The 142,509-nt window shown below is 44.1% G+C and overlaps 5 protein-coding genes across 13 annotated transcripts in view; 3 read left to right on the top strand and 2 right to left on the bottom strand.

The window, feature by feature from the left end:
• The first annotated feature begins 966 nt into the window (after nt 1-966).
• LOC101170161 (monocyte chemotactic protein 1B) lies at nt 967-3,158 on the top strand. Its single transcript, XM_004086255.4, has 3 exons — nt 967-1,126; nt 1,549-1,666; nt 2,552-3,158. The coding sequence occupies exons 1-3, from the start codon at nt 1,060-1,062 to the stop codon at nt 2,655-2,657; spliced, it is 291 nt and encodes a 96-aa protein (XP_004086303.1). The 5' UTR covers nt 967-1,059; the 3' UTR covers nt 2,658-3,158.
• A 16,688-nt stretch (nt 3,159-19,846) lies between these two features.
• Nucleotides 19,847-61,936, top strand: LOC105358736 (septin-7-like). 7 transcript variants are annotated; one of them, XM_023955505.1, is made up of 15 exons: nt 19,847-20,107; nt 22,016-22,115; nt 39,777-39,883; nt 42,539-42,639; nt 42,717-42,851; nt 49,562-49,679; nt 49,761-49,853; nt 50,054-50,150; nt 50,788-50,799; nt 55,891-55,971; nt 56,412-56,463; nt 56,553-56,678; nt 58,374-58,509; nt 58,670-58,815; nt 60,693-61,936. In XM_023955505.1, exons 1-15 carry the CDS (start codon nt 20,069-20,071, stop codon nt 60,730-60,732), a joined length of 1,383 nt encoding a protein of 460 aa, XP_023811273.1. In that variant the 5' UTR covers nt 19,847-20,068; the 3' UTR covers nt 60,733-61,936. The 7 variants fall into 7 exon arrangements, with proteins under 7 accessions (XP_023811273.1, XP_023811274.1, XP_023811275.1 ...); XM_023955506.1 differs by having other exon boundaries at nt 22,019-22,115; XM_023955502.1 differs by lacking the exon at nt 19,847-20,107 and adding an exon at nt 20,233-20,289.
• A 5,489-nt stretch (nt 61,937-67,425) lies between these two features.
• nup160 (nucleoporin 160) lies at nt 67,426-90,807 on the top strand. 2 transcript variants are annotated; one of them, XM_011472853.3, is made up of 34 exons: nt 67,426-67,564; nt 76,623-76,731; nt 77,441-77,651; nt 77,953-78,175; nt 78,252-78,442; nt 78,518-78,754; nt 79,740-79,837; nt 79,949-80,033; nt 80,123-80,191; nt 81,178-81,261; nt 83,552-83,725; nt 83,805-83,904; nt 83,972-84,137; nt 84,569-84,702; nt 85,629-85,789; nt 85,890-86,026; nt 86,652-86,722; nt 87,107-87,257; nt 87,364-87,433; nt 87,516-87,614; nt 87,688-87,801; nt 87,896-87,991; nt 88,066-88,160; nt 88,414-88,510; nt 88,672-88,777; nt 88,852-89,012; nt 89,094-89,154; nt 89,315-89,431; nt 89,618-89,741; nt 89,904-90,002; nt 90,067-90,208; nt 90,280-90,405; nt 90,473-90,568; nt 90,640-90,807. In XM_011472853.3, the coding sequence occupies exons 1-34, from the start codon at nt 67,474-67,476 to the stop codon at nt 90,739-90,741; spliced, it is 4,197 nt and encodes a 1,398-aa protein (XP_011471155.1). In that variant the 5' UTR covers nt 67,426-67,473; the 3' UTR covers nt 90,742-90,807. The 2 variants fall into 2 exon arrangements, with proteins under 2 accessions (XP_011471155.1, XP_011471156.1); XM_011472854.3 differs by having other exon boundaries at nt 67,427-67,564; nt 83,555-83,725.
• An 8,024-nt stretch (nt 90,808-98,831) lies between these two features.
• Nucleotides 98,832-111,566, bottom strand: frs2 (fibroblast growth factor receptor substrate 2). Of its 2 annotated transcripts, XM_011472852.3 has the most exons (7): nt 110,467-111,566; nt 107,945-108,012; nt 107,782-107,873; nt 107,247-107,433; nt 104,606-104,737; nt 102,005-102,168; nt 98,832-100,141 (listed from the first exon to the last, which is right to left on the bottom strand). In XM_011472852.3, exons 3-7 carry the CDS (start codon nt 107,845-107,847, stop codon nt 99,110-99,112), a joined length of 1,581 nt encoding a protein of 526 aa, XP_011471154.1. In that variant the 5' UTR covers nt 107,848-107,873; nt 107,945-108,012; nt 110,467-111,566; the 3' UTR covers nt 98,832-99,109. The 2 variants fall into 2 exon arrangements, with proteins under 2 accessions (XP_011471154.1, XP_020557177.1); XM_020701518.2 differs by lacking the exons at nt 107,782-107,873; nt 107,945-108,012; nt 110,467-111,566 and adding an exon at nt 107,105-107,138 and having other exon boundaries at nt 107,247-107,410.
• Nucleotides 111,567-113,658: 2,092 nt separating this feature from the next.
• The window catches only part of LOC101169916 (receptor-type tyrosine-protein phosphatase beta), a 44,495-nt gene continuing 15,644 nt past the window's right edge, over nt 113,659-142,509 (bottom strand). Inside the window, exons 8-31 of the mRNA XM_011472851.3 lie at nt 138,933-139,196; nt 138,427-138,690; nt 136,840-137,103; nt 136,399-136,662; nt 136,051-136,320; nt 134,224-134,487; nt 133,876-134,142; nt 129,301-129,591; nt 128,029-128,307; nt 127,802-127,951; nt 126,552-126,801; nt 126,257-126,369; nt 126,058-126,163; nt 125,891-125,968; nt 125,755-125,772; nt 125,593-125,677; nt 125,152-125,242; nt 124,997-125,073; nt 122,791-122,925; nt 122,195-122,317; nt 121,938-122,101; nt 121,222-121,357; nt 114,058-114,164; nt 113,659-113,977 (exon numbers count right to left, since the gene is read on the bottom strand). Of these exons, the coding sequence (XP_011471153.3) occupies nt 114,066-114,164; nt 121,222-121,357; nt 121,938-122,101; nt 122,195-122,317; nt 122,791-122,925; nt 124,997-125,073; nt 125,152-125,242; nt 125,593-125,677; nt 125,755-125,772; nt 125,891-125,968; nt 126,058-126,163; nt 126,257-126,369; nt 126,552-126,801; nt 127,802-127,951; nt 128,029-128,307; nt 129,301-129,591; nt 133,876-134,142; nt 134,224-134,487; nt 136,051-136,320; nt 136,399-136,662; nt 136,840-137,103; nt 138,427-138,690; nt 138,933-139,196 (4,052 nt within the window). The 3' untranslated portion in view covers nt 113,659-113,977; nt 114,058-114,065. The remainder of the gene's footprint in view (nt 113,978-114,057; nt 114,165-121,221; nt 121,358-121,937; nt 122,102-122,194; nt 122,318-122,790; nt 122,926-124,996; nt 125,074-125,151; nt 125,243-125,592; nt 125,678-125,754; nt 125,773-125,890; nt 125,969-126,057; nt 126,164-126,256; nt 126,370-126,551; nt 126,802-127,801; nt 127,952-128,028; nt 128,308-129,300; nt 129,592-133,875; nt 134,143-134,223; nt 134,488-136,050; nt 136,321-136,398; nt 136,663-136,839; nt 137,104-138,426; nt 138,691-138,932; nt 139,197-142,509) is intronic.

The following is a 142,509-nucleotide window of genomic DNA, read 5'->3' on the forward strand; positions in this document are numbered from 1 at the left end:
TGGGGGCAGCAGGGATTGAACCGATCATTGACTGTCCTGTCCAACCGCCTGAACCACTTGCCACCCGTCATGCTTTGTTTACACTTTCTCCCGCTAGCTTACTGCCCCTTATACCCCCGAGCTAATATTAGCGGTGCAACAAAAACAGCAAGCAATATCTGAAATATCCAGCCGTACAGTTTAGATCCAGATTCCAGCTCAGACGAGGAAAGCAAAGACGTTCATGGGTCTATTTGTCAATGAGTGGATGGTCAGAACGGAGCAGAGCTGGGGACTTTTGCCCACCCATTGCAGTTGCTGTGCCATAACCTAAGCTTTTTTAAACCGCTGATTTTCCATCTGCTCCTGATCCAACATGACTTGAATAAGAAATACTCAGAGATGCAGTTTGAATTTTAATTGTATTAATATACGTCCGTCAGCAAGAGAAAAACACCAAAAACATCATTTTCATTGGAGTGGGTCTTGAAGTTTCTGTTTATGGCTTTTAATCGCCTCAAGTTGTCTTCCTTCTTAAGTTTCTGAACACTTGTAGATGTTAAAATCTTTCAACTCTAATCTGCCAGCCATCCCATCAGTTCATACCAAACCCTACACTGAACCATCTTTTCTGCACTTTTGCTCCACGTTTATTATAACAGTCTGTCAGAAGAAACTCGGCTTAAGATCCAACTTTTTCCTTTGTCTTTTAGCACGTACTAGTCTGAACTCACTTTATATGTTTTGGTTTTCACTTTTATGTGTTTGCAGAGCTGTTTGACTGGATTTGTGTGTGTTTGGTAGATGTTACAACAATGTGAACTTCCTTTTTTGTTTTAGGGAAATGAAACAGACTGAACTCTCTATTGATGCAGCCTTTCCCCCACCCCCTCCGAAAAAATCCCACACCTGGTAAATCCCCGCAGCAAACGTTTGACACGTCTAGACTCCTGACTGGGACGCCCCCGCTCCCCACGCCCACCCAGCTTTCACTGTATAAAGATGGAGGCAGATGGAGGAGCATCCACATCAGATCTCTAGAGCCAAAGTGACCCTTTCCTACCTTGTGACCCTGTCAGGATGGCTGCTGCTCGTTTCTGTCTGCCTGTGCTGGTCCTCATGCTGGCCGTTCTGGCTCTGACCCACGGTGAGTCAATCCTTTTGAATGTTTTACAAGAATGTTTTCAGATGCTTGACCCAAACGATGGAAGAGTCTTCAGGGGAAAAAAACGCACAACGACATTCTAAACCTTCAAAACTGCTCATGTCATAATATTGTTAGTATTGTATTTTGCATTTAAAATTGCGTTTGCAAAAAGAAACGTTTTTTTTAAGGCAAATCAGAATAATTTCACAAAAATCTGGTTTTAATGATTCATTAGACTTTAACTTAATGTTAAAGTTAAAATCACAGCCATAAGAGGAATAATGATCATTTCTAGCAAAACCAAATGCTTCTGTTATTTTAAAAAAAGCTGTGGAAGTTACAGTTTTTTACATACATATGATTTAAAAAGAAAAGTGTTGTCAACGTTTCTGATGAGAGTTTGAACATTTTTGTGCTTACAGGTATGCGGGGTGCCGGCCCAAAGAAATGCTGCTTCCGCTTCAATGAGACCCCCATGGAAAAGGAAAATGTGGTGGCTTACATGAAGACCAGCCAGCGTTGCTCCAGGCCTGCTGTCCTGTAAGTATGCCCCCCCCCCCCCCCCCCCCCCCCCCCAGTCGGAATCCGATCTCATGGGAAGGAGGCACTGATTTGTTTCAAGAAGAGAACAAAGTAATCAAGAAAAAGGAAAGTGTGAGAATGTTTTTGCTGTAGAAGCATTTTCACATTAGAGACCCACTCTGAAAATAGGGTTTAACATGTCTTAAGGCATTTTTCTCATGGTGGAGGACATGTAAAGAAAGTTTAGCGTTTTGCCCAAAAGTATTTCTTTATTGAATATTGATGTGAATCAGGAGCAAATGAAATAATGCTGTTTGATAAAGCTTGTATGTGTGAAGCTACAATCGGCAGGCCACAAACTACCTGCTCTGCTCCATTCTGATGCATTTACAGTCTGACACATAGATCCATGAACGCCTTTGTTTCCTCGTCTGAGCTGGAATCTGGATCAGAACTGTACAGCTGGAAAGCTCCAATATTGCTCACCATTTTTGTAGCACTGCTAATGGGTGTAAGGGAATGTAAGCTAGCAGGAGAACGTGTAAACAGGTGGATGATAGTGAACTTATGCTGCTCTGCAGAAACTATGTCCTAGAAAACAACACACACACTACAAAAAATGAAACCACCAAAACTCAAAAAATTTGTATTGCTCGAAAAAGTAACCCAAAAATATATCCCAGCATAAATAACCCAAGAATTAGGCCAAAGAAATAACCCAAGAGTTTGCAGAGTGCAGGTTTTTGATGGTGGCTAAAAACATCATAATCATCCTTAAAAGACCACTAGTGAAAATAGATCTCAAGAAGATCGGATGGGGGCTTTAAGCAAACAGGGATTGTCATCAATGCTGTCGTTGCTGAACCTGCGCCCCCCCTCTGACTCTGTTTCTGCCTCCATCAGGCTGAAGACAGCGGCCGGCCGTCAGCTGTGCGTCAGACCCTCAGCCCCCTGGGTAAAAGAGGTCATCAGCTACCTGGATACTATGGAACAGTCCTCCAGTATGTAAGGATGGAAGCAACAGGAGAGCCCCCCCCAGCAGCTCTCCCAATGCCTGCTGCACACTCAGAGCTACTGAGTTTTTTTGACATCTCTGTTTGAGTATTTTGGGTTTTCTTCGATTTTCTGAAAACAGCTTATTTAATTCAACACTTTGACCGGCAACACTGTGAACGGCTGTAATCTGACCCGGGGGGGGGGGGGGCCCCCCTCTACCACAAGGAAGGAGGGCGCCAGCTCCTCGTCAGCAGAGAATAAGCTATAAACTACAGAACAGTTTGACCTGGAATTGTTTTTATTTTTCTACATATTTGAAGTCATTGTTTCAAAGAATATGAATTTCCAAGATTCTTTCAATCTTGATCTGAAACTTTGATTTTTATTTTATTATATTTCAAACATTGAATTTCTATTTGTCTTCATTTTAGCCTGTAACTGTCTGAGTCTGCAATTGTTGTAAAAGGAAACAGAAAAGTTTTCTGAAAATAAACTGCTTTTGTTTGAGATCAAATGGATTTAACTGAGATTTTTTTTGCTGAATGTCAGAACAATCAGAAAAAGACAGGAATAAATAATCTGAAGGACAGCACTGACGTTCATAGAAGCAGCTTTCTTCTAGTGTGTTCCAGCTGCCAATATTAAGCAAACGTCATCCTCTGATCCACATGTGTCAAACTCAGGCCCGCCAGGCAAATTTGGCCCGCAGTGTATTTATAATTGCCCCACAAGATCATATCAAATGTGCATCAGAGCTGTATGTACTTTGCCGCTAATACTACAAATCCCACAATGCTTTGCTTGTATGTTGGCAGGCAGTCAAAAGAGGAAAGTGCTCCTTTTTTCTGTTGACAGTCCTTGACAGCCATGTTCCAGTCACATGGGACAAATTCATTTCACCCTCCAAAAAAATGGCCAAATGAAAGATGGACATCAGGAGCTTTTTGAGGTTGGCCCGTGACTTTACTTCACAGCTTAACAGCCACTGTGAATTTGAGTTTGGACGCTCTGATCTATCTGCTGACTGCTCATTAGGAGATGGTTTGAGGATCCGTTTTTATTTTCTCCAATAAAACTGAAACTCCCCGAATATAACCATGGTGTGACATCACGCTTTACCTATGACACCCCCCCCCCCATGAACATGGACTACTTCACTTTCTCCGTGCTGCTTCTGCTTATTGGTTTCTACTTTGTGCAGTTTTAGCTCAGGAGCTGTTTTTAGATCTAACACGTATTTCAGCAAAGATGTCTCGCTTTGTGGTCAGACCAGATCAACAAATGCTGCCAGACACGTGCACTCATAGGGGTGCTGGAACATCTGCCCTTTTTGCCTCATAATGAGAAGTGCCCTAATGCCCTCTGGGTTTTTTTGGTCATTTTCTAAACCCGTTTTGTCCCTTTTCTGAGCCTATTCCGCTGAAGGTACCGTAACCATTCAGCCTGCAATAACCTTTCTGGGTCCTTTTGACTGAGGATAACGTCACACTACGGTAGCCCCACTTGGACAAACTACGTAGCGTGGAGATCTGCTTGGACTCTACATATTTTCATTTTCACGTTTCCTTTTGTAACTTAAGTTCTTTTCTTTCATTAGTTGTGTCTAACATCATTCTTTATAGTGTTTATAGAGAGATTTTGCCACAACCCACTTTGTAAAAAGATCTGTGTCTGTTAGAATGAACCTGCTGCTCCACAGAGAGAACCGTGTCTCTGATCAGAGCAGCTGGAGTCAGGCAGGGGACATCCTGGACAGTCCGCCACAAATCACAGACCTATGCACACTCACATTCACACCTAGGGACAATTTAGAACCTAACCTAACATGCGTTTTAACCTATGAAGCATGTATTTGGACGGTGGGAGGAAGCCGGAGAAAACCCATGTGGTGGAAGTTGGTTTGCCTTTATCCCAAATTTAGTGCCTGGTTTGGTTTTGTTTTATATCCTGTGTGCTGTGATGTTTCAGTTTGCTGTGCTTTTAACTCTTTTAACCCTTGTGCTGTCCTAGGCACTTTGGGAGTTGGGTCATCTAGACCCACTAGACAGTGCTCTGAACCTTTTTTCTTCAATGATTTGTGATCTTCACTGGTGTCCATGGATTACATGAAATCTTTCCACCTTTATCCACCTTTGTCATGGTAGGGAGAACACGTCAATGGAAGGTAGGGGTCATCTAAGATAGCACAAGGGTTAAGATATTACCATTTGTATTAAACTTGATTCCTGCTGGTTATGCCTGCAGCACATTGTGCCTAAATAAATAGCCTACAGTGTTTTATTGTTTTGATGTCTTTTAAGTAAATGATAAAGTGAATGAACTCATGTTGACAATAATTTAATAAAATTACAAAATTACAATTATATTACTTTGTATCGCAGTACCTGAGTATTTATCTATTAGTAGTTTTTTTCTTAATTCCTTTGTTGTTTAAAAGACAAAAAGGTGTTTTTGCTGCCCTTTTCCAGCTTTGAGCCCCTGCCCCTCTGAATGGTAAATGGCGTAAACTTATATAGCGCCTTTCTTCCGACAAGGGCAAAGCGCTTTACAGTCACAGACCCATTCACACACACATTCACACACTGGTGGAGGCTCCGCTGCCAAACACAGGCGCCCGCCTACCACCAGGGGCAAGGTGGGGTTCAGTGTCTTGCCCAAGGACACTTCGACTCATGGGCGTGCAAGGCGGGAATCGAACCTGCAATCTTACGATCATGGGTTTACCGCCCTACCGCTGCACCACGGGGGCCCCCAAATCCTGTGTATGTCCCTGAATGCTACAGAAAAGGTTGGGTTTTCAAAACATGGGTTAACTGGTGTACCTAAATTGCCCCTAGGTGTAAATGTGAATGTGAATGTGTGGCCCTATATCAGAACCTGGTCAGGGGGTACTCTGCCTTCAACCAACAGTAGCTGGGATAGGCTCCAAAAACCCCAAAAGGGATTCAGCGGGTTCTGAAGTCAGATGGAGGAGGTTTTATTGCATCTGAGACAGCAGAGGGCACCATCTGACCATTTTCAGAAACCTCTGAAAACTACAGGAAGTAGTTTTTCATTTGATCTTAATGAAATCGTAAAGCTCTCGGCCCTGATTGCAGATCGCAGCAGGACACCTCAGTAAACAGAGATGAATGAATTATATGACAAAGGCATCAAAAACTGTGCTGCAGCAGCTGCTCTGACACTCTTACTTTGAAAATTCAGATGATTTTGGAGCTTGGGTATTCAATTATGGGTCATTTTTAATGATTAAAGCCCAATATCAAAAATAAACTGAAACAAAATGTGACTTCCAGGAGCCTGTGAAGGAAGCAAACTCTATCTTAAAGTACATGAATGTATCATGAGAGTTGGTCACGTTTGTAAAAGATTACGCACCCAACCCCCACCAGACCATCAATTTGAAGCAGCAACAACGGCAACAGATCATTTGGGCTTTCATAAAAAAAATCCCTATACAATTACTCTGTTTAGTCAAATAAAGTTTCATTATAATGACCAGCAATGAAAGTATTTCTGTGGCTGTTTTGGACGTGTTTCTTCTGCTTCAATGGAATAAAAGGTTGGATCTTCTCAGCAGCAGAAACATGCAACAATCAGTACAGTAAACAAACATCTCATGGACGTCATCTCAACTCTAAATCTTTCTCCATGTGAAATGCATTTCACATCTCTCAAAAGGATTTTTGAAAATGCATTTTGCAACTGATCTTTTTAAATTTAATTTTATTTTTTTTAATTTAATTTTAAAGTTACTCTAAATATTTTCTCTTTTAATTTGCCAGGGTTTTTTTTGTACAGAAAATAAAAGTGTTCCAAGGTGTGTACTGGCAGCCACGCCTCTGTCAGTCTGCCCCAGGGCAGCTGTGGCTACATCAGTAGATAGCATCACCAGGTTTGAATGAGGAGTGAACAATTGACACATTGTAAATGCTTTGAGCGTCTGGAAAAGCGCAGATAAATCTAATCCATTGTTAATCATTATTCATATCAGGCTAACATAAGAGTGAGGTCCCTGTTTGCCATTCAAAAATGTTCATAAGTCTGTTTTAAAATCCTCCTTTTGTCTTCCAGCTTTACCCAGCACATTCACTTTAATGTTATATTTGCCTGGTTCACCTTTGCAGTTTGTTTGGTGAGTAACTGTGGAGAGAAAATAGTCTCACCGGATTCGTGTGAGCGGATTCTTGATTTGCAATGTATACAATACATTTTGTGCATAACTGTGTGTACTTGCAATAGCGTACTATTCACATGTACACATGACTATCTAAAACTTACAACATGTAAAAAATACAAAATACAATTTACGCACACACAACTTGAATTTACCACAGCTTAAAAATGTAGGGGACATTACTGTTCATTTGGTCCGGTAAGAAAAGGGATTAGTGTTGTGACAGAAATATATAATCATTGGATCTTGGAAAACACATGAAATATTTGGTGATAGTACTAAAACAAAATTTAGGCTTAACAGCTTAACAAATCTTAAGGTTGTTTACTTGTGCTGTGTTTCTTCTGGCAGAACCTCTTATTGAGAGCATTTTAATGTGTTGAAGTGTTCAGCTTTGGGATTTTCAGCAAGTTCACAAAAATGTGAGAAAAGTGTGTTTGTGCTTTGTAAAGGAATGGCCCATTTCAAATGTTTTGCATTTTTTGAATAACTAAAGGATAGTCTCTAGAAATTGCTCTGAGGGAGTGTGATGAGTTTCATAATGATCAGACAATCTCCCTAATCTCCAAAAGAGAGATGTCCAGAAGGTATATGAACCAGATGCCTGAGCTACCTCATGCCTTAGTCACATGTAACCAAACGAGGGTTGACCCCCGCAGGTGCTGTGGGTTTTCAGGCTATCCGGGTCCATGGAGGGTCAAGGACAGGAGTGGCTGCATCTCAAGGGGAGCGCAGGTGTCTTGCAGTTCCCCTTGAGACTCGTGTAGCCACCTTAAGAGACGTCATGAGAATGGAACCCACCATCATAGAGCCTCTAGATGCCCATAGGAAACAACACTCTGATAGTCTAATTTTCTCATTTCTAACAGTCAAGCCGTGCACAAGAAGCGCTTATCACTTGAACAGCACTAATTGGGTTCCTTGTGGTGCGCAGGGGTCAGAGGGGGTGAAAAAAGGAAAAATCGATACAATCTACCTGCGTCTCACCTACTTCACCCTTACTGACTAAAGTTGAGTATCGGAACAAAGTTTGAGAGCTTTACTCTTTGACTCAGTTCTCTCTTTACCACAGTTAACTATCACCGGGACAACAGTCACATGACAGCAGACGCTGCACCAACTCACCTACTCATCTTCCCACATTAAGGAACAAGATCCCAGATCCCTAAACTCCTCCAAGGCATGGAGCTCTCCACCTAGCCATGAAGTGATGCATTTTTCTGGAACTCATTTTATCCAATACATATGTCTGTGTTGTTCCAAAATCAAATGAACAGTCACCAAAGAAACAAAAGACTGGACGGTTTCACGGTACAGATGTGGGGACAAGGCTGACTTTTCCAAAGACTCATTTAATGGGCGATGCCAAATTACCATATTTTCCAAACATTTAGATTTAACACTACCCAAGCCAAATTCCTGATTGGTTGATAGCACAGGAATTCACCCAAGTTTAGATATAGACTCTGGAAAATTCCGCCACAAGTTTTCCACACACTCACAAATCACATTAATTTGTGCTATCCTAGGCACTTTAACATTGGGAGTTGGGTCATCTAGACCCACTATACAGTGCACTGAACCTTTTTTCTTCAATGGTTTATGATCCTCACTGGTGTCCATGGATTACATGAAATCTTTCCACCTTTATCCATCTTTGTCATGGTAGAGAGAACACGTCAATGGAAGGGTGGGGTCATCTAAGATAGCACAAGGGTTCAACACTGCGACATCCTCTCTATCTACAATATTCTAGTGAAAGAGTGCATCACCTACCTAGGAATGACCTTCTCCAAAGATAAAAAGGCCAGATGCCAATTAAACTTTGATCCAATTATTAATAAAACAAAGACAAAGCTGAACCAATGGATCCAGAGTAATTTATCATTGAGAAGCAGAGTTTTTCTAACTAAAGCTGAGGGAATTTCCCGCCTAACGCACGCAGCTTTATCCTTCAATGTTGACAAAAAAGTTCTGAAATCCGTTGACAAAAGGCTATTTAACTTTATTTGGAGGAACAAAAACCATTGTATTAAAAAAACAGTTGTAATGAACACTTACGATAAGGGTGGTCTTAACTTTACAGACTTCTGTACAATAAATAATACCTTTAAAATAAATTGGCTAAGACATTTTATTAATACTCCAACTTCAATCTGGAATTTCATACCAATTGACATTTTCTCCAAATTAGGAGGCATAAACTTTCTTTTATTTTGTAACTATAATGTACAAAAGATTTAAATTAAGCTTTCTTGCTTCCAAAAGCAAATGTTATTTTCCTGGTCACTCATTTACAAACACAATTTTTCTCCACACTGATACTACATATGGAACAATAAAGACATTACATATAGACATAAATCTTTATTTTATCCGTCTTGGTTTAATCAAAACATCCTTCTGGTTCATCAGCTGTTTAAATCACACGGGTCTTTAATGTCACATGAAGAATTCTGCTTCAAATATTGCATCAAAATACCTAAAACAGAGTTTAACATTGTTTTGAAATCAATTTTTAAATGTATAACTATGTTATTCAAAGGTCAACATTACAGAGTCCAACTTTATTACCAATTGATCCTACGAAAACAGAAATAGGACAAATTTGTTTTTCTTCTTCACGTAACACAAATCGCCGTATACGCTCACTCTTTCAGAAGGATGTTTTATCCATTCCCTACGTAGTTCCTTAATGGAATAATTTAGTTTACCATTTAGAAAGGAAAAAGTTCTGGAATTAACAGCAAAATACTTTTTAACCAATAAAGTGAAAGAAATGTCATTAAAACTAATCCATAAATTCTACCCATCCAAACTATATCTGCAAAGGTTCAAAGAAGATATTGATGTAAGGTGCTCTTTTTGTCATGAACACCCTGAAGATGCTGTACATTTATTTTGGTCGTGTCCCTTTTCCACTAAACTCTGGTCTAAAGTTTGTCATTTCATTTCCGCCCACATGAACCCAGACTCCCGCCTGTACTTAGAACATGTTATGTTTGGCCTCACCCACTGTCCAACTCATAAAAAATAAAAATTCTACATCATTAACCTTTTATTGTTTTTATGCAAATGGAAAATTCATAAATCCAAAGTTACAAATCATACCCCTCATTTTTCTATCTTTATCAATGAGTTCAAACAATACATGAACACAATAAGATAATCTGACAATAAGAAAGCAATTAAGACATTTGATCTGTGCATCAGTTTCAATGTATTTGTGTAAAATGTAATAAGAACCCCCTGGCCTGTTCCTTCCTTGTTGTTTATTGAATTGATACATTCAATAAAGTCATGTCATTGATGTCATTATCACAGTATTTCTCTTCAGCAAGAGTTGTAATTTGGTTTTTTTCATGACCAAAGCCCACTGAGGAGATCCAGGGCACACAAGTGCCTATCATGCTGTTTGGGGGTCCAGCCTACCCACTTCAATCCTGGCTAATGAAGGGGTACCCGGACACCGGGAATCTGACTGAACACCAGCGTCATTTTAACAAGAGACTAAGCAGGGCTAGAATGACGGTGGAGTGTGCATTCAGAAGATTAAAAGGTCGGTGGAGGTGCCTGTCAAAACGTCTTGATGTGGACATATCACTGGTCCCCACAGTTATCGCCACATGCTGCACTCTGTGTGACATCTGTGAAAAACACAATGAGGCCTACAGTGAAGATCCTAGTGCAGCTGGACCTCCTGATGTACCACCGGGTGATGTTGACCCGTTGGGCATTGCAGACATCCAGCCACTAAGAATCAGGAAGCACTGACCCAATATATTGCTCAAGAATAAATGTAAACAATGTAATAAAAGATAAGACAACAGTCCTAATGCTGAACTTGTATATATTGTTACTGTTATTCAAACACCCCATCTTCTCTGAAGCTATCTAGTAATTCGGGTGGTCAAATGCCTTCCATTTGGTGGAAGAATGGGAATGTTGCACAGCTATTTTCACTCTTATTGTTGTGGTCTTTTATCACTTTGTATTTGTCATGGTGCCTCTGTCAGTCACCTTCCCCCCTCCCTTTCCTGCTCGGCTCTGGACGCGACCAGCTGGTTCCAATCATCACCTCGTAAAGCCGCCTACTTCAGGAGATCCAGGACCTGACGTCAACGCCAGTCCGTTGTTCTTACCACGGTGCATAGTCTGGCTCTCGCATGTCTTGTGCCTTACCTTGGCTTGATCACGCTAATTTGCTTCTCCGTTCCGCTCTCAGGAATCATCCTCACGAGTGTGCTCCTCGGGCTGCAGTTCTCCAGTCCCCCTCTACGTCTTCCCTTCGGATCCAGCAAGCCCTCAGTCTCGAGCTCCGTCTGCCTCCACCCTCCAGTCAGCCGCCACGCAGCAACAAAGACTTGGTCACAGACTCTCCACCCTCCAGTCAGCCGCCACGCAGCAACAAAGACTTGGTCACAGACTCTCCACCCTCCAGTCAGCCGCCACGCAGCAACAAAGACTTGGTCACAGACTCTCCTACAGAGAAATTAAACCTTCCTTATACTTGCCTCTCGTTTCCGAGTTTCTTCCGGGTTCCAGCGTCTGGGTCCTTTCGAATTCCCACGAGACCATGACAGTATTTGCTTTTTAAGCTTTTTATCTTAGATTGGCACTGCAGCCACGAGCGCTTAAAACCGTGCCTCCCAACATCTCGTGAAATGTCTTCGAACACAGATTTATTTCTGTAACAACCCTGCATTTTCGCCTGCACCGTCTCGTCACCCCAAACACTAAAGAGACATGAAACCTCCGCATTGCTCCACTGTGTGTAGCGTTCGTCCTCCATCGCACGTGATATCAGTTGGTGGTGTCCTGAGTCGACGTCTCTGACGTACGACTCGCATTTACTGGGGAATATCCCATTTGTCTGCTCACATGGCACACGCAAACGCACGTATCCGATTTGTGTCTGATTTATTACCACATATGAATGAATCTGATCTGAGAAAATCAGAATCCATGCGTTTTTTTTCCTGCTTACACGTTCACCGGTCACATCCGATCTGTGCCACATGAGGGGAGAAAAAAAATAAATAAAATAAATCTGAATTGGGTCACTTGAACCATGCAGTGTAAATGGGGCCATACAGGCACGGAACTGTCATTGACAGGTGTGCGAACCCAGCTAGCAGGGAGGTAGACTGTTACACGATGGTGTAAGTAAGGAAGTAAGTTGTATTTAAATAGCGTTTTTCACAGATAAAATCACAAAGCACTGAACAATAAAAAACATACAATACAGTAAAAGCAGAAGATCAATTAAATATGATGTAAAGCAAAACTAAATTGAAGAAAAATAAACGTTGAATAAAAATATAACAACAATGAAACCAGTCGGCTTAAAGCATTTATGAATAAAAGTGTCTTCAGTTGACTTAAAAGAATCGATGGTGTCAGCCACACGAAGGGACGGAGGGAGGGCATTCCAGAGTCTGGGGGCTTTTGCCTGGAACGACCGGTCACCTCTGGTTTTATACTTGGTCTTAAGAATCTTTAAAAGATTTTGATCCGTGGATAAGAGGGCACGGCCAGAAGCGTATGGACAGAGCAAGTCTGATACGCAGTTTGGGGTCTGTTCATTTAAAGCTCTATAGGTTAAAACTAAAAATTTAACACAACCGCCATTAAAATGGTTCAAAACATTAGACTCATCCATATCAAGCTTTCTATGGAACAACAAACCTGCAAGAATTAGTCTAAAAACTTTAAAATCTGCAAAAAGCTGTGGAGGATTAGAACTACCTAATTTCCACAAATACTTTCTTGCAAATAGATTACAATATATCTTAAAATGGTTAAAAAATAATCCAGAAACCAACTCATGGTTAGACTTGGAACAGGCGTTATGTGGAAAGATCAACCTGTCACAGCTACCATTTATTAGCCAAACAGTTAAAAAACAGGAATGTTTCAAAAGCATTAATATAAATGCCACTTTAACAGCCTGGTGGGAATTTCTCAAAATATCAAAATCATCAATTCAACCGTGCAAAATGACACCCATCTGGAACAACCCGGACATCCTTATTAACAAAAAAATGATTCACTTCCCAGCTTGGCAAGCAGGGGGCATAAAACAACTAGAGCACGTAATTATTGATAGAAGATTCATAACTCCCCAGGAACTTCAAGACAAATATGGAATAAATAACTTCTTAGAATATCAGCAACTTAAATCAAGTATTACTAAAAAGTATAAATTTAAAGACGACGATTTAAAGCTACCAGATGTAGTTACCACTCTGATTAATTTTTCAATGAATAGAACTCTCTCCAAAATATACAAACTTTTATGTAATTTAGATAAAAATATTGCCCTTCCAACAAAAAAATGGGATGCAGATTTGAGCATCAGCACAGATGAAAGCTTCTGGTCAGAACTCTGTCTAAACACCTTTAAAATGACAAAAAGTCTAAATCTGCAGCTAATCCATCTCAAAACTCTTCACAGAATTTACTACACTGGACAGAGGATGTTCAAGATGGGTCTCAGTAACTCAGACATTTGCGAGCACTGTGATAATAATCTACCCGACAGCTACATGCACGCACTGTGGTTCTGCACTCCTGTCCAGGCTCTCTGGCAGCAGGTATGTGCCGATTTATCAGTCTGGCTTAAGGTTTCAATCACTGCCTCACCGTCACTTTGTGTGCTTGGTGACATGAGTGCCATCGATATAGAAGAAGGATTAGCATCTATCATTTTCATAACTCTTTGTATTGCCAAAAAAACTATTTTAATAAATTGGAAAAACAAGAAAAATATAAACATAAGTCAACACAGAAATCTGCTGTTTGATCATATCAGCTTGCAAAAAATGTCAGCCCAAAGCTCAAGTAACTTTGAAAGAATTCAGTCTCTCTGGTCTCCTGTGGTTGACTCCATGACTTAGGGGGTGGGGGGCTTGGTCGTCGCTGCTCCTTGCCCTTCTGCCGTGGTTTGGGGTGGGGGTCGGGGCTTTCGGTGCCTGGCAGGGGGCGGTGGGGGGCTCCGTTAGTGGGGGGGTCGGGTCCGGTGCCTGGGTGGGGCGGGCTGGGGCGCTGCGTGGTCCTCTGGGCTTGGGTGTGGGGGTGCGTGGTGGGGGGGGTGGGGTGGTGGTCTGGCTTGGCTTGGGGGGGTGGTCCCTTTGCCTGTGCTGGGGGGGGTTGGCGGGGGGCCCTGCTCGTGGGGGGGGGGGGGGGGGGCAGCGGCGCCGGATGGGCTGCCCATCTGCACCTGGGGCTGGGATCGGCCCTTCCCTGGCTCTGGGACGGGACGGGACAACCCTGTCGGGGCCCCCGGTCGCTCTGGGTGTCACCCGCATCGGCTGCGGGGTCTGGGGTGGGGTGGGGTGGGGGGCTTGTCGGCCCTGTCCTGTGGGGGGCGTTATGGGGGGGAGGGGGGGCCCATTATTGGTACGGGTCGGGGGGGCTAACGGGTCAGGGTCTCCGCTGAGGCAATCAGTGGTTGCCTCGGCCGGTTGGCCTCCTCGGTCCCGTCGAGGCCTCCTCTAGGGCCGGCGTCTGGGGGTGGGGGCCTGGGCTTGCTCCGGGGGGGGCGACGCTTTCTGGCTCCTCTCTCTCTGTGTGGGGTGGGTGGTGCCGGGCCTGGGGTGTCGGCGCCTCCGGGGGTGGGGCCCCTGGGCTGGGTGGCCCTGGCCCCTTTGCTGGGGGGGGGCTGGGGGACGGCTGTTTGACCACCGGGGGACAGTCTACCAGCTGTCCCCAACTTACCCCCTTCCTCATATAACCTCATATTAGGGTGAGGGGGTGGGGGGTCTAGCCTGCGATGCGCCTTGGGGGGGGGCTACTTGGCAGTGGCCCCCTCCTATGGTTGCCGTATGGAGTGGGCCCCCCTCTTTCGGTTTTATTTGCACCTTAGACATGTAGGGTCCTTGGTAGGGGGGGGTGCTTGGACATCACTGCAAGCAAGCAGCAGATGTCCTCCTGGCACCCTACCCGCCAATTTTAACCGCACCTTAGACATTTAGGGCCCCTTGGTGGGGAGGGTGAGGGGACGTCACTGTGAGTAATTAGGAGATGTCCCCTTAGTGCCCTACTCACCAATTTTAACTGCACCCCCCTAAGTACACCCTCCCCTCCCCCTTCAATATATACATTCAAACATAAACACACACACATGCACACAAACACCCTCTCAAACACCCATACACGCACACACATTTTACAAGGAAGGTGGGACCTGGGTCCATCTGTCCCCTACCCCTTCCCTTGTGGGGGGTGCGGGCCTCTTGGCGATGGCGGCCGTGTCCCTTGGGTGCCGGCTCCCTGGGCCCGGCGGTGCTCTCTCCGCACGGTGGGGGGGTTCATATTACACCTGAGCCGGGGGTGGTCGTGTCCCTGGGGGGTGGGTCCTGGTCCTTGCCCCTGGGCGTTGGGCCCCGCCAAACTTCCAACATGGCCGAGCCTGGTCGGGCCATATTTATAACATCCCTTGTGGGCCACCCTTTTTTCCCCGGGGTTCCCCCCTCCTGGGCGGGGGCGGCGGGCCCCTGCCTTGCTCCTACCTGGACCAACCGTGGGCCGGGTGGGTGGCTGCCTGGAGTGCGGAGCGGGTCTCCCTTGGGGGGTCCTGGCTCGTACCTGGGGTTGGGGCGGGGGGATGCCCAGAACTCCTGGGTGGTGGTGGGGTGCTCGTCTGGGGCTGTGGGCGTCCCTCTCCGGTGGGGCCCTGCGTTGGGCTCTTCCGGCGCGGCGGGGGGGCTGCTTTCCTGGCTGGGCTGGGGCGGCGCTCTCTTTCCCTCCGTGCCTCCCTGCTCTCTGGCTCTGGGGGCCTCGCGGCGGTCCTGCTGGCCCTGGCCTGGGTGGCGGTCTTGGTCGCCCGGGGGGCGGTTGTTCCCTGCCTGTTCCCGTATGGCGTTGGGGGAATTCCGGCTGCCGCTGCCGCTGCGGCGGGGGTCTGGGTGTGGGGGTGGCTGGGCGCTCCTCCTCCTTCTTTTCACATTCCACCATCCATTTTAGAAGAACATAAACACTCACTTGAGCACAGGTGTTAGCTCACCTTTGCACTAATAGTTTGCATGATTGAATAAATGTAAGATTTCACACTAGTTGGTTTAAAGGCATAGATATGCGTTCGTGAACACTATCTGTTTTGTGTGCATGTTGACATGTGGACATTTTTGCGGCTAGCAGGTGTGTTGATAATATTTGAGTGTGTGTGAACAGGCCTCGCCCTTTTTGTACTACATTTGAACCGTACCGTAATGATAAACAACCAGTAAACCTGTCTGCTCTATGCTGCTGCATGGTCTTACCCCCCTTCCCCTCTTATTATCACCCTCCTACCCCCCCCTCTCTCTAATGTCCCTCTCTCTTCTTCCCCTCTTTCCTTTTCCGTCCGGTCCAACACCAAAGATTTTCAAACATGATTGAAATTAATAAAGTTTGGCCTCAATTACAAAAGGGGTTTATTCAGACATACCTTTGGTTTGTCTGAAGATTAATAACCCCTCTTGTTAAAATAAAATATGTCCAACACAAGAGGCCCTCAGCTCTCATCTGTTTGCCTAGCTGTTGGACAGGACAAGTTAAGAAAAAAAAAAAAAAAAAAAAAAAATTTAAAATCACTTGACTGGGAGCCAGTGCAAGGAGGATAAAATGGGGATAATATGTGCCCTTTTGTCCGATCCTGTTAAAAGCCTTCCAGCAGGATTTTGAACTAACTGAAGACGGTTAAGAACAGATTTATTAAAACAAGTAAAAAGAGAATTACAATAATCTAAATGAGAAGAAATAAAAGCATGGATAACCATCTCTAACACTGATTTAGATAAAAAGGCCCGCAGTTTTGCTATGTTACATAAATGATAAAAACAATTTTAATTTAAAGGCTGGAATGACGGTCCAAAGACGTGGTTGGAACCCAGTATTGTGAGCACGAGTCTTCAGCCAGTGTGTTTTGCTGTCTGTGTTGTTTGGTTCTCAGCAATGTGAGTGTTGTGGGGACATTTGACCCTCTTAGATGGGGGCAGTGTAGCGACCTGGGGGTTAGCCCCACCTTCAGCCCCTAAGACTCATGGGAAGTGGGGAATCTTGGGTGAAAACCATGAGTGAGAGAGCTGGAAGCAGAAGTGACCTCCGTGCTGTTTAACTGTTTGGATAAACGGGCATCAATACTGAAAAGGAGGCTTTGAGTCTCAACCTACTTCTCCCGGGGCACAGACAGTTCTTCAATGAAGCCACTTCCGAAGTAGCTTGACATTTGCTCCCCCACTAAGGTGAGGTTCCGCATGAGTTGTTACAATATGATATATGTTATGCCACTGTTTCTGTGTGGTTGAAAGCCCAGAATGGGTGGTTCATTTTCCCGGCACAATTACATGAACCCCAAGGGAAGCTTCATGGGCTTCTATTTCCATCCCTGCTGACCAGCTATACACAGATAAAACGACAATAAAAAAGGAAAAAAAGAGGAAGGCCGAGTCAACCGCCCGTGCAGGAGTATGGAAGCGATTATGTAGCATAAATAAAAAGCAAAGTCAAAACCAGAAATGCTTTTTCATTTTCAAAATGAAAAAGCATTTTATGACTCAAAAATATAATGAAAAAGCAATCCACCAAAATGCTTTTTCATTTCCTTCCTCAACACAGCTTTACTGTCACTTAATTAAAATTAAAATTCAAATGGTATTTGACATTTCATTTTCAAGACGTTCCATGGTAAATGTGTAGCATAATTCATTTAGAAATGTCTAATTTGACATTCAAAATGGATTAATAGAAATGCTTTTTAATTTTCAAAATGAAGCTGCATTTTTTGACTCAAAATTAAAAAGAAAAAGCAATACTTCAAAATGCTTTATCATTTTATACTTCAACACAGCTTTTTCTGTCACTTAATTAAAATGATAAAGAAAATGGTATTTGACATTTCATTTTCAAAAAGGTCCATGGTAAATGTGTACCAAAATTCATTTAGAAATGTCTAATTTGACAATTAAAATGGATTAACAGAAATGCTTTTAATTTTCAAAATGTAGCTGCATTTTTTGACTCAAAATTAAAAAGAAAAAGCAATATTTCAAAATGCTTTTTCATTTTATACCTAAAACCGCTTATTCTGTGTCATAATTCAAACGAAAATGCAAAGAGGGGGTTGCATTTGCATTTTAACATCCACCCCGCGCACCTTGTCACAATATTCATTTCGAAAAAGCATTAGCAGAGGGGAGGCGGGGCGATGACGTCACTGCTTTCTCCGTGTGTCCGGCTGCTGACTGACGCACACACACGCACCAGGAGCAGACTGTGTTAGCGGCAGAGACGAGGGTTTTGTGATGGTTGTGAACTTCTGATGAGTTTCCACAGCTTCTCAGGACTAAGTAACTGTGTGTCCGCCTTCTGCGGTCCTCCTGACGCACCGCGGACAAGCTTTTTTCTGCGGACCGCCAGCTGCCTTCGCACAGACTTTGCTTTTTATTTATGCTACATAATCGCTTCCATACAGGAGGGGTAGAGAGGGACTAAGCCAGCACACCTGAATCCACTCCGTGCTGAAAACAAAACAAAACCAACACACAGTGAGAAACGTGCCAAAGAATCTTCCACTTCGCACTGAAAATAAAATATAGTGAGGAAACGCTGCCAGCAGGGGTCCCCCTCACCGACACCGCACACACCGGGGCCCGACCTGGACCTATAAAACAAGACTAATCACCAGAGTAAACCACTCAGTAATTCAACTTTGCTCTAAAAACACCTTTAAAAAAGTTACATAAAGGGTGGGTAAAGAACACGCAGTGGCTCATGACATCTGCCACACTACCAGCAGCTTCCAGCATCTAGTTAAAAGAGAATATAAATGAGTAAAAGGTGACCTGCATCCTTCCACCAAGAGGACCTTCAACCATATACACCACCATGCAGGCAGGCAGCTGCTGTCTATCCACTCACTTCCTGTTCGTTATATAGGGACAGACACAGCTGAAGCAAATCCCTTTTTATTTTTATTTTTTTAAATTTTTTTCAACTTTTTTTTTATAGTGTTTTTCCAGTTGTCAGTGTTTACAAACATGGGTAATCAACCACAACATAAACAAAGCAAAACAATACGCAACAATTGGGCTGTGTTTATTTATTTTTTTTATTTATTTTCACATTCCTCTTAGAGTTTTAGTAGTTTTCCACATATTGGCACCATTTTTCCCATCTTTTTTGGAAAATGTCCAACTTTAGTTTTAGCTGAAGCGTCAACTTTTCCATGGAGTAAATTGTCCATCTGATTTTCACCCAGTCATCCTTTCCAGGAGGGTCCACCTTATGCCATTTTTTTTGTCACTGCTTTCTTGCTTGCCAAGAGTAATATCCTTACCAGGTAAAGATCTTCCTTCAATACAGAGTATTCAGTGTTTCTTAGGTACACAATTGTAAAATCGTTTGGCAGATGATATCCCATAACACTCTTTATAACAGTTGTTACAGCCTTCCAAAAAGATTGTAGTCTGGGACATGACCAAAATATGTGTGTGTGTGATTCCGTTCCTGACTCCCACATTTTCTCCAACAAGACTGTGAAGTTTTTAGTTGTTTTCTTTTGATTTGGGGCGTTATAAAATACCGTGTATGATTCTTCCATGCAAATTCCTTCCATATTTGAGAGCTAGAAGAGCACTGTGTGAGACACATTTTAAACCAGTCTTCTTCTGTAATTTTTTGATGAGCTCAGCTTCCCATTTACTTTTAATGTAGAGTGATGAATTTTTCCTGTTAGCAGTAAAAGATGTAAAATGTTGCAATAACCCTGGTTTTGCTGTTTTTAGAAGTGTCTGATATTACTTTAGTTCTGGATGAACTAAATCCCTGATCTAACAGGCATGCACCTGTCACAGGCAGACCTGCCGGTTACACATGGTTGGGATTATATTCAAATCTACACATATACTAAGATTTACACAAACTCTTAGACCCTGTCCGGCTCAATTAGTAAACGTCTACATATAAAATAAACGTTTATACTTTAATCGTGTTCACGTGTTCTTATTGTGAAAAGCTCAACCGGATGTAGATGTCTGATTTCCGGAGATTGTCTACGGAGAAGCGAACGGCCGTTATTTCCTCCCCCGTCCGCAGGCACGCGCGGGTCAGCGGCCATCTCTAATCGTCCGCATTTATTCGGGTTCGGTCGTCCTTCGCGTCCCGGTTCTTATTTGACCCTAAAGGCTGTTCTCCGGCCCTGTTTCTACAAGCTGTCGTTGAAGGTTCGGTCCGTTCAGTTGGGAGCTGACACTGACTCGGTAACCATGATCGAGCGACCAGAAGCAGCACTTCCTCCAATTGCCGTAAGTCCGTCTTTCTCTTTTAAATTATGGATGTTTTTTAACGAAAAATGGGTTTGGGAGCGACAATAACCAGCCCCGCCCCCCGCGGCGTGCACGGATGTGTAAGTGAACGGCTACGGAAGGATCGGGTAGCGACAAGGATGGACACGAGTCCCGAAACGGATCTGGAGAAATCCCAACAGGCAGGAACGTCTTCCAGATGTGCGATTTGTGAAGGAGGCGCATTCATTTTGAGCGGGGTTATGACGTCACGCAAATAGTCTGGACTCGTGCTTTAATATTGAATTATGATAAGAAGGATTGTTTTTTCATTGGTCTCCTTTATCAAACAACTGGCTGGAAGACTAATGCCTGAAGTCATCAGGTTTTCTAGATTAAGATGAAGAAGAAGTGTATCTGGATGATTTCAGTTCTCTGTTGTGATGTCATCAGGTTTTCTGTCTTCATTGTTACTGGACAGTAATCTGTCTTCCTGGATAAATCAATGTATTTGTCTAGATTATTTTAGTGCTCCGCTGTGCAGTCATGCACTTTCCTACATAAACAAGGCACACATGAGTCTTTCTAGATTTCTTTTTAGTTCAATTCTTTGCGTTAAATCCTGCTTTTTTCTAGATGGCGATGAAGCAAAAATCACTGATGCATGCTATGTATTTTAAGAACATGGAGGCGGTGTTTAGAAATAAAAGAGAGAACCGGGGGGGTTTCTTCTAGATTCTTTCAGTCTTGAACTGGCCGTGTACCCAGTAGATGTGATCTATATCTTTAAAATGTTGGAGCTGCTGCAAGGCCAGGCAGAGGTCATGGATCAGCTGCTAAATGCAGGGGGTGGGGGCTGTGTGGATGACATCAGGTCCTAGGCATCTACTATCACGGCTGGGTGAACTGGGGGAGGGGCCGCATGCATGACTTCTCTGTGTGACCTTTCAGTACTCCGCCACCGCTAAATTAGTTCTTTTTATTTGCTGAGAAGGATTTTCTTTCTGCTCTAGATCATGAAAGCAAACACTTGCTGCTGCACGTTCACTGTAAAATGTGCTCAACATGTTTATGCGTTTGTTAAAGTGGGGGTGTGCGTAGTCCTAACATCTGACACCCCCAACACGCCACGAAGATGCAGAGTGACTGCATTCTTTATTTTCTCATCAGCTATGGAGGAAACAAACTGCAGTGAAACACAGCAGCTTATGTAAGACGCGGTGCTCCTGTGTGTATGTGTGTGTGTGTGTGTGTGTGTGTGTGTGCGTGTGTGTGTGTGTGCGCCATAAATCTACGGTCTGGAGTGCATGTGGGGAGGAGGTCACACATGAGTCTTTCTGGAAAGCGCTGCAGGCATGTTGGAGGCCTCCCATCGAGCCGTCAGCACAGCAGTGCTGAACTGAATGGATCGTCTGTTTTTCCAGTTTTCCGTGTTGATGTTGGCGGCTCTTCCTGCTGCTTGTCTGCCATCTCTGCGTTGAGACTCGGCTTCAGTGCAACTTCAACTGGGACAGGGGTGGGGGTGGGGGTAGCAGCAGAGGCTCATTTCCCAGCAGACCAGTCGGAGCGGCACATTTCTATTTGTGTCATGCGTGACAGACCCCAGCAATTAATTGTGTTTGGCTCTTGTAGCATGTAGGTACAATGAAGGGCAATAACTCGGGGATGGGGGTGTCATGTCAGCAGGGTGGTAGGGGGGAAATGCAGAGGGACTGTGGGGGTTAAGATTTGTATCAGTCTGGTTTTTGTTGACAGGACTCCATCATTTTCATGATCATTCTAATTATACTGATGTTTAGTCAAACATTCACTTGTTACAGATAATTCATGAACATCTGCAGCTGTTTGTGCCCCCCCCCCCCCCCCCCCCACACACACACACACATGCAGACAGTGCATCCTAACAACGCCGTCTTTGTTTTTCTTCAGCAGAGGAACCTGGAAGGTTATGTGGGTTTTGCCAACCTGCCCAACCAGGTTTACAGGAAGTCAGTCAAAAGAGGGTTTGAATTCACCCTGATGGTTGTTGGTAAGTGGGACATTTCTCTATATAAGTGTACACATATACACATGTGGAAGTTTTTCTGGAGCATAATTGAAAATAAAAGTCAAAACCAGAAATGCTTTTTCATTTTCTAAATGAAGCTGCTTTTTTGACTCAAAAAAAAAAATCAATCCTTCAAGAGGCTTTTTCATTTTCTACTTAAAACCGCTTATTCTGTGTCATAATTAAAATGAAAATGTAAAGAGGGGATTGCATTTTCATTTTAACATCCACCCTGTGAACATTGTCGCATAATTCAATTCCACTTAGCATTTCCAGAGGGGAGGCGGGGCGATGACGTCATTTCTATCTCCGTGTGTCCGGCTGCTAACAGACACATGCTAGCAGCAGTGCAGCTTTGTGTTAGCGGCAGAGGAGAGGGCTTTGTGATGGTTGTGAACTTCTGATGATTTTACACAGCTTCTCAGGACTACGTAGCAGCATTTCCGCCTTCCCGCTGAGTGAGTGTTGGTCCAACCAGTAAACGTTTAGCATGGTTAAATCTGCTATAGCTGTTGATGGGGCTCCTTCTGTCCTCGAACATCAAAATCAGCGGGAAGCTGCAGGAGACTATCTTCTAACTGTGCTTTTATTACTGTCATGATTATTATTAAGGGCCTGCTGGCTCATATTTTTTTAAATCCGTGCGGTCAATGCTTTTTTCTTCACTGCAAGGACCCGAAAGACGGGTTAGCATTAGGCTAATACGTGCTAAAAACATTAGCCGTGGAGGTACTTAAAACTCTGTGTGGGCAATGAGCATCTTGGATGTAAATATGTGGGAATTACGTCATCCTTTATTTTGTTCTGGACACCACTGGAAACACAAATTCAGATGATGGTTTCTCAGATCTTAGCAGCATTTCCTCCTTCAGCGATCTGGAGCTTCTGATTGCGGGGCTTAGCGCTCCGCTATGCGAAGGCGGCTGCCGGTCCGAAGACAAAGCTTGTCCGGAGGAGGGAGTTTCGACGAACCGCGGTGCGTCCGAAGGAGGACCGCAGAAGGCGCAAATGCTGCTACGTCGTCCTGAGAAGCTGTGTACAACCATCAGGAGTTCACAACCATCACAAAGCCCTCTCCTCTGCCGCTAACACAAAGCTACACTGCTGCTAGCATGTGTCTGTTAGCAGCCGGACACACAGAGATAGAAATGACGTCATCGCCCCGCCTCCCCTCTGGAAATGCTAAGTGGAATTGAAATATGCGACACTGTTCACGGGGGGGATGTTGAAATGAAAATGCAATCCCCTCTTTGCATTTTCATTTTAATCATGACACAGAATAAGCGGTTTTTAAGTAGAAAATGAAAAATAATTTTGAAGTATTGATTTTTCATTTTAATTTTGAGTCATTTGATGCAGTTACATTTTGAAAATGAAAAAGCATTTCTGTTAATCCATTTTAATTGTCAAATTAGACATTTCTAAATGAATTTTGCTACACATTTACCAGAGAACTTTTTGAAAATGAAATGTCAAATACCATTTTCTTTATCATATTAATTAAGTGACAGAATAGGATTTGAATAATTAAGGTGTCCCTGGTTTTGGATTTCCAGTTTTCCAGTGAAAGCTGATAAGATGTGGAAAACATCAACATTTGAAGCTGGTTTCTTTACTAAATATGTTCTCGGGTTAATGGTTTGTATTGGCATTATGGGAAGGGGGTGTTATTGGATCTTTGGCGTTATGTTCTGTTTGCTGAACTGCTGCTTAGAATGATAACTGAATCTCAACAGAACTGTGAGGTGCGTAACCAAACCAGAATCACCTCCAGAGGAGGAGCTCACTGTTCTCAGCAGCTTTTGCAAGGGAACATATAGCAATACAGCAGGTGGCGCTGTGGTCTGCTCCTCTGTTAGCCCTGAGACTCGCCTATGTCACCAACTTGTTAATGTTCTTGTTGGCGTCAGCTCTGAACCTGTCACTCTGTCGTCATGTTTGGGAGTTCTGTCTCCAGACGTTCACTGCTTTCTTTCAGATATTTATCATTCCATAAATCAGTGGTCTCCAATTTTTTTCAGGCCAGGAACAGCTTTAATGACGGATAATATTTTTAGGATCCAGCCAGGGTGAGGCTAAAGTGGGCGTCTCATGGTTTTATTTTATTTATTTATTGTTACTTACTTCTATTATCCATTAAGTTTTGTGAGTAAAGTTTATCTTCATCCTTTGAATTATATCTAGAGCGTATTTAATCTTTATTTGTTCATTAGATTTCATGTAGGACACATTCCTAAATCGAGATTTCCTCTTACGCAATAACTGTCAAAGTGGAAGCAAAAGAATCAAACACCAGCTTCAGCCTCGTCCGACTTTTAAGGTACGATGGATAAATAGTGGAAAGAAATCTTATTTACTAAAAATAATACTGAATATGAATCCACTTGTTAAACAACTTGATTGGCAGCATCATTACATTAGGCTACGATCACACCGCAGGGCTTAATGTTCAATTCAGATTTTTTGAAAAAAAATCCTATTTTTATGCAAGACCGTTCACATTTCCTATTAAATCCGAACTTTTGTGATCTCCTGTGTGACCGTGAAGTGACCCGCATGCGCAGAAGAGTTTTCAACGGTGAACGACGTCACCCGTGGTTTGTGGAAGTAGCAAACGTTAGCAATGGATGTCAACAACAGTGTTGTCAACAGCGGAGCTCTTTTTGCATTAATACATTCATTTTCACGAAGGAGCCAGCACAATTACAATCTTTTCATTTTAAGAAGGCAATGGATCCAAGATAGTCTGTACCCACTGTTGTGGAATAGGGATGTGTATGTGCTGGGGCCGCGCACGTGTGTGTGTGTGTAAGAGAGAGGAGAGAGCGCGTGAGACCGCTGGTCTCAGCAGCATCGTCCGCCATGGTTGATGTTTATGTTCTCGTTCCCACCTACTTCAACGCAGAATTATGACGTTTGTAGCGTATCGATGACGTACGGGTCTGATACATTGCCGTTCAGACGGCGGTCGCATTTCAAAAGATCAGATACGTATCGGATTCAGGACCACATACCCAAGTGGCCTGGGTCGCATTTCAAAAGATGGGATCTGTGTCGTTCAGACTGTCATGAAAAGATCAGATACAGGTCGCATAGGGGCATAAAAATCGGAATTGGGTCGTTTCAGCCTGCAGTGTGAACGTAGCCTTAGACATTAGCCAGTTTCTGAATATTCTGCATTATTATAATGGTCTGTGGGAACAACTGTCCCAATAAATCCATATTTGGAGTAAAGACTCCTGGTTTTTGTCAGTTAATGCAGATTTCTTTTATTATGAGGTCAAATGCTGTATTCAGACTGGACACATTTGGTTCGCTTAAAGTGAACCAGAGTTCTTTTCCCCAATAATCCGGAACAAATTTTCAGACTGAATACATCCAAGTAGACTCTGGTCTGGGAACAGGCACTGCTCTTTGACTTATCTTTGGAGGTGGTCTCGGTTCATTTCCAATCAGACTGAGCTTCGGTTCACTCTGAGATACCTCAGTCTGAATACAATCCGTCCTCGGACCGGAATAACTGAACCAAAATGGCCACCGTAGCCGACGTCAACAGCGTAGGATTGAAGGAACGGGTGAACCGCGAGCAAATATAAAACGATTGTGGTGTTATCAAACAGTGTTAAAACTTTTATTTGAACACAGCTAAGAACGCTTCTTACACGGACTAACTAAGCGTTGCTGTGATGTCATCCTAAAAGCTACCTTGTAGTTCAGATATCTCTTCAAAACAATGCCACAACACCACAATGATGAGAGACAGCAACTCATTAAAACGTGGTCGAATGAATGCAGACTCGTTTAAACCCCTTTTAACGTGATGCAAATCGCTTCTGTTTTACAGACAATCTAGATGTCATAAACACTTATCAGCATACTTTCATACCCAACATCTCCTCATCACTGCAGTAGCTAGCATCATCCAGGGGTTGACATAGCCCAGAAATTTGCACTGGCCCACAGGGCCAGTAGTTTTTGAAACTTACTGGCCCTGCCTGAAAGTTACTGGCCCGACACCGCGCATAGCGGGACCCGCCGCTCCGCAGGTGCTTGCAACTTTAGGGGGGTCCGGGGGCATGCCCCCCCGGAAACTTTTAATATGGTGCAATTTGGTGCATTCTGGTGACATCACTTATTTCTACACTTTTCAATGACTGAAAATAGACCATATCAAACTTAAATCTGCTCTAGTCTGTTTCAGATGTTTTGAAGAGAGCACTGCAGTGTAGTAGGTAACACTAGTTCAGAAGTTTTCATGGTGCTTCTAACGGCAAATAGCGCAATAAATCATAAACCTTAAATGTGTTAAAACAATCTAATGGCAGCTTGAACCATTTAACGAATCAAATAAATCCCTCAATGCATTTGACCAATCGGATGGACGCCTTCACATTGTTGACCAATCAGATGGAGCCCTGTTATGTTAGATGTTTGTAACCTATGTCAACGAGGGTCATTTGGAGTATAATTTTTAAACTGGGAATGGTTATTTGGTTATTTTGCTGTTTGTTTATATACCGCAAATTATATCGTTATCGCAATTTTAATCTCTGATATCGCATATCGCGAGTTTTCCTCATATTGTGCAGGTCTAACTGAGATCATTCAGCTAACTAGAAATACTTACTGCTTACAGTGTTGTAAAGAAAAACAAAATTAAGTAGTTTAACATTCTACTGCATTTGAGTCTGAGATTCAGGTATTTGGAGTTGCCTTTGATTCTTTGACATTCAGCTTAAAGCTTAGTGGATACAGTTTCATCTTCAATGCATTCATTAAATATCTTGCTGTCCATACTACTAATTATACCCACTACTCCATCCAACATATTCCTATCTATTCCTGCCATGTCTTCCACATCTCTGACATGCTTCAGTCTCTCTTCAGTGACGGTGTCGGATTTATAATCAAATGTAATAATAACCCACTGGCTTGTGCCTTCGTTGTTGCTGTTTAACATTGTTTTGTATTGAATTGTTACATTCAATAAAGTTTGAAAAAAAAAAGTAGTGAGCGCGTGCCGCGTGGTGCTCGGCAGTGAAAGCCTCGCGCGCGCAGGCGGGAGAGGAGAAGTGATCAAAGGTTTCCCATAGAAACCCTTGAAGTCTGAACACAGGACTAGCAGAAAAACTAAATTATGAAGACGAGGTAAATCTACATGTTTTCGCAAAATTTACTTTATTGAAAAAGGTGAAGAATATATAAACCGTTAGATATTTTAGTGGCCCGAGCGGGCAAGTGAAAAGTAAAGTCTTGTGGTCCGCACTGCTCGAAAAACAGGACCGGGCCAGCGGACAAATGGCTATGTCGAGCCCTGATCATCTGAGTTAAAGCTCATACGGCACGTCTCCTTGCAGTAGCCGCCTTACAGCATGCCTCTGCCATACCAAGGTAACAAATAAAACATGTTGTTCCTGACGTTCAAACCTGGTAATTGAAATATAAAGTTTTAACAAGTTAACAGTCCCAATAACAATTGTAAACTTTTGTTGTTTTGACCCGTCCTCGTAGTTCCTGGTCAATGACTAAAAAGAGATCTTTAGTCACAAGGTTTTGTTTACAAGCTTTGGTCCGGAACAGAATGGTCTGCTTGATACTAGTCTGAATGCAGACCAAACGCAAGGTTCTGGACTCTGTCCGGAGCAAGGACTTTCCCAGTCTGCTCACAGACCAAAGGCTCTTCTTCCGTTTCTTCTCTGCCTCTTTTCTGCGAAGACGAAATTTCCAAATACGTTTGTTTTTAGGTACTTTTGCTAGCTTGGTGGTTTCAGTTTAGTGATTGGTGCAGTGTCTTCAAGAGAATTCAGAGACATGACAGAGCGAGTCGAATGTGGTGGGGGAAATCCAGTAGTTCTCTAAAATAACACTTCCTTCAGAATCAGATTATAAATTAGGCCAAAAAAATTTAGGTTGTGCTTCTGTTTATTTTATCTGTGGCCCAGCACCAAGTGTCCCACCGACCGGTATCGATCTGCGGCTCAGGGTTTGGAGACCACTGTCATATTCAATGTCATGAGGTTCTCTGTTCGCCCTGGCAAACGCAGCACAACCGCAGGGTTCTAGAGTCCAGGGAACACCAAACCAACCAGCCATTAGGGTCAAGTGGACCCTGGCACAGAAACAATGGTCCTTAAAAAGGAGTCAGTGATAAAGGCAGTTTCTTCGTTTTGATCCTGACTCACATGGGCATTACATCACTTATGAAATGCTTTCACTTTTCTTCAACAGAGAACGTTAATAGATGAAATGAAGAACATCAAAAAGCTTTGAGGTGTGTGTGAAGAGAGCTGCAGCATCTGAGTGACCCAGCTCCTCTAACAGCAGCTAGATGTTAGTGGTGGTTAGTTAATCAGGTCAAACTAAAACATGAAGGACAGTTGATGCAGCTAAAGCCGTTTCTTCACTTTGAACAAAGAGAAAAAAGGAGGAAGAGCAGCTGCAGGTGGAGCTCAGAAGAAGTGGACAGCTGTGATCGCCGCTCATTAAGTCAAACGTATTCATGAAGGAACAGAAGCAACTTGATCCAGAAACTCATAAATGACAGAAAAAAAGTCGTAACTCCTTAAAACCAGTTTGTTCTCATGGAACTGATCTGCCCCTTTTCTGTTAAACACGCCCACTCCTCATTCAGGTGACTTCCACAATGTGGAACAAAAAAATGAAGCTATTTCTGTGGAAGTAGGTGGCGGTAAGGACATGGGTCCCTACATGGATCTACGGTCATACCAGCTCTACTGTCAGGTTTGTCCTCCACACAGAAACAAATGTTTCTGCCTCAAAGTGCATGAAAATGAAAACTGGAGGATGTCGTAATGCAACCGAGCTGAAAACTATGGGATGTTTGCAGATGCTGGTTCTGCGCTTCCTTTGACACGCTGAAAGCTGAGAGGACCCCGCTAATGCCTGCAGGTCAAACACTCTAGCTCCCATGCACGGAGAATGGGGGGGGGGGGGGGGGGGGGCGTCTTTAAAGAGACAGAGCACGTTTGAACCTGAATGAAGTCATTAATGTTGTTTAGTATTTAGCTTTTTGAATATTCCATATTATTTGATCTTTCATCACATCAATACAGACAATATTTTAAATGGAGCGAATCCAACAGTTCATATTAATCATATAAAGGCTTTGATTTGATGAGCTCGATATGATGAGTCCTAGAAACGGACTGCTTGAAAAGACACTCATTAAATGATGATTTTGGGTTCAGTTTCCTATAAAAGACAAACATTAGGGTTCTGTCTCCAACTATTCCTAATGCCTGCCACTAAGATTTGGACTTTTCTTTTATCCCTGTTTCAAATCGCAGAGAGCAATCTTTTCCAAAACAGTCCAGATGAACACGGAACATCTGCTCCTGACTTTATTTGGTTCATGACAAACTTTTACACTTTCTAAAAATCAAAGCAGGAAGCAATTCCCTTCCTGCTTTCCCACACTGAAGACATCTTAGAATCTGTACTAATGCATGTTTTTTTTTTTGTCATGCCTGGAACCTTCAACATGAACCTATAACTGGACCTTCTTGGGTTGTGACCAGATCTAGTCTTTCTTCATGCATTCCTCAAATGCAGACAGATTTCGCTGCATTCCAATCTTCAGGATTTATCCATACTTCCCCTCATAAAGACCAGCAGGGAGAACCTTTGGGTGCTGTTTCCCCCAGAAGCAGCTCGGGTTTCTCCGTCAGTTGGTCACTCCTTTAGCAGGAACGCTACCACAAATTTTCAGCGGGTTAGTTTCCTCTTGTTTTTTCCACAAATTCTCTCCAGTGCTGTCTTTTCATTTTCACGGGGGGGGGGGGGGGGCTGCTTCCTATCCTCTTTTGTCTAGCTGGCAAATTGAATAGAAACTCTTGAATGGATTAGTTAAACCCAAAGCCTTCATTGATACCTGAACAGAGCTGAGAAGAAAAAACTGCTGCTAGTATGGAAAGAGGCCATCCTGAAGCACTCTCGTCCATCCAAAGCTCTGCAGGAGAGAAGAGAAACTACCAATGTTCTGAGCTTTAAAGGTTTCTATACTCAAGAGCCTTTGATGCATTTTCTGCATGAACTAAGAAGATATCAGATCGGTTTGGGTCAAAGAACAAGTGGAAATTCTTAAACGTGGAACTAAAAGTCACATCTACCCATCCATCTATTTTCCAAACCCCCTTAACCCCTTTTGGGATCTCTGGGCCAGTCCCAGCCACTGTCAGATAAAGGTGGAATACACCCTGTATGGCTCGACAATTGCAGAGCTACACAGAAACACTCACATCCACACTTTGGGGCAATAAAAAAGCATCAATTTCAATGAGAACATGTAAATTCCATACAGAAAGGTCCCAGCAAGGATTTCAACCTTTTCGCCATGAGGTGAGGATGCCAACCACTAACACCACCGTGTGGCCATTATGACACATATCTTTGTGATGAAAGCAAACAACCACATATCTATTTGCCTCAGAAGGATGACTTGAATCTTTCTCATAAAACCTTCCAGTCTGATTTAGAATTGGTTTTCTATGACCGTACCCTTGGTTTGGCAGATGTGAAACCTCACCCAACGCTGGCTTGGATCAAACCAAAGAACTCTGGTACTATTGACAGTGAGGATCTCTGTTCACTTGCAGAGGAACCCTGGTACGGTTTATCTCGGTGTGGATGCAGAAAGATTTTCCGCAGACCACAGAAAGAATTAGAACCAAAGGGAGGAAATTTCTAACACACTTTGTTTTAATGGGAGGAAAAAAACAGTTAATCTGAAAAAGTACGACTCGTGAAACCGTTTGAAAATATCTCCCGGCTAAACAAAAGAAATAAAACTAAATAAAATAAAAACTCTGTGCCATTTCTGACGTTCAACCACAGAAACGCCTCCCAATCTATTATCTTTTGCTCATCCGGGACAGAGCTGCAGGGGAACCCTTCTAAGCAAAGATACCCTTACTTTCCTCTTCCTGGCCACCTACTTCAGCTTTTCTAGGGGGATCTAGAGGTGTTCCCAGGCCAGCCAACATAGTCCTTTCAGCATGTCTTGGTTCTTTGCTTTGTGGGACATGCCCATGCCCTGAACACCCCCCCTAGAGAGGTCATTAAGCAATTTGAGCAAGATACTTGAGCCACCTCAGCTGGTTTCACATGATGTGGAGCAGCATCAGCGCTACTCCAAACTTCCTCTGAGTGGCTGAGCACCTTACTCTGTCTAAGGAAGCGCCAAGTCACTCTGATACAATATATTGTATCTGGGACCGCTTTCTTGTTCATGACCCAGAGCTCATGACCATAAGTGAACAATGGAATAAACATCAACCAGTAAATTGAGAGCTTCGCTTTCTGTCTAAGCTCCCTAAACACAACTGCGAAGAGGTACAATAACTACGGGACAGTGACTGCAGCATCAATCCACCTGTCAACTTTACATTCTGATCTTTCCTTACTCGTGAAAAAGACCCTAAAACACCTAAACTGCTCTACCTTGGGCAGGGGGTCTTCACCCAGCCAGAAAGACCAAACTAGCTTTCTCCAGTCAAGAACCATGACCTCATACTTGGCAGTGCTGGCCTTATCCCATCTGTTTTACACTTCGTTGCAAACAAAAGGTGTGCTGGAAATCCTGGCTCAATAAAGCCAACAGGCCAATTTCATTGGCAAAAAGTAGAGTTTAAACCAAACCCCCTTTCGGTACCTGCCTGCCCGTTGAAATTCTATTCATAAAGATAATGAACAGAACTGGTGATAAAGAGCAGCCCCGCTGAAGTCCAACATCCTGCTGTTTAAATGGACCAAGCTCATGCTGCAGTCATACAGGGGCCAAATGGCTCCACATTATGTCATCCACTGGACACTAGGGTGGATGCGTTGGAACACCTTCTCCAAATCCACTAAAGACATGGACTTGATGAACAAACTTACACAAACCCACTTGCAACCTATAGAGATCATAGAACTGGGCCACAGTTCCACTACCAAGACAGAAATTGCACTGGTGTTTCTGAATCTATCTGAGGTTCAACTACTAGCTGAATCTTCTCTCCAGTACACTGGAGGACTTTACAAGGGAGGATGAGAAGTGTGATACCCCAAGAGTTTGAACACATCCTCTGGTCCCCCTTTTGTTTTGTTAAAGGGAAGCTAACTCTCCAGTCAGGCATCCCACTAGCCAAACAGTACTTCAGCCTGACTGTGTCCCTTACATCCCTTACAGCAGTGTTCTCCAACCTGTATGTGGCTGCGGACCAGTCAACCCCTGGGGATTTTACCGCGGCCTGGCAGAAAGGGGGTGGGGGTTGCCGGGGTTGCTTAATTTTGGTCCGATTTTAAAAAGAAAAAAAACCTCTGATCATCACCAAAAACTTTGTTTTATAACAACAACGAACACCAGTGGGACATCAATCTTTAGTAATATATTCTGCCAATGAATGTTGTGAGTATTATGTAAACGGGCTAAGTGTGTGGGAAATCACCTGTTGTAATAAATCCGTATTTTAAGCAGGATTCCTGGTGGCCTACTGTTGTTTGCTTTTGTCTTGAAGTCGTAGCCCGTTCTTCCATCTGTTCTGTCCCTGCACTAATCCCTTATCCATTCGCAAGGAAAATTTCCACGTACAACTTTTCTTGTGTAGCATGCTGCCGAACTACTATTAGTGCTCAAGTGACTGAAACATAGCAAACATTGATGTCGATTTTTAAAACTGATTTTTTTCAGAATTAAAGATCGTTGAGACGTGGTCATTTTTCCACCCCTGACAAAACTTTACAGCTCAAGTGATCAAAGGTGTAGCTGAGAGAATCCATCCATCCATCCATCCATCCATCCATCCATCCATCCATCCATCCATCCATCCATCCATCCATCCATCCATCTTCTACTCATCCAGGAGTGGGTCGTGGGGACCGCAGTCTAAAAATAGATATCCATCTCCCCAGAGGAGCTGGGCAGACATTCCCGGGCCAGCGGAGAGAAGTAGTCTCTCCAGCGTGTCCTGGGTCTTCCCTGGGGCCTCCGCCCAGAATCAGGTTATATTTCAAAATAAAAGATCTTTTAAAATAAAAGATTGTCAAAACTTAAAAGAAAAAAGAACCAGGCATAATTAATTATTTCTTCTGCGGCCCTGTGCCAATTGATCCACGGACCGGTACCGGTCCGTGACCCAGTGGTTGGAGACCACTGCCTTACAGGGATGTTCCGGGATTGCCATTGTTACAAAGGCAAGATAATAGCGGTAGACGACATGGTCCACATTGACTCAATGTTATCAGCCTTCCTTGGTAACCATGTAAAGATTACCCGGATGTGGAGCTAAAGTCTTCCCTGGTGTTCTCTAGGGAAACCCTCACAGTGCGTCTGCCAAGTCTTTCTGGTCCCCTCTCCCACCAGCAGATCAGACTCACTACCAGATGGAGATTGGTTGACAGCTCTACTTTCTCTTTATACTGCTGAAGGTTACCTGAAACTACAAACTTGACTATCGACCTCCTGTCAATGGTATCCTGGTGTTTGGTAAAACCACAGTCAGCTATCTATCCTTTGCCCTAAGGCACAGGGACACTACTATGTTGTCCACTAGGCTGTACTCCAACAATTGGCAGCTAATCTGGGGATTACGAGTAAGCACACCCTAGCTCACTACCTCTTACTGTGAGTATGGATGAGACCAACCTCTCTCAAGTGTCAAAGTCCTGGCCCCCTAGAGAGCTGATATTCCATGTCTCCAAAAAGCAGCTTTTTTGAAGGGCAGATAAACATTAAGGCCATTTTGTTGTCTAAAGAACTCAGAACTAGGTGCAAGCTCATCTCTGCTTGGCCAAGGCCCAGATATCTCTGTATGTGTGTGCAGTCTTAAATTAGAAACCAATCAAACTAGTCAGAACAAGTCCCCTGAAAGTCCCATAGTGTGATCCAAAGGCTGCCAGCTTTACAGCTGCACAACCAATACGTAGTGGTTCTACACTGGTTGTTGGGTTGATGCAGTTTATATAACAAAATTGGTGGTTTTAAATGTTTCAGAACAAACCTGTTTTTCACCAAATGAAAACTCCTTTACTTTTTACAAAAACAGAAATGGGTTCAGGTGAGAAATATGACTTTTAATAGTGTAAAAACCTGTGCACTGTACAGCATAATTGTAATGGTAACATTTCTGTTTTGACAGCACAGGTCATTAAAAATAAAGAGGGGTTGAGAATACAGGGTAGAATATAGTAAAAAAGAAAAGAAGACTAATGCAAAATCCAATTCAAATTTGGACGTTATTACCCTTCATATCCCATCATGAATAGACGCCGATCATCTACGTTTGCGCATAGCTTCCAGTGCTAGGAAAATACAGAACAACGTCAGTTTTAGAACTTTTGGAAAGTCACGCAAAAACTCAATACATTTAAATGTAAACTTCTGTGCTTCGGAGCACACCCAGGTGAAAAAATGCGTTTTTCACGGCCTCACAAGCGTGATTTGGATCACCCTACCACAGCCCCAAGTCTCTATGGCTTCCCCTTAAAAAAACAAGTTCGGACGCCACTACAGCTCCAAATGCCATTACAATTGGAGCAAAGGGGTGGGGAAGCCATTCGGATCCGGCCTAAGACTTTAAACAAAAAAAAGAAAAAGAATTTCAAGACTGATGATAAACTTTTTCAGACCAGAGCTTTTGTTTGATATGCTCTTATTATTTCTCTTTGACAGAGCCCCAGTTTAGCCGAATTACCTACCGTGGTAAAATAACCCAAAATGCAGTATTCACACATTTACCAGGCCTTAAAAGGTTAAAGCACAATCTAACTTTTTGCTGCTAATTTAGTAAAGGATATGAAAACACTGGGGTGTTAGGCAGTGTAATCTGTTATCAGTCTTTTGTGGGGGGTTTTCAATAGTGTGTCTCAGTTCATATGTTACAGCAAGTCCATAATATATTGATATCTGTCACAGAGAGAAAGACAGTTTAGATAGTTTAATGACATTTATTTACTTATTACTTGTTTATGTCCTCTAGTAATCCTCCTAAGTAATTATAGCTGCCTCTCTGTCCTGCTAAAACTTCATTAAGCCCTTTTTGTGTGAGTGTGAGTGTGTGTGCATAGTCATGTGTGTTCAGATAAAATAGGATTGTTCTCCTAGCCTCCTGATTTTGCAGACCTGTGTGAGTCAGGGGGGAGGGGGTTGTTGGTTTATATGCTAGTTTAATCCAGTGTGTTCTCACACAACAAACCAATTATCTTTTGTGCTTGTATATGTAACTTCTATATAACCTTAAACCCATGTCAAACTTCTGTCATGGATTTCAAATCAAATCAAAACTTTATTTATAAAGCACTTTTCACATAAAAGCATAACACAAATTGCAAATATTTGTCTTGGCCTAATGAATTACACTTGATGCTGCATGTGTAGATGAACTAACCGGTCTGCTGGCAACAGTTGCCATCGTCAGAAATTTGTCAGAAACATTTCCGGGTTTCAGGTACTCTCAAACTTCCCTTAAAGAACTGCTGATTCTCATAGATTGCCTCTAAGAGACACAAAGTTCAAAAACACCGCTCATTGCTGAAGACGCTTGCATGTGTATCACCACAGCTACAGTTATTTCTTAGTTTACGATGGACAGCATTGCAAAGCAGAACCCATCTCTGAAAAAGTCTTCGCTGAATCCCTCTGTGATCTGGTACAGGATGGGGGGGTTGACAGCATGGACATACAGCTGACACATGCAAACATTGATGGGGTCTTTGTCTCATCTCATTCCCATAAACAAGCTGCTGTGGGTCCTAAAATGATCTTCTATTTACTCATTTAACATTAGTCTCCCAAAGACTTTCATGATGTGTGATGTTAAGGCAGTAGGTCTATTGTTTAGGGCAGACTGGTGAGAATTCTTTGGCCATGGAAAAAGACAGAAGTTTTCCGCAGCACTAGAACATTATTTTGAGTCTGACCTCATTTGAAGAGCCACTGCAAAATCCCAATTGGCTTTGAAGTCCCACTCTGATCACCTTTTGATCTACCGTCAAAGTATTTCTAGCAGCCTTAATGATGATTAGACTGGCTTTTGGTCAAATCGAAAAACCTGTCGTTTTCTAGACCAGTGTTTTTCCACCTTTTCTGAGCCAAGGCACACTTTCTCCTTGACAAAAATTCTGCGGCACACCAGCATCCAAAAATTAAAAAAGGAGAAACTCATGATCTGTATTGATGTACAGTCCCTCCATGATCTCACATGCATTTTTGTAATAATTGTTACAAAAAAAGCTGGAAGTCGCAGCTGTTTTTTCTGAAAGATGTAATAAAAGTTAGGTTAGTTTTCCATACTAATTTTCAACTAAATTATTTGACATTTTACCCTGGTAGTTGTTTTTTCCTTCAGTTTATTAACATGCAATTTTATGTAACCTCACAAAAAAACAAATATATTCTTTCTAAATAGTGATTTACTTTTTTTTATATTTTTTTTAGATGTTGGTGCAAAGGCAGCTGTAATTTTTGAACAATATGATCACAATATGTTTGATAAATTTCACAAAAAAAGACCAACATTACATTTATGTTTTCTGTAGCTACACTAAAAGTGAACATGTTGAAGTTTTATTAGTTTTTCTTTTGTCTTAATCAAAAACAAAAATGTTTTATTTCTTTTTAGATGATTACATTGTTTCAATTTGGGGAGCCGGTTTAGCTTGTGCTGGTTTGCGGCGCCTTCCATCCGTGAAACCGGGGTTGGAATCTGGGCTGCTCCCTATTCCCTTCTCTGCTTCTGTGCCGGTCCCAAGCCCGGATAAATTGAGAGGGTTGCGTCAGGAAGGGCATCCGGCGTAAAAAATTGCCAAGTTAACCATGTGACTCATCCTCAAAAGAGAGGTTGTTTCGCTGTGGTGACCCCTGATGGGTAAAGCCGAAAGAGAAAGAAGATTGTTTCAACTTAGTTTTGTTGTGTCTGTTGTCCACTTCACCTCAATCCTGTTTCTTAAATGTTATTACGTCTTCTTAAATTTAACATCTAAAATAATCCAGACGTTCTTAGAAAAGTGTTTCAGTTAGAAAGATGACTTGGACCAAACTCTGGGATGTTTGTTGAGACGCTGTCACTTTAACCCAATGCATCATGGGAGATGTAGTGATGGCAGACAAACTCTCTTCTCTGAGCTTCATTGTTTTGTTCACTTGTTCCACGGTCTGACACCGGATTCTGTGGAAAGCTACACCGCTAAAGACGAGCTTTAGCTGGTATTTTTGTTGGAACTGAGCGACTTTATGAGCAGAATCAGAACAAGGAAGGGAAGACTTTACCCACTTCTGATTGGTCAGACTGATGACTTGTGATTAAGCCTCCAAGAATGATTGGTGGACACAGTCAAAGGGGCGGGACTTTTCAGAAAACGTCTGAAGCTACTGCTAAATCGCGGTACCGTCATTCTTTTAAAAATGTCTTTAATAGAATCAAATAAACACAAAGAAAAGCTTATTTTATGATCTTTCATATTCCTAACTACTCAGTGTTCTATCAGGGCCTGTTTGGATGAACACAGAGCTGATATCCTGGAGATGGGAAATGTTTTTAGATCAGTGAAAGAGACATTTCCCACGGCACACTAGTGTGCTGCAGAACACTGGTTGAAAAACACTGATCTAGGACATAGTTTCTGTGGAGCGGCAGGAGTTCATTTCAAATACATCTTTGAGTTGTAGGCAGGACTGTTGGAGTCGAGTAAGTTACTGCCCTGACTTCCCATCATCCCTTTGTTTACATGTTCTTCCGCTAGTTAAGATCCAGTAGCCAGGACAGGGGATCTCCTTGGCTTGAAAAAAACAAACTTGTTTCTGAACTTGATTATTAAAGGGCACGTTCATTTTATTGGCTCCTCTTGCTTAAAGTCTGTGATCTTCTTCATCTCTTACTATATGTCCAATGTTGTTATACTGGAGTTTACTCTCCAGCATAGACTGTAAAAACAATTGTAGGTGTGACGTCACCCATAGAGAATGCCTTACCTCCGGCTCTTGCTAAATCAGGCAAAATCCCTCACTGTTGCTTTCTTATACGGGCGCTGCCATGTTAAAACATGGGTCAGAGTTGCTCTGAGTCATCATATCTATGGCAACGGCAACAGTAGTTGCCATACGTTGACTCGGAGCAAGTCGGACCCATCACTGTCGACTGGTTTCAACATGGCGTTGCCTGTATCAGGAACCAATGATATTTGGGAACATGGGGAGGGAGGGGTTGAGCTGTCCATTGTTTTCACAGCCAATGCTCTCCAGCCTTTTTCTTTAGACCTCCTTGTTTTATTTCCATGATTTCTTGTGTTCCTCCTTAAATGCTTTTAGTAGTAAAATCACATGATTTTTGTTTTTCCCCACAAAGGATTTAGTTTTTATCAGGGAACAACAGAATCATAAAAAAACTGATACAACAGGCATAAAAACAGCATTTTCTGAGAAATGACAAATGAGAATCCACTGTGTATGAACGTTTATTAGCAGCATCCTCAACATTAGAGAGCTGCTCGCTGCATATTATGCACGGGTCATGATGCAAAAGATCAATATTTCATCCAGGACTGCTGGTGTTAACTGTGGTTTTTCTTTTTGTGAGGGTTTGTGTTGTCTCCTCAGTATTTCTTTCACAATTTAGAAAAAAAATAAGCTTTTTTTTTCACTTGCTGGTTTGGAAGTTTCAATTTAGAAATGTAGTAACCTTACTTGCCTGAAATCTGCTTTAGGAAGTTACCATTTTTATGACATGTGACTAAGAATCATATTGACACGCATCAAGAGTGAGTCATAGACAGACATGGTGAACAGATTCCTGTAGTTTTTCAAAATAAATCTCTGTCTATAATAAGAAAATAAGTAAAACAGAAGATAGGCTTAAAATAATGTAACGTTAGGAATAATATCTTCAGCCATAAAAGATAAATGAAGTCCAGTTTTTGATCTACTACTTGGATGGAATCAGTCTGTAAGAATGAGACTGGACCCTGATTGCATTAGTAGTGACTCTAACAGTGAAGCAGGTGTCTAAACTGACTATTGTCCACCAGGGGGAGATAGGCCTCTGTCCTCTGCACCCCCAGCTTTGGGAAGACCTTTCCTTCACCCATATCTCTTCAAAGAAGCTTCAAAAAACACTTTGGCCTTTAACCCCAAACATGAATTCCTCATAATTCCCAGCTGTCTGTCACCATTGGCGTCATTACACCAAAAACCTTTCCATGCAATCTGCTGGTCACTTGTACAGCATGTTAGTCACATGGATAGACTGAAGAAAACGATCCAGACTGACGTAGATTAGAAGGACCAGAGCTCTGTCTGATGTCTTTAGCTTTTTCTGTAGTGTTTTGGGACAACCTCAGTGATAAACTGGTATTTTATAAAGTAAAACTTTATTGATCCCACAAAGGGGAAATGACCTCATTTAGAGAGTGAACATTACTGTGGGCTGATGGAGTCTCCAGATAAAGAAGGGTCTGTGCAACAGTAAGGATCAGCACTTTAGGACTGTGACAGGAGAGTTTGAAGGTCTGGGACGTCCAAAGAGAGAACACTTTGTTTTGGAAAGTGAGAAGAACCTCAGGCTCTGCTTCTCCCAGAGGTCAGGCTGCATTCATGTTTAGGAATAAACTAAACTAGTCTCCTCATTCTTCACCTTTGGCTGTCCTTTTTAGGTGAGTCTGGTCTTGGAAAATCCACTCTCATCAATTCTCTGTTCCTGACGGACCTGTACTCCAAAGACTACCCAGGACCCTCCCAGCGCATCAAGAAGACCGTGCAGGTGAGGTGTCCACCTGCTGATCTTATTCCTGCTCTTCTGAAATGGTCTCGGCCTTTCCGTACATTCTCTGCTTTGACCTTTGGTGGGGATTTGGTTCTGAGCTTTTATTTCAGAAAGGCTCTTCTCTTAGCTGGTATGAATTATTCATCACTGACAACCATTACAACTTTCTTTTGGGGTTGGGGGACTGGAGTCCTCATGCTCCTTCCCTCCTTCGCTCCATCTGTGTGAGCAGGGTTTGTGTTGCATTCCTCCAAAGATACACCTCTGGCCTTGATGAACCCTGCAGACGCCATGACACCTTCCTCAGAAAGACGTGTGCGTTCCTCCGGTGGGACGTCTGCTTCATGCATCAGAAGAAGAAAGCAGAAATGGCGCTGAAGGTGGTGGAGTCATGAGTCAAAGGCTTCTGATGTCTGAGAGCTGCAAATCATAGAAGTTCATCTGGGTCTTCTGGGTTCATTTAGTTTTGCCACAAGTGAACTTTCCATGGTTGTATTTCAGAAAAATAGAGTAAGACCAGGAGGAAGAGCAGAGTCCATTTAATAAAGCAGCATCAAATCCAGGAAACTCCTGCTGTTTCCTAGTTTTGGCTAAAGAGGAAGGAAATCGGATCCTGCAGAAGTTAGGAGGGAGCAGCACAGCCACAGGGCTTGGATATGTCCTTTTATGGCCATGAGGAGATCTGCAGAGGAGAAAGAGAGGGCAGGAGCGGGAGATGGAATGATGCATCATGTGGAGGGGAAGAGGAGCAGCAGAATGTGATGAGGAGAAAGAAGAGCCACGAAGAGATGAAGATGATCCCTTATGCGGAGGAGCACGGGGAAGTCTGCGTGCTACCAGGACCAGGACCAGGACCAGGAATGTTCCCATGACAACAAACCCTTTGGGCCTTAGAGCTGTGTGCTGCAGCCATATCCAGACTTAAACTAGTCCCTTTCAACCATGCATAACCAGCCTGTAACTAGTCCTTTCAATGAGACATAACCAGACTTTAGGTAATCCCTGACATAACATAATAATCCCCAGACTTTGACTAGTTATTGCAACCGTTTCCAAGCAGACTATAACTAGTCTTGCTGTGAGTTTGTCTTTTCAGAGTAGGACTCCTTCCTCCGGGGGGGGGGGCAGAGACAGCAGAACTTGAGCCAATTGGCTTTGGAGATGAAACCAATGAATCCCTCAACAGACAGCAGCATATTACCACTATGAGTGTTCCTGTAAAAAAGAAGAAAAGACCGTTTTCAGTGTTGGATCAGAACCACATTCTGCTGTGGATGTACAGTAGATGTTAGTAGAGCAGTGGAGGTGGACTTCAGTGATGCTGGAGAACCAAAGAGCTGAACTGCTCATCTTTGAGACCAGATAATGCGGCTCTGACACCGAGGCGGCAGTTCTGAAAGGGTTCTGTGGTTTAAGCAGGAAGGGGGTCTTGCAGGGGTCACTGTATTTATACTGCAGAAAAGTCTCCATGCTTTGTGGCTGCCCCCCTCCCTGGATCAGATCCCTTTTTAAATGATGGTACTGAGCCTGGAGGGACATTTTTGAGGTTTCCTTCCAGCCTGTTTTTCTTGGTAGAAACGTTGGAAGTAGCAGATCTGGTTTGGAGGCACGGGGGGTGGGGGGTTGTATGTGCTTCTGCTGAGCAATCTGGTGAATTATCTGAAGAAACCTTAGCGTTTCAGTGAAGCCCCCAGTCAGAGGGAAGAGTAGAGGGCTCTGTAATTCTGCAGCAGAGCGTGGGACGCGATGCTGCTGTTACCAACTATTCTTCAGAACAATGAAGACAGCAGACTGAGCCTCACGCAGGAAATCCAGCCTGTTATCCTCTACATTTGACTATTCACATTCTCTTGTGAAAAAAGAACACTTCCCAAGCTTTACCGGCCAATAAGCAGTTAGTCCTGATCTTCAAGGACTCAGGGATTCATACTCCACCTTTCTTTAGGATGAATCCGTGTTTTATGAACTCTCCATAACCAATCAGTTACTTTGGTCTTTAATCCACACAAGCACAAGTCCATCAGTGTGTTGAGGTTGTGTCCACTGGAGGGCGCTCTACTTGTGGAAGGAACCATGAAGAAGACTCATGTTTACATTAGCTTTCATCAAGGAGACGATGAACACCACCAAACCTTCATCAACGGCTGGGTCCAAATTGGAGGGCTGCGTTCTTACTGGGACCCAGAGCTGGAAATGATTACACCTTTTTATTACACCCCCAAGATAAAAAAAATTGGATTAAATAAACCCGGAAAATTTTGAGCTCCACGCCTGGTTCACTGCTCCTCTCTGTTCCGGACTCACGGTTGCTAGGTGACAGGACATTCACCGAGTAACAACTGGAATTCTGTAAAGGCTAGACTCGTCCAAATTCGCAGCCGTTAACATCCGGCCGCTCAACAAAGGGGCCGGCTAACGTCGACTGGGAAGGATGCGGCCATTGAAGGATGCAGGACACAGCCAACATCTCCTGCATCCTTTAAGCCCTGGATGTTTCCTGTCATGATCCATGAGGCATGACTAAGGCCGACCGCCTCCGCCTGTTCCTGATGGAACGTTTATAGCTAAACTGAGAGACCCTCCTCTAATCACCTCCCCCCACACCGTTTCTGATTCCACTGTTAAAGGGCTTCAAACTCTTTTGGGTTTCAGGTGGAACAGTCAAAAGTTCTGATTAAGGAGGGCGGGGTCCAGCTGACCCTCACCATTGTGGACACTCCAGGGTTTGGAGATGCCGTGGACAACAGCAACTGGTAGGAGCGCAGACGATCATGTCCAAAGACCGACGGCCTAAAGGTTCTCAGTCTTCTACGGTTTTTCCGTTTCCTAGCTGGCAGCCGGTTATCAACTACATTGACAGCAAGTGTGAGGACTTCCTGAATGCAGAGTCCCGGGTCAACCGCAGATCCATGCCTGACAACAGAGTGCACTGTTGCCTTTATTTCATCGCCCCCTCTGGACACGGGTAGGTTCTGTAGTTGTTGGGCCAATCCAGTCCAACAGATTTATTAAAGTATTTACGCCCAGAGGTGGGTGTGAGTGTGTCGGCAGGCTTTCGTCCGAACATCTCTAACAGAACACTTCATGTTCTGGCCTCTCCCCCTCCACAAGAAAGACCAGCTTCATCTGCTTTCTGCTCTCTACAATAGCAGAGCTCCAATAGGCCTTTTGCATAAACACCATTGCACATACATGCATTCTATACCGGAAACTGCTGTCAGTTTTACATTCCAGCAGATGCTGCAGTCACCAGATGTCAGAGTGTCTTGGAAGCTCTGGTGTATGAAGGGCCGTATAAGACATTATTTATTCTGAACCATTCACATTCATACATTCTTGCTCTCACAGTCATATATACTCTCTTTCGCATACATATATTCTCTTACGCATCCATATATTCTCTCTCTCACATTCATACATTCTTGCTCTCACAGTCATATATACTCTCTTTCGCATACATATATTCTCTTACGCATCCATATATTCTCTCTCTCACATTCATACATTCTTGCTCTCACAGTCATATATACTCTCTTTCGCATACATATATTCTCACTTGCACATCCATATATTCTCTCTCTCGCATGCATATATATTCTCTTACGCATTCATATATTCTCACTTGCACATCCATATATTCTCTCTCTCGCATGCATATATATTACTTTACACATACATACATTCTCACTCTCATTGTCACTCTTAAAAAAGAATGTATGTATGTGAAAGACAAGTATATATGAACGTGTGAGGAAGAGTTTATGTGTGTGTGAGAGAGGAGTATGCATGAAACGGAAGTTACTTTGCATGAAAAGGAAGGCACTTTGAATGAAAAGGAAGGCACTTTGAATGAAACGGAAGGCAGATGATTTCTCGTGCTCTGATTGGACGAGAGGCCGCCACCTCCCATTTTGAACAGACGCTAACACGAACCAATAAGAAGGCCATCGGAACCTTAAGAAATATTTTATCTTCACCTCAAGTGGTCACAAATCTGTCTGCATCTCTAGAGACACAAAGGAATGTCTCAAATATCAATAATGGTAATAGAAGTGCCACCGAAACAGAAAATCCGTATCCACCTTATTCCTAGCCCCCATGAGCCTTTGCGTGAATTATGGGCGACACTTCCTGTAGACGCTGGAACACGCATTTACATTAAAACAAATTCCTCTTGTTTTCGATCCATAACTACATATAAATGTGGGAAAACCAGCTGTCATTTCTTAAAAAAGGCAACGGTGAGGTGGAGATGAAATATTTGTTAAGGTTCCGATGGCTGCAGGACCCCCGTGGCTACTTCTTGCCGGTTCGTTTTTTTTAAAAAATAAACTTTATTAACAATATCTTGCACATACAAAATACCAAACACAAAACTCCACTGTGTGCAAAATACAATCTTCACGTTCGCCATGAGAATGAACAAAAAAACATAATGATAACCATGTAAAACAGGTTATGCAAAAAGAAAACAAAAATAATAAGGCAAAGGAATCTGTTAAAGTTTCAGGAGAGACCATGTTTCAACTGTTCTGACAGCTTTTTTGTTAGTGGAAGATTTAATACTGTTCACATACAAAACCATTTCTTTCTGAAAAACATAAAACACGGTTTTTTTGTTGGCATATTTACACTTGTGTATAAAGTATTTAGCCATAATTATAAGTAAATTAACTACATATATTTTTTCTGCATTAAGTCTTTCTTGTGTAAAATATCCAAAAATAATATGCTCGGAAAATAATCTATAATCTTCACATAGATGAGTTCTTATAAAATGTATCACATCTTTCCAAAATAGTTGAGTGAAAGAGCAAAACCAAAAAAGATGAGGCACAGTTTCTGGTGAGGAATGACAGAATGAACAGTTTATGTCCAGATCTTTTTTAAACTTAGTAAAGAAATGTTTCACTGGATAAAATTTGTGAAGAATTTTGAAAGAAATTTCTCTGATTTTATTGGTGATGAAATACTTTTGTGGCAGGGTCCAAACCTTTTCCCACTGAATTCTACATCCAAAGCTGTTCCAGTATGAGATAACATACGGTTTTGTGGCAATCTCATTTTGAAACAGAGAACGGATACTTTGATTATTCCTGCTAGCTGAAAAACATACCTTTCCACACCACAAGTCTGTTAATTTGGGATTTCTTGCTTGTTCATGTTAGCGTCTGCACTGTAATCCCTAGCGAGTTGACTGAACTTAAAAATTATTTTGTAACAGATTACGCAACAGTTAAGTTATATTATTAAAACTTTTAAGTTAACATTTATTAAAATTCATATTGTCAGTTGGCTTACATTTGTATTATTTCATATAAAAAATATTAAGATTCCTCAACTTATAAAAGAGAGATTATTTACTTAAAGTTTTTAATATTTTCCAACTAAAAAACGCTTTAACTAACTATATTTTTATATTACTCAACTCATAAAATATGTAAAATTCACTCAAATGCTTTATAAATTCTTTAACTCATTAAATGTGTAGCATTGAAAATATTTAAAATTCTTCAGCTTAAAATGTATTCTAAACAGAGATATTGATACTGCCCCACTACATTTTAAAGGCTAACATTGATAAAAACCAACAAACGTGAAGGCCACACAATAGTGATTGCTTAATACACTTTTTTTAATTGCTCTTTAAAAAAAAGCACAAATATCAAGAGGATGAAGAAACAATAAGTGCAATAAAGCTGCATTATAAGAGTGCCACACAACATATTGACAAAAAGAGTTGGTTTTGTATTTTACGGCAGAAAAAGCAAATGATCACAACAAAACACATTAGTTACATAACACTTAAACCAACAAATAGTCCATTCTGGAAGACTCACTCAACGAAACATTCTTCAGCGTCAATAAATGTCCTTTCAGTGGTTTGCTGTCCTCAAGGCTCAAGACAGCATTCTGAATAAATATGAAGGCAAGTTCAAGTTTTTTGGGGTGCTGTAGGTCCAGAGCATAGATGTCCCCGAAGAGTTAGAAGAGATTAGTCAGCCAGATCTGTGGGACCACTGACGGCAGCATCCGGAGCGTCACCACGACAACTGAGAAGATACCCACAGCAGTGTCTGTGAGGTCTGGTATTCTGGAAAATACAAAACAAAAAACACAGATGAGTTCAGACCCTCAAAGATATTCATCACACTAATGTCCAAAACTGACATTCCTGCCATCTGTCAATAGGAATCTTTTCATGCTAACATTCTGTTAGCTTTTAATCAACTGGCTATGATGTTTTAAAGACCAACTCCAATTAAAATTGTGTTTTTAAAAAGTTCTTTAGCATTGTTCTGAAGGAGGACATTTATAAAATAATTTAAGACTAAAGCTTCATTTTTCTTTATTCAAATAATGATGGATCAGGAGCAGAAAAGGTAAACGAAACTCCACTCCTTCCAATCAGGAGTCCCTGATGTTCGCCTTTCATCTTCCGTCTCAGTTTTAAAACCATTTAAAAATATCACTCAGTTTACAAACTACAAACAATTGCCCTATTTATTATGTCACTCAATAAAATCTCAATCAATATTAAAGGATTAGTGAAAACCATTGACAGGGAGTCGTGTGCACTTACTGTACAGGTCTTGAAGAAGTTGGAGGCATCTTCATGCAGATAAACAGGAAGTGCAAGGAGGACAAGTGCCCGTCTCATGTTCACGTCACGCTGGTCCTAAAAGAATAAAAAGAAATATCCATTACCATTGAAGCAAATGCAGAGCAAACACTTCCAATATTTATTCAAGGAACTTTAAGAAATAATAAAATGATACCTTTTCTAGATGTCTATTTCTAGTAAGAGGACAATACAGTGTTTATGTCATGATCCACTTCAGGTCAAAGACCCAAAGTCATTTGAAGGCAAGTTACACCTTGGCTTCTTACAGCTGTTTACAAATGATTTGTTATCCGTTTTTGAATTATGCACATTAGAAATTCACCTGGAGGTCATAAATCCTAACCAAGCTGGCCAGTTCCTGTCTGTTTTGGTGGACTTAGTCTCAGAAAGGGCAGCTTTAAGTTACACAAACATGTAAAAACTGCACAATTTCCTCTGACTGCATCTACTCTACATAAATCCATTTCAGATCTTGACAGATGAGTTTTCATGGTTTCAAATGATGGAATGGTGCTAATGCAACATCATTTTATTATTGTAATATACTGTCATAAAGACATGACAATATTCCAAAGTGTCTCCACATACATGGCAGTGGAAACACTTTGGAATATTGGCTATGTAGTACTGCAGTATTATATGTAGTACTGCATAGTGCCAAAGTAACAGAACACAACTTGCACCTCCATTCCATTGTGCCACCTTCAGCCTGCAATCTAAATATGTTTAGTTAAATTGTAAATAATTTCAGCTCTATTTAGACCTTTGGCTAGTTAAAATGTGCATAAATGTTTCCATGCTGCCGTATAAATCTAATAATGGTAATAGTTCAGGATGAATGTATTAAATAAGTATAAAACTCACCCACTGACAGGTCTTTTCTGGTGAAATGGTGACTTTCTGGTGAACTTTCTGAAGTTCAGTATCTGAAAAAGTCCAAAAGAGATTTTTCAATCTTAAAAAATGTTTCAATTATATTCTGATCAAAAAACATTTATTGCACTACACAACCTATTGCATTTTTTGTTTTTTTAAAATAGCTCTAGACAAATAACTGAGACAAGTTACCTGGCTGGCCTTGGCGTCTAGCTGGAGGTGAAACACTGAACACTCTGTAGTTCGGTACCTGAACACAACACGAGCACGTTGATTAATTTATTTTTACAAAAACCTTTTTTATAACGGAGATCAGTGATTTATAAAAGCTTAAAGCTGCATTCAAAACCCAATGCTTCCATGTAGCAACCAGGCCTAAAACTGTTGGCGGTAGCTCCTCCCACACAACCGTTAGAGGCTTTGAGTGACATTTTTGGACAAATGTCCAGCAGCAAACTTTAGCCACAGACAGAGGCCTCCAACGCGAATTTCACACGCGGATCATGTTTAGTGTGATTGCAGCATAACAGATCATTTCTACCTCTGAAAAAAAAAAAACCTCATCACTGTCGTAACTTACGGGCAGAAATGCATTTTGGGTTTGGCTCGCCATACGTCTGCTATGACAAACTAATCATGTATACATTTCCACATTAATCTCTAAAACAATCATAACACACATATGTTTAAACAACAGTAAACCACATTTACGGTAGTATAAGAGCATTTTTAAAGCATTCATTCATAAACCATGAACGATACTTACCAAATTAAATCAGGGCTGAAGACAAGACGGCACCATCAGCGATGAGGCGGATGAAAAAAAAAACCCGAGGTTGGGGCGTCTTGAAGCGGGACGAAATCGCAACGCTTTGCAGAAAAATAAAATGCTCGACTTTCAATTTCAAACGTTGCATACTCGCATTCGGCAAATCCAACATGGCCACCTGAGCTAACGTAGAGAAAACGAAAGACCCTCCCACCAGTACGTGATGACGTCATAACGCTACTTCACGGATCTTAAAATTTTTGAGTGCCAGATACAAATAAGCTTTAAAATATTTAGCACTGTTAAGTTAAATTTGAAAAAATCTTGATAGAGCTTAATACTTTATAGTTGAATCAACTACAAAATGACATTTAAGTTGTGTAACCTTAATAGTTATGAGTCAGTACAAGTGATAGGGTTTAGAGTGTGTTCAAAATGGGAGGTGGCGGCCTCTCGTCCAATCAGAGCACGAGAAATCATCTGCCTTCCATTTCATTCAAAGTGCCTTCCTTTTCATCCAAAGTGCCTTCCTTTTCATGCAAAGTAACTTCCGTTTCATGCATACTCCTCTCTCACACACACATATAAACTCTTCCTCACACGTTCATATATACTTGTCTTTCACATACATACATTCTTTTTTAAGAGTGACAATGAGAGTGAGAATGTATGTATGTGTAAAGTAATATATATGCATGCGAGAGAGAGAATATATGGATGTGCAAGTGAGAATATATGAATGCGTAAGAGAATATATATGCATGCGAGAGAGAGAATATATGGATGTGCAAGTGAGAATATATGTATGCGAAAGAGAGTATATATGACTGTGAGAGCAAGAATGTATGAATGTGAGAGAGAGAATATATGGATGCGTAAGAGAATATATGTATGCGAAAGAGAGTATATATGACTGTGAGAGCAAGAATGTATGAATGTGAATGGTTCAGAATAAATAATGTCTTATACGGCCCCTCATACTGGGGGAAGCTGTTATTGTTTCCATGTTAAGCGTTTGACTGCACTGCCCTCTACTGGTCACTCACGAAACTGCTGGAGTTAGTCTTGCAGCTTTTGTTAAACCACGCACACACACACACACATGCACACACTCAGGCCAATACAAACGCCCACCAGACCCCCTCCTGCTTAAATGACTGAACCCTTTTATTGAACTAAACATTATTCAGTCACATGTCTTACTGCAGGCTCACTAAGACAAAGTCTGACATGAATCCTTTGCTACAAATACATTTCATTTAGTTTCTGTCTTAGAAACTAATTTGTCAGAAGCAGCCTAAGTTACAAAAGTATGTTAAAAAAAACAGAATTTTCTTTATTGCCATTGTTTTATTTACACATGTTCTGGGGCAAACCAACATCTGCTCTCCCATCTGTCCTTCAGCCTGAAGCCTCTGGATATTGAGTTCATGAAAAGACTCCATGATAAAGTCAATGTGATCCCCCTCATTGCCAAGGCAGACACCCTCACCCCCGAGGAATGCCAGCTCTTTAAGAAGCAGGTAAAGTGTCGTAGTGTGACGGCCTGCTGTGCTTCAGAGAGGTTCTTTTGACTTGTTTTTATGAGCTCCTTCTCTTTCCAGATTATGAAGGAGATTCAGGAGCACAAAATCAAAATCTATGAATTTCCTGACACAGAAGAAGACGAGGACAACAAGCTGATCCGGAAGATCAAGGTAGCTGCAGTCTGCTGAGTTTTGTCATCCAAGTTAGATCTGCAGGGAAATATGAGTGTGTGTGTCTGTGAGTGGGTGTGTGTGTGTGTGTGTGTCTGTGAGTGTGTGAGTGGGGTGAGAGGTCCAGAGCTCCAGCATGAAGGTATGTCGTTCAGAGCAGACGAAAGTCCTCTCACAGCTTAACCTCTGCCTCCCTGCAGGAGAAGATGCCGCTCGCCGTGGTCGGCAGCAATGTGGTGGTGGAGGTGAATGGGAAGAAGGTCAGAGGTCGGCAGTACCCCTGGGGGGTGGCAGAGGGTAGGTTAACTCCACAGATCTGGAAATGTGTGTTAATGTGGAGGAGAGGTCTGTGTTAGTGAATGAAGCTCCGACCCCCTGAAGGCTGGGCTGCACCCTTTCCTTTCGTCACACTGCGCCTCGTCCAGGCGTTGGGCCCCAGCTCCTGCAGGTAACGGGATCCACAAAAACCTGTGCCCAGGGGGGCACAGGGACAAGGAGCCGCAGCAGGTGATGTCCTCAGGAGTGCGTGGAAGTTTCTCCAGAAGCGTCTCAGCTAAGGCCACAAAGACCCTGAACGCATCAGAGGCAGAAACAGACTTCCACCTGAGGGGGAGGGGCATTCATTTAAGTCTATCTATGGTCAGCAGACAACTGAAAGGAATTATGACCCGTCAGAAGGGAGATGTGTGCAGATGTTTTCTCCCAAAACATCTCTAAGGAGAAAACCCCTCAAAGGTGAAAGCTGACCTGAAGTGACCTCCTCATGCAGGTCTGGGTCGGACCCCTCCCGCTGCTCCCTTGGGGGTGTCCAGTGTGTGTGTGTGTGTTTGTGTGCGGACATGAGGGGTGTCTGTGCTCTGTGGTCGAGCGTCTTTTCATTCTTTCTTTTCTCTTTTTGTCCCTGTTTTGTTTCCGTCTGTTCTGTGACTGGCAGAGGGCATTTTTGGTAAACAAACCATCTTTCACTTTATTTCATCCTCATTTCCTCCGGACCCCCCCCCCCCCCCCCCTTCCCCCCTCCCTGCTCCCCGCAGGTTTCGCCAGCCCCTTCCTGTCAGTCTCCCCGCCCCCTCCACTTTTCTGTTGCCACGCTTTAACCATCAGCCTGGTGGGCCAACCAATGCTCTGATCAGACCTGGACTGAAGGGGGGGGGGGGGGCATACATGTGAACCTGGTAGCCCCCGTCCTGTGGAAGAAGAGTTCTGTGCCGCTGCAATCTCCAAACTGACCTTTCTGTTGAGCATTGTGGATGTGTGGGGTGGGGGGGTGGGGGGGTTCTCTGAATGCTACAACACTAAAGACTCCAAACGTGTCGTAAGAACAAAAACCAAAAATATGAAGGAAATGAAAGGGAAAAGTCTGAACTGCTGGGTTTGGTTAGGGTGCTTCCTCATGTCGGCAGCATCAGCCGTGTGTCTTTATGTCCAGTAGATATTTGACAGTGTAGTGTTAAAACTGCATTCCTGTTGATTGTTTTAATGCTGCAGATATTAAGTCCATCACCGGTTCTCTGTCAAAGAACTGTTTTATTCCACCTCAATGTACCAAATTCTTTAGAAGAATCAAAACAAGTCGCTGTGGCCTTGTGGAAGAGTGTACGACCCAAGACTGGAGGGTCGAGAGTTCAAATCCATGGTCATACCAAAGACTCCATCCTTGACTTGGGTTGAACCACCAAATGGCTCCAGAGGCTGTTTCTGCACCCAGGTGATGGGTCAAATGTGGAAAATCCACGTTAATGTTACTTAGGTGCTCGATAGCTCGTTAAAAAATGATCCGAACATGTCAACGTTGGTCTCAAAAGGGGGATATTTGAAGAAACACCAGGTCCTTAATGTGATAAACCAAGCCAAAGGCAGAGGTGGGCAGTTTGTGAAAGTGACCTGCCAGAGTCCACAGGAATGATTGAAGGATGAGTGTTTGAGGATAGTCCTAGTCCAGGGGTCGGCAACCTTTAACACAGAAAGAGCCATTTGAACCCAGAAAACACTGGAAGCCGCAAATACTTCTTGACATCTAAAAAGAAAGGAAAAAAAAACCTGCATTTATTAAAAAAATATATATATACATACACTTGTTAGTGCTTTGACTACCCCTTTGAATATGGGCTGTTTTATCTGTAATGATAAATTGTTTATAATTGAACATTCTGAATTCTTGAAATAATAATAAAAATGTCTGAACTTAAAGGATCTATTTAGCAAACTAAAAGCAGTGAGCCGTCTCCCTTTATCGATTTGGGGTTTTCAGAGCATGTAGCGAAGCCTCGACCTGAATTTAAAAAAGGGGGAAAAACACTGTTTCACTGAACAAAATATCTGCATAAATATTGATTTGACCTGCTTAGTGGGACTTCTGCTCCTGAACTTCTGCGCACAACGTCTGCAATTCGGGGCTGGACAAAGTCACTTTCATCTTTACGCACGACTGTAAGCTGTTATCTGGGAGGCGTGAGGGTGTTTGCTTTAAATGTACTTCATGGTGGAGAATAGCTGCTCACATTCATATGTGGATCAGAAGATCAACAGGACTCAAAAGGCAGATCTCTTCATGTTCATGGAGGACTCAGGATGGCATTCCATGTTTTCTCCAGTCTTGGAAGCTTCTCAGTCTCACTCCATTTGTGTGTCTAAGCAAGAGTGACCTTTTGACCGGCAACATCTTCAAGGCCCTCATTCACGTGTTTAAATTTGGACACCCACTTGTCTTTGTCAGCCAACTCCAGCTCCAGATCAGGTTGATGCAGTCACATTTAGCAGGGATGGGTTGGTGTTCAGGGGAGTGACGGGGAAGGACAGTGTGGTTTTCTCCTCTCTGAACACACAGAATCGTTTCCCAAACAATGCATGCATTTTGGTGATTGCAGACTGCAAATACTGTGGATTGATCAGCTTGTGAGCTTGTTTGAATTCTCTTAAAGAGGGGAAGTGAGACAGTGTGCCTCTGTAACTCTGGGGCTAAATCTGTCAGTTTCTGCTGAAACGTTAACACCTCCTCCAGCAGGTGTAACGCTGTGGCTCCTCTCCCCTGAAGAGTTGTGTGGCATGACATTTCTCACCTCTGTCAGACATGCAGCGAATCGTTTCAGCACCTCTCCTCTGGACAGCCGGACACCGGACTCTGTTGTGCATCAGCAGATCAGAGTCTGTGCTCTCCACCTCATCCAGTAACACACAGAACTGGCGGTGATTTCAACCTTTTGCCATTATTTTATTGACCATCTGAATGACAACATTCATGACCTCTGTGCATTCTGGAGGAAAGGTTTGTGCGCCCCATCCCCTTTGGTGCAGGATGCAGTGGAAGGTCAGCAGCTGTCTATCCAGTGACTTCTGCAGCAAGGCCACAAAGCCCTATGCGCTCCAGTCATACTCTATGCCCCATCGGTAGCCGCTGACACTAGGTGTGTTGTTTTTATTTCTCAAGCACGGCCTCACAGACGTCCTCCCCTGGTGTCTGAGTTCACATATCAGCAGAACAGAATATCACTTTTGTCTTTGGACTTATCACAGGCGATTGAGTACACTGCAGCTGAATTGATGACTTTCATTTGCTGTTTTGTGATATTTTCTGCCATTTTTATGGTTCTGTCTTTGCAGAGAGAGGCCTTCTATTTAAAGTCTGCTAATAGGTGTTCTGTAATCCTAAGGAATGATTCTTTGACATATTCTCCATCTGTCAACGGTTTCCCATGCCTGACTACATCCTGAGCGCCACAAAACTTGCATATGTAGTTGAATTTGCAGACTTTACTCGCTTTTGGAATAGATTTTTCGTCATATCAGCCTTTCGCATTAGTTCCTTAACAGCTTTTTTTCTCTATTCTCCCTCCGGATAAAGGCTCTGTGTGTATCTTTGAAATGTCTTACGACATTTGACCGTCCATTAAACAATCAATCTGCCGTCCCATTTTTGGCACAGTTCAGCACAGACGATGCGCTGTGAGTATGTCGTTAGTTCACTTTGAGCACAGAAGGTAGCGACAAACCACCCCACCTCTGGGCCGCTTCCATGGCTCTGGGGCGGACCTTCTCAGGTACCAACTGGCTGGTGTGCATTGACTTCAAATTTCCAGTGGATGAAAGTGGGACCTCTGGGATCTGGGTTGGTAAACGTGAAGCGAGTGTCCTCTGGCACGCCTCTGTCCAGGTCTGAATCTGTGAAGTCACGGAGCGGAGGATCAGTTGGGAGCTGCTCCTCCAGCAGAAACCTCATGCTTTCGCACAGAGCCGGCACCCTCATATCAGCCCCCGCCTCAGCTTGTGGGGCTGATCCATCGGTCCAGCTCTGTGATCCAACCTAGGGTCATGTCCCTTCCCTTCCCCCTTTTAATCCATCGCTTTAGGCTTCTTGTGCCACTAATGCAGTTAGCTTACTAGTCTAATATAGCTTCAGTGCATACATACATGAAGTGCCTTAACATAGGAACATCCTGCACACGCACGTGCATGTGCATGCTGGAGACAGATGGCTGAGCCCCTCCCTGCAGATCACCCTATGGCCTGAACCAGCCTCACAGCTGAAAACGCCTGCTTCTGCTTTAGTTTCTTTAGTAGTTGAGATTTCTGGAAAAAACCATCACGCCTTCTGCTTTAATAGAGATATCCCATCATGAAAGACCCACTCTCTAAGGTTGTGTCCAAATTTCTTCCCTACTCACTACATAGTGCACTAAATGGTGCGTTTGCCATATTGTAGGGCTGTCCGTATCTACAATTCCCAAATCCAGTGCTCTGGAAATTTCCCAGAAGTCTCTGCGAAACACCAGTGTGCATCAATGCTCACTAGATTGGTGAATATATTCAATTTTCAATTCAATTTTATTTCTATAGCCCAATATTTAAGAAAAGAGTCGTCTCAATGGGCCTCATGCCGGGGATTATGTAATAAACATGAATCATAAAGAATATAAAGTCATAAATTCAATAGCTGATGGCTAAACTAAACTAAAGAGACTAAACTAAAATGGGCATCCCTGCCCTTAGACCCTCCTTCACCCAAAAAAACGGATCCCAGTAAAAAAGAATAAACCTCAGGGGTGCCCACATGAAGGATGATGAATATATGTTTGAATCATTTTTGCAAAGAAAATGTATTTAAATGTATTATTTTTAATAAAATATCAATGTTTTCATCTTCCGTACACATTGGATTTATAAATGGTTGTCACAAAACGCTCATATCAATCAGGTTTCAACTTTGTGAAATGTATGGCGTCATATTCACCATTCAAATTATAAAAAAAGTAGTGAGCGTGGTGTCCGAATCGTAAAGCGCCAGTAGTAGAAAATCCCGTTGGCGTGGAGCAAGCCTGCCCCCTATCCCGTCACCCATCGCTTTACCCGTACACCCACTAGCTTACAGCCCCCAGCCCCAGATTCCAGCTCTAACAAGGCAGACAGAGACATACATGGATCTATATGCCTGCAAGTGGATGCATCAGAATGAAGTAGAGCAGGAATCTTATGGCCTTCCCAGCATTTCTGATTCACAACGACTTGAATAAAGAAATACTCAGAAATGCAATTTTAAGCTCAATTGTCTTTATCTATGTCTGTCATCATGATGAGAAAAATGCCACAAGAACGTGACAAAAACACCAAAAAGACCGTTTTCATTGGAGCTGGTCTTTAAATTTCAGCTTTGGATCAAATGTTTCATTAATTCTAATCACAAGAATAAACTTTTTTCTTCAAGAATATTTATGAATATTTCTAATACAGATTCCAATCTAAAATGGGGAAAAATCAAATAAAATGGGGAAATCTCTTCAGATGCTCTCTGGTTCTTCCTCACTCCTCCTCCGCTCCTCTCCTCCAGCTGGTCATGCACAGATGCCCCTAAATCCACCCCCATGACTGTTTGCATATGTCTTGGTTGTAATCCGGGACAGCCCACCATGGACACTCCTAAACCCTGAAACACAGCTGACCTAGATTTAACACCCCGCCCCCATACCCCCCACCTTTCCTCTGGGCGCAGACAGTAACTGTCAAACTGCCCCCCTCCCCTACATGCACCCCACCCTTACATCAGAGCTTCCTCCTTTGGAAGAGTCGGGAGGTCAGTGGCTGGCTTGGAATGCCAAGGGGCAGGACAGCCCGAGCTTCATCAATGGTAAGCTGCCCCCTGCCCCCCTCTCAGTGATGAATGACTGCTGCATTGGTAGGCGTCTTCCCAGCGAGGAGCAGCATGTTTGACGAAGAGGAGGCTCAGTGATGCAAACTCTGTCCTAGAAGTGTCTCCATGGAAACGTGCGTTAACCCTGATGGTTGTGATCACACAGGAGCTGCTTCCATTTTAGCGTGGGGGGGGGGGGTGTAGGAGGAAAGTATGAGCAGAACGTCTATTGAGCTTTGATCCTGTTTGATCATGCCCCCCCCTTCATCATTTTTGAAGCATTGACCCACCCTCCCCCGAGCCCTGCTCCTTCTCTGTGTAATCCTGCATTTATAGCTAACGGCTAACACGGTTCTTACTCAAAAAGAGGCAGCACATGGCTCACCTCAGGTCGTCCTGCTGATGTCACATGACTCATGCTCTGCTTCCTGTTGCAGTGGAGAACGGCGAGCACTGTGACTTCACCGTCCTGCGAAACATGCTCATCCGGTGAGACGCCAAGTGTCAACCAGAATGAAAACAGAGCCCAAGTGTTAGGAATGAGACTCAACCATTTATAAATGTCCTTTTAATGTCAGCACTCACATGCAGGACCTGAAGGATGTCACCAACAACGTCCACTATGAGAATTACCGCAGCAGGAAGCTGGCCGCTGTCACTTGCAACGGGGTGGACACCTCCAAGAGGAACGGACAGCTGACCAAGTAAGGGGGGACGGGGGGAGTTTATTTTAGAAAAGTCTGAGAGATCCATCTGTCTCAGAGCGGCAGAAAGGTTTGGAAATAAAAACAGGCATCGTTCTCACACAGACCAGCCACTGGTGTTTATAGCACTAAGAGAACTAAGAGTGCAGTTTACATCTGTAGAAGGAGATGTATGGAAGTGAATCTGAAGCATAATTAAAAATAAAAGTCAATACCAGAAATGCTTTTTCATTTTCTTCTTCAACACTGCTTATTCTGTCACTTAATTAAAATGATAAAGAAAATGATATTTGACATTTCATTTTCAAAAAGTTCTCTGGTAAATCTGTAGCAAAATTTATTTAGAAATGTGTAATTTGACAATTAAAATGGATTAACAGAAATGCTTTTTCATTTTCAAAATGTAACTGCATCAAATGACTCAAAATTAAAATGGAAAATCAATACTTCAAAATGCTTTTTTCATTTTCTACTTATTCTGTCTTATTCTTATTCTGTGTCATAATTAAAATGAAAATGCAAAGAGGGGATTGCATTTTCATTTTAACATCCACCCTGTGAACATTGTCGCATAATTCAATTCCACTTAGCATTTCCAGAGGGGAGGCGGGGCGATGACGTCATTTCTATCTCCGTGTGTCCAGCTGCTAAGAGAACCATGCTAGATGCAGTGCAGCCAGGCTTGTAGCTTTGTGTTTGTGGACTAGCTTTGTCTTCGGACCGGCAGCCGCCTTTGCATAGCGGAGCGCTAAGCCCCACAATCAGAAGCTCCAGATCGCTGAAGGAGGAAATGCTGCTACCATCTGAGAAACCATCATCTGAATTTGTGTTTCCAGTGGTGTCCAGAACAAAATAAAGGATGATGTAATTCCCACATATTTACATCCAAGATGCTCATTGCCCACACAGAGTTTCAAGTCCCTCCACGGCTAATGTTTTTAGCACGTATTAGCCTAATGCTAACCCGTCTTTTGGGTCCTTGCAGTGAAGAAAAAAGCATTGACCGCACGGATTAAAAAAAATATGAGCCAGCAGGCCCTTAATAATAATCATGACAGTAATAAAAGCACAGTTAGAAGATAGTCTCCTGCAGCTTCGCCCTGATTTTGATGTTCGATGACAGAAGGAGCCCCATCAACAGCTATAGCAGATTTCACCATGCTAAACGTTTGTTGGTTGCTGGTTGGACCAACACGTATCTTCTAAATGTCCTTTTATTTGCAGAATAAGCAGTTTTTAAGTAGAAATGAAAAAGCATTTTGGCGGATTGCTTTTTCATTTTACTGTTGAGTCAAAAAATGCAGCTTCATTTTGAAAATAAAAAAGCATTTCTGGTTTTTATTGTTATTTTTAATTATGCTACAGAATGGCTTCCATAGAGGTGGGATGACCTTAGAACTGAAGAACCCATAATAACTCCCAGAAGTGAGGAATATCTATATTATGCTTCATCATTAAACTCCAAGTTTTACAGCCATTTTAAGATAAAATCCCATAATAAAGGGAAACTATGTAGGAAACGAGCTGGACATCCCCCCACCCCCCAATTCAACAGAATTTCCTAGGATCTTTAGTCTTTATTCTCAAATTCCAGAAGGTAGAATTCAAGAGCAGAAGAAGTGACAGACATGCAGGTCTCTGAGTCTTGATCTTTGACCTCACCTCACCTTTATTTTTGTATTTTTGTTACTCAAGGAGCCCCCTGGCTCAAATGGAGGAAGAGCGCAGGGAGCATGTCATGAAAATGAAGAAGATGGAGGCAGAGATGGAGCAGGTCTTTGAGCTCAAAGTCAAGGAGAAGAAGCAAAAGCTGAAAGACTCTGAGGCTGAGGTGAGCGTCCACTCCAAGCCTGTACAGTGTGCTGACACAGCTCGTCAACATTCTCCTTCCATCTTTCCATCACACTCGGAGAGCCCAACATCGGTTATTGAGATGCAGTTTTGGAGCTGTTGAAGACATCTGTGCTGTTTTTCTTCCATGTGCTCCTCAGCTGGAACGACGCCACGAGCAAATGAAGAGAAACCTGGAGGCCCAGTACAAAGAGTTGGAGGAAAAGAGGCGCGTCTTCGAGGAGGAGAAGGCCAACTGGGAGGCTCAGCAGAGGATCCTGGAGCAGCAAAAACTGGATGCTTCCAAGTCAGTGACACTCTGAGGCATTTTGGAAGAACTGAAATCCTTTCTCATTCTGCAGGGTCCAGTGGCATCATAAATATGACCTTTCATTCTTTTCAAAACAGCCGCCAACTTTGAAACAGATTAGTGCTGATGTTTACTCCGGCTTCCTAGGTTCATTGGTTACTCTAAATTCTCCCTAGGTGTGAATGTGAGTGTGCATGGGTGTGTGATTGTGACCCTGCGACAGACTGGCGACCTGTCCAGGGTGACCCCTGCCTTCGCCTGCAAGCAACCGGGATAGGCTCCAGCAGCCGATGGGCTCCAGCAGCCCCGTGACCCCGAAAGGGATAAAAGATGAATGCATGAACAGTTTTTTACAATCAAAAACTGTTTTCTCTTTTTTCTCTTTACAATTTTTATTGTTTATATGAGTTATTCCCACAGTTCATTTTCCAACTTGGAAGTAAGACGACTCGATCTCCGAGGCTCCGCCCTTCGCTCCGTGTGGGTGCCGCCCATATCATGACATCAATATAGAGTCAGCATCGTGTCTGCGTTTCGCCCACAAAAACAAACAACATCCAAACTTTTGCAAAGATGGATGTGGACATTGTATATATAAAATAAAAAGCCTTTTTGCTGAACACTGCTAGCTCCACGGAGAGAGTGGGTGTGTGTGTTAGGCTGGGGGCGGAGCTGGCAGCGCAGACTCTTCCTGGAAGGGGCAGGAAGTACCTGCTGGAGCCAGCAGGTACTTCCTGTTTTGGATGTGAGGGGTAAGGGGTCACTCAGTCCTCCAGCCCACCCCATCGGCTGCTTGTCCATCACAGATTTACCATTATTTTTAACACACCATGGTTTAAAGGTCTTTCCCTCCATAACCATTGCAAAGCGATGTCCTCCTTCTTCTTCTTCTAGACCAGGGGTCGGTAACCTTTACCACTCAAAAAGCCGTTTGGATCAGTTTCCCACAGAAACGAAAGCACAGGGAGCCACAACAATAGGGGTGTTAGAAAAAATCATTTCGGCAATATATCGTGGTAGTTCATTTTTGTGATATTTGTATTAATTCAAAATGCTATCAGGATATTTATTTAAGTATTTATTTTCAATTCTTTATTGAAAGATGACAACTATTGTTATTAGGAAGCAGCTGTTAGTTTGTCTGGAATCATAAGCAGTGAGTCTAAGCCCCGCCCCCTCCTCTCTACCTGTTCACACCTCTGCAGCTCCTAGTTGTTTTCCCCGCATGCAAACCCCCCCTCCCTCCAGCGTGTTCCACACAGACAGTGCAACATACGGTCATCATAGCAGTAAGGTGACAGCAGAGTGGGGGCGCTCTAATGCAAATGTAATTAATTTTACGCGGAAATGGTGGTTTTAGTGTAGGGGGAAAAAGGCTTTGGGGGGGGGCGTTCATGTGCCCCCTACGTGATCACAACGGACTGTCTTTTTAGAGGAACTTTCCATCCTAAAAAGGACTCTGGTCGCGTTCACAGCTGCAGACACGCCCCCTCCGCGTTCTCACGCTGCTGTCTTCCTCCTGGCCGCTCGCACTGCCCAACGGTCTTAAAGGCCCCACGACAATCTGAGGACGTGATCGTTATTTAACCAAACCATGGAGAGCTGCAGCACAGGGAGGAAAGAGCGGCATGCGGCTCCGGAGCCGCTGGTTGCTGACCCCTGTTCTACAAGATCCAAACACAATAGACCAAGTCAGAGGCTCCCTTTCCTCAGACACCCACATGCTGGCCAGTTCTATTTTTTTAAGATATAATCTTTTGGCTTTTCACTCTCAATAGCTGTTTGAGTCCTCCCTGGTTTCATATTGTGTCCGTGGTTGTGGTGTCAGTTGTTTATCTGGAACGACTGATTGATTTCCTGTTTGTCTCTGGCAGGACAATGGAAAAGAACAAGAAGAAAGGAAAAATCTTTTGAAGGAAGTGGCAGCCGGCGTCTTTTGTTCGTTAACCTCCTGGGATTCATCTGTGATGTGAGAACACAGACAGCAACCGTCTGCTCCAAGCAGACTCTGACGCGCACACAACGCTCTCTGCGGGGCTTTCTGTCGTCCTCATGGATGTGCACGTTTGTGAAATTCTGTTTCCTACTTTATGTGACCGGGGTGGGGCTGTTTCTCCAATCCCACATATTCGTTTGTAAACCTGCAGGTACATAGACTTTCCTGTCAGAGGAGAAAGTCCCCCTGAGAAAACTCCGGCTTCAGCTGCTTTACCGTCCTCAGAGCTGCACTTCATGTCAGCACGGAAATTGAGAATTTGATAGAAAATCTCTAGACTTTCTCTTCAAGATTCCTTTTTTCTACATAGAATAGAGGTTTAAAATCAAACTACATTTCTTTAAAAAGTCCTCAAAGAATTTCATCAAAATCCTAACATGTTTTTTGACAAACTGTATAAGCTTTGACATACCTCAGGTCAAGTGATCCTGCAGAATAAGTTGTCCTGTAAACACTTCAGTAGACCAAATCTAACTTCAGGGTGTTCCAGGCTCTGCTATGGGAACATTAGAATGGTGTGTTTGTCTGTTTGGATCCGTCTCCTCCTGAAAACAGTTATGCAACAGCCTGTCTCCGTCTAAATAAAAGAGAGAAGATGTTTTTTATGTTGATGTGTTTGATGGTGCCAACCTCCTTAGTCTTTTAAAAAGTTCCCACGACAGCAAACTATCAGAAAATGTGATTAGGAAGACCAAACATGTGAAAGTCATGATATTAGAGAGTCAGGACTTCCTGTGTTTCCTTTTTCTTCATGGACTCCTTTTTGAATTTTGAAGATGCTTTCATGGAAATAAGCAGATCAGCCTCACGTCTTCAGATACAAACATTTCTCTGCCTGGTTCTCCACATTATTGTGTAAATATCTCCACTATTCTTTTTATCTTTTTTCATCCTAATTTTCAGATTAATAAGAAACTTCAGGATCAACTCATCTGGACTCTCCTAAACAGATATTAATACTCAAGTGTGTGTCAGCTCTGAACCCTCATACTGAAAGTTTTCTGAACACTCATCTTTGTAATATTTTCATTTTATATAAATATTTTTGTTTTGCTTTTATGACTGAACCAAATGTTTGTCTGTAACTGTACACAGTTATTAATAAAGTTGATTCATGCTAGACCTCTGTTGCTGAAGCAGCTTTCACTTCTTACTTTCCTATTTAAATGTGTATAGGCGTGTGTGTTGTGTGTTCATGTCTGTGTGTAGGTAAAGTTTAAGCAGGACGTCTTAAATGGTTGAAGATGGTCCTAACCCAGGGGTGGGCAAACTACGGCCCGCGGGCTGAATCCGGCCCGCCTCCATGTTTGGTCCGGCCCACTGAACAGCATCAGAGACCCATGTTTATTATTTTTATCTGCCCACACGATCAAGACCTGCATAGAATGTGACATTTTCTTCCCCCCTTCTGCAGTCTGTGCTCCAACCTGAAACCCTCTAAAATCTCTGTCAAATAGAACAGAAGACAGTTTTTCCTTTCTACGTCGCAGGTCATCTTTCCCGGTTTAGCTCGTTCTGTTAAAGCGAATATGCTGCTTTTTTTAAACACCCTGTTTGTTCTGTGTCCTGATTGGCTGGAGACCCTGTCAATCAATGTCCATGGCGTGTCTCCTGTACAGAAACGCAGAGCTCTTCAGATCAGAAATCTGTGATCGATCAGATCTTTGTTTTCATTCTAAGATCCTGGACCTAATTTCTATGAAGTTTTGAGAATTTAAACAAGAGCAAAGTGGGAAAATATTCATGTCTGTCTGGGAAAAGTGTTTTTAGTCAGTGAGGAGTTTTACTGCCATAAACGTCTGTAATCAGACTCCGTGGATTTCACCGATCACGGTTATTTCTAGAACATAACTCCTGCAATAAACGAGGGAACTCTGTACTGGTGAAAAGGTAACGCAGATATATGCTTAGCTGCAGCATAAGACGTAGAAATGTGCTTTTTCATTATTGGATGAGAAACAGACGTGCAGGACACAGATGCTCAGTTTTAGCACAAACTGTGAGACGTGTGAGGAGCTGCAGCTAAGTTTTTTTTTTTCTCTAAGTTTTACATGATGTACATCAAACCATTGGTACAATTGGTTCTAAAATAAGAACAAAAGTTTTAACCTAAAAACTCTAAAATGCTCTGTTTTTAAATATAATTTTCAATCCAAAAGTTTTCATCCAGATTCCATCTTATTTCTTTCTCACTCCACACATCTGCTCCTTGGCCGACCCTTTTATCCAATTTTACAACCCAATGCGGCCCGTGAGTCACAATAAGTGCCCATAGCTAAATCCATGACTTAGGGGGTGGGGGGCCTGGTCGTCGCTGCTCCTTGCCCTACTGCCGTGGTTCGGGGTGGGGTTCGGGGCCTCCGGTGCACCGTAAGGGCGGTGGGCGGTGGGGTTTGTCGGGGGGTCAGGTCCGGTGCCTGGGTGGGGCGGGCTGGGGGGCTGCGCGGTCTTCTGGGCTTGGGTGTGGGTGTGTATGTGGGGGGGGGAGTGGTGGTCTGGCTTGGCTTGGGGGGGTGGTCTCTTTGCCTGTGCTGTGGGGGTTGGCGGGGGGCCCTGCTCGGGGGGTAGGAGGTCCTGCGCTGGATGGGCTGCCCATCTACACCTGGGGCTGGGATCAACCCTTTCCTGGCTCTGGGACGGGGCAGGACAACCCTCTTGGGACCCCCGGTCGCTCTGGGTGTCATCCGCTGCGGCTGGGGGGGGGGGGGGGGGGGGGGCACTATCGGTACGGGACCTTGGGAGTTTGACGGGTCTGGGTCTCCACTGAGGCAATATACAGTTGCCCCGGCCGGTTGGCTGCCTCGGTCCCGTCGAGGCCTGACCAGCGCTCTCTCAAGGTCGGCGCCCGGAGGTGGGGGCCTGGACTTGCTCCGGGGGGGGTTGGCGCTTTCTGGCTCCTCTCTCTGTGTGGGGTGGGTGGTGCTGGGCCTGGGGTGTCTGTGCCGTGGGGGATGGGACCCCTGGGCTGAGGGGACCTGGCCCCTATGTTGGGGGGGGGCTGGGGGACGGCTGTTTGACCACCGGGGGACGGTCCTTACCCCCTTCCTCATATAATCACATATTAGGGTGAGGGGGGTTTAGCCTGTGATGCACCTTGGGGGGAGGAGCTACTTGGCAGTGGTCCCCCTCCCATGGTTGCCGTATGGAATGGGGCCCCTCCCTCTCGGTTTTATTTGCACCTTAGACATGTAGGGCCCTTTGAAATTTGTATTACATTTGAACCTTACCGTAATGATAAACATCCAGAAACTTGTTGCTTTATGCTGCTTCATGGTTTTATCTCCCCCCCCCCCCCCCCCCTCCTATAATCACCCTCCTACCTCCCCCTCTCTAACATCCTTCTCTCTTCTTCCCTTCTTTCCTTTTCCGTCCGGTCCAACACAAAAGATTTTCAAATATGATTAAAACGAATAAAGTTCGGCCTCGATTACAAAAGGGGTTTATTTAGACATACCTCTGGTTTGTCTGAAGATTAATAACCCCTATTGTTAAAGTAAAATATGTCCAACACAAGAGAGCTGTTGGACAGGACAAGTTAAAAAAAAAATTGCCCACCCCTTTCCTAACCACTGTGCAGATCTTTTGTCATGTATGTATTTAATGATCACACCACTATCACCTCACAGATAGGCCCCAGCAAACATGTGACCCTGAAAGGGATTCAGCAGGTTGGGAGGGTCGATGGAAGTTTTTTTCCATCTCAGACTTGAAGATTGTTAGACAGCCGTAAGTTGAAATCATTACCTACAATTACGGAGATGTGAATAGCATCTCGAAAACGTGTTGTGTCACTTGTGTGAGACAATAATGAGTCGCATGCACAAACAGGCAGGGAGGGTTCAGGTATTTAAAAGCACTGGATCACGGGCTCAACACGGGAAGAGTTGACAGTTTTTCCTAAAACTTTAAGTGAAGAAAATCTGAATTCTTATTAGCATTGGGATCATTTCTACTGAAACTATGGGAGCTATGGACAATCTTCTTTAAAGACCCACTCCAGTGAAAATGGTTATTTTGGTGGTTTTATCTTGTTTTTGTGGCATTTTTCTGATGATTGAGGACATGTACAAGGGAAATTACATTTCTGAGTATTTCTTTACTCAAATCACAAGACACAAAATGTTGTTTAAAAAAGCTTGTAGTTGTTTCGATCTACAATCAGAGGGCCACAGTCTTCCTGCTCCGCTCCATTCTGATGCATTCACTTGCAGACAAATAGTTCCATGAACGTCTTTGTTTCCCTGGTCTGAGCTGGAATCTGGATCTAAACTGTACGGCTGGATAGATCTGATTTTATTCACTATTTTTGTTGCAGCACTAATGTCAGGTTGGGGTTGTAAGGAGCTGTAAGCTAGCAGGAGAGAATGGATACAAAGAGATGATGGGACGGCCAACAGTCCCGCCCTCAACTCAGAGGTGAATTTTTAATGACCTCCTGCCTCTCTACAGAAACTATGTTCTAGAAAACGATTGCTAAAAACTGTATATTCATACTAAAAAGATCAATAGGAACACTTTCTGAATAGATCAAAAGATGATGGGGGTGGGTCTCCAACTGCTTTTTTGAATTGATAAGAAGAATGCCCCCATGTTCAACTGAGGAGGCCGTTTGAGACGTACCTGTGCAAGAGGGCTGAGGTGACTCCTTCAGCAGGTCAGTCACACACCTGTTTGCAGGAAAACCAAAGACAGTGGAGTGGAGGCATCCCCCTTTGTCTGGTGGGTGTATCAGACAAAGGGTACAGATCTTGCAGTGTTCATCTGCAAGATCTGAAAAGTTCAAATTAAGTACATGCAACACATTTACATAGATAAAAGTCAAGCAAGCCAAATAAATAATTAAGTTAGATAAACAAAATAAAGTATCATAAAAAAATCAGGTAAGATAACTTAAAAGCCATTTTAAAAAGGTGGATCTGGAGCCTCTTCCAAAAGAATTCCTAAAGATTCACTCATTCTCAGGCAGAAAGCATTTCTGTGAACACAACCACCACCTGAGGAGTTGAAAAGCAGCTCTGCAGGTGTCCCCTTGTATACAGCTGCTTTCCATAATACAGTCCGGGTCAGACCTTCAGTACAACTGGGGAGCAGCATGTTTAACCCTTGTGTGGTGTTCATATTGTTGTTACTCAGCCAGTGTTCGTGGGTCCGGTTGCATGTTGTGCTTTTTAATGCCTCACAATCACTTTGATGTTAAAATACTCGACAGATGTTTACCTCATCCATTTACAATCAGTATATTTGGTTAATATTTGCCCTTAACCTTTGTTAGATCACATTCATAACTCATTATTTAAAACGTGATAAAGAAAATCAATTAAAATCAAGATATGAGTGGAAACAAATTTTCAAGTGAAGCAAGGTTTTTCAAAACTACTGACTTTTATTTATTTGAACACAGAAACTGAACCCATTCAGGTGCACAACACAAGCTGAACACATAGAGTAAACCTATTGTCAAGACAACACATCAGCCCCATTGAACACATGGCCTTCTAGCCACTAGCCTGTACAACACATGGTCCTGGCTGCTGACGGCCTGGTCCTGTGGCTGGGTGCTGATGGCTTCGTTTTGGAACTGGCTGATGCTCAATCTAAATGGTAAATGGTAAATTGCGTATACTTATATAGCGCCTTTCTTCCTACAAGGACAAAGCGCTTTACAGTCACAGACCCATACCCCCAGTCACACACACATTCACACACTGGTGGCGGCTCCGCTGCCAAACACAGGCGCCCGCAGAGTTGATGCTTGAATTATTCTAACAATGTTGCAACCTTGTGCGGGAACCGCAGGTGCAGAAACAGAACTCACATTTACAGTGAATCTTTCTCTCTCTGCCACTCTCTCTCTCTCTTTCTCACTGGTCACACACACACACACACACACAGCAGGCCCAGGCAGGTGGAGGACAGAGTGTAGGTACATAAAACATCAATTTCCACACTTCTATTAGCCCTGGGTTTAGTGGACCCAAACATCTTGTATGTAATAGAAATGTGTTGGGGGGGGGGGGGGGGGGTATACGGTGTGTGGTCATTAAAAATGTATTCTGATATATGTTCTTCACAGAAAATGAGCCAAGGCCAGTGAGTCTGAGTTTGAAAAGTTTATTAATTGTATCATTTTTCTTTTGATAAAAAATGAAAACGGGTCCCACAGACCCGAACACCACATGAGGGTTAACCCTTGTTCTATCTTAGATGACCCCCCCCTTACATTGACGTGTTCTCCCTACCATGACAAAGGTGGATAAAGGTGGAAAGATTTCATGTAATCCATGGACACCAGTGAAGATCACAAATCATTGAAGAAAAAAGGTTCAGAGCTCTGTCTAGTGGGTCTAGATGACCCCACTCCCAATGTTAAAGTGCCTAGGATAGCACAAGGGTTACACAACAACCTATTTGATGCAGTTTCAATTTGAAAATGAAAAATCACTTCTGTTCTTGACTTTTATTCTTGACTTTTATTTTTAATTATGCTACACAAATGCTTCCATAGTTTTCGACCCCAACGGAGGTAATAAATGTAATGAAGGAGTTCTTCGTGTAACCGAGCGGGGCGCCGGAGCCTCAGTGACCAGAAGAGAAGAAGAAGAAGAAAGAGGCGGCGGCAGTTTGAAGTCTGTGCGCGCGCGCCGTAGCCCGAAGACAAGATGGCGGCCCTGGACCGCAGCTACATCGAGATCTGCGGGTTCGAGCGAAGCGGCGCGTGCCGTTTCCGAGAGGTGACCGTGACTCAGACAGGTGAGCCTAGCTGACATCACAAACCGGATCGTATGCCAACCGGCTTTACCGGACCCGAACTTGAGCGTGTGACCCGCGCGAACTGTTCGGGCCTAGCCTCATCACACACGCCTGGAGTGTACTGCCGCGTGCGCGCGGCGCCGCCGCTGCTGCTCAGATCCCAAAAAACCGTCAGTGGGTCAGAGCAGACCCGCTGAAAATGCTTCAGTCAGAACCACCGTCTGTTTCTTTGAGAAGGCGAAGCTGGAGGAGAGTTGTTGCGTTTATGTTAACTTTCTTTCTGGCTCGGCCGTGTTCCGGTTTACCAACCTGCACCGGAGAGATGGATCATGGGAGAAGAAGAGTTTCTGACTGTTGTTTGTCAAGGTCTTCATGAGCTAAGATGTCTGAGGAATGGAGACGTGTTAGGATTCAGACGTTCAGAGGTATAAAACTGAATGAAGTTTCTGAGAAAGTAGAGGAAGCTAGGTTGAGGTTAGAGGTGAACAGATTTGTGAAGAGTTTGGTTTCATGCAGAGAAGCACAGATGCTTTCTTTGCTTTGAGGATGTTTCTGGAGAAGAACAGGGAAGATCAGAAGGAGCAGCATCGTGTCTTTGTAGATCCAGAGAAAGTCTATGACAGGATGATCCAGAGACAGCAGCTGTGGTTTGCAGTGACAGTGAAGAAGGTTGGAGTTGTTCAGGACATGGATGAGAGCTGGAAGACACAGGTGAGATGTTCTGGAGGTGATGAGTGAAAGGAAGATGTTAGGCTTGCACAATAAATCGTAAATTATTGTGATCGCAGTATCAAGCTGTGAAATATGCATATCGCAAGCGGCGGCGAAAATTGCAATAAATGGTGACCTTAAATGTGCCAAAACAATCTTATGGCAGCTTGAAGTATTTAACCAATCAAATAAATCCATTTATGCATTTGACCAATCAGATGGAGCCCTTTAATGTTAGATGTTCATCTCATATGTGGACGAAGGTCATTTGGAGTATAATTTAAGTTATGTCGCCTCTTATTTAAACTGTCGCAGTGAAACGGAATTGATGTTTTATGGTTGTTATATCGTCATCAGGATATTGATCATTAAAATCACATGTCGCAAGTTTTCCTCATCGTGCAGCCCTAGAAGATGTTAAAGATAACATGGAGATGGTGGCTCTGAGCTGGAGCTACCAGGAAAGAGGTCTACAGGAAAACCAAATGGATGCAAAGGAGAGTTGGAATACAGCCGATTACTCAAATAGAGAAGAGAAATCTGTAAAAGCTTTAACCGTCTTCATTCTGGGGGTGGGTCCACTCTGTCTAAGCTTAAGAATTAGTAGAAAAGGAAGCAACAGGCTGAAGGTTTCTATGATAAAATACCTGCTGTGATTAGAGAAGGTGACTTATTATGGAACCAGTAGCTTTATGATTCCTGTTTATGTCTCATGCAATCATTCATTCAGTAATAAGAGTGTAAAGATTCATTTTAACAATGATTTGATTCATATCTTAATTTGTGGTTCTGAATACGATTCAGAGTCAATTTTGGTTCATCTTGATCGATCAGATTCTCTGACTTAATGGTGACTCAGACAGAAATTCCTGCTACTGAACAGTGAAGTTTTCCAGATTCTTGGATTTCTTCCAGATCATCAAGTATAAATGAAATCTGTGTCCAAACAAACAAGTAAACCAGGATGAATGTCAAATCCATTCACATGTTAGTTTCCTAAAGTTCAGTCCACTGTTGTTTTTCCACACCAGTGGTGAACTGTTGTGGAACTGGTGAACCCTTGCACTGACTTGCTTGGCATTTGCACAGAAATCAAACTTAACTGTATTAATTTGATTTTATATACTTTACCTTTTCAAAAGGCTGCTGTTTTCTTTTTTATAAATGCTGGCTGCGTTTTATTGCACTCTGTTTAGTTCCCAGTCACGCACGTTCCATTTTTTTTTGTTTTTTGTTCGAATCCTCAAAATAAAAATGACATCAAAAATTGGATTTCTTTATTAAATTTCTTTAATTTAATCAAAGCAATGAAACATAATTCATTGATATTGTAATGAAGTTAAACTTGCACAGCAGAGCAGTCACATGACGCGTCGTTCTCTGCTGACTGCACTGCAGGGTAAATAAACATTTAATCGTTAATAATGCTCATTATGTATTTGTAGCAACTTAGTCATTTTGATAGTAGGCTAATATAGCTAATATACATACATATTGCATGTGTTGCCTTCATTATAAGGCTTAAATAGGGCTTTTAATATTTTGCGGCTCCAGACACATTTGTTTTTTGTTTTTTTCGTCCAATTTGGCTCTTTCAACATGTTGGATTGCCGACCCCTGGTCTAGGTCAATTCAATTAACAGCTTGCCTCAGACAGAACGATCTAATTGGATCGTAGTAATAGAAATCGATTCATCTATTATTTGTTACAGTAACCTAAAACTTCCCGTCTCTCTTTCTGTTTTCAAATTGCTTTAGTGCAGGGGTGTCCAAACTTTAAAGCTGTATCCAAACTTTTCGCAAAGAGGCCCAGATTTATTGAGTGGAAATCTATGTGGGCCAACCAATTGGTTTGCAACCTTTAAACCTTTTATAATAAAATTAAATGCAAATAAACTATTTAATGAAAATGTTATTGCAATGGGATACTTTTCATTTCCTCACAGAACAGAATTATATCTAAATACTTTGTTTTTTTATACCAAAGTTACTGTAAATTTAATATTTGTTGACCTGAACTTAAAATTTAAAATGAAAAAAGTCTTGGGAAAAACCTTTATGTAAACAAAAAATTTGGGTTCATATAAAATCTTACATATTATTCATTTTTTCATTCATTTTCTATTCCGTTTTTCCCTTTCTGGGTCACAGGCTACATATTATCAGGTTTTAATATCACAAAAAGAGGTTAAATAACTTCGTCAAACCAGAGTTTAGATTTGTATAAACCCCTTTTTGTTGTATTATTTTTTACTTATTTGTTACATTTAGTGTGTGTGGGGAGGGAGAGGGGAAGAATGTGAGGGGGGGGGGGGGGGGGGAGAGTAAAAGGAAGAAAGGTGAAAAGGTGGGGGATACAAGCACTGATTTGAATAAGTTATTATTTTGAGCTGTAACAATTATACCAGATCTGCTGGAAAGACAAATATTACATCAAAGGTGAAAATCTGACACTAAGATGAGCGGAAAATATCTGTCCATCGATACACTGTAGGTAAGGAGGAGGGATGAAGCAGACAGGGAGCAGTGTGGTAGTGTGCACGTGCACGTGGGGGTGGAGATACATGCACGCTGCCGACGTGAACCGTGTGTTCATAAGGGGAACCAGATCCTACACAGCCAGACCAGGAGAGGGGAGAAGAGACCCCCAGGCGAGGAGCGCCCTTGGCGTCACGACCCAAGCAGCCCGGGAGGGGAGGAGGAGGGGACCGTCCACCCACCCAGCCAGCCAGGCGCAGAGAATGCCCCCCTACCGGCGCCCAGAAGCATAGGCGAACCCGGCATCTGGGCCCCCAGGCCACAGCACAGGAGCGCTTAGCCGTACCAGGCGGCAGCCATGGGGGCCACCGGGCGCCGGACACCGAGATACGGGTTAAACAGCAATCCCATTTGTTATTGTCCCTGCTCTCGCAGAAGACTGTGGTAACTTCTCCTGGTAACTTCTCCTGGAAAAAGGTATCCGCGCCGGGCTGTGTCGGCGTCAGGCCAGCAACACACAACTCCGTGTGATGCAGCTTCAAAGCTGCCGGCGCGTCTTTTAATTTGCTGCTCTCGCTGTTCTCCTTGTTTTTCCCCTCTGCCATTTTTGTTTGAATGTGTATTCTTCTTGGTCCGTCCGGTACAGCCAGTCAGCAATGAGCGCCCCCTATCGACGCTCAGAAGAATCGACTTACCAAAGAATGATTCATATAATGTTTTACAGAGTCTTTAAATGTAAATAAAAGGTTGATTCTTAATGAAAATGCATCGAGAAACAATCATGGGACTAAATATCGCGATATATCACCATATGGCCAGATTTGGACATGCCTTCTTTAGTGGATTTCATCTCCAATGGAAGGCATTTTGAGTTGCTCTGAACCGCATGGCAGTTGTCATCACATGTTCTTTTTACTAATGGTGGTTCTGAATCCCCTTCAGTACACCAGGGACTACTGTTTATGGTAGTAACCCCACTCTCTGTGGGCATTCAGTGGCTTCTGTGCAATGTGGGAGTTTAATCTGTCACTGTTTTTCACTGGTACTAGTTAAGTTTGGTAAAGTTGTATCCTTAGTTCAGATAAATCTTCAGATCAGGGAAAAAAACATTCCAGTACGGTAAAGTCTGCTGGCAGTGCATTCTAGAATTCCTGCTTTACCAATGCCTTTTTGGAGCTCTTCAAAATAAATAAATATATAAATCTGATCTCCCAACATAATTGTGTCTTCCGTGCTTTTAGTGATGAGGTGTAGTCAAGAAAAACCTCTGACGGTAGCTCTTCCCACACGCGGCGGGAACATCGGGTTTATGAACACACTTCAGGACAAGCGTCAAGGGAACTCAGGGGTTGACATAGCCCAGAAATTTGCACTGGCCCACAGGGCCAGTAGTTTTTGAAAGTTACTGGCCCGACACCGCGCACAGCGGGACCCGCCGCTCCGCAGGTGCTTGCAACTTTAGGGGGTCCGGGGGCCCGGGGGCATGCCCCCGGAAACTTTTAATATGGTGCAATTTGGTGCATTCTGGTGACATCACTTATTTCTACACTTTTCAATGACTGAAAATAGACCATATCAAACTTAAATCTGCTCTAGTCTGTTTCAGATGTTTTGAAGAGAGCACTGCAGTGTAGTAGGTAACACTAGTTCAGAAGTTTTCATGCTGCTTCTAATCACTGCTATTTCACATTTGTTCCTAATCAATAGTTAAGAAGTTTTATTGACTTTTTTGCCCTGACTGCCTTAAGGTTCTGCTTTTTGTTACTGTTGCAAAGTTACATTTACTTTTTAGTTACTTTAGTTACCTAATTAAATTAAATAATTGAAAAATTAAATACAATTAAATTACTGAGATCATTCAGCTAACTAGAAATACTTACTGCTTACAGTGTTGTAAAGAAAAACAAAATTAAGTAGTTTGACCTTATACTCCATTTGAGTCTGCAGGGCTCGACATAGCTATTTGTCCGCTGGCCCGGTCCTGTTTTTCGAGCAGTGCGGACCACAAGACTTTATTTTCACTTGTCCGCTCGGGCCACTAAAATATCTAACAATTAATACATTTTTCACCTTTTTCAATAAAGTAAATTTTGCGAAAAACGTGTAGATTTACCTCGTCTTCATAATTTAGTTTTTCTGCTAGTCCTGTGTTCAGACTTCAAGGGTTTCTATGGGAAACCTTTGATCACTTCTCCTTCTCTCCCGCCTGCGCGCGCGCGGCTTTCACTGCCGAGCACCACGCGGCACGCGCTCACTACTTTTTTTTCTCCAAACTTTATTGAATGTAACAATTCAATTAGGGTTGTGCCGATGGACGATATCATCGTCCATCGTGATGGGTGACTGACATCCCGATGGAGAGACCACCATCGTGATGCCACGCCCCCGCCACGTTGCGGGTCGACATCATAAGCCGCGGTTACATGTACAAAATATCTTGATGGGATCAATGGTCAGATTAGAATCCAACCGTGTACATGGGCCCAGAAAAATGTTTTCAGAATAAAAAAACGTTCACTAAGGTCACAATTTCGGTCGGAATAAATCATTCGCACACGCGCAGTATTCGCACATGCGCAGTTTGAAAACCGGAAGAGGATACAACTTCCGCCGAGCGGCTTTTTTTCCAAACTTTATTGAAGGTAACAATTCAATACAAAACGATAACAGCACCGAGCGGCTATATACATTGACATGTCAGCTCGGTAAAATACGAGATGATCTTCTAAACGTGCTTTTAATAATGTTACGGTTATTATGAAACACCTGTTCGCTCATCATTTGAATTTCAATCCGTGTGGTCAGTGCTTTTTCTGAACGTAGCCAGGATTAGCAGTATGCTAACACGGGCTAACAACATTAGCTTTGGGTGGCGCTGCACGTAAACGTGTAAGAATAACATCAGCCTTTATTTAGTCGGGACACGACTGGAAACACAAATCCACGTGATTGTTTGAATGTTTTCTAAGGACTGAGCGAAATTTCTGCTTTGAAGCTCAAACCGCTGTGTGTGCTGACGATCCGAGCTGTGCTCAGACACACGTTTAGACCCGGTTCTGAGTTTGATAGCTCGTACCCCTAGAGCTGCGGGACGGATCGCAGTCTTAAATCTCCCACACATACCGCTCATGTACCCCCCCCCCCCCCCTTCCCATCAAACATAAAGCTGTAAATCCGCGCTCCGCCGGTCCACTTCGCTAGTTAAGTGCAGGAGCGGACCACTTCTTTTCTATTTTGCTTGTTACTTTTTCTGTTAAAGTCACTTCCCTCAGTTTATACTGGATCATTGCGGATTAACCATTAGTTGGGAAATAAAATGAAAAAAGCAAAATAACGAATAGCAGTTATATAAGAACGAAAAATGTAAAAATACCCCCCCCCCCCCCCCCGACGATGTCATCGTCCATCCCGATGGTTGACAGCAAACATCGTCAACGGCCAAATTAGGGGACATCGCCCAACCCTAAATTCAATACAAAACAATGTTAAACAGCAACAACGAAGGCACAAGCCAGTGGGTTATTATTACATTTGATTATAAATCTGACACCGTCACTGAAGAGAGACTGAAGCATGTCAGAGATGTGGAAGACATGGCAGGAATAGATAGGAATATGTTGGATGGAGTAGTGGGTATAATTAGTAGTATGGACAGCAAGATATTTAATGAATGCATTGAAGATGAAACTGTATCCACTAAGCTTTAAGATGAATGTCAAAGAATCAAAGGCAACTCCAAATACCTGAATCTCAGACTCAAATGCAGTAGAATGTTAAACTACTTAATTTTGTTTTTCTTTACAACACTGTAAGCAGTAAGTATTTCTAGTTAGCTGAATGATCTCAGTTATTTGATTCGTTAAATGGTTCAAGCTGCCATTAGATTGTTTTAACACATTTAAGGTTTATGATTTATTGCGCTATTTGCCGTTAGAAGCACCATGAAAACTTCTTAACTAGTGTTACCTACTACACTGCAGTGCTCTCTTCAAAACATCTGAAACAGACTAGAGCAGATTTAAGTTTGATATGGTCTATTTTCAGTCATTGAAAAGTGTAGAAATAAGTGATGTCACCAGAATGCACCAAATTGCACCATATTAAAAGTTTCCGGGGGGGCATGCCCCCGGACCCCCCTAAAGTTGCAAGCACCTGCGGAGCGGCGGGTCTCGCTGTGCGCGGTGTCGGGCCAGTAACTTTCAGGCAGGGCCAGTAAGTTTCAAAAACTACTGGCCCTGTGGGCCAGTGCAAATTTCTGGGCTATGTCAACCCCTGGTCTGAGATTCAGGTATTTGGAGTTGCCTTTGATTCTTTGACATTCATCTTAAAGCTTAGTGGATACAGTTTCATCTTCAATGCATTCATTAAATATCTTGCTGTCCATACTACTAATTATACCCACTACTCCATCCAACATATTCCTATCTATTCCTGCCATGTCTTCCACATCTCTGACATGCTTCAGTCTCTCTTCAGTGACAGTGTTGGATTTATGATCATCGCGGTGAAAAACCACCAGGGGGCGCGCTGATATGTGTGTCAGTTCAAATATATCTGCCTAAAATGTAATAATAACCCACTGGCTTATTCCTTCGTTGTTGCTGTTTAACATTGTTTAGTATTGAATTGTTACATTCAATAAAGTTTGAAAAAAAAAAGTAGTGAGCGCGTGCCGCGTGGTGCTCGGCAGTGAAAGCCGCGCGCGCAGGCGGGAGAGGAGGAGAAGTGATCAAAGGTTTCCCATAGAAACCCTTGAAGTCTGAACACAGGACTAGCAGAAAAAGTGAATTATAAAGACGAGGTAAATCTACACGTTTTCGCAAAATATACTTTATTGAAAAAGATGAAAAATGTATTAATTGTTAGATATTTTAGTGGCCCGAGCGGACAAGTAAAAAATAAAGTCTTGTGGTCCGTACTGCTCGAAAAACAGGACCGGGCCAGCGGACAAATGGCTATGTCGAGCCCTGGAACTTGACGGACCAGAACACAACTGAACTGTGGCTACTGATCTGTACAGATCACAGTTCAGCCGTGATCCATTGCATCCCTGTTGGGTTTGAAGGCCTTAGGCCGAGCGTTAGTAAGGTGGGACAGTGTGAGGTGGGTGAGACGGCGTCAGAGTAAGATGAGCGTCAGGTGAGCGTGACACATTGCCGTCTTCCTGATGGATCATTTGAGCTCATTTGTTCTTTTGCATGTTTGAATGGATCCTCAGGATATGCAGCCACCGTTGATGGTGGGGTCTGCTGCCCTCTGAAAACAGTACAGCCAGCTCTGCTGAAGGGCTATCAGGGGTTCGATTCCCTCTGAGGAAGACAGTGAGATTAGGAGGTGTTGCTTTCTTTTTATTAAAATGGCTTTTATATTTTTGTTTTTCATTAGTCGTATATGTAAGTAGGCCACATGGGAAATGTTGCAGCAATGCTGAATCCGTCTGTGGTGTTCTGCCGGGTGCCTCTCTTTCTCAGAGTCTCTGTGCTGAGGGTCTTTGAAGGTGGTGGTGGGGTTTCACCATGTCGACATGGCAACAGGGTGGAACACGAAAGGAAAAAACGGGAAAGGAAGCTTTACCGTTTTTGTGAATGTTTATTTAATAGAAAAAACACCCTGTAGCCGACTGCAGTGTCTGAGCAGACATGGCCCTTGAGCAAGCTTTGGATGTTTGTGTGAAACCCTTTAAAGGAGAGAAGCTGTCTGTTTTTCAGCAGTGTCTGTCTGAAAACAGAAGGAACCTTACATGATCCTCTTTATAAAAGACTGGCGTTCCTCTTGGTAGTTTGACAGCCTGGTGCGCTCCTGACAGCTTCTCCTGGGCCAACCTGGAGGTGAAGCAGCATCTGACCCCACCTGTGTTTCCTGTTTGCAGGTGTTAGCTGTCTCCCTGGGGGGTTGAAGGTTCCCGACAACGCCGGAGCCTTTCATTATGAGGAGAGCGGCAACCTGTCGACTGTCACCAGCAACAGATTTGTCCACTGGTGAGCATCTCTGTCTCTACTGATGGGTGTGGGTGGGGGGTGTTTATACAGGGGGGTGTCTCTGTGGTCTAGTCCTTCCCATTGACTGTATCTGAGAACTGGAACCATTGTGACCTCCTCCATAGAAAATGATTTACTCTAACCAAATGAAGTGAATTCAGTCACCATTTTTTGGAGATGCAGAGGCCACCATTGCCGCGGCCATCATCAAACCAGAAATTTGTCAGTAAGCAATCAGGAGTAAGCTTGTTGAAAGGCCACGCCCCTACCATTTGCAATCACGCTATTCAAAATTAGCTGAACCTTTAAAACGTTGGATGTGGGGCCAGTAGGCACTACCTACCTTTACTGAGGCATCTGATTGGCCTTTTTAACTTGAATAACTTCTAATACAGAAAGATTATGATTTAAAAAAAAGATTATCAAGAAGATGTTAAAAAATGAATCGGAGCAAGAATGGTTATTCTGACCAATAGAATGACTGAGGAACAGCTGTTTATTTCTCTATAGAAGTCTATGGGATTTTGGCTTCTTGGAGCCAGCAGGTACTTCCTGTTTGGAATGCCACAGGGGAGGGGTCACTCAGTCCCAGATTTTCCTGGTCAAGACCTCTTAGTTTGCTGGTCCTAGACTGAACTGTGATGGGGATGTCCATGCTGTCCACGCATGATCAGTCAGGGTCTCTGGGTTACGCTCACACTCGTTGCAGGATCACGTCGGGAGACACGGTGCAGCTGGTGGAGGAGTCTCTGGACATCAACCTCCTGAACAATGCCGTCAAGTTCAAGTTCCCCCACTGCTCTGTCCTGCCTGGGGGGGTCAGCATACAGGAGACCCTCTACAATGTCATCATCCTCATCTGCACCAATCAGAGTGTCCACAGAGTGCTGCTGCCTCATCCTGCTCGCATGTACCGCAGCGTGAGTAGAACAAGAACAACAGGCTTATTATCCCTGCAGGAGATCCCGCTCCGTCAACACACTCCAGTGTTTGGCTGCAGCTCGGTGTTAGGAGTCCAAACCCATTTGGGTTCTAGATTCTGACCCTTTAACCATCCCAGATTTCTGTGGAATAAAGCTCTTTTTTTCTTCCATAGCTCTTAGTGTTAGCTGCATACGTGCTGTGGTTGTGCGTTTAGTACCAATCTTCACCTTGCAGTGATCATGCTACTGAAGCTGGTTTTCCTGATGTCTGTGTGAGGAACCTCCTGCTGTTCTGCAGGAACTTGTCTCTGAGCTGCACATGCAGTCCATCTTCACTGATGTGGGGAAGCTGAATCTTCAGGATTGGCCTAACAGCGCCGTCATCCCCAACGTGCCAGGACTTTCGGGGAGTCTGAGCACCAGTGCGGCCTGGCTCAGCCTCCAGGGAGAGGCCCACTTCGCTCTGGCATCACCATCTGGGGGCATCGCTGTGGTGACGCTGCCACGCCACGACACACAGGGTGAGGACCAGCTTTCCATCTGGTGATGCTTGGGTGATGTTCAGGTGGTGCAGTGAAGCCTCTATCCCTTGTGTAGGCGACCTGTCTGTGGTGGAGCTGAAGAGGAGCTCCATGATGAGGAGGATCTCAGGATGGATGCCCACAGCCATCCGAGGGGAGCAGAGTCCAGGAGATCTTGTTCTCAGCATGGCTGTCAGAGAGCTGGAGGAAGACTCCTTCATCTTTGCTTTGTGCCAGGACCACAGACTTCGCATGTGGTCTCTCAGGGTCAGTGTGTCCCCTTCATGATGGACTCCGTCCCGTGGCTTCTGCCTGTTATACTGGTTTTTTTTGCGTCCACAGGAGCAGACGTGCCTTCTGGAAATAGACATTCTGGAATATATGCCGGCCTGCAGAGGTGTAAAACGACTGTCTGGTCAGGGTCACCGCCTACGGCTGGCCTTCTCCCCTTCCACCGGCCTCTGTCTGTGTGTTTACCTGGCTGTCCCTCAGAAAGGACAGTTCACCGTCTTTCAGCTGGTGGGCACTGACAACAATCGCTACAGCCTGGAGCACATCTCCTCCCTGTTCAGCACGCTGGTAAGTTGCATGGTGGTAGGGTTGTTAGCATTTGGGTCCACCACAGCAGGACCAGTCTGCAGTCGTGAAGATCCACGGGCGGCTACTGGACCAGAAAACGTACTAAAGCGTGAATTTGTAGGTTTCTGTTTCTAATGGGGTTTAAGATGCGCAGTCCAAACAGAAATGCGGACAGTTACACTTAAGTACTGACTGCAATCAGGAAGATTGGTTGATTGGTTTCCATGGAGATGTTGTGGCAGTGGGAAAGTTTTAGATATTGAGCAGGGACAGATGCAGTAGAACCCTCTTTTGAGCGGCCTACTCATTAACTGTAAACAAGAGCTGGACTGAGTGACCCCTCCCCCTTGGTGTTCCAGGCAGGAAGTACCTACTGGCTCCATTATGCAAAAATCCCATTGTCTTCAATAGAGAAATAAACAGCTGTTACTCACAGAATGACCATTTTTGATCTGTTACCTTTTTTAACATGTTCTTGATCATTTTCTTTTTTTCATGATATTTTTCTGTAGTGCAAGTTATTCAAAGTTATAAACTGACCAATCAGATGCTTCAATAAAGGTTTGTGGTGCCCGGTGGCCCCATATCCAATGTTCAAAGCTTTTAACAGATTCTCCCAAGCCAGCCTTAAAGTGATAGGGGTGTGGCTTTCCAACAAGCTTACTCCTGATTGGTGAGGCTGGTTGCCAGAGAAGTGTTTTCTCAGACAGACTTGGACCAATTACTGCTTACTGACATTGTCCGACTCCAACATGGCTGCGTCCTTATCGCCAAAAATGGGCTCTGAATTGACTTCATTTGGTTAGAGCAGGAAGTAAACCATTTTCTATGGATGACATCACACTCACTCAGTCCAGCTCTCCATTACAGTCAGCGGGGTCTGAGCTGCGTTTGTGTCCACAGCTGGCCAACCAACAGCCGGGGCCGGTTATGTGGTCCTGTGTAGTAGCTGTGATTCTGACAGAACTCGATTTGTGTCTGACAGGAGACCCTGGTGGACTTTTCTCTGACCTCCTCAGATGTCTGGGCTTTGTGGGTGGATGACTCCAATGCCACAGTGGTCAAATACATCAGCTTTGAGCAGTACGTTTGAGTCATTCTGGATCATTGGCTCATTGGAAGTATATGATCCTGGAACTGGACTTTTAAGTTCCCGTGTTGGGCAATTGGTTCTGATTAGTCTGTGTGTTACAGGAGTGCATCAGGTCAGTGGAACCAAGTGTTTGTTCAGCCTCTGCCTGAGGAAGAAGTTCCTGTGGGAATGGATCTGGACCCCAGGGTATGACCGGTGATTGTGATGGAACACAGCCTGGTGTGAGTGACATGGTTAATGTTTATGTTTATATAGATGTGGTGTGTTCTTTTTAGGAGACCTATCTGGATGTCCTGTTCTCTCCGCTGCACTTCAGTGCCGCGGCCATCATCAAAGCTCTGCAGGTGAGTGCACGCTGACATCACCTTTGCCGTCTCTGCTGAAAAGCAGCTTTGCACCATAATGCAACACTTTACTTCAGTGATGTGTAGAATATCAATGCAAAGCCGATGTGAAAAGCCGCTTTTCACTGCGTCAGAATGCCACACGAAAGAACACAAACATCCAAAATTTTGCATAGATGAATGTGCAATATTGTGCGTATGAAAGGAAAGCGTTTAGCTGAATACTGCTAGCTCAATGGAGAACGTGGGTGTGTGTTAGCCTGGGGGTGGTGCTGACAGCACAGACTCTTCCTGAAAGAGGCTTTTCCCCATTATCTACCTCACAATGTTAGAAGCCACTTGTTTTGGTGGGTTGGGAGGGGCTGGTGTGCACAGTCATGTTTTTAGAGGAATACTCAGAAATGCTTGAATACCACTTTAGGGTTGTTTTTGGTGAGGAATGAACATTACAATACACTTTAAAGCTAAAAAAAAATATTGTGGATGATGCTCTTTAAGAGATTAAAAATCCCAATGACTGTTAAAAAGCAAAATTTTGCACAAGCCCTGTAAGACAAACATAGCATAAAGAGCATGCCAAGTAGTCGACCACACTCCGTATATCACTTCAAATCCCTAAATCTGTTGAATTCTTCATCCTCTGTGTCGCTTTGGAGCAACTCTGCCGAGCCTGGTTTAAGACTGAACGGCATTTCTCTCCTCTGTTGGTGTCAGTAGCAAATACTGGTACACAAACCTTCAGTGCCAACTAGTGGTTGTTGCTATTTATTTTTCAAACATCACATATGTCACACCTCAGTATAAGTTGCACCCACAGCCAAACGATGCAAAAAACTGAACCCAATACACAGAAAAATCTGGTAGTTGGTATAGTAGCCAAGCCATTTCCAGTCTTAAAGGGTTCATCTTTTGTCACTCCTCTTTAACTCCTTGGTTGCGGCTGCATCTGCTCAGCTGGATTCTGATTGCTCTGAACTGTTGTCCAGATCTACGGCAGAGGCTCAGAGGAGCTCCTGGATTCATCATGGGAGACTCTGAAGAAGGAAGTAACTCTGGCAGTGGAGAGCGAGGTATCTGCACATCTTCTGGTTCACTTACAGTTGGCAAAAAAGTATTTTGTGCAAGTTTTACCAGCAACAGTTTGTGAAAACCTTGTGAGGACTAAAAGAAAACATTTGACTGCCGTCATTGCCAACAAAGGGTAAATAACTCTTCACGTGCGTTAAAAAGAAATAACGCACACATCGTCGGCCATTAACCTGCTTATACCATGGTCACTTACAAAAGCAATACATATTAACCAGTTTTTAGTCCTAAATCCTTGGTTTTTTTTCCGATTTGGATTGCTTTTCTCACAAAAAGTAGACTATTTGTTGGGTGATGCGACGTATCGCTTAAAATTCATCTGTTCCACCTAAAATTCTGAAGAAAAATATTTAAGGCAGTAGGACATAGATCCCTACATTTTTCTAAAGTTTTGTGTTGATATATGAATGATAAATTATAAAAAAAAAAAACGTGTTCGGAGTTATGCCAGAGAGAGCCTTTTTCGGACCTTTTTGGATGTAAAATTGTCTCAAAATTAACCTGTAACTTTTTGAATTCTGAAAATATTAAGGAAGCAGTAGTGCATATATTCCTATATTCTGGGAAGGTTTCGTGCTGATGACCTAAACAGAAATTATGATAAAAATATTTGTTTGGAGTCCAGACAGATTTCGCACAGATTTTGTGATGAATAAAATGTTTAAAATTCATCTGTTCCACCTAAAATTCTGAAGAAAATATGTAAGGCAGTAAATACATATCCCTACCTTTTTCTAAAGTTTGGTGTTGATATATGAATGATAAGTTATGAAAAAAGTAGGCGTTCGGAGTTTTGCCTAAAAAACACCTTTTCAGACATTTTGGACGTATAAATGTCTCAAAATTCACCTGTAACTTTTTAAATTCTGAAATTTCTTTGGAAGCAGTAGCACATACATGCCTATAACTTTGGAAGGTTTTGTGCTGATAACCTAAACGGAAGTTGTGATAAAAATATTTGTTCAATCCAAAATTTCAAAAATCCTTTCAGCAAGATCAAGTGATGAAATTTCTCGTAGACCCTTTAGTGTTTCATGTCAAAGGTGGAGTTTGTTATAGGCATCTAAGGAAAAGGAATGTGCACAAGAGAGCAACTTTTGTGTGCACGGTGAGACGGCCAACTTTGCTGCTCTGTCACGACCACACCCCCGCGTTGAAAGGTGTGGTCTTTTATTAGAGTAAACTTCAATGGCTTTTCAACATGTGGATTAAGTTTTGAGGTGTCGGCTCATCCTACTTGGAGCAGTGATGCTCCAAGCAAAACGTGTCATTGCCTGTTGCCAGCAGGTGGCGCTACACCTGTTCAGGATTCTTCCACTGCAGATTCGTTCAGAGTCAGACTACAACTATTCATATCAATTTTGGATCAGATTAGATTATGCATGGCTGAGTAATGGCCATTTTTCTTATCATGGCGTGTGTTTATTTTGTAGGTTTCCATCTGTGAACATGCCCTGTTAAAATCAAGCTTGTATGTTAAAGCATGTGGCGGGGCTCGCAAAAACAATCTTTGTAGGTGGCGCTATCGAGCAATTTTTGTGCACCCATGCCGGTCTCCCATAAAATACGAAATTTTATCGCGACTCCTGATGAGTGTGCAAAATTTGGTGAGTTTTCATGTATGTTAAAGGCCTCAAGAAGGCGATTCTTCCGGCAGAATAATAATAATAATAAACATAACAGATACATCCTTGCGCTACGTGCTCGGGCCCTTATTAGGTATATCACTTGTGGATCACGAAAGACCAAAATTTAATACGTAGGAAATATGCAAAAAGCACATAGTGGCTGTTTGACACTGCCTTTAGTTTCCTAAAGTTCAGCCCACTGTTGTTTTTCCACATCCAAAACATTCTAGACACCGGATGGTCACATGACTTTGATAAATTCTAAGTGATTTAACACATTGGACTAGAATGATGGACTGGTCAGTTTTTGCTGACATCACATGTCCGCGGTGATTGCACATTACAATAAAAATAAACCCACCGTGTCTCAATCCACATAGTATTTTCCAATATGGGTGTAATCAAATTATTTTATTTTCAAAGGATTTTTATGGTTTAGATTGTTGATTAAAAACTTGCCTCTGGCAGATCAATCCGGTTGGATGGTATGAATTGAAATCGATACATCGATTCATGGTTACTTCCCTAGTCATTCTGTATCCTCGTGCAGCTGCTGATGCATTGAGAGGCAGTAGGAATTGAGTGTCTTTTTTCAGCATCCTCACTGTCTTTAATGAGCAGACTTTGTGTCTCCCCTGTTTATCTGCAGCTGCAGAGCAGCGTCACAGAGTTCGAGTTCTCTCAGGAGGAGTACCGTCAGCTGCAGGAGGAGTTCTGGTCCCGGTTCTACTCCTGCTGTCTGCAGTACCAGGAGGTGCTGTCGTCCCCTCTGGGCCTGACAGTAGACCCGCACACAGGGATGGGCTGTTTGCTGCGAAAGGTGAGTGGTGGGCGGAGCCTCAGCAAGTCTGCGCAGCAGGTCCAGTTTTCATTCGTTGATCTCCTGCTGTGTGCCACAGAGTTTTGTGTCCTTCCTGCTGCCTTGCTTTGCGGTGGATCACCTGTACCTGTCTTATGATCAGTATCTGATGTCTGAGGAGGACACTCCCATCACTGAAGGTAAACACACCCAACCCCCACCTGCTTCATGGAAACGTGGACACTGACGTGTGTCCACGTTTCTCAGACCCAGATGTGGGTCGGGACGTCCTGCAGCTGGTTCAGTGTGTGCGGTTGCTCAGCGACTCCGTCTCTGGAGAGATGGCGTACGAGATGGAGAAGGCTCTGGAGTACCTGCAGACCCCAGAGAGAGCAGCGGAGCTAGTCATGGAAGACATGCTCTGCAATGACAGGTGGGTCACCAGATCATCCTGGATCAAAGAGGGGAGGGGGGCAGCGGGAGACGCTTATTTAAAACAGGAACACACCCTGAATTGAACGCACTGTCAGATCTTATCAGTCTCGTCACTCCGTAAACTTGCCTGTTTAGTCATCTCATCCAGACTGCCGTCCTGTTCGAGACTACAGTCATATTCAAGGAAGCATTTAACCAGTCATTTTTAAACATCAAAATGATCTTTTTTTAAAATAAATTATCAATAATTCAAACCCATTTATCACTTTTCCTGTAAAGTAATTTTATCAGGTTAGCAGAAATTTTCCAGTGACAGAAATGAGTTTTTTGACTTTTCTAGTGTGCAAACCTGTCTGTGCAGAGTCTCATTTCTTCAGTCATGAGAGCACGTTCACACTGAATTTACACATTTGTCTTATTCTGCTGCAGCAAGAATGCAATCGCCGATATCCAGAGCATAATGCAGGATGTGCGGAATCCGACAACAGCCATGATGGTTCTGCTCAGGGAACTGGAACTGGAAACAGATTTGGAGCTTGGAGGGGAAGGATCTGCAATGCCTGGTAAGACGACTCCACCACTCCATCCACTCATAAGGGAATCAAAGATGTTCTGCCTGAACCAGACCTAGATAGACTCAGTCACCCCCTCCCCGTGGATTAGACTGCTGTAACATGTTGGTCCACATGAAGCAGCTGGACTTTGATAAGATCAGGGTCAGACCTGCCGCTGCCGCCGCCATCTGCAACATTCTTCCTGATGATTTTGGACAAATTTCTACTCCAGCAATGTTCAGATCCAGAACACAAACTGTTCTTTCTAGATCAGAGTCTGACACCTGAACCCTTTATTTTAATCTGGTTTTACATGACAGTGCTCCCTCGTTTTTCCCGGCAGTTTTGTTTTAAAAATAACCCACTTTTCTTAGACGGACATTTTTTTACACTTTTTTGTTGTTTAAACCTCAAAATTGAAAACCTTGATTGAAAATTTAGTCCAGTATAGAAAGAAAACAAAAGCCTTTTTGCAAGCTGAACTCTTTCTGTTCAAGAAACACAACACAGATGTTGATTGACAGTGAGTCACAGCCAATCAGGACGCAGAACAAAATGCACTGTTAAAAAAAAGATCAGGAAAACTGCAAGACTACGAAAGGTGAACTGCGATATTGTGAGGGACCAGTGTACATTTGAAATGCTAAATGGCTCATACTTGTACAGTCCTTTTCTGTGTTGCTTTGAGGCCCAGAATGCGTCTCTTTCACACACCAAACTGGCGCCAACCTATAACTACCTGAAGCAATGTGTGGGGTTTGGGGTCTTTAATACAAGCGGGAACTGAACCTGCAATCCTCTGATCAAAAGTTCACCGCTCTACCTCTGCACCACGGCCTGCAACATTTAATATGTCCTTTTCTATGAAGCACTTGTGGATGAATTTTGCTGTACATTGGAGCTGGCTTGTGTTAACCCTGTGCTGCGTCTTGCAGATCAGACCCTGAGCTCCAGGCTCAGCCTGTCTCGTCTGTACAGCAGCAGCACCGCCGTGTCTCTCTTGGGTCAGGCTGTTTGTCACATGGCCATGACCCGGGCCATGTTCTGCAGAGACCTCCTCATCCTGCAGAAGCTCTACCTGCACTTTGGAGACAATGTATGTTCAGCACTTCAAGAGCCACTGCAGAAGGAGAATGGATGACTGGAGGAAGCGTTTCTTGTGCTGCACTTCTTCATGCTCTCTCTTGTCTGTCCAGGTTTTTCTTGGAGGAGGGAACCAGCTGCTGCAGCTCCAGCAGGATCTGATCCCCCGGACGTCCCACCTTCTCTCCTCCTATCACCTACTCAAACATGTCAGCTGCAGCCTGGCCTCCTCTGTTGCCATGGACACAATGTGAGTATGAGCCATTGATTGTTCCTGAGAACTGGACTGAGTGAGTGGGACGTCACCCATAGAAAGTGGTTCACTTCTGGCCATATGAACGGCACCATGTTGGTGACAGCCAACATCAGAGAGCAGTGATTGGTCTGAGTCAGCCGTTTCTTTTCTTACCAATCAGGAGTGAGCTTGTTGGACATCCACACCCCTACCACTTGAAAAAAAGGAAATCAAATGTAAATCCTGGACATGCTTTTATTGAGGCATCTGATCGGTCAGTTTATTACTTAAATACCTCGTAATAAAGAAAATGATAATAAAAAATGAGGATCATGTTAGAAAAAGGTGTCAGATCAAGAATAGTTCTTCTGACCAGTAGAATAACAGCTGTTTATCTCTCTATGGGATTTTGGTTTCTTGGAACCAGCAGGTACTTCCTGTTTGAAACGCCATGGGGGAGGGCTCACTCAGTCCAGTTATACAGTCAATGGTCTGATCATTAAGGTGGAGGCTGTAGCTGGTTGGCTGTGTCTACAGGGATACCAATGCTTCATATCAGGTGTTTGTGGGTGGGGCCTTATCCTTATCCCAAGGAGGACCACGGTGCTGGAAATGATAGTTCTTCTGTGATCCGTTTCAGAGACGTGAACTTACAGAACCTCACAGCCCTGGAACTGACGGACACACCGAGCATCTGCTGCGGCCGACTGGGTCAGACACACGCATGTACACACAGACGCACGCACACACACACTGTGGAGCGCTGACAGAGTCTGAGCATGTTTGAGTGCCTGCAGCGTCAGTGTTGGATTGAAGCAGCTGCATGAATGTGAGCCCGGACCCTTTCATCCCACTGAAACCGTCCTGTGGTCAACCTCAGGCAGCGAGCCCTCCCCCCATCACTTAGAATCCTGTTCATTTTGTACTTCAAATGTAAAGTAATTGCTGGTGGGGGCCTTAAAATACGGCTGTGATGATGGAGAAGCTGTCATGGACCGGTTTGAGCTGCTCACCTCCTGCTGTGAGGCCTTCACTCAGACCCAGTGGGGCTGTTTCACCTCCTCCTGGAGTTGATCCTGATCTCCTTCCCCACAGGCCTCTGTCCTCAGACAGTGGTGGAGCTCTTCTACCGGACTGCAGGCAGGAAGCTGGTAGTCTCTCAGATGTTTTCCCATCAGCAGATCCCCTCCCTGCTCCTCTGGAGCACAGTCATCTCCAGCGTGGTCCAGCTGCTGGCTCAGCTGCTGTATCCTTCCTGTCTGCTTTAATCTGGTTTTTCATGACACGATGTCAAGTGCGTGTGCATGCGTGTGCACAGCAGTCTGTCACTGGTCTTAACAGCTGTCTCCCAGTTGGCCCAGTAACCCTGGTTTCCAGTTCCCTGAGTGCCTGCTGGCTGGCTGTCAGTACCTGCAGTTGCAGGTGAGTGCACACCTGAACCATGGGGAGGAGCTGCTTAACACTTTGTGTGCACGTGCACACACCTGTATGTGCGTGTGTGCAGGAGTACGTGAGGCTGATCAGCCCCTGGTGTCAGGTGAACGTGGGCTCCTGCCGCTTTGTTCTGGGTCAGTGTTACCTGGCCAATGGGGAGGGGCAGAAGGTGAGTCTTAGCGTGATGAAGACCCGCGACCTGCTGGGACGTCCCGCTACTTCACTTCCTGTCTCTTGTCCAGGCCCTGCAGTGTTTCCAGGAAGCGGCCTCCGAGGTGGAGAAAGAGGACTTCCTGATGAAGCTGGTGGCGAGCGAGGATGAGGAAGCTCCACCCAGAATGCAGTACTACAATAAGGTCAGAACCCACAGGTGGAGCACGCTCCACCCTCACCCCCGTCCTTCCAGAGTCCCAGCTGACTGTAGAACGGGAAACCCTTTCTGACACGCAGGTTCTGCGTCTTCTGGAAGACATGGGTCTGCCGGAGCTGGTGGTCCAGTTGGCCTCTCTGGCCGTCACAGAGGCGGGAGGGGGGGCGGTTAGGCAGGTAAGAGGTGATGGCCAGACTCCTGCTGGTTCTGATGGAAAGCTCCTCATGTGTGTGTGTGTGTGGGTGTGCAGGCCGCTCTGTGGACAAGGATGTTCAAGCACCATCTGGACCTGGGACACAACAGCGAGGCCTATGAAGCTCTGACCCAGAACCCAGACAGCAGCATGTATGTTCTCACAGAAGCAGATCTGTGCCGGCGCCGCTCAGGGCTTTCGAGGTTCTGACTGCATTTTGTTCACAGATCAGCTAATTTATAAAAAACAAACAAAGCAACAGATTGACTGATCATGTGACCTGTGAGGTTGCTAAAACCCTCATAAATGTGATCAAGAAGCCTGACGTTTCAGACGGAACCAATAAGAAAGTTCTGGAGCTGAGGCTTCCTGCCGTGTTCTGATCGGGGTTCCTTTGTGTCTTAGGCAGCTGGACTGTCTCCGTCAGCTGGTGGTGGTTCTGTGTGAGCGCTCCCAGCTTCGAGATTTGGTCCAGTTCCCCTACGTAAACCTGCACGACGAGGTGAGACTTGAATCAGAACCAGAACCACAGATGGTATCCTTGATCAGGTGGTTTACAGACCAAACTGGTTCTGCCGCCTGGACCTTTGCTCCACGCTGGATATTCTTCAGGGAAGTTCTGCGTCTCTGTGGTGGTTCTGAATGCAGTCATATGACCCTCAGGTGGTGAACATTATCGAGTCCCGGGCCCGAGGTCTGGACCTGTTGACCCACAACTACTACGAGCTGCTGTACGCCTTCCACATCGGCCGACACAACTACAGGAAAGGTGAGGCCGTGTACAGCACGCCACCCCCCACGCATCTGTTGGCCCCCCCCCCCCTCACTCTTCTGCTCTCTCAGCGGGGACGGTCATGTTCGAGTTTGGGATGCGTCTGGGCCGGGAGGTCCGGACCCGGCTGGGCCTCCAGAAGCAGGTGAACTGCTACCTGGCTGCTCTCAACTGTCTGAGACTCATTAGACCCGAGTACGCCTGGATCGTCCAGCCGGCCGCCAGCAGCGCGGTGAGCACGCAAATGTACACGCATGTTCACACACACACAGGTGTGCATACTAAAACCATCACATGATTTCTCTGGGTGCAGTGCAAGCGGGCGGGGGCATCGCCAAAGAGAAACTCAGACGGAGATATTCTTGGTGAACCAGGTGAGCCTGGCTTTGTGTGCGCGCGTTATTGTGCGCGTTATTGTGGGCGTTATTGTGCGTGTTATTGTGGGCGTTATTGTGCGTGTTATGGTGTGCGCCTGCATCTTTTGTGTGAGTGTAGCAGGAACATGTGTGGGTCCATAGGTGTCTGTGTTTGCAGCTACAGGGAGGCAGCAGGTGGACATCCTGGAGCTCCAGAATCTAGAAAAAGAGTACTTCCTGTCCCGCAGCCGCCTCACGTTGGCGCAGCACCACCCATCCTCTGCTGCAGTTGCAGGTATGTGTGGGAGGGAGACACACGTGACAAACCCGATTCATGAAGAACATGAGTCGCCCCACACTTGAGTCAGATTGTGTGGTTCTGATGGGTTCACCAGCCTGTTGGAACGTTTGAGGTGGATCCTGCAGGTCAGATCTCTGTTTCCAAGATGGCTCTGCGTCTCAGTTCAGGTTCTGTGTTTAGGCGCTGTGTCGGAGGCAGAACTCGTCACCCTCCTGGTCCAGAACGGGCTTTTTGACTCGGCGCTGTCTCTCTGTCACACCTTCAAGCTGGACCTAAGTCCGGTCTTTGAGGGACTAGCCTTCAAGTGAGTCCAGGAAACACTCTTGACCTTCCTTACATCTTCTCATCTCTTCACCTGCTTCTATGAAGTTAGGCTCCTCCTACATAGATATTTTTCAGTGGGTAGGGTGATCACTTAAATGTGGGAGGAGCTTAGGAGACCATAAACCCCTCTTGGTTTGTTCAGGTGCATTAAGCTGCAGTTGGGAGGGGAGGAGTCTCAGAATGAAGCCTGGAGCTGGTTGGCTGCTAATCATCTGTCTGTCATCAACACCAAGGAGTCCAGGTGAGGGATTGAGTGGGTGTTATGGCGGTGAGTTGACACACCTGTGACCCCGCCCCCTTCTCAGTGCTGCAGATGAGGCGTGGCGCCTGCTGGCCTCCTACCTGGACAGATATCCCTCCACGAATGGACAGCATCACCGCCTCGTCATCCACAAACTGCTGTCACATGGGGTGCCTCTGCCTGATTGGCTCATCCAGTCCTACAAGGTGAGAGTGGGCGGAGCTAGAAAGGTACGAGGTGGCTGGTGGTAAAAACTGACTGGGCTGTTTCACTGCAGCGTGCTGATGCCCCGTCTCTGCTGCGCCTGCTGCTGAACTTTGACCAGCTGGAGAGCGCCGCTGAGCTGGTGTTGGAGTACGTGGACGCAGTTTTAGGTCGTGGTCACCAATACTTTGGAATCCAGGTGAGAAGATGCAAACTTGGAAAGTTCCTCCAGTTCTTCTGAAAGTGAATTCCTGCCGTCTTCTCAGAACCCACTGTCTGCCACCTCCCACCCGGCGTGGCTGCCGTACACCGCCATCGACCAGCTGCTGCGCGCCTTGAGCGAGACGCAGACCCACAACACTGTAAGTCACTTCCCATGTCCACGAGAACCCGCCGTAGAGACGCCACAGACTCTAACGACCCTGTCTTTCAGCTCCACACCAGAGTCCAGGACAAACTGGACGAGTATCACAGAACCGTACGGCAACTGAGCGCGCTCAGACTCACCACGCAAAGACGGCAGATAACCACATGAGGCGCCGTCGCCTGATTGGTTTTGTAGTTGTTGTTGTTTATGAAAATAAAGTGTTTTTGTAACTGATGAGACTTTTCTTTGAAGGCACAAACACTCGTACCATGACAGACACAAAGTCCAACGTCTTTCCATCTTTACATTTCTGCTGGAGAAACACTGAGATTGATGAAAATGTTGGTGAACAGGAGGAAGGAGCAACTGGAAAGATCCAGAAAAGGTCTGGATTTCACAATAAACCACATCCCATCTTCATCCAGATTTTGAAGAAAAAGATCAATCTTGCTCTGAGGGCGACTGCATGAAACTTGAGGAGACTCAACCTGTCCAGGGGGGGGCACCAGATGGAATCCAGTGAAACAGCTGCCCAGGGATCGTCTACAAAGTGCATGCTCCAGAAAAAAAGGAATCTCTAAAATAGTTATCATGTTCATGCTACAGCAACGTTTTTCTTTTCAAAGAAGTCATTGTTTTGAGTTTTTAATCATTCCAAATAGAGATATGAGTCACTTTCATTGTCAAAAATGAAACTACAGGGGGCACTAGTGAGATGGAGAAGGATGTGTTTTCTGGGCTCCTTCATATTCATATTTCATGACTTTTCCTGATTTGATGGGGACAACTGATTAAGCATAAAATTATCATGGTGATATTTTTCTCAATGTGCTAAACACATATTGCATACATTGGTGTTTGAGCCCAGGCTGTTTTATCTGTGTAAAACATGTCTGTGTGTGAGACCAAACACCCCCACACTTACAGGTGCAGAGTTCATTTTTGAGTTGATGCCAAAATGAAGAAGTCAATGTAGGCTATTGAGTTGATCTCATCCAAATGCTTTCCAACTACAACTCTAAAATTATCATTTTAACCCTTGTGCTATCTTAGATGACCCCCCCCCCCTTCCATTGACGTGTTCTTCCTACCATGACAAAGGTGGATAAAGGTGGAAAGATTTCATGTAATCCATGGACACCAATGAAGATCACAAATCATTGAAGAAAAAAGATTCAGAGCACTGTCTAGTGGGTCTAGATGACCCAACTCGCAATGTTAAAGTGCCTAGGATAGAACAAGGGTTACATGAGTTTTAACAGATCTTTGTATCTAGGGACAGCAGAGGCACACTGCTGTTTTTGCTTGGCTGTCGTGATTTGTAGACCCACTAGATCAGTGTTTTTCAACCTTTATTGAGCCACGGCACACTTATACCTTGACAAAAATCCCGCGGCACACCAGCATCCAAAAAAAACAAAACAGAAATTCATGGTCTGTATTGATCGACAGCCACCCCCCCCCCACCCCCGCAATCTCACGTGCATTTTTATGATAATTGTGGCCGGAAAAGCAGGAAGTTGCGGCTGTTTTTTCTAAAAGATGAAATGAAAGTTAAATTAGAAAATTTAGAAACTGTTTGTTTGTTGTGGTTTCAAGACATTTCTCAAGGACAACTCATTGTGCGCTGGGACACTGGCCCTTTAGGCCAATGCATCATGGGAGATGTAGTATGAAAACTGCCGAAAACTTGCAGAAAGACTCGCGTCTCTGAGCTTCATTGTATTGTTCACTTGTTCCACGGTCTGACACCGGACTCTGTGGAAAGCTACACCGCTAAAGACGAGCTTTAGCTGGTACTTTTGTTAGAACTGAGCGACTTTATCAGCAGAATTAAGAACAAGGAAGTGAAGACTTTAACCACTTCTGATTGGTCAGACTGATGAAATGTGATTAAGACTTCAAGAATGATTGGTGGAGACATTTAAAGGGGCGGGACTTTTCCGCAAACTGTCAGCTGCAGGTAAATCGCGGTAACATCATTCTTATCAAAATGTCTTTAATAGAATTAAATAAACACAAAGAAAAAAGTAATTTTAAGATCTTTTATATTCCTAACTACTCAGTGTTTTATCAGGGCCAGTTTGGATGAACAAAGAGCTGATTTCCTGGAGATGGGAAATGTTTTTAGATCAGTTAATGATTAATGAGGGCAATTTCCCACGGCACACTTTACCATCTCCCACGGCACACTGGTTGAAAAACACTGCACTAGACAGTGCTCTGAACCTTTTTTCTTCAATGATTTGTGATCCTCACTGGTGTCCATGGATTACATGAAATCTTTCCACCTTTATCCACCTTTGTCATGGTAGGGGGAACACGTCAATGTAAGGGTGGGGTCATCTAAGATAGCACAAGGGTTAAGTTCAAAACACATTTTTTGTAAAATTTCTGCAATTTCCCCATGGACCAACTCGGGTATTACAGGAAGAGGATTTAGATCAGGGTAGCTCATTCTTGGTCCTGGAGATCTACCACCCTGCCTGTTTCCCACCTCTCTCTGCATTGCTTGCTGCTAATTACCTGTGTGTTTACATAATTGAACAGTGGAGACATCTGATTGAGCGGATTAGCAGCTAGCAGGGCTTGGAGATCTCCAGGACCAAGAACGAGTAGCTCTGCTTAACCCTTGTGCTGTCTTAGATGACCCCACCCTTCCATTGAGGTGTTCTCCCTACCATGACAAAGGTGGATAAAGGTGGAAAGATTTCATGTAATCCATGGACACCAGTGAAGATGACAAATCATTGAAGAAAAAAGGTTCAGAGCACTGTCTAGTGGGTCTAAATGACCCAACTCCCAATGTTAAAGTGCCTAGGATAGCACAAGGGTTACACCAGCTCAGGGTTTATAGAATCTCACACTGGCTAAGAACCAGAAGTGTGTTCAGAATCGTAATTTAGAATTTCTGTTGGTTGGATCAGCCCCACCACTCCAGCTGTTTGATTGTATCCTAAACTACAGCGTGGAAGTCCCACAGGGAACTGTTCTAGGCCCCCTTCTCTTCCACATTACAGACTTCAGATCTAACTCTGAGGGCTGCAGCTAATCCATTTCAATCTGCAGCTAATCCATTTCAAAACTCTTCACAGAATTTACTACACTGGACAGAGGATGTTCAAGATGGGTCTCAGTAACTCAGACATTTGTCAGCACTGTGACAGTAATCTACCCGACAATTACATGCATGCACTATGGTTCTGCACGCCTGTCCAGGCTCTCTGGCAGCAGGTATGTGCCGATCTATCAGTCTGGCTTAAGGTTTCAATCACAGCTTCACCGTCACTTTGTGTGCTTGGTGACATGAGTGCCATCGATGTAGAAGGAGGATTAGCATCTATCATTTTCATAACTCTTTGCATTGCTAAAAAAACTATTTTAATAAATTGGAAAAGCAAAAAAAATATAAATATAAGTCAACACAGAAATCTGCTGCTTGATCATATCAGCTTGGAAAAAATGTCAGCCCAAAGCTCAAGTAACTTTGAAAGAATTCAGTCTCTCTGGTCTCCTGTGGTTGACTCCATGACTTAGGGGGTGGGGGGCTTGGTCGTCGCTGCTCCTTGCCCTTCTGCCGTGGTTTGGGGTGGGGGTCGGGGCTTCCGGTGCCTGGCGGGGGCGGTGGGGGGCTCCGTTAGTCGGGGGGTCGGGTCCGGTGCCTGGGTGGGGCGGGCTGGGGCGCTGCGTGGTCCTTTGGGCTTGGGTGTGGGGGTGCGTGGTGGGGGGGTGGGGTGGTGGTCTGGCCTGGCTTGGGGGGTGGTCCCTTTGCCTGTGCTGGGGGGGGTCGGCGGGGGGCGCTGCTCGGGGGGGGGGGGGCAGCGGCACTGGATGGGCTTCCCATCTACGCCTGGGGCTGGGATCGGCCCTTCCCTGGCTCTGGGGCGGGACGGGACAACCCTCTTGGGGCCCCCGGTCGCTCTGGGTGTCCTCCGCTTCGGCTGCGGGGTCTGGGGTGGGGTGGGGTGGGGGGTCTTGTCGGCCCTGACCTGTGGGGGGGCATTCTGGGGGAGGGGGGGGTCCACTATTGGTACGGGGCAGGGGGGGTTGACGGGTCGGGGTCTCCGCTGAGGCCATCGGCGGTTTCCCCGGCCGGTTGGCTGCCTCGGTCCCGTCGAGGCCTGACCAGAGCTCTTCTAGGGCCGGCGTTTGGGGGTGGGGGCCTGGGCTTGCTCCGGGGGGGGCCGGCGCTTTCTGGCTCCTCTCTCTCTGTGTGGGGGGGGTGGTGCTGGGCCTGGGGTGTCGGCGCCTCCGGGGGTGGGGCCCCTGGGCTGGGTGGGCCTGGCCCCCTTGCTGGGGGAGGGGCGGGGGACAGCTGTTTGACCACCGGGGGACAGTTTATCAGCTGTCCCCAACTTACCCCCTTCCTCATATAACCTCATAATAGGGTGAGGGGGTGGGGGGCTTAGCCTGCGATGAGCCTTGGGGGGGGGTTTACTAGGCAGTGGCCCCCCTCCTATGGTTGCCGTATGGAGTGGGCCCCCCCCTTTCGGTTTTATTTGCACCTTAGACATGTAGGGCCCTTGGTAGGGGGGGTGCTTGGACATCACTGCCAGCAAGCAGCGGATGTCCTCCTAGCACCCTACCCGCCAATTTTAACCGCACCTTAGACATTTAGGGCCCCTTGGTGGGGAGGGTGAGGGGACGTCACTGTGAGTAATCAGGAGATGTCCCCTTAGTGCCCTACCCGCCAATTTTAACTGCACCCCCCTTAGTACACACACCCCTCCCCCCTCAATATATACATCCCAACATAAACACACACACATGCACACACACACCATCTCAAACACACATACACGCACACACAATTTGCAAGGAAGGTGGGACCTGGGTCCGTCTGTCCCCTGCCTCTTCCCTGGTGGGGGGTGCGGGCCCCCCTTTGCAACGGCGGCCGTGTCCCCGGGGTGCCGGCTTCCTGGGCCCGGCGGTGCTCTCTCCGCGCGGTGGGGGAGTTCACATTACATCTGAGCCGGGGGTGTCTGGTCCCTGGGGGGTGGGTTCTGGTCCTTGCTCCTGAGTGCTGGGCCCCGCCAAATTTCCAACTGTGGCCGAGCCTGGTCGGGCCATATTTATAACACCCCTTGTGGGCCCTCTTTTTTTCCCCGGGGTTCCCACCTCCTGGGCGGTGGCGGCGGGCCCCCTGCCTCGCTCCTCCCTGGACCAACCGTGGGCCGGGCGGATGGTTGCCTGGAGTGCGGAGCGGGTCTCCCTTGGGGGGTCCTGGCTCGTACCTGGGGTTGGGGCGGGGGGATGCCCGGAACTCCTGGGTGGTGGTGGGGTGCTCGTTTGGGGCTGTGGGCGTCCTTCTCCGGTGGGGCTCTGCGTTGGGTTCTCCCGGCGCGGCGGGGGGGCTGCTCTCCTGGTTGGGCTGGGGCGGCGCTCTCTTTCCCTCCGTGCTTCCCTGGCCTCTGGCTCTGGGGGCCTTGCGGCGGCCCTGCTGGCCCTGGCCTGGGTGGCGGGCTTGGTCGCCCGGGCGGCGGTTGTTCCCTGCCGGTTCCCGTGTGGCGTTGGGGGGATTCCGGCTGCCGCTGCTGCTGCGGTGGGGGTCTTGGGGTGGGGATGGCTGGGCACTCTCCCTCCTTCTTTTCACGTTCCACCATCCATTTTAGAAGAACATAAAACCTCACCTGAGCACTGGTGTTAGCTCACCTTTGCACTAACAGTTTGCATGACTGAATGACTGAAATATTTCACACTAGTTGGTTTTAAGGCATAAGTATGCGTGTGAACACTATCTGTTTTGTGTACATGTCGACAGGTGGACATTTTTGCAGCTAGCAGGTGTGTTTATAACATTTGAGTGTGTGTGTGGACGGGCCCCGCCCTTTTTGTACTGCATTTGAACCTTACCATAATGATTAACAACCAGTAAACTTGTTGCTTTATGCTGCTTCATGGTCTTATCCCCCTTCCCCTCCTATTATCACCCCCTACCCCCCCCTCTCTCTAGCGTCCCTCTCTCTTCTTCCCTTCTTTCCTTTTCCGTCCGGTCCAACACCAAAGATTTTCAGACATGATTGAAATTAATAAAGTTTGGCCTCAATTACAAAAGGGGTTTATTCAGACATACCTTTGGTTTGTCAGAAGATTAATAACCCCTCTTGTTAAAGCAAAATATGTCCAACACAAGAGGCCCTCAGCTCTCGTCTGTCTGCCCAGCTGTTGGACAGGACAAGTTAAAAAAAAAAAAGAAAAAAAAAAAAAAAATAACTCTGAGGGCTGTTTCTGCTGTATACTGACAAAGAAACAGAGGACTGATGCAGGACTTGGTGGACTGATGTTAGCAGACCTCCCCCATTTAACCCTCCCCCCCCCCATTAAAGTAGAGAAGACACGGAGATTTGGGTGAACTTCCACACGTTTGTCATTTGTTCACTCCATAAATGAAATGGCCCATCAACACTGGAGCAGGCTGTTGCTGCTTCTGGACTGAGGAGACTGTGGTTCTTTGGAGTGGAAGAGTCACTGCTGAGGACCTTCTATGACTCCATATTGCATCCGCTTCACTGTATAACACAGTCTGCTACAGCAGCATCACAATAAGGACGAGGAAAAAGCTGAGGTCAGCTGTGTCAGGCAGACAGGCAGCAGAAGTTAAACCTCTAAGCTGAGTCTGGCCCACTGCAGGAGGTCCAGTTTGAAGAGCAGCTTCAGTGACGGACAGATCCATCCTCTACTACAGAATCTGTCGGTCTCTTCATGGATCATCCCTAACAGAACCACTCTGCACCCAAACACGGCCAGCACCGTCCCAAACCCAAAGATCTTCAGGATTGATTAGACTTTTGAAAACTGCATTTAATAATTCTGTAAATATTTTTATCTTCATTCTCCTTTGATACCTCTGGCACTTTTCCAGCACATGAGATATTTTTGACACGTAACTAGAAATCAGTTAATCATTTCTCCAAAATAGCAGCTGATCAGATAGGAACCACGTTTGGAACCATGTTTGGAACGTGTGATGAAGGTTTGAGCTGCGATGTGTGATGGTTACATTTCGCACACGATGACGTCAGGATTCTCTTCAGTTTCAGCCTCACATGTTGCTGTTTTTGAACAAAACTCATTTAAAATGGCAAAACAAACATGCAGCTATTATGGGATGTTCATTGTGCATTTGTTAGCAGGACAGTGACTTTCTGAAGGGTTAGTGAGGAACAACCAGTTCTTCTTAGAGAGAAAAAAAATACTGCAAAACCTCTCTGACACGACTCAACGCTAGTTAGAAACTGTTGCTGCTTTCAAGGACGTTGTTGCAATCATAGTGCACATCAATATGTATTAAATGTTTTTATACCATGGTCTGAGTGAATACTCAGTCCTGATTGGCTGCACGGTGTCCATTCAAAATTGATAATGAACAGCTAAAAAAGAAATTCCAGTCACATAGGCTGAATGTTCCATATCATTACGCCGGCCCAAACACCACTTGGAAACCGGAACAACAAAATCTTGGAACATAGGTGGACAGACGTCTACAGTTTGTCACAACAGCAGTAAAGTAGAAAACGGGATTTATAGTTTCCTGTTAGGTGAATTTGATGACTATGAAGACTGGGATGCAGCAGAAGACAATTTAAGGAGAGAATATTAAGACATTGTCTTTTAGAAATAAACATTAGCTTCATCAACTGGAAAAAAAATCTGGGAGAAAAAGGGAGAAGTTTTGTCTGAACTGATGCTTTGTTAAACCCTTGTGCTGTCTTAGGTGACCCCCATCTAAGATAGCACAAGGGTTAAATAGACCAGCTGCCTTTTTAGTTTTTTCAGCACTTCGTAAAGATAAAATTTGGTGAATTTAAACGCAGAAGCTTCTCCTCATATTGCTGCATAGCTACACACAGTCTGAATGGCGCCCTCATGTTGAGCTGCCCTCCAGCAGCTCGCAGGTCACATGACTGGAACTACTGGGCCTGCTGAGCTCTGCTATAGTAAAAAGACTGGGGTTTGGGTCAGACAATAAGAACTGAAGGCAATTCCCAAAACCCGACAGAGTCAAACCAAGAAGTTGTTGTGGTTCCACCTGGAGAAAAAGCTGCAAGTGCCGGAGGACTTTGGCTCCACCAGCTTTCTGTTCACACGGTTATCAAACTGTTAGCTAGATGCACGTAGACCTGCTCACTAACAGCTCTAGGACAGGTAACGTCGCACTGAGCAGTCGGTATTACCTGTCCTAGACCTGCTTTCCTACTGCTGAACCATCTGTACTTCATGTCACGGCCATTACAGGGGAGGGAGGACAGGAGGCGCCGTCGCTGGTACAAAGAACCCAGACTTTATTGCGTCAGATCTACTGAAGCAGAGCGTCGTCTCGCCGCAGCGGAGTGACTCGTACAAAAAGGCTAATGGAATGCTGCTCAGTAATACTGATGTGTACCATATAAGGAATGCAGTCTGTGACATCATAGTTCTCGCAGGTGTCACGCCAGAGAGTTCATCTGCCGTGCATGTGTGCACGGGCAAGTGTGCACCGAGTCCCGTCTACTGACCATCCACCCATCCTCCCGCCGTTCACGGTGGCAGCAGCAAGTCACGCCGTGCTCTTGGTGGGCAGTTCTGTGCTGTTGTGCCTGGTCTTGCGCGACGTTCCATCGTCGCGTGGCCGCGCCTTCTGCAGGCTAGACATGGCGGCAGTGCGCTCAATGTCAATCAGAGTGTACTGCTCAGTGCGGCGAGTGGGCGTGGTGGGGGGCAGCGGGGAGGTAGGGGTGCGGGGCGTATGGGGGTTGCTCCCATCTGAGGCGCCTCTGTTCCCGCAACTTTCCATCTCCACCTCGATGTAGTTTAGGGTCTTGGGGGGCTCCAAGTGGCCTGGCAGCGGCGGCCGGCGGAAGTCAAAGTTGAAGATGGTGGGTCCATCAGAGCGGCGGCGGGCCGTTTCTGGGCGGTGCGCGCTGAGTGGAGCCGTCACGTTCTCTGTGTTGACGTAGTTGTGCGAAGGCTCAAAAGTGGCGGACAGCGGGTGGGAGTAGGAGTGATGCAGCAGGCTGTGGGGGTGGTGGTGGTGGTTGTAGCCGTTGAGCGACGGCGTCTTGAGCCCGGCGTGCTCCTCCTCTTCCTCTGCGCTTGGTTTCCTTGTCTCCCAGACGGGAGGCAGCGCCGGCAGGTTTTCGTAGTCCAGCAGGACAGTGCGCCGTTGGGCGGAGTTGTTGACATTCTGCAGGTCAGGGGTGAGTGGGGGGGGCCGATGGCGGCGGGACGCCACCGCTACGTTGGAGGTGGAGCCGTTGGAGTGTGGTGGAGCGGGCTCCGCATCCGCCGATCCTTCAGTCTCTCGGGGCTCCTCGGCCTCCTTCGACTCTTGTCGCCTCCTCTCCTGCTCCATCAGCTGCCTCTGAACGGGGGTGGGGCCAAGCACAAAGCGCACCCCCTGAGGCTCCAGGAGTACCTGGGGCTCGGGCGGGGGGAGCGCCTCCGACGTCTCCGTGCGAGTCCTGGGCGGAGGGGGGGGTGTGGGAGGACACTGGGACTGTGGAGAGGTGGGGCTCTCCAGGGGGGTGGTGAGGGTGAGAGGACTGGGCTGTTCATCCAAGAGCCCCGTGGTGTTGACGTACGTATGCACCTGCAGACACACAACCAGCTTCTAGTCATCATCAAATACCCACAGACAGTCATGGGGGTGGGGGGAAACTCCCCGAACGCATCAGCAATTGAAAAGACCCTCCCACAGGTCTGCCTCCTATCAGACGAGGACTTGGACCTTCACACTCTGCGGTGCCGCTCTGGCTTTCTCCCTTTAGCGTCGTCTACATTTCACCGCTCTCATATAGATTTTCCTTTGCTAGACTTGTAAAAAACACGGATGCTTTTATTTTGTAGGTCTTTAAGAGGGACATCAGCGTACATCTCCACTGCTCTCATGAAAACCTGTTTGATCTTTGAGCTCTTGTGTTTCCTGAAATCACAGGATTGTAGTGTTTTCTGATCAGTGAGCTGGACCTGCTGGCTGTTACACAGGATCATGGGAAACTGAGTTTTAACACAAAGAGGTTCACCCTCACCGACTGGAAACATCATGTATGAGAACCTTTGTCAGTCATACAACGTGGAACATAAGTATTTGATCCTTTGCATGAATTTAGCACACCTAAACAAAAAAAAATGACAGTCTGTTGTCCTAATGGTCGGTTCATAGAAAATCAGAAAGAAAATCAAGACATTGACTAAAGAATTTATATAGATTTAAATCCATTTCATTGAAGGAAATAAGTATTTGAACCCTCTTCCTGGAAGGATTTAGTATTTTGTGGTCAAACCCTTTTCTTTACAAGTGATCTCTAAATCATTCAGATTTGGTGGCTGTTGCCTAGCAACTCTGAGCTTCAGCTCTCTTTCTATAAGAGGTCCACAGACTGGCTGGGCTATCCATGAATGTGATATGGTTCTTCTCTAACTGTTCCTTGGGTTTTTGGGTTGTATGTTTTGGCTCATTACATCAATGGCCCATTTTAATCCTCCTGGTGGAGGGAAGGAGGTTCTCACTCAGGATTTGATGGTTCACGGCTCCATCCATCCTCCTATCCACACAGTGCAGTAGCCCCGTGCAGAAAAACACCCCCAAAGCATGTTTCCACCTCCATGCTTGACAAAGGAGACAGTGTTCTTGAGGTTATTGGAAGATTTCCTCCAAACATGACGGGTGCGTGTTGGTCTCATCTGACATCACCTTCTCCCAATCGCTCTCTAAATCCTGAAGGTGTTCATTGTTGAACTTCAGGCAGTCTGGACATTCTTCTTAAGCACAACTACTTAGCGAGCTCTGCAAGAACCATTGCAGTGTAAAGTATTACCAATGGTTTTCTTGGTGACTGTGCTTTCATCAACTGACTCCTGCTGCGTTGTTTTAGTCCGATTACTCTCTGTAGTCATGATCATGGACATCACAGCAGGTCATGCGGCAGCAACAGTTGTCATCTTAACCCCCAGCTTCTTGCTGATGGTTTTGTAGACCATTCAGTCTGGTGCAGGTCTACAACCTTCTCCCTCTAAACCCACTAAAAGCTCCTCATGTTGGAGAGTTTGGAGTCTGACTGATTCTGTGGACGGGTGAATAGTTCAAACAGGGGTCTTCCGTTTAGGTAACAAGTTGAATAGGAGAGTCTAACTGGTCTGTGTGAACCAGAACTCTTTATGGTTACTGGGGGATCAAATACTTATTTGCCTCAATGAAATGCAAATAAATGTAAATGCACTCTTTAAATTAGATTTCTTGATTTTCTTTGTTAATCGCTGACTGTACAAATGAACCGACCTCTAGGATGACAGACTGTCAGTTTCTCTTTAAGCGGGCAAACCTGCAAAATCAACAAGGGATCAAGTACTTATTTTCTCCACTGTAATCTTTATCATCACCACAACCACCATTGTCATTATTCATTATCCTCCTTTCCATAATGTAACCCCAACATGATCAGACAGAGCTTACCCCTTCATCGGCAACCAGCAGTGGGTGGGTGGACTCCTCCCCCACAGATGGCAGGCGGGTGCTGGCCACAGACGGGTGTCGGGTGGAGGGGTGGGATGAGGCCTCCCCCACAGAGGGCAGCCTACCTACCCCGTTGGGCACGGTGGGTACAGAGTAACCCAGAGCTGGAGACACAAAACAGTGATAGGATCGTATGATTTTCCTCCAATCAGAAGACATGAAAAAGTTTTAATTACCCCATCAGGCCATCACATGCACAGCAGGTTACTGTTCAGAGCTTCATTGACCCCAGACACCAGGGGGTGTCTACACAAAAATGTATTTGTGAAGGAAACGGCTGTTCTTGTGCATATTTTCATCAGACTGTAGAGCCATGCATGACCCAGAGTAAAATGATAAAATAAAACAATGACCCAACTTATCTAACATTACTCACAGACAAATTTGATACTTTTTTGTTCTGTTGAGCTCATCTATGACAATGCCACTGGGACTTCAGTGACATCATGTCCTCACTTATGGTGCTGTAGCAATATTTAACATCTAAAACCTCAACTAACTGACTAACTAACTAACTAACTAACTAACTAACTAACTAACTAACTAACCCACTGCTTACCTTCCATTGAGCTGTGTCATTCCAAAAACATGAATGTTTGCACCAACACAGATCTCCTCCACACCACCTTCTAACTTCCAAATGAAATTCCTCCTCCTCACATCATATAAAACTGCTGTTTGACTTCCAGCACCACAAAGGCTAATGCTAATCATACTAATAGCAGTGTGTGTGTGTGTTTGTGTTTTTAGGGCTGAGCAGCAGCTTTGGACACAATTGACTCAAAAGAAAATAGACCAAGTTTAGGTTTTTTGTTATGAAGTTTTTGTCCAATCACAAGATGCATGGAGTGAACCTTCCAGCTGGCTTTGTTTTCCCAGACTGAGATCTGATTGGCTGTTGCACTAGTTTGTCTCTGTGCAGCACTGCAGCCGGTTCTGTTGGTCCTGAAGGCCCCAGTCAGATTTCATAGAATCTGACAACACAACCTAGTTTCAATATGACTGACAAAACTCCATCATAATGTGGATCAATAGCTGCGTTTACATGGACAAAAGTAATCGGAACGAACTCCTGATCGGAAGGAAAATGTGTCACGCTGTTCAGAATACTCCGGCACCGATCAGACTCATTCGGATCAAAATTTCTTTCCGATCAAGATAGGTGGGTTATGCCGATTGTTGATCCGATCGTTGTTCATGCAAACAATTCCGATCGTGTGTCGCTACTGCTCTGGTTTAACGTCATGCATAGACGGTTTTTCGCTTCAGAGAAAGATTTGGAGCTCAAACAGGACCGACCAGCTGCTCTGCGGATGCCGGTGCGAAGCACCGCTCCGCCCTCGTCCCGCTGGCTCTTCGCCTCTCCCCTCTCTTACACCCCTCACGAGGGGGGTGCGGGGGAGGAGCGCTTCGTGCCCCGTGATGTCTGGACCCTGCGCGATCCGGGCTCGTGTGGCGGTGGACCGAGCGAACTGTGTGTCTGAGCAGAGCAGCTGGATTAATTACTTTGTGTTTGAGGGGAGGATGCTTTGTTACGTGCGCGTTTTGTTGTTTTGTTATGTGTGGGAGACTTCAGACTGTGATACGTCCCGCCGCTCTCGGTTAGCTGCTGTCAGGAGAACCGTGTGTCCGGGCAGAGCTCGGACTTCCAGCTCAGACAGCAGCTTTGGGGCGGTGTGTGAGCTTTTCGAAGCAGAAATGTCGCTCAGTCCTTAGAAACTGTTCAAACAATCACGTGGATTTGTGTCGTGTCCAGACTAAATAAAGGCTGATGTTATTCCCACATATTTAGGTTCAGCAAAGATGCAGATTGCAGCATTTCCTGCATGGATTTATGTTCATCAAAGGCTAATGTTGTTAGCGCTTGTTAGCCTCTCCTAACACTGGCTTCTTCCAGCTCCGTTCTTCCACAAAAAGAGCACTGACCACACGGATTAAAAATAAAACGATGAGCAAACAGGTGCTTCATAACATTTATAACATTAATAAAAACAGTCTCGTATATTACAGAGCTGCTGCATTAATGTATATGACAGCAAGGTTTGTTTACAATGGGACTCATTTCCTTTTCCGTTATTTTCAACACTACTGCGCATGCCCAAATGATTTATTCTGACCGGAAGTGTGACCATGTGAACGTTTGTTCTAATCGGAACATTTTTTTCTGATCCCATGTACACAGTAGGATTTTAATCCGACCATTGATCCGATCGAGATATTTTGCACATGTAACCGCAGCTAATGTCAGCAGTGGAAGCAAGATGATATTAAATAAAATAAAACACAATATTAGGTCTAATTAAGATCTGTTGTTTAAGTGTTCAGCGCTTTTTATTACATGTTTATGAAAAACATACTTTTCTAAGTCAGTTTAGGTTACTACTGGAATGGTTTTATCTGAATCCTCCTCATTAAAGCCAGTTCCAGCCAGCACATAGTGGGAGCTGGGCTTTCAGGCCTAGTTAGAAAAATGAGATTTCTGACAGAGACCCCCTCACAGAGTGAACCCCCTCACGCTGAGGAGGTCAGGTATGTATGTACCTGTAGACGTGAGAGCCTGAGGGCTGGGCTCCAGCACGGCCTCCTCCACCACACTGATGCTGTGACTGTGCATCACCTCCTGCAGCATGTTGAAGATCTCCTCAGCCCGAGAACATTTGAAGGCAAAGATCCCTGCAGACAACAAGTGGCAAAAGAATGAAAAAGCTCAATGACAAGAGTACAAACACACACAAAGACATGTAACACCACAACACAGACAAACTGCCACAGCTCCTCTATGGAAGAAGGAGGGCTGCGGATCCTCAGTCAAACCTACAGTTCCTGCCCGGGTCCATGTGCTTTCACGGAGGGACTCATGACAATAATGATGCAGATTGGACATTTTCAATGCAGCACAATATAATCATAAACTAACGCAGATGGAGGGTCTCAGACGATTAATGTAACAGATGGACGCATAAACTGGAGGCTGTGGCTGGGTTGAAATTGACGTCAACAAATTGCATCTGTGTTTTATCATTTAACTGGAGTAAATTTTCAGTAGAGTAGGAATTTATTGTAAGAATGCAGTTAAAGAAATGAGGGGGGGGTGGAGATGTAGAGCTTGGCGTCATCTGCAGCAGTGAAAGTAAATGTTGTATTTACAAAGGGGTAAGGGTCAACAATAAAGAGCATCGGCCCCAGGACAGAACCTTGGGGCACGCCTGTGAGACAGGAATGAAAAGATTTGACATGAATGAGCCGTCAGATGGATCGATTTGGAGCAGTCCAGGGGTGTGTGAGTGATGGCGACAGTCAGGAGTCGGTCTAACAAATGGAACGTGAGACAGTATTGAAGGCCGAACTCAGACCTAGGAAGACCTGAGAACAATAGTTGATCCCTTTTAGGAATAAAAATTTGCAATGTTCACCAAAATAACTTGAGACTGGCAAAAGTTATTGAGTGACTACAGAGATTTATCAAACTGTTAATTATTTAAATAGTTCTGTGAAACAAAATGAACAATTTCTGATTTTTGCTTCTTTTCAGTAAACCTTTCAACATTATGACTTTTGACAGTACAAGTTATTTTAGTGGCTTTATTTTTTAACTTCTCCGTCTGATCATCTTTTGATTCATAGTAAAAGCCTTCCCAGAAGTCTTTTAACGATATTTAAGCCGTTTTACAGCCAAAAATAAAAACAACTAGCTTCTGCAGAGTGACAGTAATTCATAAGAAATTCACGTTTGAGTTAAGGATGAGACTGCAGGCATGGTGCAATCCTGCCCACACTTTCCATCATCTGTTTGTCTACACTCTTTCCTGCTAGCTTACAGCCCTTCACAACCCTAAGCTAACATTAGCGCTGAGCCACATTGGAGCTACCCCGCCGTACAGCTCAGATGCAGATTCCAGCTCAGACGAGGAAAACAAAGACGTTCATGGATCTATTTGACTGCATCAGAATAGGGTGGAGAAGGAAGCTTGTGACCCACCGACTGTAGTTTGTATGTAAAGACTACAAGCTTTTTTTAAACGACAAAGATGAAAGGAATATTCAGAAATGCAGTTTTAATCAGAATTTCCTTTATACACATCCTCCATCATCAGTAAATGCTACAAGAACATTTGAAAAACACCAAAAAACACTATTTTCATTAGAATGGGTCTTTAAGCAGTAGTGTTGTCCTGCTTTGCGGTTAGAATAACTTTTTTTTTTAGTTCTTGTGTTTGTGAGGCAGTTTTCTTGTCTTGGATTTTGATGATGAACTGAATCATGACAGAAGGCTTGTGTCACACATGTGCTGACCGTCACACTAAGGGCGACAGCAGCTCCTGCCACTGTTTGTTGACTTGGCACAGAAAAAACTAGAAGACAGACTATATGAACTCTGGACCAAGTGAGTGCGACATCACCCATAGAAATGGCTGACTTCTGGCTCCAAATTAAGTCAATTTAGTCACCAGTATTTTCGCAAGACGGGCGTTTTCATCTTGCAGCCAGTTGTCAATAAGCAGTGAGTCAAAGTTTCTATGGCAACCACTAACACTAACGAGGAGTGAGCTTATAGCTTATTGGAAGTCCACACTGCTCCCACTTGAAAGTGGGCTGCACGAAATCCGTCAATCAAACGTTGTGAACATTGGATGTGGGGGCCAGCAGGCACCACATACTTTTATTAAAGCCTCTGATTGGTCAATTTATGACTTGAACACCTTGCAATAAAGGAAAAATAAAGGATTATCGAGAAGATGTTAAAAAACGTATTAGATCAAGAATGGTTCTTCTGATCAATAGAATGACTAACAGCTGTTTATTTCTCTATAGAAGTCTATGGCTTCTTGGAACCAGCTGGTACTTCCTGCTTGCAACGCCAGGGGGGAGGGGTCATAGTTCTCGTATACAGTCCATAGTCTGAGGACCCAAAGACTCAAGAGTTTAGGAGGAGCACCTCAGCACGCACGCGCACACACACACACGAAAACAACACATCGGCTGATCTGAAGAACCGTAACACACACTCAACATGGGTCACCTGACCACAGCAAGACTTACCACACCCACCAAGCCCCCAGAGGACACCAGGGTCCTGACAGCATGATTGAGAGACATATTGAGACTGTAACATGTCACGGGTCAACATTCTGCAGCTGACGGAGGACACGCCTGCAGCTGTAGGTCAAAGACATGTGCATACCTTGGCCAGTCTGGCAACGACGTCCGCTCTCGAAGGAGAACAGGTTGGAGTCATAGCCGTATCGGCGAAGGCACAGGTAAGGCCACCTTACGTCATCACGCCGATGGGTGTGGAGGACGAGCTCAGCGTCGGTCAGCTCCATCACGCCTGATCCCAGCTCGTTCCCATCATCGTCTACGTTGATCACCTGACAAAGGACGCACATTTACAGCAGTCAGGGATGCCCCTTCACTTTATGTGTGTCACATGACCAAACTCAGAGCAAGTTTAAGCTCATCATTGTGTCTGGCTGCTGCAACACAAAACCACCTTACAAAGGTGCCCAGAAACATGAGCATCCAACATTGAATGTCTCAGGAGTTCAGAGGTCCTTCTTTGGTTCTGTGACATCACAGCTGGATAATGCACAAACATGTCTGCAGAAAAACTAGAACACTGACATAAGCCACACCCCTACCCTGACTGCTAACTAATAAGAGCGGACTCCACAACAGTTCAGTCAGGGAAAAGACATGAGCAGGAAGGAAATGCTCACCTTGAATTTACTCTGATGATTATCTGGAATAGACTCTTTCTCTGGACAGCTTAAGCAGCCACCCATGGCTTCTTCAGAGCACCATGTGACATCTGGAAGAAAACCAGCAGCAGTGAAGAACAGGCACAGGAGCCATGCTGGCCCTGTACAGGTGTGGACTCACCTAAATGCTGCCTCCGAAAGCTGTGCCTCCATCCTGAGAGCCTGAGGGACTCGCATGCTTCAGAGCTCCTTCAAAACAATGACAGACAAGTCAGAGCTGTGCTGTAAGAGAACTACAGAGTCAAACTTCACAGGGATTACGTCTGCATACTTCTGAGCTGCTGGAATTTCCATTTGCTTTTTAAGTCAAAAAAATGATTAAATCCTCATTGCAATAAAAAAGGCTAAATCCACCTGTTCAGTAAGGGATTGCATTAAATGGTGTCATCTGTTGCTCACTAAGGCTGGAATGGTCTTAATGGAATGATCAGTAGTAGGATATAACAGTTCACTTTCACCACAACTCCATTAAAACCTCCATTTTGGGGTTCCGGTGATGTGTTTCAGTTCGATACATGATTGCTTTTTTTTTTTTTTTTTTTTTTTACAAAACAACAAAAAGGAAAAAAACAGGAAACCTTTTTTATTAGCTAAAAAGCGAGTAAAAATGCAGAAAACCAAAGCCTGGTGTCATGTCCTAAAATAATAACTGCTTCTTACACGTGGGTTTGACGCTTTCAAAGCAAACATACAGGTATGCAGTAGGGATGCCGCGATTCACTTTCTCAACGTTTGGGTTCAATGGTGTAAAGTACGGTTACAGCATTGAGAATTTTAGCATCCCTGATCAATAGCGATAGTAACAATCACAGTTCAGTACAATTTAATGTTTCTTGCTTTTAGTGCATGTCTTTTAGACAAGTGTGAAGTGGCGCTGTATGACGAAACTAACCTCATAGTTTAACTAACAGACTCACTTCCAAATAAAGAAAATATTACATTTGCTTCTGGTGAATAAACAGATGCCGCACGGCTCCTCTCATGTTTGTATGTTTGAGTCCCACCCTAATCAACCCAGGCAGGAAGTGGAACGACTTGAGGCATGTATGTACAGGTATAACATACATGTGTGTGAGGGATGCAGATACACAGTGTACCCCCTCAAAATTACATTTTCAACTTCTGCAGCAGTGGTCCAGCACACATCTATGCACTGGGAGCAGACAGCAGCTGGGTTGGTACTTTTAACCATAGATTATTTTCTCCAAAGCGAGCAAGAACTGAGTCCGAGCTACGTTTTAACCTAAAGCTGGAGAAAATGTGTCTGACTAGGAAAGCAGCATCGTGTGATTCAGATCAAGCTCCCAAAGACTTCAATCTCCATCCTCTCTGAATGTTGATAGTGAGGTGGCGGTTCGACAAAATGTTCTTCAGGTAGGGAGGACCTGCTCAGGTGACCACCCTTCGGGCCTGTGTGTGTGAGTGTGTGTGTATGTGTGTGTGTGCGTGTGTGGTGGGGGGTTAAACAAGTGCTCCGTTTGCCTGATTAAAAGGTTTGGACCCTCTTCAGCAGTTATCACTAGGGGTGTAAGGATTCATTTCAGCGATTCAATTCATATCATAATTTGTAGTTGCTGATATGATTCATCTTGATCGATCAGATTCTTTGACCTAAAGTGGATCCAGATCATCTTAATCCAAAACTTCAACCAGTGAGACTCAGAGAAATTCCTGGTACAGAACAGTGAAGGTGAGGTTTTCCAGATTGAAACAATGAAATCTGTGTCCAAACAAACAAGTAAACTAGAATGAATGTCAAATCCATTCACATGTTAGTTTCCTAAAGTTCACCACTGTTGTTTTTCCACATCCAAAGAATCCAAAGGGAACATTCTTAGAACATTCTAGACACTGGATGGTCACATGACTTTATTCAAAGTCTGTCCACACATTGGACTGGAATGATGGACTGATCAGTTTATCACATGCATGTTGTCCGCTGTGATGCACTTGATGGATTTTACATTATATTGATGGAATTCTTTTTTAAACGATTCTATAAGAATTGGGGGACGATTTAATTCGATTAAAAACTTGCCTCTAACAGATCAATCTGGTTGGATCCTAGAGGCATATATGGATTCATCGATGAAGTAGACCAATCATTCCAGCCCTAGTGATCAATCCAGCCACACTGTGTGATCAGGTTGGTCTGATCGTCTGTCAAACTACTTCAGCCGGTTTCCGAAGACCTGGAGGGGGTCTGACAGCTACAAAAACTAAACTCCGAGTCCGACGGCCTCAGATTCTGACTGTCAGACTGAATACTTTAGCCGTGACACGCGTAGGCGTGTGCGTGCCGTGTGTCCGTGAAGTCCTCCGCTTCCTGGGGCTTACTCCAGAATTTAGTCAGCGCATCCAAACAAACCGTGAAGCCTGTGTCCGCGCCTCCCAACCCCAATCCCCTATCCTCCCCTATCCAAGACCCGAGCCAGAACCATCTGCTGCTGGTTCGTGTGTAGAGATTGGTCAGCTGCTCCAACTGGTCTTTGAGTGGCAGATAGATGCGGGTCCAGAGCAGCTAATTAGCAGCGAGCTAAGCTCCTCCGTGCTGCTTCAATAAGCTAACTCAGATTTCAGCTCATTAGCCCCCCAGGGCTCCCCCGCGGCAACAAAGTTGTCGACTCACCCGGCAGAACTTACCTGGTTCCGTAAGCGCGGTGACGTCCAGCATCAAGATTTGGGGGGGCTTTCAGCAAGCGGACGAGCAGCTCGTTTCTGTTGGGTGGTGACGGCAGGCAGCTAGCGTTAGCCGCTGCTACAGCAGAAAATCCTCCATGTTCCTCCGGAGCGCCAAAAAACAATCACAACTTCTTTCACACGCGTCTAACGCGTCCGTCCCCACGAGCCGCAGTGCCTAGAACACCCCCAGTCCATGGGCAGTCCACGGCGTTTCACTGTGGGCACCCTCCCTCCGTCAAAATGTACTTTTATGGGACTAAAATGTGGTTTTAAGCGCCCGGGCAAAACCTAAAATGCTAGCCGTCTCATGAGCTAAATCACTGCGAGCCTAACTTCCGATACAGCAACGGCGCCACGGCGCATGCGCCGTCCAAGAGCTCCGGGAATGTGGGGGCCTCAGAGCCAGCCGCACAAACGAAAGCACAACAAAATCCTGACAGAATAACACAATCACTATTAACATCCAAACAATTCCGTTTGGGTTAGGGGGAAAATAACCTAGAGAGAAACACAACAACACAGACTCGTGTTGAATTACAGTAACAGTGAGAACAGGACAATATTCAGGAACAATCCTTCACTTACCTTTGGGCGTTGTGGTCTTGTAGAAGGTCCACTGCTGACGTCTGCTCTTCTTTAGCTTTAGTAGAGACACATTTTTAAAGATTGTTGCAGCAACGTCATGTTAATGTAATGTCCGATTTCAGTGATGCTGTGTTGTTTTTGCATTGTTTTTGTTGTGCCTTCTGTGCGTTTTGTTTTTCTGTTTGTGTTTTCTACCACTTTGTAGAATATTACAATACTGTTACATTATTTAAAGTTGTGTGTTGTTGCAGTTCTGTGTTTTTGTTGAGTCATTATTGTGTTGTTGCAGTTTTCTGTTGTTGTAGGCTTGCTGTAGTTTTATGATTGTGCTTCTTTAGTGATTAGTGTTTGTGCAGTTTTGTGAAGCTGTTGGTGTAGTTTTATGATTGACTTCCTGGGGGGCATTCCAGAAGTCACTATTTACCCTGACTTTAACCCTGAACTTTGGCTGAAATCCGCCTGAACTTGCTTAAAGGCCCGTACACACCGGGACGAATTTCGCCCGCGATATTCGCAGACGTTTAACGCCTCGTGACTAAACAAAGGGCACCAATGTGAGTGTGCACACCGATGCGAAAAAATGCCACGCGTCAAAGCGTCACTTTTTAAAAAACGCCTCGGGTTCGTTTTTTTTTTTGACGCGTCGCGTCGAAATCTATTCGACCAATGAGAATGCCGCTTCTGCACACGTGTCTGGAGCTTCTGAAGTGACAGTAAAACACAACTTGGGGGCGCTCAAACACAAAACTGCCTTGCTGAGCACACCTACCAGCGAAGAAGATAGACGCAGAGTTGCATCTACACAGCCGCGAAGAAATAATGACGGACATTCTAAAATATCCCCGAACCAAGCACCAGTTGGAGCAACTGGTGCTTGAAATATTCATGTTTTCTTTGAATGATTCTGACAAGCGTGTAAATACTTGCTCTCTTCTTCTGAGTGAAAAGCGACTTTAAGAAGCATAAAGTTGCGCAGCGCCACCTTGTGTACAGGAGTATTTCTGTTTACATTAAGCGCCATCTAATGTCAGGGAATGAAATTGCATGTTCGCTCGGCTCATCGTCAGCGAAAATCGCCTGGGTGTGAACACAAAAGACGTGTTGAAAAACGCTGGCGATTAATGCCTGGTGAATATTCGTCCCGGTGTGTACGGGCCTTTACTCTGGGTATGTCGGTTCCAAAAGATTAATTACGCTCCACTTGGTAACCCTGGGTTAATGCACGTGCACAGCCACTACATAAAGACATTCTCAATGGATCGCAGATTTCCGGAGTCACCATGGAAACGTGTGGAGAAAAAAAGAGAGCGCTATACTTCAGTGACACGCAGTCAGAGATTTTAATGACGGCGTATGAAGATTATGCGACCATCAAAAAAGTAATGTGACTGCATCATCAGCAAAAAAAAAAGTTAATATATATATATATATATATATATATATATACTTTTCACAGTTTCTGTGTCTTAAAGCAGCACTAGGGGTGCAAAATAAACTCATCATCCTCCTCTTCCTCCCTCTCACTCATGGTACAGAAAGAATTAAACATAACAGGAAAAATAACTCGGTAAAACACAGTAAAACAGCTAAACAACTAAACACATTTGGTCAAAAACCCACACTTAAACCAAAATCCGTCCAGACAGGCAAAAGGAATGGTATCCCACAATCCCCTGCAGTGCTGATCTAACAGCAGCACCAAGGTCCACCTACTTAATTGAATTAATTTGAATGAAAGTAAAATAAATGTCCGAAAACTACACGTTATTTTTAAGATGACTTAACTAAAAAAATGATTTATCTTAACTGAAGCAAATAATTAAGTTAGATCAAAGTAAAAAGTTTAATTTTCCAACATCTATATGTGGTCTTATCACCCTTTCATGGTGGAAAAAGTATTATCTGAGCTTCTTCATCCACTAAATCATCTTCAAATGGACACGCCATGCTGCTTCACCTCTCTGAAAACAAACTAACCTTCAACTAAACCTGCTCCAGACCAGGTTATGTTCAGAGCATGAGTTGCTATGGGAACTTGACATACCCTGAAACATACCTCCATTTTTGGGGCCGAAAGCTGAGGTTATCAACTTCCTTAGCCTCAAACTTACCGTGGTAACTAGCATAACCTGCTTTCTGGAATACCCCCCTGTACTTTTGTTTTTGTGTTGTAGCTTATGGTTGTGCTGCTTTAGTTTTGTGTTTTTCTTGCTATTGATCTGTTTTGTGGCAGTTTCATGTGCTATTATAGTTTTATAATTGTTATACTCAGTTTTGTTTGTGTTGTTGTAGCTTATGATTGTGCTGCTTTAGTTTTGTGTTTGTCTTGCTATTGATTTGTTTTGTTACAGTTTTGTGATTGTGCTGTTGCAGTTTTATGATTTTGTTGCTGAAGTTTCATGCTTGTGTTGCTATAGTTTTGTGTTAATGCAATTTTGTGTATGTTTTGGTGTTGATTTCTATTGCTTACTTTTTCACTGTGTTGCTATAGTTTTGGATTCTTCTGCAGTTTTGTGTTGCTGCAGTTATCTTGACTTATTCCAAATGAATAATTAAAATGGTCAAGCATCTGTTCACGTGCTGTGTATTTATTGAGCTTCAGACACTATTGTTTGTATTACAATCACACCGAAGTGCGCACCCTCACACACCCACACACCCACACGAATACACACACCTACACAGGACAGTGCTGAAAGAAAGTACTTTATGCTGACTGAAGTGAGTGCAGTCACACAGGAAAGTAACGCATTGCCACTTTTTCACAGGGAACATAAATAAGTGAAAGGTTTAGTGCAGACAAAAACACATGAACATGTGTGCATATGAAAATAAAAATATGAAGGTTTTTCTCTGCAGCGTCTCAGCAGGTGGGCTGCCTCACCATCTGTGGGACATAATAATGTATGCTTGTCAGCTGAGGTGATGGTCAAACGGGAACTGCAGTGTGGTGACTGGCTGACTCACCTCTGGATTTATATTCTCAGGGGGGTATGGAGGCAGTCCTGCTCATTGCGCAGCTTCCGGGCTCTCAGGACATCTCGAACACAGTGATGAAGGTAAGAGTACTGACCCTGGGGGGAGGGGGGCAGAGCAGCACGTTAGGCATGGCTGTTACTGACACAGAGCCCCTCCTCCTAATGGTACATGTAAGAGACAAATTAGTTGGACAAGGACTGGAAGGTTCTCTGATAAATATAGTATTGCTTCTTTTCCTGCTGACATGAAAGCTAATGTGAGAAAAAACATGGACCCAAAGATAAGCTCTGACAAAGACTGACATGAGCCTAATCATACATCCTGACAAGACCACGGAGATCAACCATAGTTTAAGCGCTGACAGAAACCCTGATGTGGGTCCTTATATAAACCATGGTAAGAATCCTGACATGAGCATTCACATGAGTCCTGAGATAAGTTGAGATATGATCCAAGAAATTAACAATTTAGTGAGCAACAACTTCAACCCTGATGTGGGCACTGAAATTAGACTATACACAAACCCTAAAAATAGCCCATGCATGAACTCTGACATTGCCCTTACATATGAGCCTTGACATTAGCTGAGACATGAACTCTGAGATGAGCAGTGCAGTGAGGCCACACGCATAAACTCTAACATGATCCCTGACAGGAGCTCATCTATGAACAGTACGATAACCCCAAACATGATCCATGGGATGAATTCTGACATAAACCCTGAGATAAGCACTGACAAGAACCCAAAGGAAATTACTGACAAGAGTCCAACTATAAAGCCATTAAAGCTCACATAGGGTAAGACTTGAACATGAACTGAGTAATAAAAAGGTTGGGTGGCTGTGGTATAGAGATTGAGTGATCGTCCTCTGATTTAAGGAACACAGGTTTGGTTCCCTTGTTCCCGCCTTGTTCACCATGTGTCAAAGCGTCCAACATTGCTCCTAGTGGTTACAGGTTGGCGCCAGTGTAAGACAGCAGAACCGGCATGAGTGACTGTAAAGCTCTTTGAGTCTTGAAGCAAGGTAGAAATGCACTGTACAAGTATACACCATTTGCCATTTAAAAGGAGACGGGAGCCATTAACTCTGACACTAGAACTGACATTAGCTGAAATATGAACACTGACATCAGTCTTGACATGCACCCCGATGTGAGCGTTGATATTAACCATAATATGAGAGCTAACATGAACCCTGACAGGAATATTTACACAAATCCTGAGTTTAGCCTACACACAAACCTTGATGCGAGTGCTGAAATAAGACAAGATATTAACAATGTCATGAGCTAAGCCGTAGACCCTTATAGAAGCACTGAAATGAGACTACCAAAAAAACTAAATTTAGACCCATGTATTAACCCTGAGCCTAGAGATTTGCTCAAAAATTAACCCTGATATTAGCACTGACAAACGCACTTACATAAGGATGTGTGCGTCTGTGCTGTCTTTTTGGTTGGCTTCTTTCTAGCAATTGGTAGGACGTCTTGATCCCAGTCACTTCAGTTATGGTCCAGTGGTAAATCGCATTCAGGAGCTTGTCCTCCCATGATAATGTCCTCCATATTATCCATCCTCCACTGCCTGAGCACACTATTAGTTGGGCCCTGTCCTTGATTTATATGTGGATCTTAGATATTTCATCCTAGATAGTGGCTTTCACGTTCACTAGTCCTTCCCTGTTTCTAGTTTGCAGTCTCAGGATGCTAGATTTGGAATGAAACCCTCCATGTGGTGAGGAGCTTTCATGTCATAAGATCTGTTGATTGTATCTCCTCCTTTGGCCATCTTCTTATTCCTGCAGGGTATCTGATAATTGTTTATTGTTTTTGCTATTGAGCTGGCTTTTCAGGACTTTCCTTACTCGTTGGAGGTATTTGGCTGTTGCAGCTTTCCATGCTGCCTGTTCCAGGTTGCCATTTGCCTGTGGTTTTTCTATGTGACTGCATTTCTCAAACATGAACAGTGTGCATACTGTAGATCCTGGGGGTGTGGATCAGGGAGTCAATGTTGCACTCGCTCTTAGCATATAGCTTGATGTCATCCATGTAGAGGAGGTGACCAATAGTGTCCCCATTCTTGCTTCGGTATCCAGAGACAGTCTTGTTGACTATTTGCCTGAGGGGGTTCAGACCTATGCAGAACAGCAGTGGGGACAGAGCATCTCCTTGGTACATGCCCCATTTGATGGACACTTGTGCAAGTAGCTTGCCATTGGCTTTCAGGGTGGTTTTCCAAAACCTTACATTGTTTTGTTGATTGTTCACCCTCCCGTTAGCCATTCAGGGTGAGCCCCATTTCTTTGCAGCTGGTTCATTTGTGCTCCCAGGTGCTCATGGAGTGCTGTGAGTTTCTTTAGCCAGTCTCATGTCAGGGTCCAGTGCTATCCAGTTATTGGATGTCTGTCACCATGATGGTCACTGACCTCTGTTTAAAAAGACTGCCATGCTCTTTTCTCAGAGAAACCAGCCATTCAGGATTGCTGTTATGTGCTGTCTCTTTCTCCCATATACTTTTACAATACTGTTTAGTTTCCAGCCTTGGTGGGTTTGTTCTGCTGTTATGACGCTTCCACTGAGCGTACACCTTTGCAGGTTGAGAGAGTGGTTGGGTGAAGCCATTTACTGTCAAAAAAAAAAAATCAGTTTACCCTTTTTAAATCATACTAGCAAAAGACACTTCTCAAATTACCCTGTTCAAAAGTTGACGTACCCCAGTTCCTAATGTCTTGCATTGCCTCTTTTTACATCAATAACATTTTGAAGTCACTTATGGTCATTGTTGATTAGGTTATTTATTTTCTCTAATGGTGAAGCAGCCTGTTCTTCTTGGCAGAAAACTTCACGTTCCTTTAAATTCTTGGGCTGTCTTGCTTGAACTGCCCATTTGAGGTCTCACCAAAGTGGCTCAATTATACTGAGGTCAAGAAACTGAGATAGCAACTCCAGAACCTTCACCTTATTCTCCTGGAATCAATGACAAGGGGACTTCGTATTGTGTTTTGGACCGTTGTCATTTTGAAATGTCCAGGTGCGTCCCATGTGCAGCCCACGAGATGAAGAGTGCAAGTTTTCCTCCAGTATCTTCCGTTAACGGGCTGCTTTCATTCTGACCAAGTTTTTGTTGCCTGTGTAGCTCACTAGCCGCGTTTACATGGGCAAAAGTAATCGGAAAGAAAATGCGTCATGTAAACGCGCCATTCAAATTACTCTGCCCCGGTCAGACTCGTTCGGATCAAAATTTCTTACCGATCGAGATAGGTGGGTTATACCGATCGTTTAACCGATCGTGGAGCATGTAAACGGTCATTCCGATCGTGTGTCACTTCTGCTCTGGTTTACGTCATGCATAGACGCTGTTTTCGCTGAGAGAAAGCTTTGGAGCGCATACGGGACCGACCAGCTGCTCTGCAGACGCCCCGTGAAAAGCGCCGCCCCGCTCTCGCCCCGCTGGCTCTCCCCTCTCTTTCACCCCTCACGAGGGAGATGCGGGGGGGATGCGTGTCCACTGACGTCTGGAGCCGGCACCCGAGCTCTGCGTTTGGGCTCCGGTGCCAGTGGACCGAGTGAACCTCTCTGAGCAGAGCAGCTGGATTTATTAATGTGTTTGAGGGGAGGGTGCTTTGTTACGTTGAAAGTTGTGCCCCAACAAAATAAAGGCTGATGTTATTCCCAGACATTTACGTGCAGCCAAGCTGCAGATTGCAGCGTTTCCCGCATGGTCCTGGATTTTGTGTCCATCAAAAGGCTAATGTTGTTAGCGCGTGTTAGCCTGTCCTAACACTGGGTTCTTCTTCCAGCTCAGTTCTTCCACAAAAAAAGCACTGACCACATGGATTAAATATAAAATGATGAGCGAACAGGCACTTCATAATATTCATAACATTAATAAAAGCCCATTTGGAAGATCGCCTCGTATATAACCGAGCTGCTGCATAAATATATGTGACAGCAAAGGTTTGTTTACAACGGGACACATTTTCCTTCCGGTATTTTCAACACTACTGCGCATGCCCAAATCATTTATTCCGACCGAAAGTGTGACGATGTGAACGTTTCTTCTAATCGGAAAAAGGTTTTCTGATCCCATGTGCACGGGTGAATTTTAACCCGACCATTGATCCGATCAAGATATTCTGCCCATGTAACCACTGCTACTCATCCCTAAACTATCAGCCATCCACCTCCATGTTTCACGGTAGGAATAGCGTTCTTTTCATCACAGGCCTTGTTGACGCCTCTCCAAATGTAGCACTTAGGGTTGGGGCCAAAAAAGTTCAATCTTGGTCTCATCACTCAAGATGAACTTGGTCCAGAAGTTTAGAGGCTTTTCTCTCTGCTGTTTGGCGTAATGTAAGTTAGCTATTTGGTGGTATTTGCGCAAAACAGGCTTCTTCTGGAAACCAAGGAGCAACTGAAATAACTTTTGCATCTCTTTCCACAAAGTGCCTGCCTTCCAGTCTACCTGCCTGCCTTCCAGTCTGCCTGCCTGCCAAGTCAAAATAAATAACTTCACTTCTACCAGTTTGTGTCCGCACTTGGATTCACATATCCACTACATTCTCCCAACAGAATAATCTGGCCATTTAACATGGATCCAGCGGACATGTCTGCCTCCCAGGACCCTCGCTCTGATGTGGACCTTCTATGCCACAAACAGATTACCTTTAACCTGGATCACAAGTTTAATGCAGTTCTGGCTCAGATGGATCAACTCACTCAGTCTTTCTCCACACACACCGCCCGTGCAGCAAAATCCACACCAGCTCCACCTCCATCAGCTTTTCCGGCGAATCCGCCAGTAGCGGTGAGAGGGACTCATTTCCCGGACCCCAAACCATACTCCGGAGACCTGTCTAAGTGCAGGGGTTTCCTGCTGCAGTGTTCTTTAATTTTTGAACAGAAACGTCTCACCTACGCCAGTGACCAAGCAAAGGTGTCATATGTCATTGGTCTCCTGGAAGGCAAGGCGTTGCAGTTCAGAGCACTTCAATGATTTGTGATCTTCACTGGTGTCCACGGATTACATGAAATCTTTCCACCTTTGTCATGGTAGGGAGAACACGTCAATGTAAAGGTGGGGTCATCTAAGATAGCACAAGGGTTAAGAGATTCTGCTCTACAACTGAAGTTGGAAATTTACCTAAGAGTGTGCATGGACAACAGAAGCTTTATTTCTGTTAACAACCCACAGATATTCATTTGGTTATTATTGATTTTCTAAAATCTAAAATACTTTAACTATATATTTCCTGACTTTTTATGTAAATAACCCAGAGAGGGATATTTGTTTTTTACTGATTTCATAGAGTTCCATTATATATTTTCCTATTATCATTGTCTTTTGGTGAAGAGAATTATTTGATATCAGATTGGGTTCTTAATTCTTGGTTATGTGTGGCTTTCAGTTTACATTTAGGCCCCCCTGCGATCGTCACACTTTCTCTGTTTCAAACTGACCCTGGGCCCCGATCAGAGAATGGAAACGTCAAGGGGCATCGCTGGATAAAGTTTGGAGACCCCTGTTCACGTTAAACAGATACATGCAGTGTCAGAGCTGTAGCAGGGAAGCTGTGAACTCGCTATAAATTTTTTTTCCTCTTTCGGCTTCTCCCATCAGGGGTCGCCACAGCGAACAAGTCGCATGGTAAACTTGGCAATGTTTTTACGCCGGATGCCCTTCCTGACGCAACCTTCTCAAACTGGGCTTGGAACCGGAACAGAGGCAGAGAAGGGAACAGGGAGCAGCCCGGAGTTGAACCCTGGTTTCACGGACGGAAGGCGCTGCAAACCAGCACGAGCTAACCCGGCTGCACGAGCTAACCCGGCTTGTGAACTCGCTATAAATACTATTCATTTATTTTGAAAATTCCCCAGTGTTTTATTTGGAAATTAGTACCCAACCTCCTGTCCCTGAATGATCTACTCCGTGTTACATTGATGTGCCGTTCAGTCATCTGGCTTAAGTAAAAAGTGACTCCTTAAATAATATAGAGCATTTTTCTCAAATATGAACCATATTTAAGCTTGTTAAACCAGTAAACGACTAGTTAGACCCAAAATATCAGATTCAAGTAGCTTCACTCTCATGTCTCTTCAGGTCTCGGTGGGGCAGCAGTTGCTCTCGCTGTCCCTGGCTGTCCTTAACTCTCTCTGACTGCTCTGAGTCCAAGCAAAGCCGCAAAGACAGAAACGGCAATGAAAACGATTTCAATAAAATACCGGGGGAATTATGAAGCCACATTTCTTTCTTGTATCTCTAACAAAAGTGTAGTTATGTTAATACAAAAAAAATTAGAAAAAAAAGCAGAGGGCATTAGGGCACTATCTATTATGAGGCATAAAGCCCCACCTAAATGCTGTTATAAACACTGACATGAACTATGAAATAAGCCTTTACATGGACCCTGAAATAAGTCAAAATGTCAACCCTGTGTCATGGTGCCTCTGGCAGCTCTCCTCCCCCTCCCCTCTCTCATCTGCTCTGAAGATTGGAACCAGCTGTGGACACTCATCTCATCTACTCACCGCCTTCTTAAGGAGATCCAGCCCAGCATTCATCGCCAGTTCGTTGCCCTTCACGGTGCTTAGTCTGGTCACCTAGTTTATTCATGCTCGCTACGTGTCTCGCTACTTACCTGGCCTTGTCATCTCGCTCTCAGGTCCATCTTCACGAGTGTCCACCTGTAATAATCTTCTCCAAGATCTGCCGCTGCCTTACCTCGCCTCCTGCCACGCTCCACTCCAGCCACGCCACGAAGAAAACTCCTACTTCGACAAGATTACTGCCGGTTCTGGTCACCAGCCAAAAGAGTCAGAACTCCAAAGACTTTAATTTTTCCAGCCGGAAAAATAAAAACTTTTTTATTCATTCTACGTTTGAGTTTTCTTCCGGGTTCCAGCATCTGGGTCTGCTACGTCATACATATCATGACACCCTGATATGAACCAGGACATGGGTCCTCACATAAACCAGGACCTAAACCTTGAATGTGCCCAGGATGAGTGCTGTCATAAGCCTAGAGATGAGTGCTTCCATGAGTTCAGACTTGAATTCTGAAATTACCCTTATGTAAAGCCTAACAACACGCATCATGTGCTTTGGTGAGCATACACAAGCAAACATAGACAGACAAGATTCAGTCTTCCTACCTCAGTCTGCACCATGTGTGAGCGGTGGAGTCGCAGATCAAATACAGCCCCGTAGATGTCCACTGTGTCCCTGACATCCAGCTGCTGTAGCACTCGATCCAAGACAATAAAAGTCCCTGAACGGCCAACTCCCGCACTAATATACACACAAACACACAGACACAGTAGTTCACTGACTACAGAAACCACAGATTGGGATTTTGCTCCTGTTTCAAAATTTGTCTGTAGTAGAATTTATGCACTTCAAACTCTTTGGATAGACAGACATATTTGGTCAGATTTGAACTAGACCTTGTGTTCTCTGATGTTTTTAAAGCATGAAAACTCCCTCTAACTCTGATTTGAACCAAATTACAAAACTCTGGTCCTCTTGAGAACAACGGTTCCATTTCACTTGCAGATGAACTCTTGTGTGGTTTACCTTAATGCACATGGACTTTTCACAAACCAAAGAGTGGAAAAGAACCAAATGCATGTAATTACCGTACTTAAGTTCTGTGTGTTAAAGAGAGGGGAAAAACAAATCAAATCAAATATTCACAATCTCCCTACTACAGGCAGGGAGACTCATCTAATCGAGCTTTGCTCAGCATAGTCAGTTCTCATTTACAACAATGAACTTCATCTCATCTTTAAATCTTTGGCACCAGTATGAATATCGTTCTTTACATTAACAGCGTAACCATAGGTTCCTTGAAACACAGAATGCTCTTTACCTGCAGTGGACCACAGTGGGACCAGAACCAGGTGACCTGTTGACGTAGTCCCGCACTGTTCGGACAAACTGGATGAGGGACTGGGTGTTGTCAGGAATGCCGTGATCGGGCCACACCGTGTAATGAAACTGCCGAACCAAACGGCTGAAGCTAAGCTGCTCCTCCTGGACACAGAAACATAAGAGCGGATGTAGGTTTTAGGTCTTAATTCGACTCCTGAAAGCTTGTGTTTTGGTTCAGGAACTTGAATTGCATACGCTGCAGATTCTGAACTCTCGGATCGTCCACTCTGACAGCACCGACTCTGAAAGCATCTGCACAATCAGATCTCCGTAGTACAGCGGGTCCTGATCAAAGGGCCAGTAGTGGTCACACTTTACCTGAATAAAAAAGTAAACTTTTATTAACTGAATTGTTGCAACCATTCTAACTGGATACAATTCAAGATAAAATAAGGGTGTTTTACTCTTTAGTGTCACCTTTTGCTTTCTCAGTTCGAGGATTAGACCAAAAACTTGTAAAATACTGAACTGTTCTGAACTGTTCTGGACTGAACTGGATGATGAGATGATAATGGATTGAGGTTGGTTTATTGTTTCTTTCTTTTTGGGTAACGCAATGAGACAAGCTCAAATTAAGCTTTAATCTATAACACTTAAATGAAAACTTTAAGAAATATTAGTCTGAAACAACACTGAATAAAATAGTAAATTTGGCATTAGTAAGGAAAAAGTATTAAATTAAGTTAACACAAAAAAAATCAAATTAAATTGTTGAATAATTAATCAAGACAATTATCAAGTAAAATAAATAAGAAGAAAAAATTAAAAAGATGTTTCCAGCTTGCACTCACTCTGCCTTTCTCCACACACTGCGTGACCATGACCACGTTGTGGACGTTCTGTTCCCACACCATCTTCCAGAAATCATCTTTAGTTCCTGGCAGTGGACCCTGTGTGGCAATGTACTCCCGGCGAAAATTATTGCCCTGAAAAAAACAAAAAGGTGACATTTATCCTGAGCTGGCTTCTGCTGCTCTAGAACACCAGGATGACCAACAACTTGCGTTGCTGTGCGCTGCCATTGTCCTTCTCTATCTGCCAGCTTCTAGTTCACTTGTATATGCAGTTATGATAAATTTCAAAGTGCACCAGCCTTGAGAACAAAATAACAAATAAGAGTCTTTGTGCTGACTATAATCCCAAGCAGAAGGTGAGAACAGATGAGTTGCAGTAGATTCATTTTAGAGCAGCAGAAACAGACTTCAGTGTCATCACTAAGCTAATTCACGCCAATAGAAAGATGCAGGTTTATTCTGCTGCAGTGGGTGGCAGATCAGACTGATCCAAACTTGTCTGTCCCAAACTGTGACTGCACCAAGACTACACAAGGATTTCACCAAGTTAAACTAGGGCAAAACCAAAACTAAACCAGGACCAAACCACGACCAGACCCAGACTAAACTAGGACTGTACTAAGACTAGACCAGGACATCAGTAAGACAGAATCAAGACAAAATCAAGACTACACAACATTAAACCAGGACTTCAAGTAAACCAAATCTGGACAATCAAGACAGGTCCTAAAGTGAGCCCGATCGAAATCAATTTGCAATCATACTGTAATGATTGAACTGAAACTTTACTTGAACTAAATGCACCGAGACTGTTTCAAGTCTAAACCAGGATTGTACCAGGACTAAGCAAAGATTAAACAGGGATAGACAAGCACAAAACTAAGACTGTTAAAAGAATGCACCATGAATTAATTAAGACTGCACCAAGGGCCAAACCAAGACTGCACTAAAACCACACCAACACCAAGCCCGCATTGTACTGAACATGTCATTAGCTGCAGTTACATGGACAAAAGTTATCAGAATGAATGCCTGATCGGAAGAAAAATGCGTCATGTAAACACGCCGTTCGGAATAATCTGCCCCGATCAGACTCATTCGGATCAAAATTTCTTTCTGCTCGAGATAGTTGGGTTATGCCGATTGTTGATATGATCATGGTACATGTAAACAGTTAACTGTGTTTATAAATACAGTTAATAAATTGCTAGTCACTAAAATCGTTGATCGTGGGTCATTGCTGCTCTGGTTTTGCATCATGCGTAGACGGTGCGGCGCTCCAGAGGAGGCTTTAAAACGCAAACAGGACCGACTGGCTGCTCCACGCGAGCAAATTGTGTCTTTGAGCAGAGCAGCCGGACTCCTAGCTTTGTGTTTGCGGGCAGGGGAGGGTGGATATGGTGCTTTGTTACGAGTTCCGGTTGACAGTCTGTCCCGCCACTCTTCGTGAGCGAGCTGCCAAACTCAGGAGGACCGTGTCTCCCGGTACAACTGTATCCCCAAGCAGAGGAGAGGCTTTGGGGTTGTGTGTGAGCTAACGGAGGCAGCTTTTCAAAGGAGAAATGCCGCGCAGTCCTTAGAAATCGTTCAAACAATCACGTGGATTTGTGTTTCCAGCCGTGACCCGACAAAATAAAGGCTGACGGTATTCCCACATATTAACGTGCAGCCAAGATGCAGACTTCGGCATTGCCCGCATGGGTCCGTTCCGCCACAAAAAAGCACAAAAAAAAAAAAAGTTGAGCAAACAGGCGCTTCATAATAATCATAATGATAATAAAAACATCACGTTCAGACGATCATCCTGCTTTATGTGGCAGCTCTGTTTGTTTACAACGGAACTCATTTCTTCTTCCGGTATTTTAGAGAGTTCTGCACATCTAAATTATTTATTCTGACCGAAAGTGTGGGGTATGTAAACGTTTGTTATAATCGGAAAAAAAATTTCTGGGCCCATGTACACAGTTCAATTCTAATCCAATCTTTGATCCGATCAAAGATGTTTTGCACATGGAACTGCAGTTAGTATTGGATTATGTTGAATAAGCACTGTAACCACTCTGCTTTAAGGTTCTGCTTTTGTTTAAACCAATATTTTCCTCTGCACTCATTTTTTAAAACTGAGGCTGAATGACGTCAATGGAAAAATGAATTGTGTCTGTGGGTAAAAGGCCACTAGCATGTGGTTCCAGGAGGATCATACTGGGATGTAGCTTGCGTTGATGTAGTCTGAACAGGGATCATCGTCCACATAGGAGAGCTTCACCCTGGTGGAGTCATCTGTGCACAAGCAAAGCAGAGCTGCAGTTCCACACAGACAAAGAACCAAGCAGTGAGTTGGCTGGAGGGGTCACCTACAGGGAAGAATGTTATTGTACCGGTTCTTCCCACGGTTCTCTGGCAGCAGTGCTGAGTCCAGAGGCTGATTCCGACCAACATCCTTCAGGTCCTGACAGAAGGAAAACAAGAACCTAAAAGTCAAAAAATGAGGAGAAATCCATCTGCCCAACATGATGAAAGTGAGAAGATCTGTTGTCATCTCCTGAGCTACACGTTAGCGGCTGTGTGTTTAGTGGCGTAGCTCCTGACAAACAGTGAGCACTGATCGTATTCTAACAAGGGTGGACCTCAGGAGCTAGTGCGATTACATGTTTTCCAGATATTATTCACAAAGTCACAGATGATTACCTGGATCAGGTGTCCAGCCAATAAGAACATGTCCTAGTGGAGTATGTCAAAAACAAGCACTCTGTTCTAACAGGTACTGAATGCTCAAGAAGATGGACTTGGGTGGCTCACCTCATACTCTTCTGAGAGAAGATAGTGGGAGTCTGCTTGCAGTTTGTTGAAGTGGGACTCAAAGTTCATGATCCTGATGGGACTGCTAATGATAAGGAAAAGTTTAACAACAAATCTCACCTGAACTGTATCAGCAAAACAGAGAACATCTGAATGTCTCACCTAGAGGTTCTTCTGTTTCTGAGAAACAATGAAAACAAAAAGTTCAACGTCAAACTCAACAAACCCATTCCATGTGGAGCTTCAACACACTATTTGTAATCATTATTACCGGTTAAGATTAAACATTGTTTCTTACCCTCTGATACCCAGCTGGGTTCCTGTACTAAGTCTCTCTCTTCTCTGACTCATTCCAAAAACAGGCCTCTCCTCACCCCTGAATCCAACAGCAACAGGTGATAAGCAGGTGAATCAATGCCCAGCCATCATCTCCCTGTCAGTGACTGCTCATGTGCAGTTACTCACACTCTGCCAACCCTGCGCCTGCAAACCAACAGAGCGGTGATAACCACGACCACTGCGATGAGGAAAAGTCCAGCGCTGATGCCTCCAATCACCCCGTTCAGACTTTCTGCAGCACAGTTTCCAGAATGTTATCAAAATCGTCCTGGCCCGTACCCTCTTTCACTTAGCTTCAGAATGTTAAGTTGTGGTAGGTCCTTACCAGTCTCAGTGACAATGGGCAGAGACAGATACGTGTCTGTGAACAGAGGACTGAAGGTGCCGATGTCCTTTGAATCTTCATGGAAGAGCTGAGTGAAAGCTCGGATGCTGAGCCTGGAAGACAGTAGTACCATCAGTATCAACCTATAATTTCTGCACCACAAAGTTTGGGTCATCCAGGAGCATTTTTAACCAGGCTTATTCGTGATGGAATGTTTACTGACTCAATTTCAGACCGCTTGTATCCCTGTCCCTTAAGTTTAGCTACTGTTATGACAGGATAAAGTCATGGATACCTGTAGGAGGTCCTGGGCTTCAGTGGTCCATCACAGAACTGGTTTAGGTCACTGCTGGGCTCACAGGGTCCCCCCAGTGGTTCCATGCCTGACCCCAGGCTGATGTTGAAGACATGGGCATTGCTGTCAAGGCTCTCTGAGCAGTAACTGGAGAAGTAACTGGTCTGGTAAGACTTGATGGAGCTGTTGGAGATGTAGTCCCTGTAAGAAGGTAGTGGGTGATACTGGTCGGGCAGAACATCTTCCACACCTGCAAACGGGTCAAAGACAGATTTAATTCCTGTTTTGATATTTGGAATTCTACATCTTTCCAGTTTAAATATTGCCTGTGTTTAAATCTAACATGTATACCGTATCAAATATTTCTTTTAATTTTTGTAACCATAACACTAAACACATTTTTCCATTAAAAGTCTGACCCATTTACCAAAGCTGTTTTCTTTCAGTGGCTGTGGTGTCTGACGGACATGAGCGTAATTACAAAGTTTTCAAAAGTCAAAATTATTTTTTTAGATGATTGTTAGCAAAATCTGTATTGGTAGTCACTAAAATCTGCATCCAGCAATCCATGCTTTCTTCACCGCACAAAGTAAATATGAAAGGGAACTTTTGGTTTATTTGTTGTCTCTATAGTGTCTACAGCTTGTTCAGATGCAGCTTTGAATCTCTCTACTGGGACACCCAGAAGAAAGCATGTCACACCAATAAACCTATCACACTAATTTTTCTCCACAGCTTTCAGTTGTTTTTATACTATACAACAATTTCCAGTCTTTGTTTTTGATGATAAAACTCTTAGGTTACATAAGATTTTGCTTTTTGTGGGTTTGAAATACAGAGATGACTGAGTGCTTTCAGCTGCTGGCGCCCAGCTCTGTAGTAACACGTGAAACATCTTTCCTGTTAACTTTTAAAACAATCCCAAAACACCTATTTTCTTAAACCACTATTTAGGGATCAAGGGGAATCCTAAAACCTATTTTTTGTAGTTTATTTTATTTTCCCATCTCTTGGGCTGTTTATTTTTTAAACAATTTTGTTTTTTATTGTAAGAAAAACACTTCAGTAATTACTTATAATTAAAGGTTCTTCATTTAAAATTACCACTATTCCTTTTTTCTGAAATGCACTTTCTGAGATCTGATTACTTGATCTGCAACAGAAGCATCTGAAGATGATCCACTCATCTTTTCAGACTCATTTCATAAGATTTCCTCTACAGAAGGTCCTCCACAGTCCAGTCCACTCACCCTTAGACTCTGTCACCACCACAGTAAAGAACTTGATAGCGCCATTGGTATCACTGAACCAGCTGCAGTTAAACGAAAACAAGATGGAGCATGTGGAAACAACAGTGGACCTCTCACTGACCCGGGTACCAATGGGGAGTGCGGGAGGACCTGCAGGGGAAGGGCAAAGAGTATATTGACCTCCTGCCTGGCTGATAGATGGTTCATTATGATCCAGCATCTCTTACGATCAATCATGGTGACTATGCTGTCCTCTACCTCACTGCTGGTGGTCCCAGCAGAGATGACCTTTACATAGACTGTATAGTGTCTGTGGGGATCTAGCTGAGTAATGACATAGCTGGTGGAGTCCTTCCCAGTGCGCCGAGAGTAGACAACGGTGCGGGAGTCCTGATGAACACACTCAATGTTGTAGGAGTCAAAATCAGCCTCTGGGGGTGTCCATGAGCAGGAGATGGAAGTAGAGCTTTGGGGCCGGCAATGGAGGCCGAGGACTCGCCCTGGTCCTGCACAAGAAGACAGAACAGCCTGAAATGAAGAGATGCCTTGAGTCTGTTTCTTCTCCATCATCACCACTGAGCTGCCAAAAGACTTGGTTTCCTAAACCTTTGAAGGTGTGAAAAATTCGTTCACATTTGACAGCCCACTAAAAAATTTACATTTTTCAACATTTTTCTGGTCGTGTAAATACTTTAGAATTCTAGTGCCAAAGATTTTTGTGGCTTATCTCATATCCGAACTTAGAAATCTGAATTTCTGAATAAGTTAAAAACATTTGGGAGAGCCATAAGGACTGCTACTGGTCACGCTCAACTGATCAGGGAGGTGTCCAGATGCCTGGGCCACCTCAGGTTTCCGCTCTTGATCATACCCTTTTAGATGTGCTGTCTTTGCCTGGATGGGCACTGAAATCTGCCAGTAGAACAATAGAGTTCCCAGTAGGAACACTCTTCTGTAAGAGACCTAAAACAATCCCTGAGTAGTCTGTACTCCTGACTGGCCTATAAGCTGGTCATGGTAAGAGACCTGTCCTTGACCAGGAGATTCAGGAACGCAGCGCTCTCATTTACCGAGGTGAACCTCAGGCCATTATGACTGAACTGGGGGCTATAACCACACCCACACCTGCCTGTCACTGTGGGCAGCTCCAGAGTTAAAGAGAGTCACACCTGTCTTGAGGAGTTTGCGTTCATAGTCCCATTATTACCATAATCAAGGATTTGAGGATTCACATATGCACAAAAGATGGCTTCTTTTTTTCACAGTTTTGTTAATAATTATAGAGGTTTGAGCAACTTTTTTGTTTGAAATTAGGCCCCTGGTGTCTGTAATAAAAACACACTCAGTTCTTTGTGGGGACACAAATGTTCTGACTGGACCAAACTTTCAGAGATTTTCCTTCAGTGAAGGTCACTTAAAAAATGAATACATCTTCTGATGTTCAGTGTCTGGCATTTAAAAAAAATAAAACAAAAATGAAGTTAGGTACTGTCACTTACTGGTTCGGATGCTGTTGTAGATGGGGATGCTGTGGGTGACCACGGCCCCTGGCTGTGTGGCCCCACTGACAGTGCGAAGGCTGAAGCTGTAAAGCCGTCCAGGGAACAGTCCTGTCAGGATACGACTGCCGGATATCCGGCTGTGATAGGGGTTCACAACAGACAGCTGGTCATGAGGGTCCCACTGCAGGTCAAAGTCATCATAGTCTGACCCCACGGGCCCACTCCAGGTGATCTCCAAGGAGGTGTTGGTGACCCCCCCAAACAGGAAAGATGCGGGCGGTTTAGGAGCTGAGAAATAAGAAAGTAAAGGGAAGAAGAAATCATCAAAGGACTTTCCCCATCTTCAGAGTTTCTTCATGAGATTAGATCTTAGAAGCAGAATTCTGTATTCTTAATGCAACTGGGATTAAGTATTGTTTGTGGGTATTTGTACTTAAATGAGAATTTAAATATATACAAATAATGACAGTTAAACTGGGACCCTACTTCTCCTCCTCCTGGATGCGGAGCACAGATTCCCAAAGGGATGTGTGCTCAGTCCTTCTGTACACGCTCTGTACGGCAGATTGTAGACCAGCCCACACCAGCAACACCATAGTGAGGTTTGCAGACGACACTAATGCGGTGGGGCTGATCTTTGGGGCTGATGAGACGGCCTACAGAGATGAAGTCCTGAAACTGTCCAGGTGGTGTCAGGCTAATAAACTCATCCTGAACACCACCAAGACCAAGGAGATCATCCTGGACTTTAGGAAGCACAGAGCAGATCCACCCCCACTCTACATCAACGGAAACTGTGTGGAGAGGGTCCACAGATTCATCCTCCTGGGCACCACCATCTCGGCTGACCTCACCTGTTCCGTCAACACCATTACTGTCATCGGGAAGGCACAGCAGCGCCTGTGCAGAGAGTGGTAAAGACAGCGCAGAGGATCTGCCCTCTGCCCTCACTGAAGGACATTTACCAGTCATGCTGCCTTAGCAGAGTGACTAGCATCATCAATGACTCCACCCATCCTGCTTTCCCTGTGTTCGACCTGCTGCCCTCTGGCAGGAGGTACAGGTCCATCAGAACCAGGACAAACAGACTCAGGAAAATCCTCTTTCCACAGGCAATCACCATACGGAACACACATTCTTCCACTAACTACACCCCACTCTGACTGTTTCACACACACTAAACTCCTGTTTATTACGAATGTGTGCAATAACTGACTTTTCATCTACCTCTACACACAATATTTGTTATGCTGCACTTTATTGAACTCCACTTTATTCTATTTTTTCATAGATGTATTTAATTGTTTCTTGTTCATATTTTGATTAGATTTACAGTATTTTGACCACTCCAAGGCTGCTACGATTTCCTTGTATTATTATGTACAATTTTTACACGCGCAATGCTGAATTCATGCCGTAAATGCCCAAGTAATGCTCCTGCAGAAGGTTATTTAATGCATATAATAAAAAAAAGTCTACATCGAAGATGTGAGAGCTGCATGTGGACATCTGTGGATCTAAATTCTTCAGAAAAATCTTCTTAAAGCACCCTCCTCCTAAGCGGAAGGACTTTGCCCCTGCCTCGCTCTCAGCTGTACTTTCTGCAAGATGGGCAGGGGGTTGCCTGGGGCCCAAGGCCGGTCTTTCATAGGGGGGCTGGTTTGTGCCTGGGTTCAGGGTTGGGGGGGATTCTCAAAAAGAAATGTATAGAAAAATAAATGACCATTTCAAGAGGAAATGGATCCTGTGTTTTGCAGACTTCATTCCCACTCTTGTGGATGTTATAAAATAGGTGTTTTATTTCTCAAGTGTATTCAATTGCCACACACCAATAATTATTTCTCAAACTTCTAGTCACCGACAGGACAGGATAAAAGTAAATCTTTCATTCTACTGGATTTACTTACATTTTGAGAAAATAAGGCAGTTAAGGAATGTCTAAGAAGGGGGTAAGGATGTCGTATAAAAACAAGTTTGCCGAAAGAAAAAGAAAAATGGTATGTTAAAGACCAACTCCAATGAAACATGTTCTTGTGGTGTTTTTCTGATGACGGAGGGCATATATAAGTAAAATTAAAACAACATACAATTCACAGAAAAAGATACTTTGTTTTATAACAGTAAGTTGCCAAAAGAGTCAATAAACTTAGTGAACATCTTCCTGCATTTGGGAAAATATCATATACATAAGAAAAAGTGGAAAAAAGATCGGCCGAACCTCCTGTGTTTTCAAAATGAAGTCAAATTGTATTTTTCCTCATTGAAATGTATTCACAACTCAAATCCTTTCATTGATGACATTTAACTCTGCTACAGAATGGTTACAAATCTAGGGTCCAGATTGTTGATTTCCTTGTATTTTAATTTATGCTGATTTTTTTAAATATCTTTTATTCATGATACTTTGTGTTTTTTTAGCTTTGTTTTTGAAAAGAGCTGTGCCTTGCATCTTTGTGTGTTGTGTCTGCGAGAGTTTTGTAATGATTATATTTCAATAAAAAAAAAATATATAAAAAAATATATATATATATAAGTAAAATTAAGCTTAACATCAGTGTAACAGGAAAATATCAGAAATTGATTCTGGGGTTCATTTGGTTTGTGGTAAAATTCACAGAATTTTATTTTCAAGAGAAAATGGGTCTGGGATCTCACAGGTTAAAACTGCATTTCTGAGTATTTCTTTATTCAAATTGTTGTGAATCAGAAGCAGACCATAGAAATGCAGTTTGAAAAAGAAGTTAAATGTGACATAAAAAATACACTTGGTGGGCCTCAAGCAACCTGGTCGCTCCATTCTGATGCATCCACTTGCAGACAAATAGATCCTTGTACATCTTTGTTTTCCTCGTCTGAGCTGGTACGCTTTTACACAAGATCAAAAGATGATTGGAATTGGACTTTAAGGATCCAAAGCACGATGCTGAGAATGAATCAGAAAATGTGTCTGACTCTGAAAACCCAGGTTTGACAATAAGCACTAGCAAGGAGATACTGAAGGTGAAATTTCTAAAACAAATGCAAGGATGGAGGAGGTTTAAGGGTGGATTACTGGACACAACAAGAGACTGCAACTCATGGAAAAGGCTTTAGCAGGAATTGCCAAACGCATAGGAGCAGATGCAGAGGAATCGGATCACAAAGCATCAGAATACGCTGAGTCATGAGGAAAACAGAAAGGACGGTTGTTTCTTCATATGCTCTTACAAAGGAGGGTCCTCAGAGAGTGGTGAGAGGACATCTCTCACAGGAGGGACAGAAAGGACTCACTGGTGGGGATAAGACTGAACCACATAGTTTCTCATTTTATTTTATTGCATTTCCATATAATTTCGGGACATAAAAACTCCTTCATAATTAAAGCGATTTCAGCAATTTTGGTATCAAATCGTTCAGGTTGTTTAGGAAGTAACTGCTTGTACTTTTGGTATTGATAAACTTTATATATTTTTTTAATATTGAACAAAATATGCCCTATAGGAAACAAATAAGAAATTCTTTAAATTCTTCAAAAACTGTGCAATCTGAACCCTATAAATGTCTGCATACTTTCAGCTAAAGACCAAATTCAAACTTTAAAATGTTCAGCAAAGATTGAGCAATTTATGTTGCCTTCAACATTTTAAAATACCTTATGGTTCTTATGAAAATAGAGTTAAAATTTAATGCAAATATTAGGGCATTTTTCAATTTTCAATGTACTTCAATGGATGAAATGTTCAGGATCTAGTGGATGATGTCAAAGCAGAGACGCAATATGGGAGCCACCAGATTTATTAAGATGACAATTTTCCTGACAAACTACCATTACTTGAACACTGTTCGTAACAGTCACAATTTTTTCAGCAAAACGTAGGAACATGTGACCCTCAAACCTGTGGGGTAAACACTTTTGCCTCTACCGCTTGTAGTCTGACACATAGTTTACTGTTTCTCGTATTCATGCCCATATTACATTTTCTCACTGCTTGTCTAACAAATCATGTTCTTAACCTGAAATTGAGGGAACATATTTGAACATACAAACATTAAACTTTCACACATGGAGATTTTATTATTTAGACTAATAAAACATATATCACTGTATCCCTCAACTTGAGAGCTTTTCAAAACTGAAATAATTATTGTGATCTGACTTATAGTTTAGACACAGCATCAAGTTATTGGTGAAACATGTGATGTTCATCATGTTTTTTAAGAGATCCGTTGTTTTCAAACTGTGGTGGACCTTTCATTTGACTCTAGTCAGAATGGATCCTGTGTTTCCTTATTTCAGCTGGTTGATGCAGAGAAACTAGAAAAATAGAACACTATCTAGTTTGAGGATTGTGTCATGGATGAGTCATTCAGAAGATATGTATAATGTTCCTGGTGTGGATTGTCAGATTAAAACAAAAACAAAAAGCCGTTCTCTCATGTCTGCGGTAATGATGTTGTAAAGCCCTGCTGCTTCAAAAATTGAGGATAAACCTCGAGAGCTGCAGATCTGACATTTCAAACTTGACTAAAAACCTAGACACCAGGTGAGATAAGTTTCATGCAAAGCACTGTGGTGTCAAAATGAGGTCTCACCCGTCCGGCCGTTGGTGCTGGCTCGGTTGTGGAGTTCTCCACTCAGACTCAGCACCTCAGCTTGGTACTGTCGGCCCGGTACAAGGCCTGAGAAGACAAACTCTGTGGAATCTGAGCCCAGCTGATGCTCAGCCTGCTTGGAGCCATCAGGATTGTAGAGAGACAGCAGGTACCCGCTCACGTCCCCACAACCATGATTCCAGGTCACCCACAGACGGTCTGACTGGTTACCACTGCTAGCCTTCAGAGATACCACCGCGGCTGGCACTGAGGAGAACCATGTTCTGTTACACAACCTGCAACTTCAAACTGTGAGTAAAAAGTACCAAAGTCCAGTCGTGATGTTACCTGTTCTGGCCCACATGGAAGTCTGGTTGGTCTGTGTGCCACTGTGGATCACAATCACCATCCGATAAGAAGCCCCAGGACGGAGACCCTGAAAGGAACACTGCTGACTGCTGATCTGCAAACGCCGACTTTCCTGCAGGGAGTTGTCGTTTTTATACAAAAAGATCTCGTAAAGTTGAAAGTCTCCCTCTGGTGGTGACCAGTGAAAGGTCAAGCTGGTGGTGGTGCTGGTTTTTATGGACAGGCTGGTGATGGCGGCAGGCCCTGATGGGACAGGAAATTATAACAGAGCAGAAGAACTTTGGATTATAATTTTACTTTTTTTTTTTAAAGATCTGAAGGTTTCTTGTGTTGAAAAGGTTTTCCCGTTACAATAGGGGTTATGAATCTTATGACACACGAAGAGTATATTTGTATAAACCTCTTCTGTATTTGATGCTAAACTTTATCTGTATTATAAATGTGTACATTTCTTTTTGATTACCCCCCCCGACCCAGGCACAAACTAGCCCCCCTAAGAAAGACCGGCCTCATGCCCCAGGCAACCCCCTGCCCATGTTACAGAAAGTACAGTTGAGAGCAAGGCAGGGGCAAAGTCCTTCTGCCCAGGAGGAGGGTTCTTTAAGAAGAATTTTCGGAAGAATTGAGATTAGAGGCCCAGGTGTTGTCATGTCTCATAAATGAGTTCTTTGAATAAATCTAAGCGAAGAATATCTGGATGTTTCCTAAAGAACTAAACTTCATAGTTTGGTTGAAATAAGGTGGCATATAAGATGGCAAGATATGATGAGATAAAAATGTTTAATTCATGTGAAAACATGTAAATTGAAAAATTTAATATTTGAAAAGGGTTCATTTCATTCATTTTCTACCGTTTTATCCCTTTTGGGGTCACGGGGCTGCCAGAGTCTATCCTGGCCACTTGTGGGCGAGCAAAAGGTTTTTTAATTTATTTTTATTCATTTAGATTTTACAATAATTTTACAAGTCTTGTGAAAATATATGTGCCTTTTATATTTTAACATCAAGTTAAGTAAAAAATTGTGTCAGTGAAAAAAAGAAAAAACAACGTTATTTCAAACATACATAGTATTTCAAAATAAGATGTTTTAAGTTCAAAAGAGCATAGAAAGTGTTTTTAACTGTATATCAAACAACTAGAGGTCAGCTTCTGTGTGACATTTGTCTAGGACTGCCCATCTTTGAAATTGCCAACTCAAGCGTAAGTAAAGGAGAAGTAGGTGAGACATAGGTGTGTTGTACAAATGTTTTTTTTTTTTTTTGTGCACCAATTGCATGCAACCTAGGTGTTTGAAATCAGAAAATTATCTAATCGGAGCATAGTGTGTGGGGGCATCTTACGAGCACTTACATATCACATGCACACACCATGTGTAAAACGTTTGTGTGTGGTCAATAAGGAGCCAATACATACATCTCATTAATGACTGGAGTGCAGCGTAAAGGGCACTGTATGACAGTATCGCCCGTACTTTATAAGAGTGTGTAACTTCCATTTTCTTGACGTCCCTTAAATCGGCCATACGAATCTCAAAGGGACTGCAAAAAAGACCCGCAGCCCCTCCTCCCTACAACCCTACCCGGGCCTGGACAACCAAAAACCTGCAGCACTCATATTTTAACTAACGTTTAGTGTGCTGAAGCCACTTCAGGCTTCCTTTTTCCGAGCTGAATCCAATGAGTGACATTCTGTCCAGCCTGTCTTTGATGTGCCTGTTTCGCTGCCATTATCCAGTTGTGAAACGTAAACCCCTTTTTGGGAATGTCTACTTTGTTTTCTTGCCAATGTTGAAATTTATGTCTTACATGTTCGAGCCTTGATGCTGACCCCTGGGCTGTTGATGCCTCCGCTGGTGGTCTGGACCAATAATTGGTAATTCTTGCCTGGTTCAAGGCCTTTAAACCTGTGATGTGTGAGTCCAAAAGGCTGTGAGGCATTTGTGACCAGGCTTCCTCTGTCATCTAGGACCTGCAGGATGTAGCCATCTGCAATGCCCAATGCTTCGTGCCAGCTCACTTGGAGGCTGCAGGTGCTCTGAAGGGGATCCACCTGCAGCCCTGTGACGGACAACGGGACTGTGGGACAGAGACCTGCTGTTAAGGCTGGTTGTGGTCAGCTGATGGGTGCAGCATTGAGGATGTGGGAGGACTCACCTGTGCGGCCAGTGGCGCTGTGGTTGTTCATAAGCTGCCCGCTCACAGACTGAACTACGATACTGTACAGCTGACCCGGCTGTAGAGAATCAAACGTCAACTCATTTTGCTGTTTGAGGATGACGCGCACACTTAGCTCTCGGTCTCCTTGGGACAGGAATACAGAGTACCCGTCCACGTCGCCATGTCCTGGAGTCCAGCTCACCTTCAGGGTGCTGCTGCCCCCTTCATTACTCACATGGATGTTCTTTACCTTACTGGGAACTGAGGAAGAGGAGAGGCAGCTTGAAGGTCAGGCCACTTTCTTTAGAGTTCATTCTGTTCCCAATTGTTTCTATTACGTTGACCTGGTTTGTGGTCTTCTACCTCTGGTCATGGGTGGGTCACAGAACTTTTCATCCTCAGTAGGAACATTTTATGTTTTCATAGAGGGGTACTGACCTGTACGGCCTTCAATGAAGTGGGCTCTCTGGTTGGGACCGCTGAAGGTGGACACCAGAATCTTGTAAAGTCGTCCGGGTGTAAGCGATGTCAGGACACACTCCCCTACATTGCTGCCCAGAGTGACAGGTGGAAACACCTTCATGTCGCTGTACAGCAGCTGCACCTCATAGTGATCCACGTCACCTTGAGCCGGCAGCCATGACACCCACAGTTCCTTTGTCCCTGACCCTGTTAGAGTCAGAGATCTAACCGGGGCTGGCACTGAAAGTGAGACAAGACCTGAGATTAGCCTCTTTGTCGTTCTATATCTGAGTTACAGTCTGTTTAATCTAACTCCATAGTTTCCTCCGAGGCTCTGCCAAGTCGAGTCTGAGATGAAGTGCTGAATGACGTGCTGTTCCTCACCCGCTCGTTAATCACATTCGTCCTGCTTGTTGGACCTGTTGTTTGACCTGTTGCCCTCAGGAAGGCGCTACAGGTGCATCATATCAAGGACAAACCGCCTAAAAAACAGTTTTTTCCCCAAAGCCATAACCACCCTGAACTCCCACATGCACTGACACTGACAGCTCCACCCCCATGTCTCTCTCTCTCACTATGGGCATCCCATAATGTCAACACCATCTCAATATGTGCAATATCATCTCATCATGTGCAATACATTAAGTGCAATATATCTCTGCCATCATGGACACAGCAGGTTTTTTTGTGTTTGTTATAACTACGTCTCTGCAGAAATTTCTATTGTAGATTTTGTTCTTTTGTATATTGTACTTCGTAAATTGTGCTCTTCATTTTGTGAAATTATTTTATTTTATTATTATATTATTTTGCGAGATTACTTCTCTCTTGCATGTTTGCACTGAATAGTGAGCGGCTTTAATTTCACTGCATGTGTGTGTGATGCGAATTGTACATGTGTACAGTGACAATAAAGGCATTCTATTCAATTCTATTCTTTAGACACTGCAGCTCTTATTTCTAGAATTATGATCTATTAGTCCTCATCACTTCTCTGCAGCTTTTTTTTTGTTGTCACCTGCCCAACCGCCCAATGAACATGTGTTATCCCCTAAATTACTTAAATTTCATAAAAGGCAAAAAAGAACCACATTGCCTGGCAGATGGTCCATTTGAAAAAAAAACATCTAAGAGGGTGTAAAGCTGTTGATGGAGGAGTCATAACTACAACGTCTTGTTGTTCTGGTAGTTGCATGTTATGGTTGCCCCCTAGTGATGTTTTTTGGTTCTGTTTTTGGCAGGTTAGCTATGCACTCTCCCTGATTGGTCACAGCTGCCTGCAATTATCGTGCTTCCCATTTAAGTTCTGTTCTTTCTGTGTTTTGTGTTGGAGCATCTTCTACGTTGGATCATTTGTTTGGAATCTCGAGTAAATTCTTGAAACTTGATGAACGTGTTTGAGTCTTCCTGCTCCTGGGTTTATTTTCCCTGACCAACCGTGATACTGTGACCTTCGTTGCTCTGGTTCACATCCAGCTCATTGTCATTTGATGGATTGGTGTGGACTATGGACCAACTCTGATTGTGTGGTTGTCAGTGTGGTGGCCGGAGCCGGTTACTCACGGGTCCGTCCAAAGGTAGAGGCACTGGCTTCATACGTCCCACTCCAGGTATTCACCAGCACTGTGTACAGGCGTCCAGGTGTCAGGCCCATGAACACGCACTCACTCTGCACCTTTGGCAGTGTCTTATTCTGAAGGAGGGTGTTGTTGTGTTTGATGAACACTTGGTACCGGTCTAGGTCTCCGGCAGCATGTCGCCAGTACACTTTCAGGTAGTCGTCCCTCGCGCTGTGGGTCGCAGTCGGGCTTTGCACCATGGCTGGCTCTGAAGGTGAAAGTGTGGGGTGAGTTTCATGCTGAAAAGATATTCTTTTTGTGGATGAAGAACAAGCCTAATCAGAACAAACTTGTGAAATATATATCATAATGAAGAGTTAATGAAGCCCTTGGCAGGAATTGTGTTTCTTGTTTTACTGCTGGCAGAACAGAAGTGTCTTGAACTTAAGTGAAGAAGCTACAGAAAGAAACTTAAAACAGAATTCTGGACCAGAACACAGCATAACTTACGGGTTCTCTCCTGGATGAAGGTGCTGTTCTGGTAGCGCCCACTGCAGCTGGTGATGGAAATGTTATAAAGCCGTCCAGGAACCAGCGAATTAAAGATGCAGCTGGGGTTGGATTTGGAGACAGCTACAGTGTGGAGCGTCCTGTCCTGGTCTGCTAGAGTCACCAGGTAACTGTCTACCTCACCTGCAGCCTGGCCCCAGGACACGGTCAGAAAATTTGTCCGGCCATTGTTACTGACCCGTACGTCTGTGACTGCAGCTGGCACTGGAGGACAGACAGAACAGGTATAAGCAGTGTGAATTTCCCAATCTTTGTTATGTCCCAGTGTTATTGAGTGGTAACAGGAGGGCTGTAGCTCAACGGATTGAGTACTGTCAGCTTTTTGGTTGTTTGGGGGTTCAAATCCTTGGTTGACAGTCATTGTGACAAATATTTAAACGACACAGAGTACACAAGTGCATCAGCTATAATTGTGTCTACCCTCCTGTTTGGTTCCATAACAAAGATTTTTCATGGTTTTTATCCTCAAACAGGGACAACTGTCTGAGATGTTCCGTGCTGGACTGCAGATGGAAATAGATGCAATTCGCTTAAAAACGTAAAGACCTATAATTTGCGGCAAAGAACAAACTTTATCCCATGTGACTGATGCTCTTGTACACTCCCTGTTCAATAAAATTTTTTTTGAAACATAGGAGCAGGATGTAACTTGGCAGATACAAAACATTCTGGACAAACATTTGCTGACGTGAGGAGGCCAGCAGTTTCTACAATTACCTGTTTCCTGGCATCAGTGAGGTCTTACACTCACCCTGACAGGAAGCTGTGCAGCAGAGGCCTGCACCTTCCTTAGTGTTGTCGTCCTCAAAACTTCCTGAAAATTTCTAAAGAAATTCCTGCTTTTCAACAATATCCTGCTTTCAGTTGAACACAAACACAGGAAACCTTCTCTGCTCGTCACTCAGTAAACACACTAACATGACATTACTCTGATCAGTTATTTGTTGCTATCCAGAAGTTTAAGTTTCGAAACAGTCACAGGGAAAACGCTGGAAGGGACAAGATCCAGGGGTTTAATCTCACTTTAAAAAAAACCTTTTTAGAAGTAATGGCAGAATAGCTACTCTCAAAAAACACAGGGGCCCCCAAGGTCTTTTAAGGCTGGCATTCAGGTGTGTGAAAACAATGGCAGGAAAGACATCAGCAACGTTCTCTGGGAGGAAACTGCAAATTTTCATCAGTTTGTGAAGGTCATAAATAGAATTTAGACATGTCCTCCCCAATTTTCTGTTAAAAGCTGCATATCAGACAGGTCATAACCAGTCCATGAGACCATACGCTACTCTGTTTTTTAGAATATCCATTACAAATCTGTGTGAGCACTGGAGCTCAACCAGGGTCTTCAACTAAACAGTGATCCAAGCGCAGGAGGATCTCCAACAGTATGATGACAGTAAGCCACCTTCATGAAGGGTTTCTTTTCCCCTCTGAGGTGTTTCTGTCACACCTTGCCATGCCTTTTTATATTATGGCAAAATCTTTGTCTCCATCTCTGAAACTCCAGAAGAAATTTCCAAGGAGAACCAGAAAAGGAACAAGAACAATTTATATCTGAGTGATTCTGAAAAGACAGATGATGCTGTGATGAAAGTGAAATTTTAAGGCTGTAGACCACTCGGTGAGCATGTAAAGTGAAATTGTTCATACACATTATTTCCACGGGCATGCTGCAGGCGACAGGTTGGGATCACTTACACAAACGCAAGGGGAAGTAAGGGTGAAATAGGTCAGATGCAGGCGTGTCGTACAAATTATTCAATTTTTCAACTCCCTTTATATAAATTATAAATTTTTTTCAACTCCATTCATATCCTGTGCTGTTCACATGATAGGTGTGAGCCTTCTGCTTGCCCTGAACAAACCTGTTCAGTGTTGTAGTTCTCTTTAAATGGCCAGTCAATGGTTTGATCTAATATGAAGCAACCAGAGAAGGAGCAAGGACGGATCTCAATCATACCTTTATTCTGTAATAATCCAATGAAGGGAGGAAGGTTAAACAAGTTGCTGAAATGATTTAGTCAAAGACCAGACCTAAGTCTGAGTTACATACTATGGAAGAAATAGTTCCTTAAAACCGCGAAAAAGAAGGATTCGAAGCTGCTTGGGGTACAATAAATAATCGATTAATCAATGACTTGATTTTTTTAAATTAAAAATGACGGTCAAAGGTTAAGGAAACTCGGGAGGTGGTTGTAGACTTATGCTAGTGACATGCGTAGAATTTTGTGAAAATTGCTTGAAAGGAATTTCTTTTTCCCATGTTGTAGAAACACGTGAAAATGGCTAAATCGCAGATTTTGGTACAAAATGGCCGCCAAACCTTCCTCTTGATATTGCTGACAAAGATATATTGGTTTCGTTTGTCAATTCTCAAAGAAAAAAAAATCTCAATTTTCTTTGTTTTTGCAGAGTCAGCACATTTTTTGTGACGTTTTCTTGCTTACCACGCCCACATTCCTTTATTAATCTTGTCGTATGTTATATCGTTTTGTTCAGCGCGGGTCAGGGGATCGCATATTTCATTTTCACGACATTCTGATAACAATGTGCGAGCTAGCTAGATCCCAAAGTTTGTGATTTTGCGGACACGCTGTTCAAAATCTACAACTTCTAATTCCAACATTTTGTCCACATCATCTTGCTATGGATGCCTGAGAAGTAACAAGATAATCGCTAAAAATCCCTAGGACGAGTTTTCGTATGTATTTGCCGGTGAAGGTGCCCTTTTTTCAAAATGCAAGATGGCGGCCTTTTTCCAAGGTCAAAGGTCAACGACACTTCTGTGGTGTTTGTAGACTGGAGCTGGAAGCAAGTGAGTGCAATTGCGTGAAAATCACTCAAACAAAAATGTCAAATATGTCCCATATTGTGGAAAAACACAAAAATCGCCAATTCTCAGAGTTTGCCACAAAATGGCCGCCAAGCCGTAGGTTGTGTGGCCATCCCATAATGATTTCAAAACTTTATTGGGACATCCCCAACATGTGTGTTTTGGTTTCATAACTGTATTTTGAAAAAAAAAATTTCAGCCCCATATGCGATGTTCGGCCCATTCAATTTTTTACAGGATCGCTCACCATGATGTCATCGTCTTTGGGGGTGATGTTGACTTTGTGGACATTTTGACGAGTATGCGGCAGGGGTCAAATTTTTGATTAAAGGTGGCGAAATCTTTCCAACTGTGAAAACAATATGGTCCTTGCAGTCAGTGACCATAATTAATTGAATCAAATCAACATTGGAAAATACCATTTGGATTGAGGCACGGTAGGTTTATTTTACTATAATGTAAAAATGACCAAGTGCATCACAGCGGACAACACACGTGTGATGCAGCAAAAACTGATCAGTCCATCATTCCAGTCCAAAGTGTGGACAGACTTTGAATAAAGTCGTGTGACCATCCAGTGTCTAGAATGTTCTAAGAATGTTCCCTTTGGATTCTTTGGATGTGGAAAAACAACAGTGGTGAACTTTAGGAAACTAACATGTGAATGGATTTGACATTCATTCTAGT

The sequence above is a fragment of the Oryzias latipes genome, chromosome 6 (genome assembly GCF_002234675.1).
Source record: "Oryzias latipes chromosome 6, ASM223467v1".
In the NCBI taxonomy this organism is placed as follows: Eukaryota; Metazoa; Chordata; class Actinopteri; order Beloniformes; family Adrianichthyidae; genus Oryzias; species Oryzias latipes.

What these genes read in the sequence shown, in the direction of transcription:
- LOC101170161 (XM_004086255.4), top strand. Translation starts at nt 1,060, where the DNA reads ATGGCTGCTGCTCGTTTCTGTCTGCCTGTGCTGGTCCTCATGCTGGCC. An exon ending in CGTTCTGGCTCTGACCCACG is followed by an intron (nt 1,127 to 1,548) that starts GTGAGTCAATCC and finishes TTGTGCTTACAG; the next exon opens with GTATGCGGGGTGCCGGCCCA. An exon ending in TGCTCCAGGCCTGCTGTCCT is followed by an intron (nt 1,667 to 2,551) that starts GTAAGTATGCCC and finishes TGCCTCCATCAG; the next exon opens with GCTGAAGACAGCGGCCGGCC.
- LOC105358736 (XM_023955502.1), top strand. Translation starts at nt 20,248, where the DNA reads ATGGACACGAGTCCCGAAACGGATCTGGAGAAATCCCAACAG. An exon ending in GCCGTGGACAACAGCAACTG is followed by an intron (nt 42,640 to 42,716) that starts GTAGGAGCGCAG and finishes TCCGTTTCCTAG; the next exon opens with CTGGCAGCCGGTTATCAACT. An exon ending in AGCTGATCCGGAAGATCAAG is followed by an intron (nt 49,854 to 50,053) that starts GTAGCTGCAGTC and finishes GCCTCCCTGCAG; the next exon opens with GAGAAGATGCCGCTCGCCGT.
- nup160 (XM_011472853.3), top strand. Translation starts at nt 67,474, where the DNA reads ATGGCGGCCCTGGACCGCAGCTACATCGAGATCTGCGGGTTCGAGCGA. An exon ending in AGATATTCTTGGTGAACCAG is followed by an intron (nt 89,155 to 89,314) that starts GTGAGCCTGGCT and finishes CTGTGTTTGCAG; the next exon opens with CTACAGGGAGGCAGCAGGTG. An exon ending in ATCCTCTGCTGCAGTTGCAG is followed by an intron (nt 89,432 to 89,617) that starts GTATGTGTGGGA and finishes TTCTGTGTTTAG; the next exon opens with GCGCTGTGTCGGAGGCAGAA.
- frs2 (XM_011472852.3), bottom strand. Translation starts at nt 107,847, where the DNA reads ATGGGTGGCTGCTTAAGCTGTCCAGAGAAAGAGTCTATTCCAGATAAT. An exon ending in ATCATCAGAGTAAATTCAAG is followed by an intron (nt 107,434 to 107,781) that starts GTGAGCATTTCC and finishes GTCCTTTGTCAG; the next exon opens with GTGATCAACGTAGACGATGA. An exon ending in TCGTTGCCAGACTGGCCAAG is followed by an intron (nt 104,738 to 107,246) that starts GTATGCACATGT and finishes TGTTGTCTGCAG; the next exon opens with GGATCTTTGCCTTCAAATGT.